The sequence below is a fragment of the Ptychodera flava genome, chromosome 15 (genome assembly GCF_041260155.1).
Source record: "Ptychodera flava strain L36383 chromosome 15, AS_Pfla_20210202, whole genome shotgun sequence".
Classification (NCBI taxonomy): domain Eukaryota; kingdom Metazoa; phylum Hemichordata; class Enteropneusta; family Ptychoderidae; genus Ptychodera; species Ptychodera flava.
Window position 1 is genome coordinate 24602004 of NC_091942.1, and position 121896 is coordinate 24723899.

Genomic DNA, 121896 nt, shown 5'->3' on the forward strand with positions numbered 1-121896 from the left:
GTAACACTCTGATAGTGTAATGCTAGACTCCCTCACAGTCCCTCGCTGGCTACACTGTAGCTGATGTAACGTAGCCTATAGCTAACTGAGCAGGCTGTGTGAATGACACTTGTATTTATTAAATTTTGTTTTGATTTTTTCCATTTTCTGTTGGGTCTCACAAACTTCCAGGCTGACTTGGAGGGAAGATAATTCTAATGAAGTAGTGAGTGGCAGTGAAATTTCCTGTAATTATAACCGGTGATGTGTTAGATCGGGTATAAACAATTAGGGCAATTAATTAAGTAAATCACTAATTGATCTCATGAAGAATAAACAATGGCATGTAACTCTACATTTATAAATGCACCCCATTAAAGCATGAAATGAACTCTAGGTCCCCAAATCAGGTTATTTGTTCAATTAAGTCCCCATGTAAGGGCAATTTAACAAACTTAACAATTGAATAACCCAAACACAATTTTCAGAGGAGAAGAACCAGGTCCTCTTTATCTAAAATAAGTAGGACGTGATAAACCAATGGCTTTCAAAGTGAAACAGTTGAGGACGGAGAATCAGTAAGATAAAAAAATCTGAGAAAAAAATACTGAAAATGCAAAGAGTGTAACAGTCCCTCACTGGCTTCCATAACTCGCTCAGCCCGAGGCCACACTAGTGTGTCCAGTCAGGGGATGTGAGAGAGTCTAAATCACATGCAGACAACACCTACTTCCTGTAGGGATGGACTGTCAAATCGGGGAGGGGGTATTGGTGGGTGTTTGAAATTGAGTGAAGATTGTTTAAAAGAAATTAAAAAACAGCTGTTTTTGTCAGAATACATGAGTAATGTCTTTTTGGGAAATAGAATGCGTGCTCTGTGTTCCAAGAGAACAAATGTGCATTTCATAATGAAAGATGAAAACTTTTCATTACAGCCACCTTGAAGCTCTAATGGTCCAGTTACTTGTATCAGATTGGCTTGTTTTTTTGTGGTTCCAATTTTGTTCTCATTTTCGCAATTCTGTGTTTCCAAATGTTCTTGATTTCTTAATTCTTAATTTGGTAAAAAAGTGCTTCACGATGACATGTACAACACAATGATACAGACATTTGATGGTTCCATCAAAACACATCTGCAACAATTACCGTATGATAGAACCATGGTAATTCAAAAATCTGAAGTAGACCTGGAAAATTTTAACCTTTCTCCACAAATACCCCCCCCCCTTCAGCTGTGTCAAAACACATGTTCAGCTCTGTGAAAATTTCCAGAGTACACTAAAAATATGGAAAGTTGAATTTAGAAATGTGGACTCAATTTTTTAGTTTGACAAATGATTGCGACAGACATTCAAATTCAGTCATACAGCTTGATTTAACCACAGACAAGGAGAAAAAATGCTTGTCTGTGGTTTAACGATATTTTTGATAGGTCAGATAGTCACCGGGGAGGTCATCATGAAAGGAATCAGTCAAGTTGTGGTGGAGTTGCTCAGTAGCAACCTGAAAACTGAAATTTAAAGTATAAAGTAAATGACTAAACAATTATTGTGTTTACCGGGTAACTCCCAGAATTTTTTTAGAATGATATGTCAATAGATTTAGGAATTCCCGAACCGCACCCTTGATAACGCAATTTGACCGAACCTTAGTTCCTGTCATTCATTCATTCATTCATTCATTCATTCATGGAAAGGTAGATTTTAAAAATTTCCATCAAGTTTCCGATTACTGAACTTTCAGTTCACTTTTTAATTAAATTTCAAAACACTCCCAAGCAAGTGCTATATTTCACAAGTTAATTAATACTTTTTAACACTTTACTGTAACACTTTATGCATTTACGAATGGCTGAGCAAAGCATTGGGCCCTCATTTGTTGTTTCTCATGATAAACCCACAATTGTGCATGGAAGCTGTACTATCTACGTTGTTTTAATGTGTGACTAGCAATTACGATCATTCCTGGCGATGCAATTTTTTTAAATTTCAAAATATCATAATCGTCATTTCTCTGTAATTCTATATATCTTATTTTCCATAAGTGGCAATTTTATTGTTTGTATCATTACGACTTTAATGATGCCATTTCCTGAATGACAAGCCCATGATTTGAAAGGTTAGAAAGCAGTCTGTATGAAGCTCAAAGGGGACAAAAAAAGGTTTACTATAGAAATAAAGGATGACGCCCCGACAATTGACATTTATTTATAGCATGCGAGAGGAAAGCAAAATATTAACAGGCGAGGCTTGCCGAGCCCGTAAATTTTGGCTTTCCTCTCACCCGCACCCATAAATAAACATTAATGGTCAGGGCAGAGTCTGTTATTTCCATTCATATTATCAGTGAACCCAAGAAAACAGCCAAAATTTCAAAAATTTCCCATGCGAAAGACAACGGGTCATGCGCACTCTAAAACTTTTGCAAACCCAGAGATTTTTTGGAAAAAAGTTTCTAAACTTTGATTCATAGAAATGGAGAATATTCAATGTAGACTGAATTACATCCAACTTAAATGTTGACCTCAAAGTAATGAGCCGCCAGAGGACTGTGTATCCCATTAATTATTATGGTACCTATTACATTATTTATGGTATGGAGCCTGGGATTGGTGTTGATATGACTGTGTTTGTTTTGGAGGGTGGGGAATGCAGGGCTCACTTTTATTAATGCAGCGGACAACACAAAATCTGAAAGGTCTCCAAGTTTCGACAAATACGTTTTCAGGGACTGGTTAATTTCTTCGGAGGGGGCAGAGCAGCTCAGTCAGCTCTCATCCCATTTTGCAACTCAAGGTAGAATGTGCCTCACGGACAGATACTTGGACTCTCAAACTTTTCCACGTCTCTTTTCGGTCTTCCACTTGTGGGAGGTTCATTTTGAAGCTCATTGAGTAACTGAAGCTTTCATCAGTTTATTTTTTGACAATCAAAAAGTTAAGCTAATTTTCCCCATGGTGGCCATTTTAAACTTCATGTGTTGGTAAATATTGGGTAATTTGTTTCTCTAGTACCACATTTTGTAAAGTGATCCCTGATTTTTATTCTGGGTTTCTAAAGGGAATGATTAAAAGTTTCCTTAAGGAAAGTTTGGGCAATTTCGAGGTGCAAACTACACCTTAATGTATAGATTTAGAGTTTCATCGGCCGTGCACTGGATCATGTTGCACCTTAAGCCTTTGAGTGCTGTAATTTTCCCGCCAAAATTTTAGTGCAATATTTTACCAATTTTTATGAATTTTGAAGTAAATTTTTTACAATTTTGAACCAAATGGACATCACATTTCATTGGCTACAGTTTATTTGCAAAATTTGGCAACATCTGAAAAAAAATTGAACTGGGTATACATGTATTCCAGAAAGGTGTCAAAAACTGTACTTTGGCACTCAACAAGTTAAAAAAAGTTACCATTCTGTAATGGCTGAGTGACAACAATTTCAGTGATTTGCACAAACATAAACAAGTGTGCTAATTAATATTGTCATTTGCTTGAAAGTTTCACAAACATAATGATCTTAAAAACAAGGTGCCATTCAGATAGATTTGCTCTGAGTCAATTCTTTCTTTTACAAAAAGAACTTTCAAAAATGCTGATTCAACACTTTTCATGATCATGTATCTTCCTTGTTCAGGAAATCTGTGCAGCCCACTTTTCATATCCTTGAGAGTCATAATTTGCAGAGAAAACAGTCTTGAGTTGAGGTTGTACACAGTTGACCAGTATTTCAGCATGTCTCAAGAAGTCAAACATGACACTAACTACTTTTCATATCAAAACAAAAGTCATAAAAAGCTAAAAAAAAGAGCGACTTTGTCCCTTTCATTTCATATTAAAGATACAGTAGAGGACTACAGGATTGAAAACTATTAGCAACAGAAAATAAAAGTTCCTGTTTACTTGCAGAAAATGTGAAAATTTTATGAGCTGCATGACGTTGTGAACTTAAAAAGAAGCACGTCAAAATATGATATACAGTCCGTTATGTTTTATGTATCATGGCGTATATTCTGCATGGATTTATGTATAATTAACTCAGTTAATATGTCCTTTGAAGAACCCTGAACTACTTTTTGTATGACCACAAGAAGCAGTTATTTTACATTTTAAAAATTTATTCATCTTTAAAGTTTTGATGTGTTTGTCTTTGAAAGAATTGCATGTGTAACATTGTGTCACTGTTGTTGAAGACTAACGTTAATTTCTCAAATATTTGAGAAAATGCTTGAATAAACAATATTTGATTTAAGAAGTACTTTATCTAAACAAGGCAGAAATAAATCTGCTGAGAAGTGGAAATGAGGAAAGGTTAATACGCTCAAATACATTTTTCTCTTTCTGGAAATATCTCTGATGATTTCCAACTCCAGGAAATGTAAAGTCAGATGGCCTCACAGCAGTCCACTTGGAGCAAAGTATTCATCTGAAAAAGAGTTTTATTGCAAAGCTTTCAGAACAGATCGATTTGCAATATCGCAACATTTGGGTCACTCAGCTTGATTTATGAAAATACAGATGATGTGATGGATTCTGTGATGCTATTCTTAGAGCTGAGTCATTGGCAAAATTTCAGGGTGATTAAAATTGTGACACAATGGCATTTGCTCGTGGATCGAAAGGTAAGGATTCGAAACTATGATGAATGTCAGAATCCAAAATTAACAACACTGTTAATCAAGCTGTCAATTCAGCGGCAAATAACGGTCAAGGTACTGTATGTATGCATAATTCACCACAGTTAACTATCAGGTGAAGTTTTGCATACTAGTTACATACTAACATGACTGTTGGCTGTCATAGTTACAAAAAACACCAAAAAAAACGTTAAAAACCTATCATTTACAAGCCTGGACAATTCAGTCTGAACTACTGAACCATCAGAGGTTTTATCAAAAGGAAGAATATGATAGGTGGTCAGTACAATATTAATGCACTGTACTTCTTTTTGAATTTTGCCTTTTTTGTTGTTATTAGTATTAAAGTTGAAACTTTCTGTTGTGTCGGTATTTTTGAAATTACTCAATTCACTGCAAAAGTTTGACATAAATTTGTCCTTTTTTTTTTGAAAAAGTACCTTGTTCTTCTAATCTAAACTGTGTATGCAAGCAAACTGTAAACAAGTCCAAATATGGGCACAAGTGTAAACAACTTGGGTCCAAATATGGGCATATGAAACACGCTGTGGTTACCATCATGAGACACTGAGGTGATGGGAGTCTCTCCATTCAGAACAAAGGTCAGATCTTTTGGATCAAACTCTGATATATACAGGAAAACAAAGTTGGTTGAATACTTCAAGCTCAAATGAGATACCGGTGAACTTTTAAGGGTTATTAATTGCACATCCAATAATATTTTCGATTCCCGTTTTGTTTTATAAAAATGGAAATATTTTGTCATCCGTGACAATATACGGACATTGTCAGTCTGGAAGATAACTGCAAGACGTTTGGTTATGATAAGAGGTAGATATGATGCATAAAGATGGCATTTACGGTCAAGTTGCTGGCAAACTTTGGAAACTTCGCTTCATAAATGCATGAAAATTCAAATCTTTGTTCTACCTTAAAAAGAAAACTTATTAACATTTTTCCAAAAAACGGCAAGATGCATCTTCTGTGTTTCTGCCGTAACTCAATTATTCTTGTCACTGAAGAGTGGTAGCAAACATTGTGTCTGCAGTAATCCATCAAAAATTGGCCAAACACAGAGATAATAATTTTTGCTGAGCTGTCTGCAGATATCCCTTATCTGGAATGAACAAAACCAGACCCCCACAAAAAAGTTAATCATGAGAACAACTAACTCTTTTGCAATGTACAGCTTTGCAAGCAAACCTCATGTCAAAGTAATGAACCATAGCCCTCTCTGTGGCAGGGGGGTTACAGTGGATGTTGTCAGTCACAATGGAAAAATGCAAAGTTTGAATTGTTTTTAGAAATTGGCAAAGTCTGAGAAACCCTTTAATCCAAACATCAAACATTTTGTCTAGTTTTCAGACTTGCAAACAGTTTTTTTGTGAAAATAGAAAAATTTAGGCTGAAAGTGAATTTGATCCTCCCCCACCCCTGGCATTCCAAAAATGTAATGGTCTACCCCCTGAGTTTTGACCTAAAAAAAACAATAGTTGTGTCTCCAGGTCTCACCAGGTTTCGGTCCGAGTCACAGTCCAAGGCACTTGACTTGATCTGAATTTTACTGAAAGGACATTCTTCTTTGATGTTTGATAGCCGACTGTTCTCTCCTTACAAAAGACTTAAGGTACAAATGTAGAATGCGCCTTGGGGACAGATATTTGGACTCTGAAACTTTCACAATTCTTTTCTGATCTACCACTTGTTGAGGTTCATTTTAAAGCTCTTTGTATAAGAAAACTTTTCACTAACTTAGTTTTTCATAATTCGAAAATTGTATTTTTCTCCATAGAGTTAACACAGGGATGGCAGCCATTTTGAATTTAAATATTGGTAACTTTTGAGTTATTTGTTCCCTAGTATCAAAATTTGCATGGTGACCCCCGATTTTTCTTCTTGATTTTGAAAGTCAATGGTCGAAAGATTCCTTACAGAAAGTTTTTCACTTCAAGGCGCATATACCTTAATAAAAGAAGACAATAGGTTTAACTTTTGATGTAGACTAGTGGCTAAAGTGTTTTGTGAGTTTTGCGTATGTTTCAATGGGGTAAATGGGATGATTTGTGTTTTTTCTGTTTTTACGTGAAACATGTGAGGGAGGTGAATGCCATGAGTAGGGTGAACGCGATACAGGGGAGTTTCACCCAGAATCACAGGAACAAACTCACTATACTGCGCAGACTCAAAGGTAATGTGTTTGATCACTAGGAAAATATGACCTGGGCTGCCAAATTTGAAAAAAGTTTTTTTCCATGAAAACCGTGTCAAAGAGACACAAGAGAAACTGTTGGAAATCATTTTATTTTTTTGAAAATTCACCGACTTGAACTAAGTCTATACTTTTAATAGTACTATTCATTATATCTTTTCTATAATAAAAAATATATATTTTATTATTCTTGCCATAAAAATCTTAACCTCGCAAAGAAATTGTAAAATGACCTTGAACATGATGGCTGCAGTTCTATAGGGTTGGTACCTATACACTTGATCAAGGTGAAATTTAAGACGCCCATTGTACTAGAGCTCAAGTCCAGACATGTCCATGTATTTAGCACTTCTGAGGCATTGTCCTTTGAACAAACAGCTTTTATGGTCTTTTGCAATTCTTTGGGTGAATCACTAAATGTGGCTGGGTTCAATTCAACCATTTTGGACCACTGTTTGACAATCAATGTAGCTGCCTAGTGACTGTAGAGGCTTGTTTGAACATATAATTCAGAACTCAAGTTTAACAATTGGATGTTATATAACACTTTAAGGTGACTATTCGCAACGAAATCAATCACGGCAATTCAAATTGAAAACTAAAATGTCATTAAAGGTTGCACTTTATCATGAGATTAATCTAATAGAGAACAAAAGACTGACAAAAATCTTCACATATTATGCAAGAACCAGGGACTGAGAAGGGTGCCCTTAATTCAAATCATTTTATATTACCAGTAAATCAATGCAGATACAAATTTTACCAAATGGGTTTGGCCATTTAAAATGAATAACAAAGACATTTAGAAATGGTAGGATATGCTGTGAACTGCATGAGAACCTGAATGATCAACTTCAATTCTTGGGTAATGATGCAAATTGTAATTCAATTAACTTTCCTCCAGTATTTTTCACAGTGCACTGAGAGGTGCCTTAAAGTTCTTCAAACGTGTGGGCTGTACCTTTGGCGTACTGTGACATCCAACATGATGGGTCATTTAATTAAATTCCATAAGATGTCATCATAAACTTTTTTTACACCATTTTAGAACACTGCTATATATCTGTTATTTTCTTTTCCACAAAATTATCATCATTATTAAGCGACGCCAGATGTTGTTCAGAGCACGTCAGAATCAGATGTGATCCTTTCAACTGCGGGACAAACAGTCAAATTTTTAAACTAATTAATGCAAAACTAATGGTAGTTTTTTCAAAAAGGAGGAACAATTTGTCCATCTTCAGATTTTAAAAAAAATTGCTTCGAAGCCAAAAGTGCCGAGAAAAGTGCCAAACGGTAAAAGTCAGTACTATTGCATATTGAATCAGTACGTGGTGGCGATTGAAATAGACATGCCTATCTGCAGGGCACTGCATTAAGAAACCTACATGTATGGTGACATTAACAACCAATATCTTCAGGGCACGTACCTATACAAACAAAAGATTGACATACATGTATGTAAGATTAAAACTTGATATAAATTTGGGTGGGGATTTACCAAAATAAAATTCCCAACACTGACAAAAATTTCCTACTTTGCATCTTGCCTTCATACTGGATGGGGGGTCATGGGGGGGGGGGGGGGGGGGGGTAATGGGGCAAAAACTGATGATGAGGAATGCAGTTTCTATAAAACATTTTACCCTATGCTTTGGTATAGCTTATCAATTAAATTACAACTAGTCATAATATTTCACCAAGTAGCAGAAACAGCAGTGCAATGGTGAGACCACCTTAACCCGGCCTACATTGTGATCTGGACTTTTACGGATAATGTGAATGTGATGATTATACAGGGAAATGCTGTACAGCACTGTAGTTACCCGGCATGCATATTAATAATTCGGAAGAAGTGAACTTCCGTCAGTAAAGACAAATTACCTTCTGTGTCCAGCAAATTCTTTCCGTTTCAGTATTTGACTTTTGGTTTGGTTTTGTTCTCTGTTTGCAATTATGCTTAGATCACAACTTAAAATAGCGCTGACGTGACAAAGGTATAGTCGTTCAGATGACCCTTGACCCTGCCAGGGTATTTGTCTGACTATTTATAGAGATAACAAGTTTTATAAGTGCCTAACTATTGATCACCCCCAGTAGATGCATGGTAAATGCGTTGAGGGGGTGTCAATTGGCATGATTATTGCTCATAATATTGCACAAAAATTTTCACATTCTTATTAACTTTTCAAGCTTAGCCTGTTTACACTTTCATAATCTACTCTGAATTTTTTGCATCAAACTGAACCTAAAGTTCTCCTTCACTCTTAACTCAGTAATTTTCCTCACATTTCCACAGAAATTTCCAAAATAATATATCCTACGTTTTTCAAAAAATTAATTCCTCAAACTGTAAATGATATATGATGAAACTTTCCGTCAATAATTGTCATTTCCTTTCACTGCGCACATGAAATTTACAAGGAAGTGGTCACTTGGCTAAAGATAACTGTATGGGGTCATAATGAAACTGACCAATCAAAAATTATAAGGGAGTGATGTCAAATGAGGCTGGCCAATCAAAATTGTTCTGTCAGAAATGACGACACTCCGTGTTATTGCTTCTACATTCCCTGCAGGCTTCATATCATACCATTTCAAAAATGTTCCTATTCTTAGTCAGTTCGTAATCTATTTCTTGGAAAAAGTTGAATAGCAGGATAATCCCTTCCCTATGAAGTATGAAGTTATGAACAAATTATGCAGAATGCGCTTCAGGCACAGATATTCAGACTCAAATTTTTACAATTCTTTTCTGATCTACCACTTATGGGGCTCATTTTAAAGCACTTGGATTAAGAAAAATGTTCAACTTCTTAGTTTTATGAAAATCCAAATTTATTTTATTCCCATGGTTTAACACAGGGATGGCAGCCATTTTGAATTTCAAATATCGGTAAATAATACGTAATTTGTTGCTCTAGTACCCATTAGCTTTGAGTGGCGATCCATGATTTGTTGATTCATTGAGGAAAATTTGAGCAAAAGTTTTTTTAAGTGTTTTTCTGTCTCGCAGCATGTACTACCTTATAATGTGTTCTGTTTCTGCATGAATGCGAATCATGTGCCTCAATGTAAGTTTTACTTTCACAGTTTTAAATAACTGAATTTCCCTCGAAAAACATCCAAATTTTTGTTCTCAGCTTCCCTGTTGTATGTACATGTATCTAATAGGTAAATCGGTTTTGGGGAATGTTCAATGGGTAAATATTATCTCAACTATTGGCGTACGTGAGCAATGTGTGTTTCCCAGAGGAGAAAAATGTTGAAAAATTTACCATTTCCCCAGATCCTATTTACACATGCTCTCATTTAAAATCACACATCTCCATAAAGACCTATTGAATTTATGAAAAACTCTTCCAAAAGAAATCATGAGAATTTCTCCATACAGTATACAGGGCAATACAGTCTAGTTGTCAAAGTACATAATGAGCAGAATAATTTTAATTTATCAAACGAGGCTATCTAGATTTTTTCCCAATCAAATCCAGTAAACTTTACCCAGTAAGCACTTTGTTTATGACTTGGTTTTAGCCTTTAGTGCTTTATATACAGAAATTGACTGATTTATTTATGGCTTATTTTCGGTGAACTATGATTTTCATGACGACTTCGATCTCGAAGTCTACTATTTTAACCCTTTCACCACCATGGTTTGTCCCTAATCCATTGTTTTCTATGGTAAAGTTGAGGGTGAAAGGGTTAAATTTTTGGGAAGACTGAAGCACACTGGGTGTGCACCCAATGATTTTACAAGTCAATGTACGGGTAATGCTAGAGGTCCATTAGCTTCACAGCTACTGAAAGAACGAAAAAATAAATTGTTTTCGTGGGACCTGTTTTTGAAGGTGCGACAAATGTACACCCCAACAAATTTTCAGCAAAAAGTTGTTTTCTTCCATTGAAAAGTTCTGATTTCACCTCAAGTTGACCTAGCAAGGAAGTATAATTCTGTACAATTTTCTCATATCTGCAAAAACACATTTTTCCTGAAATGTTTATTCAGAATCATCGAATCAAAGACACACATTCTTCCTTGTTTCAGGTACTGCGGATGCCTCTTGGAAAACAAAGTAATGAAAATGAAATAAAACAATTGCTATGCTTTCTTTTTCAAGCAACAGGAAACATTATTCTAGCTTTCAGTCCTGGCAAAATTGTTCAATAATATTCTTTAGGTCCTGGCAAACCTGTTGAGACAACAATATTCAACAAATTCATTCCTGTGAATTATCACCAGGGCTTTTCCTGGTAGTGTGTGTCAATCCCAATGGCCATTGGTTTTTAAAAACATGGTACTTCAGTCCAAAAAGTGCCACATTCTTGGTTACACTTATGTTTGTTGTCATGGAAACAACCTATGGAGCAAAGAGTGCACAATTTGTTCATAAGAAACTTTTTTGTGAACAATCTTATACCAGCCCCTTGAGTTGACTGACATTCCCTTTTGGTGGAGATTTTTTGATTTAACAATTTGCGGAATTCTATGGGAGCAAACCTCTTGTGTGAAGTTAGGGGCAAGCTATAAGTTTCACTTATTTTTTTTTCACCATTTTTCTGTCTTTGTATGGCAACTACAGTTTCTTGTTCTACTCCCAAAGCATGTTGGGATACACATAATATTCAGCTTGTCAACTTGGCTTGTACATTAACTACATTATATTTTTGAGGATGGAATTTCGGTGTGGACTACAAATAAAATGTAATAACACTGCATTTTACAAATGTATGGACTTTGTTAACAAGCTAAATAGTGGATTTTTAAACACGCTTTAGGAATTACAACAAGAACTTGTTATTTGATGTAAAAACTATACAAAAATCATCAAAAGTTACAGTTAACTGAAGGGAATGTTTAACTGCCATGTTCATGTATCCTTAAATTTGGCAGAATACTCAGTGCAAAGTTACAAATGAAACAATTGAGGCATATCAGATCTGAATGTGGTGGTTAAATAAAACAAAAACTAGGTCTGGGTCATGTAATGGGTCATCCTGATTGATTGTGCAAGGTAAACTGACCATAGGCCCTAGACTGCATCTACGGGGGTACAGTATGTTACATTCATGCAGGTTCTTGCTTCATGAAGTCCGCTAAGGTTGTAATTACAGAATGCCATCCTGAAGAGAAAAAAACTGCCCCATTTTATTTAAGTGACAAAGCATTATAGGCGAAAGGGAAACTGATAGTTTGATGAAAGTCCTCAAGCATTGTTCAGACGCTATTTTGAGGCACAACTTCACAATTGAGCACCACCCACTGAGCACGGAACAATTGTTCAAGCATGCAATTTATAAGCGTGGTGGAAATAGGTCACTTTATTCCTCAACCAGGGAGAAAAAAAATAATAATAAATTGCATTTGATGTCTGTTTGTTTATTGCTTTGAGATTTAGGTTACATACTGGTTGGACCTACATTTGACAAAAAATGTTTACCAAGGTGCCAAATAGTCACAAATTTAAAGTTACTGGTTTGGGGAACTGCATGATCAGGTGACCAGGTAGCTGTCACTGACTTTTGTTATTGTTTCTGATTGATGCATGACGTTTAGGGAAACAGATTGTCGAAAACAGACAGGATATCCTCACAGAATGTGACGCAGGTTATGGGTGAGAGGAAAGTCAAAAACAGTCTGTCAAGATATGGCTCATTATAGGTGCACGGAGCGGCCATATATGGCTTGAGCCCAGCCACATGGCCACTCCGTGTGGCTGACTGGAGCATGTTCATTTCACTATTAAGAAATTTTACATTCCTGGTGCACATTGCTAGTAACTTAAATTTGTATTCAACATGCTTTTGGTAGAGGAATTAATGACAAAATGTATTTTTAGCATAGAACAAAAATGATTAGAATTTATCAAACGTTAAAATTACTTGTCCTTATTGCAATGATTATAAATTAAAGGACAAGCAACTACACACATGTATGTATCAATGTATGAAATATATAATAAACCATCCAATTTGCTGGTAAGACCATATTAACCTGACAAACTTGTACACTTGATTCATAATTATGGGTATTTAAGCTATTAAATATTCCATAGAGTTTGGTCAACCCTCCATGTGTCACAGTAGGATGCTTTTTATCTTGCTTGCCACGGTAGGAATTAGATCCAGGACAATTGATGCAAAATAAGTTAGCTTGTCTTAAAGTTGGTTTGCAAGACAAGTGAATTTTGCATGGCAAGAGTTGAATTACCGGTCAATATTACACTGTAATATTAACTTCATGTGTTAAAGTAGACCCCCATGTACAATCATTACATTCAAAATATCTCCTGGAAATAAAACATTTTTTTATGTTTTTCATGTTTTCTTTTGATTTTAAATATCATAAGTAACATACATTTTTCTTATTTTTCTACTTAAGGTGCATTGAAATAGAGATATCAGCCATTCTTTCAACAAATCAAGAATAAAAATCATGGGTCACCGTGCAAAGTTTAGTACAAGAGAAATAAATTACCTACAACATTTACTGATATTTGAAATTTAAAATGGCCGTCATCCCTGTGTTAACAACTCTATGGGGAAAATGAAATTTTCTACTTGAAAAAATGTTTCCAGCAAAAGCTTTAAAATGAGCCTCGACAAGAGGTTGATTAGAAAAGAATTGTAAAAATTTTATGGAGTCCGAATATCTGTCCCTGAGGCGCTATATCTACCTACATGTATATAGTGTGCTGATTACAGATTATTAGTCTTGTAAACACAACACATTTCGCACAACAATGCAGTGTTTGTTGACGGTGCGTAACTGCTTATCAAGACTTAGTGTAAAATCCAGCTGTCAGCAACAACATTGAACACATTGTGTTTTTATATAAAATATAAGTTAACTTGGTATTCTTTACACAAGATTTGGGGAGTTACTTGAAAGAAAGTGAATTTTCACACTAAGGCAGGACGTGACTTCTGGAAATTACATCAAAGGTTACATTTAGAGTGGAGCATCAAACACTAAACTGTCAGCATCTGATTTTCGCAATTGTTATCAATTCCAACAGCTGCGACAGCTGGTGGAATTTACGCATGACTTCACAAATTAAGCGACCATTGAGGGCTCCAGGTGATTAAAAACCTGAAAGAAGTCGATGTTGTCTCAAAATGAACAACTGCTGATTTGATTTTATTTAAAATATAATTTCAAAAAAAAGAAAGAGAAAATATTGATTTCACACCACGGTGAATTCACGTTTTCTTGTGCCTTGTTTCAAAGTTCAAGCAACTCATTAAAATTGACATCACATGTACTGTACTGCAACTATTAGTAAAGATATGCTAACTGGCATGTGTGGGGCTAAGCTCCTTTATGAGGTACCAGTAATTGTATAGGCATGGTTTTGTGTCCTCCTTTGTTATGACCCATTAGCCTTGAGCATCAGTGCTTCAAGTGAAAGTGTGCGTTGTTGGTAAAACATGGATACAGGGCTGCCTGCCTGAGTGCCTTGATGACAGTTCTTTTCAGGTTTGTATTAAAGCCCTTTCAACCAGGTATGCATGCAAGCAACTTTGTGGAATTCCAGCAACTCTCCCTGTGCACTGCAGATACTACCCATGTAAATTTAAACGGGGAAATTAAAACCCAAAAAATTGCACTTTTTAAACTGGCTGTGACATGATTGATTCTCATGAGGTTTTTAAATTAGAATCAATGAGAGAAAGTGTTATGACTGATGGAGTCATTACTCAATACAAAACTGGTAACTTTAATTTTTGATCACTTGTCATTTGTGTGAAAATGTAATTTTTCTATTAACTTTTATTGCTACAAAGTGCAATGTAAACTTTTTATTTACAGGCAAGCAATAAATATTAATTTTGTTGTTGTTTTTTTTGTTATTAATATTCTTGTTGTCATATAAAATGTGCTCCTTGCCTGAATTTGTACAAAAGCCTCTATCTTCAATTCTTGACTAAGAACAACTGAAAAAAAAACATTAGAATCAGACGCACTGCATTGAAATTATATTCTGGACTATTTGTTTCAGAGACATTGAGGTTTTGACAAAACATCCCCAAACAAAAAAAAAAACAGTGTAATATAAAACTGTGATACAATTCAAACTAATTTGCATATGAATGAAGGAAATCTGATTAGGCTCATGCTTTTGACATGCAAAAAATATCACAGCAATCAAACAGGTGGTTTTTTTATAGGCAATGAGGCTTTGCAATTACAATTTAGCAAAGCAGTATTTGAATATAAAATATGATTTGAGGCTGTCATGGAGAGGCCTTCTCTGAAACATAACATCTCAACTACCAAAGAAGAGAAGGGTAGTTCCTAAAATATTACTTCTAAAAAGGAACAAAACATCTAAAAATAATAGCCAATCAGAAATCAGTAAATCTAACTAGGTCATCCCTAGAGTCACCTGCACTGAAATATTGCAGCTGCAGTGTTGACTGGTTCAACCCTTTCCTCCCCGTCACCTTGTATATCAAAATCCACCCGTGATTGGGATATTGTACCAATTAAGTTGTGTTGGTGAAGGGATGAAAATGCAAAATTTGTCAGACGATGGCTCAGAACATTAGCAGACTGCAGTTACTTGTTTGGTGTTAATTACCGTAAGTTCCAATCAAGTTCCAATGAATATGGAAGCAAATATTTTGTCTCCATGTTTATGAGACTGCTTATGGCCCTGTACCACCTTGATGATTTAGCCAGTGTATGTCAATTGAATGAAAATTTTGCAAAAACGCTAGTGTTTGTCGAATAATTGTTATGGATAAGCATGCTGGTATACGTCCTAGTACGGCAAGGTCATCAAAAGCTTTTGTGCATGCATGCACAAAACTTTTCAAAGTATGCCAACGTAAGGCTCATACGTCCGCACATTGCGGGTCATAAGTTGTAGGTAGGTTATATGCTCGTTGACACCCGTTCATGATGTTACATGTAATTTACTCATTAAAGTCGAAAGAGATAATTGTCTAGCGTACCCAAAACATATTTTTAACCTATATGAGTATACTATACATTATGATTAAGCTATCCTTATATGCCCAAAACTGAAAAATACATTGTTAGTTTGATGCATTAGCCAGTATTTTCGAGAAATTTTGATAAGTCGGCATACGCTGGCTAAATCGTCAAAGTCTGACAGCAAGGGCCCTTATATTGGCAAATCTGTGATAAAGTTCAATCAGCCGGCCCAGACAATAAATTACTTTTCACATCATTTTGAAATGACTTCGGTTAATCTGTTGATCAATGGAAGTATTGTACCCTCTTCATGTCACATTGATAAATACACACTCAGGTTACTCATGAATTTTGAGGTGCCTGGTTTATGGATGGACATTGCAACTAATGTAAATGCTCATCATTGATTAATCATTGTATTGACAGCAAACATTGATTTATGAATAAATCATTCTTTTTATTTACTGTGGCTTCTTGTTTATTTGTTGAACTCTGACGTTTAGATTTAATTGTCTATCAATCCAAAAATCACCTGTTCTTGATATTTCAATGGCCTAGTGCAAGAGGGGCGGGCATTTCCTATGCTCCAACACAGGGGATACTCCCACAAAGCAAAAGAAGCTTCCTCACATGATTGTCATTTGAAAGAAATCTCAAAAACGCCAAATGTTTGCAATAAATTCTTTTCAAAATTGGAGATTTGCTGAAACCACATCTGTATTAATATCTTGGTAGATGTAAAAATCTTGCAAATCGGCCAAGAACAATTGCCAAATGTACATACTTATACAATCATGTATGTTAGATGTGTCGGCTCCTAAATCAGAGTCTGGTTATAATATTCTGACAAGCATGTTTTTCCATGTTTGAAATTTTTACTTCTGATTTTTTTTTGTTTTTATGCATAACTATGTCGATTAAAAATCATGGATTTTTGTCTTTTTTTCCAACCTCACTTCTTTGGTTTAAGATTATCGTTTTAAACTAAATAACAAATAAATGAGTCATAAATGAAAATATAAATATTAATAAATCAGGGAAATAATAATACTGTATAATTAATTGGCCACTGAATGTATGCTTCAATCAAAACCTGAGATGTTATCAGTATACCTATGATCTATGAAGTCGAGAAACAAACTATTCCAGACCTCTATACAAGACAAAAGTTGGTAATTTCAATCTGTTTTTAGTGATTCTTTATTTGACGTGTCCTGAAAGGTTACACAAAATGTTATCGCAATCCGACAGCAAGATAATTAATTCACACTGAACAGCCTATAGCTATCATACTCATTGGCCTTGTGACTTCTCTCAAGGGTTAATTCCGGCTTCTGGAGTGTTTACTCACCAGGTACAAATGTGGCATATTAGGAAACGGCTAAATTGCGTCGGTCAACAAAGCGATAGCAAACGTTTAAGTTAGATAATTAAAAAATCAATTTTGCGATCGACACATTATGTCGACTGATATAGTTATCCAATCTGATAAGTTGCATACAGCATGTATATGTGTCTTTTCAGTCCCTAGCGGTAAACACCATGTTTCCTAATGATCTCTTTTTCTGAACAATTTACTGGCAAGCTGCTTCTATACGCCTGCAGGGGTCAACATGTCAAACGACAGGCATTTTGGGCATCCTGCTTGCTACTTAATATATGTTACTTAATGCAAAACGTGTAGTCTCAGAATCTGTCAGCCAGGACGACAGAGATATACTAAGCGCGTTAATCAAAGATGGGGGTGTAACTTTTTGACAGGACAATAATTAGCGGTACTACTGAGGTAGTCTTTAATAATGTTTCATTACAATCGTTTTTCTAAAATAAACCCTAATTACAATCTCTTCTTCCGCCATGTGAACATGCTGTTGAAATACAAAGTATTTTGGCCTAGCAAACACAATGCTCAGTCAAATTCAGTTGCCTAAAGTGAGCTTTTTACAGTACATTACATACAGATAGTTTTGACAAAGAGTTGAGCTGTAAGGCAATTGTCAACATGACAGTGTACGTGGGAGTAGAACAATAAACTGTATTTCAAAAACTGATCAAAATAATGGAAAATGTGTCAAAAGTCCAAGCTAATGGCACTTTAAAATGAAATTTGCATCTATAATTCAGAAATAAATTTTACTATACAGGGAGAGGATTATAAGGGAGTGGTCAGTTTCTCCTGAAAGGGGAGGGGACACTTCTGAAAGGGGAGGGGAGATCGATCAATTTGCTTTGTTTCACAACAACAAGTAGCTCGGCCCTCTCCACTGGAAAAAGGCCAAACACTGGTTGATTCTTTCTGACCAATTTCAAAACTCTTGTAAGGACTATCCCTTAGTATTATCCCTACATTAATTAGAAACTCATAAACAAAAACCCCTTTCAGGCCTAAACCCTTGTTTAATAGGTTTTATAGCCTTAAAAGTTACTGGAAAGACACAGTGAAAAGGTAGATTGTATAGTTATGCAAATTACCACTTAGCTATAAGAAAATTCCTGGAGAGAACACTAGTGCCTTCATGGGATTACTTATTTTTACCTTTGAACCTGTTGAGTGCTGTTTTCCCACAAAAAGTTTAGCGCAACATTTTACCAATTTTTATGAATTTTTCTGTAATTGTTTTCATAATTTGGAGCAATCAGACATCACATGCAATTAGCTTCAGTTTTATATCAAAATTTTGGCAAAAATCTGACAAAATGTGACTGGGTAATGTAAAGGCGACAAAAAATTGACTTTGCCGCTCATTAGCAGTGCTAATGTTGTTATAAAGGACTACACCTATCTTATTGTAGTATCAGGTATATGAACAAAAATGGGAATAAAAAAAATACATAAGTGTTCACTTTTATTGTTGTAATCGACAGAGCATATATGATATTGAGAAACAAAATGCTGCTTGTTTAAGCTTATGAACAGCAAACAATGAGAACAGAATGAATGACAATGCTGGGGATACAAAGCCCCAGACTGTCTCTGTGTGCCCTATGCAGAGGAGGAGCTGATTGGCTGAAAGAAATCAGGAGGGATTATATTACAGCTGATAGTGTCCTGGAGTAAGACAGAAAGCACTGTGTCAACAGTTCATAAAGCAAAACTGTGCCAAATATAGATCAGTGGTATTTTAAATACTGGCTGGCATTCTAAGGGGCTGGTCAGAACACTGTGGGCTTACATGCCCCTCCAGAAGTTGGAATTTTTGAACTTTCAAAAAGCATTGAATTGTATGATTGTTGAAATATTAAAGGTAGTATGCGCCTTGAAAGTGAAAGATCAACTTTTGCTAAAACTTTCCTCAATGAAACTTTCAACCATTCTCTTACCAAGTCAACAACAAAAAATCTGCGGTCACCGTGCATATTTTGCCATCTGAGAAACAAATTACCCAAGATTTACCGATATTTGAAATCCAAAATGGCCGCCATCCCTGTGTTAACTCTATTGAGAAAAATAAAATTTTTGAATTTCGAAAAACTAAGCCAGTGAAAAGTTTTCTTACACCAAGAGCTTTAAAATTAACCCCCACAAGTTGTAGATCAGAAAAGAATTGTGCAAGTTTTAGAGTCCGAATATCTGTCCCCGAGGCGTATCCTACCTTAAGTCGATGCTCAGAGGAATATCAGTGTTAATTGTCATGATATAAATATAACAACAATGTTATGTTTATCCAGTGTATTGATAATGGAAGTTACAGTCTGGAATGGTTTAATTAAAGATAGCACTAATTTTATGATTGAAAATGCCTGAATTTAATGAATATGCATTCACTTCAAAAAACAAAAATCTTCAAGAAAGACATATTAACATTATTTTTAAATGTTTTAGGTAAAGAATAGGATGACAAGACAAGCACTCTTTGACATTAAAATTGATAGGATAGTGGAGAATGTTGATATTGTCATGTTAAATCTGGCATGCAGCACGTGGGAAAAAGTGTACCCAAGACCATATGCCAAATCTGAAATATACACTTAAAAGTAATACCTGTCTGAAGGGGATGTCTGAAACTTTAAACAAATAAACACATGATAAAATGAATGGATGGTTTAAGTGGTATGATGCAATAGTGGGCATACGTGACATGAAATGTGTACTCTAACACCATAACAAAAACTGACACCTCATTTTATATACACTGTGACCCCCACTGAACTTTTCTAAAGCAGGGTGACCCAACAGCAATCCATTTACCTATGGACCCCCCCCCCCCCTTTAAGCATAAAGCATGACATCAAAAGTCAGAAGAAAAGCAGTATAGTCCCTTAAGTTTTGCCAAAAACCCTTAGGGGTGGACCATTTGATATCAGGGAGGGGGTGCTAGAAGATTGATGAGGTAGCATTATTTTTTAACCTGGTCCATTGTACATTATTTTTTCCCCACTTTCCCACCCTTTTTTGTCAAGCCTTCTCTGGACGATTTGTTTTCATTGACATTTGCTGGGAATCTTTTCTTTAAAAAATCTTCCAGACCCCCTCCCCGGAATATCAAATGGTTCACCCCTTACCCATATTAGAAGTCAACTGACTATGATCAGGGCCTCCTTGACTCCACTATACAGTTAGTTATCCAAAATTCGAAAATTTCTATTTCACTCCATAGAGTTAACACAAGGATGGCGGCCATTTTGAATTTTAAGTATCGGTAATTGGCTTATTTGTTTCTCTACTACCAAATTTTGCACGGCGACCCCTGATTTTTATTCTTGATTTTGAAAGAGAATGGTTGAAAGATTCCTTAAAGAAAGTTTTAGCAAAAGTTTAGGTGTTTCACTTTCGAGGCGCATTGACGTGATCCTGATACTAGATCCAGAATCTCAGCGCGGCCTACTTTGACTTGCAGACCTAAGAAAGTGTATTTCGAACATGCCTGAAGTATGTACACTTTTGTTGCCCTTTTATTCAGGATTAAAAACGTTTTCTTCTTCCGATGGGGGAGTCTTATGACAAATAAATAGTTCCGACCACGAACATCACTGACAACTCAGCACTGGAGTGATACATATAAAAATAACAAAGTTACAGTGTCATTTGTTGCTCGCCACATCAAACATTGAGATGGATCTGCAGAATGATACAGACCAGATTTGATTGAAAATATCTTTAAAACATTGACGCTACTTAAAGTTGATTGTTTGAGTGAGAGGGTAGAGGAATGCTCAAAGGTCAAAACTAACAATGGTATACCCAGTGTAGCCTGGTTCCATGATAATCCCACAAAAAGCCTCGAACCCGCACCATTTTATAATTGACAATAAAACAAGTATTATCGCACATGACAAAAGTTGAGTTAGAATTACTCAAAATATACTTGTTTATGCATATAAAATTTCATGCTATTAAAGGCTGGTGAAAAAAAAGGATTGTTGGCAAAGCTACAGGCACTGTGAGCAAAATTTTTCCGTTAATTTTTATAACAAACCAACTAAATCTCCCATTAGTTACATCATCACTGATGACTTGGTGCCTATAGATTTTACAAACTGTTCAGACTAATAGCGGTATAACAAATACAGGCAGTGTTGACAGAACAAATTGTGAGCATTTCCTGATGCTCCATAATGGAAAAAAAATTGTAAAAATATGCAGAACAGCAATGTTCTAAAAGTATACTGATTACTGTATGGTCTTCAAGTCCTCAAGGTGGTATATATCTATTAGCATTTGCACTTTCCCATCTTACCAACATCACTAAAATAATTGCAAGTAGAAGTATAAATTTGATGCAATTCCAAAAAATTCCCAAATGGGCTAAAGTTTACGAAGCGGTGATTCTGAGGAACAATTTAAGCAATTCTTCCTGGCCTAATTTGAATACTACAGTGAAAAAAGGGTTGCAACCGAAACTAATGTGTACCAAATGAAATTACTCTCGATATTAAAAGAAAGTTTTGCAATACACATAAAAAGCATCAATAGACAAACTTATTCTAAATTGTGGAAGCAAAATTTAATCAGCAAAATTTGACTGGGTTTTAGGGATAGCTATCCAGACAAATTCCAAACACACAAAGGGCCATTGAATTGCAAGACAAATGATATACTTCATTAAGCACGAAAGGGGTTGCACTGCACTGTATTAAATTATTTGTTCTCATCACACATAAATGTTCATTCTATTGACATGTGCCATAGTTATGACATGGAAACTGTGGATTTATGACAAGTCATTTATCATCATTCGCATAAATTTTCACCATTGAAAATCATACGTCAGCTTAGCCACTGAAAACTTCATGCAACCAATTTCAGCGATTCATCATACCTGGGAAAGGTGCAAACCACTTTTATCATTTTGCACTCTTTAAGCTTTTTTCATTTAACCCTTTGAGTGTTGTAATTTTTCCCACCTGAATTTTAGTGTGATATTTTACAAATTTTTATGAACTTTTAATTTCTGTAAGTTTTTTCATAATTTTGGACTAAATGGATATCACATTTCATCAGCTACAGTTTTTTATCAAAATTGTGGCAAAAATTAGAAAAAAATGACTGGGGAATATTTTATATAGTCGACAAAAATTGGCTTTGGCGCTCAAAGGGTTAAGGTGGTTAAGGTCCTTTTTTTTTCAAAGGAATGTTTCTGATCAAAGATGACAAGAAAACTCCCTCATACTATATATTTTAAAAACTACCGCAATCATACGGTGTCGCTCACATTTTATCAGAATTGGTACATACCAGTATGGGTACCAAAGATCAACCAGAAAAACAAGAATGACAAAAGCAAGTAAGGTCTGCAACTTACATGTAGGTACTGGAGGTAAACATTAGAAACATGCATATCAACTTCTATAGCAATGAGACAAGCAGATCCTACGTACATAAGCAAATGTCAACAAAAAATTAGCAAGAGAAGCTTGACAAAAAGAAAAGGTTGGAGAGGGAGGAAAAAAGAGTGGGAAAAAATATAAAAGGGATCTATTAAAAAGGAATGCTACCTCATCAATCTTCTATCCCCTACCCCCTCCTGAATATCAAATGTTCCACCCCTTGGTTGACCATGTTTACATAAGACCAGCTGGCAGTATATTTACAACTTTGGGGATGTTTTAATTAATGCTATGAGTGCTATCATTCAAATGTACACAGCACTTAAATCAGTTACAGTGAAATTCCTTCCACTGTGGGGGGGGGGGGGGGGGGGGGATTATGACATCTGGAATTATCCTGGATCCAAATCAGTTCTTGTGTGTCTTACATGCAAAAGTTGCAAAAATTGGTTTGCAATGAAAACATTTACCTCAGCTTTGTTTTCAGGATCAAATTTTACTACAAATTGATATTAAACATGACAAAATTATGTTCACAGCCTTCGAAACTGTCTCACAACAAATTCTTGGTTGGTGTCGGTCATTTAAGGTCGCAAATGAAAATTATCTAAAATATAACTATTTGGGGGTTTCCCAACACTTTGAGCAGAAAATTTATCTAATAACATCCCTCCGGACTTTTGTACCAAATTACAAAGCTATCAGACAAGTAATTTTGAGAACAAGTTTTCTTGACCAAATATGACAAAATTGTCTTAAAAATACAAATTTGTATATTTCAGGACAATTTCCACATATCTGACTATTGTCATCCCTGGACATCGGTACACCAAATATAAAAGCCGTCTGTCCAGGGGTTTTAAAATGAAAATATTTTTTACGATTTTTGGACCAAAAATGACAAAAATTGTCCCAAAACAGTAATATTTCCAATTTTTGTCATAATTTCAACAATTAGAAGGCCTGCAAACGTCCAATCCAAATTTGAGAGCGATTGGGCTAGCGGTTTCAGAGAAGAAGAAATTTTACTTAAAATGAGAAAAATAACCAAAAAATTCAGCAAAAATATAAAATTCAAGATATCTTTACGATATTCATCAAACTGATTTTGATCAACCTTAGTAACCTGTATACCAAATATCAAAGCTATCAGATTAGTTATTCTTGAATAAAAAAAATTTTGACCAAAAATTCGGAAAATTGCCCCAAAATTACAAATATGAAAATTTCAATTCAATTTGTATACACTTGACTGAGGTCATCCTGAGGAACATGTATACCAACTTTCAAAGCAATCAGATGAGTAGTTTCAGAGAAAAACATTTTTTGACAAAAAACTGAAAAAATAGCGTCAATGACACTGTAGCTCCCATCCTGGACTATTTAGTGTTTGTTCTCTGGTCAGATATTTGAACATGTGTGAAAGGGATAAAGTGCATGAAGTGAAAATACTTAAAGAAATGTACTGGAGACAGTGAAATATGTTTAATGTAATTATTCAGAATATAAAATGGAAAAAATACAGAATTAGATATATCGAATACTGTGATACAACCATTAAATCAACAAGTCATTTACAATGACATAGTCCCCACTTGTAATAGGAGTATTAGTCTTGATGGGGCAGGAAAATGTGGTCATTAAGAAGTATCACTGGAGTGTATATGTTGAGATCTATGGGCACATAGGTCTATGTCGTTGTTCCCAATTTGAAACACATGAGGCATGTCTAAGTTATGGTTCTAAATCGGGAAAAAAGATCAGACCTCTAGCAGTATTGGCCAGCCAAGAAATACATATGCGCATTATAAATGAGGTACAAGATGTGACATCTTAAGGTCTAATATCCTATCAAAATTGGAGGGTATAGAACTTGTGGTTACTGAGATATGCATATATATGTATAATCAAGGTCAAAGGTCATCGAGGTCACATGACATTTTGAAAAAAAAATTATATTGCTAATTAATCCTATATGCCAAAAATCAGATCTCTAGCTCTATTCACTTGCCCAGAATTAGATGTGTACATAATTAATGAGGTAAAGCGTGGGTTGTCATAAGGTCTCCCATCCTACTAAATACAAAGGACATAGCACTTGTGGTTACTTATTTATTGACATAACATATATTTTAGGTAAAAGGTCATCGAGGTCACATGACATTTAGTCAAAAAATTTCTCTCCTATAGTTATCCCTATATACCAAAAATCAGACATCCAGCTCTATTGGCTCGCTCAGAATGAGATATGCGCATAATTATTGAGGTACAGTATGTGGCGTCATAAGGTGTCCAATCATACCAAACATGAAGGCTGTAGCACTTGTGGTTACCGAGTTATGTTCAAATATGTATATTTGAGGTCAAAGGTCACCGAGGTCATGTGACATTTTGTCAAAAAATTGTATTGCTAAGTTATCCCTATATACCAAAAATCAGACCTCTAGCTCTATTGGCTCGCTCAAAATTAGATATGTGCATAATTAAATAGGTACAGTATGTGGCGTCATAAGGTGTCCCATCATACCATACATGAAGGCTGTAGCACTTGTGGTTACTGAGTTATGGACAAATATGTATATTTGAGGTCAAAGGTCACCGAGGTCACGTGACATTTTGTCAAAAAATTGTATTGCTAAGTTATCCCTATATACCAAAAATCAGAGCTCTAGCTCTATTGGCTCGCTCAAAATTAGATATGCACATAATTAATGAGGTACAATATGTGGCGTCATAAGGTGTCCCATCATACCATACATGAAGGCTGTAGCACTTGTGGTTACTGAGTTATGGACAAATATGTATATTTGAGGTCAAAGGTCACCGAGGTCACGTGACATTTTGTCAAAAAATTATTTTGCTAAGTTATCCCTATATACCAAAAATCAGACCTCTAGCTCTATTGGCTCGCTCAAAATTAGATATGTGCATAATTAATGAGGTAAAATATGTGGCGTCATAAGCTGTCCCATCATACCATATATGAAGGGTGGTAGCCCTTGTGGTTACTGAGTTATGGACAAATATGTATATTTGAGATCAAAGGTCATCAAGGTCACATGACATTTTGTCAAAATATCCGAGATATCTGCGTGAACGGATGGACTCACGGATGGACGAACAGACGGACATGACCCAATCTATAAGCTCACTGGACTTCATCCGTGGGGACTAAAAATTGTGTCACTGCATCCTTTTTGCAATATGAATACGATGAGAAACTAAATTTTTATTTTTTGCGGCCTTATACATGGGAGTCTATGGAGATCTGCCTTATACATGGGAGTCTATGGACGTGTAAACTAAAATATGCAAATTTCACCACGATTTGCCCAAATTTGGGAAAGGTCACTCCTATGCACTTCCATACCAAGTTTCAAATCAATCGGACTGGTGGTTTCAGAGCAGGAGATTTTTTGACCAAAAATGGAGAAAATTACAAAAAAATTCATGAAAAATAGCAAGTCCAAGATACTGACCCAAGATGCGCACAATCATTTCATGTCAGCCCAAAGTACTTACATGCTAATTTTTCATGTAATCTGCTCAGTGGTTATTGAGTTTTTTCAATTTGACTGTTTTTACATTTTTTCACTTAATTGCATATTTTTGGCAATGACAACTTCATTTGAACAAAATCTCATCTACAACCCATCATCCATGTACACACCAAATATCAAGATGAAATGTACAGCGGTTTTGGAGTTTTTGATGTTGACGGACAGACATACAGACATACAGACATACAGACATACAGACATACAGACACACAGACATACAGACATACAGACATACAGACATACATACATACAGACATTTTCCTAGCCTATAAGAATAGCTTCCATTGCCATATATACATATGGCTATGGGAGCTAAAAATTACCTGAAAAAAGAAACATGCAAATTTCATCCCAAATTTTAAACACCTACTTTAGAATACCTAAAGGAACCTGCACAAGAAGTTTCAACCCTATCTGACCAACGGTTACAGAGTTTTAGTAATTTGCAGGTTTTTTCCTTTTTCCCCCTCATTTGCATATTTTTGACACTGACAAGTTCGTTTGAACAAATTCACATCTCCACCCCTAGGTGCACCTGTACACCAAATACTAAGACAGTAGGTTCTGCTGTTTAGCTGTTTTTGACATGGACAAACATACATACATACATACATACATACATACATAAGAACATGCAAATGGATGCAAATGAACTGATTCAGCTTATAACTACGATTACCCCACATTGGTATACCAAATGTGAGCTAAAAAGCAGAGAATCTAAAGTCTAGTATGGCAATAGATACTCGAATCATGAAGGGGTGTATATTTTGGGTAAATAAGTCATTGTTGATGACACAGTCCCCACTTGTTAATGGGTACTTTAATTACAAGTCCTCGGAGAGAATAGAGTCCTGTTCATTAATTAGGTATATGATTAAAAATGCTGTGATACAGATTGGGCTTAATGGCCGAGAATGATCAAGTTCTATGGTGGTGAAAACATAAAACCAAATGTAGGCCGCCATCCTAATTACATGAGTCAATTAGTAATTAATCGACAGGATGTTGCCAAACATTTTTGCATCCTATCATAATTAACACTGACAGATTATCACTGGTACCATATTTCATAAAATTTGATGCAGTGCTTCTAGACATTCACCCTAAAAACAAAAATTCATCGTTGATGACCCAGTCCCCGCTTGCTAATGGGTACTTTGATTACAGGTTCTGTGATAAAAATACTTTGATACAGATGGCACTCAATGGCCAAGAATGAGTTCCATGGTGATGAAAAACATAAAACCAATGTAGGCCACTATCCTAAAGGTCATTAAATGAGTCAACTGGGAATTAGTTGACAGGATGTTGCAAAACATTTTTTCATTCTATCCTAACACTAATAGATAACCGGTACCATATTTCATAAAGTTTAATGTAGTATTTACAACACTATGAGATCAACATCTGTATCAAGTTTCATCAAATTTGACGTTGTATTTGTGGATATATCACTCTAATTAGGAAAGTTCATTACATATGCAATTACAAATTAATTAAAATGACACTGTTAAAGCAATGTGAGCTTAACATCTGTACAAAGTTTCATGAAATTTCTGACATATCAACCTAATTATGAAACTTCAATAATTGACATGATACTGCTACATGATGTGAAACAACTGACGAGCATGTATGAAATAGGTCAATGTCCTTGTACCAACTTTGAATGATACTGGTGGAAATACCGGTATGTCTGAGTTATGGCTCAGTACATGAGAAAATCATAACAAATTTGCCGCCACGCAGCGATATTTGATCTTACTGTTTAAAAAATCAACACGTATATGTATTACATAAGTCAATGTCCAGGTACAAACTAATAAAATCAGTTGAGACTTGCTAGAGTTATGGCTCTCGACATGAAAAAAACCATAACAAAATTGCTACCATGTGGCCATATCAGACCATATCGAGAAACAAATCAATGTACTTATGTATACTATAAGTCAATGTCCTTGTACCAACTTTGAATAAATTTGCTTGATACATGTCTGAGTTATTGTTCAGGACATGGAAAGTCGTAAAAAAAATGGCCACAAGGCGGCCATATTGGATTGTATCACAAAACAATTCAATGTGCATAAGTATACCATAGGTCAATGTCCTTGTACCAACTTTGAATAAAATCAGTTGAGATATGCCTGAATTATGGCCTTGTACACGAAAAAATCATAACAAAATGGCCGCCTGGCGGCCATATTGGATCATATCACAAAACAAATCCACACGCATATATATGACATTGGTCAATGTCCTTGTACCAACTTTGAATAAAATCTGTTGAAACATGTCTGAGTTATGGCACTGTACATGAAAAACTCGTAATAAAATGGCCGCCTGGTGGCCATATTGGATTGTACCACAAAACAAATCGACATGCATATATATGACATAGGTCAATGTCCTTGTGCCAAGTTTGAATAAAATCGGTTGAGATATGCCTGAGTTATGGCACTGTACATGAAAAAATCGAAACAAAATGGCTGCCTGGCGGCCATATTGGATCGTATCACAAAACAAATCAATGTGCATATGTATGACATTGGTCATTGTCCTTGTACCAACTTTGAATAAAATCGGTTGAAACATGCCTGAGTTATGGCTCTGTACATGAAAAAATCGTAATAAAATGGCCGCCTGGCGGCCATATTGGATCATATAACAAAAGAAATTGACATGCATATCTATGACATTGGTCAATGTCCTTGTACCAACTTTGAATAAAATCGGTTGAAACATGTCTGAGTTATGGCTCCGTACATGAAAAAATTGTAATAAAATGGCCGCCTGGCGGCCATATTGGATCGTATTGCAAAATAAATCGATGTGCATCTGTAGGTCATAGTGCTATGCCTTTGTGCCAAGTTTGAACAAAATTGGTTTAGCAGTGTCTGAGAAACTGTTGATGACGGACGGACGGACGGACGGACGGACGGACACACGGACGGGACCCAATCTATAAGTCCCCGCCGGACTTCGTCCGCGGGGACTAAAAATTCATCCTGTAAATGCAAATTAGCAATTAATTTAAATGATACTGCTAAGTGTCATTGAGATCAACATCTAAGCCAAGTTTCATCAAATTTGATGCAGTACTTTTTGACATTTTACTCTAATTAGGAAAGTTCATTATACATATGCAATTACAAATTGATTACCAGGACACTGATAAATGTCTTTATTCATTATTTAAGCAATGTGACCTTAACATCTGTACCAAGTTTCATGAAATTTGATGCAGTATTTCTTGACATATTAGCCTAATTACGAAAATTCAATGATTGACATCATACTACATGTCGTGAAACAAACTGATGTGCATATGTATGAGATAGGTCAATGTCCAAGCTTGTACTAACTTTAAATGATATTGGTGGAAATAATGTCTGAGTTATGGCTCTGTACATGAAAAAAATTGTAACAAAATGGCCGCCATGAAGCCATATTGAATCATATCATGAAACAAATTGACATACATTAATGTATGACAATAGTCAATGTCTTTGTACCAACTTTGAATAAAATCGGCTGATGCATGTCCGAGTTATGGTTTCGGGACATGAAAAGATCATAACAAAATGGCTGCCACACAATCTTATCGTAAAACTAATCGACATGAATATGTATGACACAGGTCAATGTCCTTGTACCATCTTTGAATAAAATCAGTTGAGACATGCCTATCATGGCTCAGGACATAAAAAAATAATAACAAAATGGCCGCCATGTTGCCATATTGGATCATATCGTGAAACAAATCGACGTATATATGTATGATATAAGTCAATGTCCTTGTACCAACTTTGAATAAAATTGGTTGATATACATGTCTGAGTTATGGTTTGACCGGACATGAAAAAATCGTAAAAAAATAGCGCCAATGGCACTTGATCACAACTGGCACATTGTAAAACTACTCTATCTCTGGGTGCACCTGTACATTAAATACTAAATGGGTAGGTGCTGCGGGCTGTGGAGTTTTTGCAGCACACACACCCGCACAATCATATCATATACATACAGACAAACTCAAAGACAGGCAATCTCAAACCTATAAGAAGAGTTTTCACAGGCGCATATACTCTTGGCCATATGGGAGTTTGAATGGGTTAGCTCTACATACTGACATAGAGGAGAGGTTGTTGATTGTGCTTGCACTACAAATGTTAAAGAATAGCCACTGGTATTTGTAGCTGACAGCTGGGAAAAGTGACACGGGACAAGTATGGATTTTAACTGTAAACAAATTTTATTCAATATATAAACACTGAACAAACAAGCAGGCAATATATTGTAAATGGATGTTGATGGTAGAAATGTAATGAGTAAATAAAATTTACTGTAATGGTAGTAAGTGTAAAGTAAATATCGAAGCTAAATAAAATACTAACAAAAATGCAAATGTACTCTGATTGTAATGGAAAATGATTATAAAAATTGTAGAGTAATCCAAGGGTTAAGTAATCTAAGCGGCTAAAGTCATCACGCTAAGCAAACTTGCGGCAAATGTAAGGATATGCAAATGATGATAAAGTTACAAACTGTAGATACATTGAAAGGGAAGTTCACCAGGATGATTTTACATATGTTCAGGAAGTTTCATTTTAGGACTTCATCAAGTCCATGTAATTTGAAGCATGGAAAAAAGCTTCAAGCTTGGGAGCTTGCAACATATGATATGGAAAGGACCATCTTCTGGTGTGTATGGCATTGTCCAGTCACCCAGGCTCAAACCAGGCTGTGCGTATTTACATAACTATTGTTGATACCGAGTAACGATGAATCACGTATAAAATGTCCACTGTCAAATTTCTCACTTGTTAGTAGTAAACAGCAGCACAGAATCTGACAGTGGACAGTTCATCATAAGTGATTCATTGTTTGCAAAGGATACTCAGTCTCAACAATAGTTATGTAAATATCCACAGCCTGGTTGATCATAGGTGAGTGGACAATGCCATACCAATCGGAAGATGGCTCTTCCATATTATGTGATGGAAGCTCCAAGCCTGGAGCTTTTTGCCATGATTCAAATTACATGGAGTTGATGAAGCCCTAAACCGAAGTTACTGTATTATTTATTGGTTTTGTAAAAACTTGTGTGAGTTATAAATGGCAAAAATAGCTTTTGCGAGGTGACTGATCACAAAGGTATATATTTGACCCCTTTTGATGCCATAATGCCATGGATTTATGAAGACAGTGTGTGGTAGGTCATCGAACATGAGCAGGTCATTAACAAATTTATCATTCAGTTTTAAATCTGTAATGATGGAAATATATAGTTCATCTCCCGGGTGCAGAATTTTATCTAAATCTACTCTTGTCATAAGGTGCCTCTGTAATGACATACAAAGGGAAATTAATGCATTGCATGTGCACTGTTTGCCTCTGGATCCAATACTAAATTGTGTACTTCCTTGATGTGTACTACCACGTACCAGAATTTAATATAGTTTTAAAATGTTTGTTGCTGCTATCAACTACACTTTGCTGTTATTATTATTTAATACTGCTAACATATGTACTTCTATTGTCTCCATTTTTATCTGGACACAAATTACTTTGTTGGTTAACATGGTACAAGTTACTTTGTTCACCCTTGTTGGTTACATCAGTTACATGTTTGTTGGTACTATTACTTTGTTGGTTGTTACAGGTGTCACTTTCAAGTGTACTTTCTTTGGTTACATTTAAATTATGACATAGGTTACTTTGATTTACATGATACAGGTTACTATGTTTGCTTTTCTTGACTGTACTTTATTTGTCATATCATGAGTATATGTTGAGCCACAATGTTACTTGTATTTTCATTGGTTTCATTGCACAAGGTCCATTCATGGTCTTTTGATGTAGCAAACTTTGTAGCTTGAGCACTATCCTGTAGAGAGACAAGAAAAAAATTATTCAGTTTATAATAATCAATAAGCATTCAACGATGAAAGTTTACAATTATACTTGTAATCATTAAATAGACATTACATCTATAAATGTACAAAACAGTGAAAAATTATGGAAAAAACATCTAAAGAAATATATATCAGCAAAACATGACCATTAAAGTGCTTGACATTTACACTTATCAAATGAAAAGTTAAACCACAATGATGAATATTCCTTTCAAATTCAAAAATTTTTCAAACACTTTATGATCTCAAGTGTAGCAACAGCTTTCTCGGCATTCAGGAGTTCCTAATTTTACGGATCACAATGTTTTGTATGTTGTTCATGATAGTTTTTACATAGTTTTTAGAAATATTTGTTTAGTTTTTATTACATTAATTATCTGTGTTGTTATGACATTAAAGGGATAGAAATATTTTCATTTCTGGTGGTAAACTTTTGCCACAAGAAATAATTAGGTGGCAATTCTAAAAATCTGGTAGCAATATGAATTATTACTGGTAGCAATATGAATATATTACCACAGATACAGAATACTTCTGCAGCATTCAGTCAGTGTTCACAGTATGACAACTTATCATACATATACACTACAAGCTCCTCAAATTATGTGCCACATTTATGCAGTCTTTAAGTCATGAAGTCAAATTTTGTTAGCCACACAAATACAAATTTTCCTTGCAGAAGAAAGCATTCGGTAGCATAGTGGCAGTGTACCGGTAGATACAAGTATTGTGGTGTTGTGTCATAGTTGTGATCAAGCAGGCTCAATAACATCTTCAGCATAAGTATTTTTCTTGAGACAAAAAGGGTTAGGCCAAAATCCTTTAAAACAAGAAACAATGATATTGTTCAATTCAAATGTTTTTAAGAGTAATAATAGTTTTAATGATAATGATAACATTGTAGCCCAGGAACATTTTCATTTGATATTTTGATATGATCAAGAAATGTCTGGTGATGTTCACTATTACATCATTAAAATGGAGGAATCTGCTGAAATATTAAATCATTCAGAATCACATCATTTCTTGCAAAAGTTAAGCAGTTTGAAATAGTCCAAATGGATAATTTTAATTGTTTTACTTTTGAATTGTTGCTTTGATGTTAAGTAACCATGCAAAAATTGCAGCTCTAAAAAAAGATTTGAAATGGTTATGCTTACTGCAACTACTGTTGACAATTTCCCTTTGCCATAACTGTTAATAAAATTTAATTTAAAACTGTCAGTCAAGCTAAATGCCATTTAGTTGGAAAGCACCAAGAAATTATACATATTACCATAAGATTGTACCTATTGGACCTCCCTAGGTGGTTTCTTTTGAACCATAATTGTGTACTTAAGGGGTCACATAAGATGACCCAGATTTGACCTTTCAGAAAAGCTCAAGTTTTTCTCCTTTTTCCTTGTATTATGACTCTGTTTGTGAAAGTTTCCTTTGAAATAATGGTTTTTACTATCAAACTGACTAATTGCAGGCCAAATTTTGATAAAAGCAAGGTAGGTAAAACTTGGACTAAAAGGACGACCGGTACGCGGGACTAGAGGCAAAGCCAAGCCCAGCCTCAGTCAGTGTATTCCATGGTCGTTACTAGTACGTCCATGATGTATTGTAGCACAGTATCGAACAGCAACAATGTTTGCTTCACGTACCAGGGAATTTGTAACTTTGTAGAAAGGAGAGTAAAGTGTTTCAATACATTGCAACTTTGTAGGAAGGAGGGTAAATTGTTTCAACACCTTACAACATTTTATTATAGCTATAGTTTTCTGTTGGGGAGGCATCGTGACATGATTTCATGAGAAGAAAAAACATATAGTATGCAAAGACGTCAATATTTTGCCATTTGTAATTAAAGTGTATACGTTGTCTACACGTCACCCACGGTCCCTATCAAGCCGCAACTCAAAGTGATAAGTTTCTCTTGCATAGTATCAATATCATTTTGATGAGGCGGCCTGCAGAAGGAGACTTCAGCATGCAGCATTTCACTGAAAACAGCCCTTTGAGAGAATGGTTACACTCAACGCAACATTTACGCACGGTCCCTCTGTGATTTATGCAAATAACTTAAAACTATTCACGACCACAACCTCACCTATCGCTCTCATCCTATCGTGACGTCATATATATAACAACAATCATGCCCCACACTCTTCTCTATCGCACAATACACGAACAAAATGTCACCAAGCTTCTTTCCAATATAAATAATGATAATTTATACCATACCTTTGTCTTGACCTACGGTAGTGTCTTCTGTTCTTGATTTCGATATCAAAGCCAAGAGTCCTTTGTTCTCTCACTGAACGGGTTGATCACACCATACACGTTTTTGATCCACATGCACACACAAAAGAAGTTCCGTAATAGCCCATTCCGGCCATTTTCAAACCACACTGTTGTCAGTGGGGTAAACAATATTCGCAACAATCACATTTCCAGGCTAATAGACTATGTTTTACGAAATCACACGTTCTTATCACAAAATAAAACTATCTTTGTCTTTAAATCAATGCGCCAGTAAACAGGTCCAGCAGCTAGTTATGTCATCAAGTCGGGTAATAAATGTTAAGGGTCTTAACAAAAGTGAGAAATCTAAAACATTAAATATGTTGTTTTTTATCAATTTTATCACCAAAAGTTCATGAAAATCTCTGATACTCTGAATCAGCCATCCTGCATATTTCTAACATTCATCAAACCCTCATTTCTGTTCCACAACTCATAAAACAGTCCACAATGCAGGATTGGTGTACATTCCAAAACTACATATATGAAAGACCCCTAAAATCAATTAGTTAAAAAGGGGGGTTAGAAATTTCGCAAAACTATCTAACCGCCACTCCGTTTGGCTCCATTTTTCCGAATTGGAACCTTGAAATCAGTCTGAATATCTGTACCAAATATCAACGCAGTCTGTTCAGCGGATTTTGACTTTTTGTCGTTTACGGAAATGGACGACATCTTTCACCGGTTGAAACTACCACTATATCACAACTTCCAGTTGTGATAAAAATGGCCGCCATGCGGCCATATTGAATCGTATTGTGAAACAAATTGACATGCATATGTATGACAAAGGTTGATCTCCTTGTACCAATTTACAATACAATTGGTTGAGATGTGCCTGAGTTATGGCTCCGTACATGAAAAATCGCAACAAAATAACATAGTGTGAAAATTCCAGAAAAATTTCATCAAGCCAGAATGCAGTAAACTTCTTTGGAAATCTTAAAATTGAAGGATAATAGAAGCAAGGAAATGGGTGATTTTGCATAAATTTGCATAAATTTACACTTCACGCTTACCAAACTTTGATGACTGCTTGACAAGCTTAAAGATGAACCTAATCAATATTTTAATCTTGAGTCAACAAATTACTTAAAATTGAATGAATCATTTGCAAAAATAAGTCATTTTGAGCAATATATGCTTTATTACATGTAATAATTGCCACCTTCAGGGAAGGGGTTTAAGGTCAATGGAGGGGTTTAAGGTTAAATGCAAATTAAATCTTAGGATGGATGGACATGTGGAGAATAGACCAACAAAGACTGATGGAAAATGACATTGACAGTTTACTTTTATTAAAAACATTCATATGACTTTGACACTAAATAAAGTGCGTTATTCTGATTTAGAATGGGTGAATTGAACAGGTCTGCTTTAGCTCTAAAAAATGCATGGAGTCTCCTTCAGACAATGCCATTCCTCCCTCGCAGGATATAATGGTCCGCCCCTGAAGGCATGCACTTTGAGAGGTCTGCCTGGGGGTTGAGTCTATTAACCTTTTGAGGGCCAAAGTCATATTTTGTCGTCTTTATCATATTTACACCAGTCAATATTTTCTTAATTCTTGCTAACATTTTGATAAAAATCTGTAACCTATGAAATGTGATGTTCAGTTGGTCCAAAGTTATAAAAAATTGACATAAAAATTCATGAAATTGGGAAAATGTTCACCAGAAGTTCAACCAATGTATGGACAACTGTATAAAGTGGTGTATGGTACTGGTAGTGATGATGTTCAGAACCTGAAGGGGAGAAGTTTCAAGGTTCTCCTCCAAAAAGCAAACAAAGTTTAATTCTGATGTCAGTGATTGTCCTGCATAGGGGTGGCCCATTTGAGTTTGGGAGGGGGATGGAGGATTTTTGAGAAAAAAAAATTGTTGCCGACCAAATGCTTGAAAAAAATCTGTCTCTGCAGAAGGAAAGGAAAAGAAAATTTGCTTCTCGGAAGGCTGCAAAAAAATCTTCTGTAATGCACCCTTTGGTGGTAGCATTCAGTGGTCTCTGGAGCCGCTGCCTACAGGGGCATTTTTTAACAAGAATCTTTGAAATCAGGATCACATTGTCTTTGGATATGCTGCTTACAGTGGCATTTTTGAATGGTATCTATAGAAGCAGAAATCTCTTCTCAGTAGCATGAATCATGGTCACTCTGTGCGGAGTGACCATGCATACAGAGTAACTGTACATGAGTGTGTACTTGTATTCTGCTGTACGTTGCACTCCCCACTGCACTGTCATAAATGCATTGCTCCCAGTGTTAGAATAAACATGAATGTTTGTCAAGTCTACTTAAGAGATTGAAATTAATAAACAAATAAATCCCATTACAAAGAAATGTTAAAAATATATTTGTTTTGACTCTACTAGTCAAAAAAAATATTTGCTTTGAAGCAACCTCTGGATAAAAAAGCTGCCAGGGTAGGCAAACAAAACTTTTTGCCATATCCATTTCCTCCAGCCCCCCGAAATCAAATGGGCCACCCCTAATTGTACTGAACAGCTGGATTAGATAAACCTGCAGAATGCATCCTCTCTGAGTTTAATTACATGCAGACGTCAAATTCCCACCCACAGTGTGCAGGACAGGCAAAGATCAGATATGTCTGTAAATCATGGGTGGGTGGGGAACATTATCTGTGGTTGTAAAACATGATTCCTATTTAAGGTCACTGTACTTTCAAATGATTACCAAACACCCATTGCAAGTTGTCTGATCTAATTTATAAGTTGGTTATAATCACCAAAACAGGCTGGAATTTCACTGTTAAACTTTCAACACATACTTGCTTTTACAATATCACATTTCTGTCCAGCACGTCACTCATTTGACCAGTAATAAACTTGGGATGTTCTTTGTTTTTCTATTTGACAGGGAAATAAGGAAGCTGTAATCATTATTTATGGTACGTTGGTGGATGGGGGTATAAATTGCAGTTAAAATCTATGCACATTTTCCTGACCCAGTGTACCCATCTGCCTCGGCAGAGATATTTCAATAACCCTCGATCTGTCTTCCGAAGACAAATTCAGTGACCATCCCCATGAAAAATAAAATCATACATAGTGAGATAACATTCTGTATTACACCTACAAAAGTTGTAGACATACAACAATGTTAAGGGGCTGAGCATCTGTAATTCTTGATACATTTTCATTACAAAGTAGATTTCTGTTCACACCCCTCCCTATCAGTACAGTATACTGAAACATCATGTATATGAATAATACATTTTATACAGACACAATCAATTTAAATTACCTTACTTGATATTCAAATGAACAGAAAATTTTATGAGGATTTTCACAACAATGATAATATTGGAAAAATTAATAAAGCCCTGTGGGAAAAATCACTGCATACCTGGAGATTTCAAATACTGAACATCCATTCAGCAAAATCAATATCAATGCAAATATATTCATAAGGTCAGATATGTCAGAAATTTGACGTATCCTTTGTTGGCAGTTAAAGACATGAATCTATACTGAGTGTTCCACTCACTCAATAAAAATATATTGAAAAATAACCATAAGATACAGATTATGTCCTTTTAATTGATATTGATGAGTGATATGTTGTGTGGCGAAATACGTGCATCATTCAATCATTACATGCTTGTCAATGAATGTGGCTCATACTAGTTTGAGATTACACACCACAACTGCATCATGATAGACTGAAAGTGCTTTATGAAATTACAAGCAACCAAGAGAATGGCAAGTAATGAGAACTGAATGAATTAGAGGTGACAGTTAGCCCTTTGAGCGCAAAAGTCAATTTTTGTCTCCTTCAAAAAATATACTCCAGTCAACTTTTTTCAGATTTTTGTCAAAATTTTGATAACAAACTGTCGTCGATGAAATGTGATGTCCATTTGGTCCAAAATTATCAAAAAATTACAGAAAAATTCATTCAAGTTGCTAAAAATGTTGCACTAAAATTTTGGTGGGAACAATTACAGCACACAAAGGGTTAAGCCTGACTGAGGTTGTGTGCAAAGTCGCTGGAAAGTCTTGCTGGGAGAAATTTGGAGGGATCATATTAAAGGTAATAGTGTCCTGACAAGTATCATAAGGATCAGACATGTGGACAGTTCACAAAATGTGTCTGTGCCAAACATAGATTACGATTAAAAATCAAGTTTAAGCCCTTAAATATCCACTGGTTACACATTCCAACAATTTTCGAATGAGAAATCGATAAATGGATGTGTTATGTTTTCTTACAATTATGGCATGCCATCATAATAGATCAATGACAATGCACGCTGACAATTAAAGTTTAATGATCTGAGGTTTTGAAAAGTAGACGTGACATTTTTAGCTCAGGAACTAATTAATGCATTATAATATGCTTCACCCAATACAAGATAGAAGAGGAATGCCTAAATGATGAAATTTTCATAAAATCTAGTGATTGTGCTCTCAGGGAATGTAAGGAAGACTATGAAAGAATTACAAATTTAAAATAATTTAACCTTCAATCAAGATGCAGTTTAATTTGTAATAAATGTATTTAGAAATTTAATGGAAATTTTCCCCTGTCATTCAAAGTTAATGATGGAAAAAAAGAAAGGAATTTAAAAATGAATAAGTACATCACCAAAGTAGAAATTATTGCGTAAAACAACTTTTACAAAAGCATGCTTAGATGTTTCTGAGGATTTAACCCTTTGAGTCAGTGCTGTAATATTTCAACCCAAAATGTTAGTGCAACATTTTACCAATTTTCATAAATTTCTCGGTCATTTTTGATAATTTTGGACCTAACGGTTATAACATTATATTGGCTACAGTTTTTTATCTAAATTTTTCTCAAAAATCTGAAAAAAATTGACTGAGTTATAATTAATATAGGTGACAAAACGTGACTTTGGCGCTCAAAGGGTTAAAACTATAGTACATTTATCTTCAGTGAAATACAATAGATACCAAAGACCCTTCAATTCCAACTGTACGGTAACAGCCATGGATCTTATGTCGTTACCAGATGACGGTTATGGAGAGTTTTTGGAGCAAAACTGTTTAACGCAGTTTGAGGGTTTGGTATGGCCGCATTTATTGTGTGATCAACCAGTTGCACACATAGGAGTTTGCATGAGTAAAAATTTGATATTATACAATAAGAAAATGTATTCTAAGTATACTCATGAAATTTTGTTTTAATTACAACAACCACAGCAGACAGCAAATATAGTGAAACAACACGTACCAATGCCAGTTGTTGACTGAAAGGGATTTCAAACCAACCAAGGCTGAGCACATCCTTTGGATTCCCAGGGAGTGGCAATTAAGGAGATTCTCTGAGCTCTGATTTACAATTGGATCGTTGAAATGACAAGCACACACTCAGCAAATTTTCTCATTTGATGAAGTGTTGAAAGTGTACTTTTGTGGTCAAGAACTGTTGATGTGTATATTTCTCACAAAATTATCAATTGCGAAATAGGTGCATGTGTGTGGTTAAAAGTTTTGCTATAGTCAAAAACTGGTCATAATTCTGATCTACGCCAGGCAGAACAGCGAGGGCAAAACACATGAGTATACATTTTGTGTTCAAGTTGGAGTTATTGAAGCAAGTAGTTTTGTTTTAAAAGTGATAGTTATGGGTAAATTTGTTGATTTAAAATAGTTGAAATGTTTTCACATCTAAAAATGCTGTATGAGAGTGCACATACAAAATTGGGCTCTCTTCCAATTTTGTTGTTCTCATGGCAACAACATTCTTACTTGAAAATGCAATTTTGCATGGGTAATGACAAGTAAATAATCCTATGTGAAGATGGTGAAAAAGTTATCCCATAATCCGTGAATGTGATTCAAGACTGGCCTTTTTGTTTAAAAATTGTCAATGTTTTCTTTCACAGACTTTTAAATTTTCATTATAGATCACTTTTTACCCTCTCATTTATTTAATAATTGATATAATCTGATACATATTGCAACAGAAAATGACCACATTTAAGTCAAATTGTAGTTTGCAATTGTAAATGTCACATTCTATGATCAGTCTTTTCGAGACAGTGTTTCAATGTTTTGGTCTGTCTGAAGGGAAACTTGATCTTTTTTCAACCAATAGCATTGCTTCACTATTAGCATACTTATTCATATTTAAATGAGTTCTTTGAATACCTGGCTTCTTTCTCTGTAAAATGTCATCAGAGGTCACGCGATCATTGGAAGGGATGACTCACTTTACATTCAACACAACAACAGTGGCAGGCAGAATTGTATCAGATTTTAAAATACAAAACTGCATTTTTTGGTATGATTTGTATCACTTTAAAAAAGTCTCATTTACAGGGCATCCATGAGTGATTGTTCATCAACTGTAAATAAGTATAATAAATTTCTGAATTACAACCGGTGTGGTTTTGTATTTAAGTGCTTAAACTCTGTCACCTTTACATGCTAACAAGGAGTGATAACCAAGTTGGGGAAAAAATTCCTCTGTAGAAAAAAACAAACTGGAACTGGAAAGCTCCTTCAGGAAAAAAACAGACATTAATTAAGTCCTAAAAATTATTTAAAAACATTTGTCATTTTGAGGTAAAAAAAAAAAGAAGCTGATTGAAGTAAGATTTAGTACGCACATTAACTGATTCTTAGTTTCTGCAGGCAATGGTGTTTGATATGTATATTTTTAGAAAACAATTCCCTCGATGCACTGAGTGACAGCATTTTGAAATTCACAAAGGCAAACAATGACAAGTGCTCACTTAAGAGGAGGATCTGTCCATTCTAAGTGAAGTATACGGCATAATTGTTGAGTGATATGTACAAGTATAATATTGCAAATTAAGTAATCTTTAATTGATCAAAACAATAATTCTTCACTCACAGTTTTCCGGTGGAGTCTACTTTGTGCCCCTGGGCAGCTTTGCAGAGGTGTCTGACTAAATTGTATTCAAAATCATAATAACTTATTTTTCAATCACTGTGCTTGTATGGACTGATTTTGAAAACTGTGGAAAAAATCAGATTTCCACCATATTTTTCTCAAAAGTGGAAAATTCAGGGGTTTTTTTCCGGCGGACTTCAGGCAATAAAAATTAGCTAACTAATTAAAACCAATGCACAGTCACCAGATTTTAATATGCTTTTAACTGCAAGAGGGTTGTGACACTGTGTGGTTACATATTTCCTCTGTGTGGTTCCATAGTTCCTCGTTCACAGTACAACCCTACAAGTTTTCAACTTTCCTTTTCGAAAGAACGCTTGTTATTCACACTGTCAAAACAATAGTGTCCATGCATTCATGATTCTCAGAAGTCGCTAGATTATCACAGTTTCCATCGTTTTGTGGAAGTTCTGTCAGAATCCTGTCACTTCGTGCCAAACAGTTTGTTTTTAAGAAGACAAATACAACTGACGTGATCTTTCTTGGCAATTTTCCATATCTAAGAATATGTCAAGGAAAAGCCAAACCAGCAAACATTCTGAAGTGTTTACATAATTGCCTTTTTTTGTTTAATTGAATTCTCACTGGATGTCCTTATGCTATAAATAAACTCTAGACGTTAATCCAGTGCTGTAAATTACAAAGCTTGAATCTGCCTTGAAAACAGCGTTGCTATAATAGTTTTGTTGATTCCACAAAGGCGCCAAAAATATAAGTCTCTTTCAACGTGCACACAGTCCTTTTGCAGCAAAACACTGACAGTATATGTAATACGCTCCATAAAAAATTTTTATCCATCAAAATGTCAGCTGTGATTTCATTATTATCCAGTTTGTTTTTAAGAAGACAAATACAACTGACGTGATCTTTCTTGGCAATTTTCCATATCGAATATTTCAGCGAAAAGCCAAACTTTAACCAGCAAACATACATTCTAAGTGTTTAATCAAGCTTATAGTGTGAAATGCATGCCTTATTTTACCTTGACTGCATATTACTGAATAAGGCAAACCAAATCATTTTCATTGCATTTTGTAAATATTAAAACCAGTCTGCCTTAGAGGTAATTATTTCAAAAATCATAATTTTTAGCAAAATTATCATCTAGTAAAGATATGGATAGCTGGCAAAAAATCCAAACGAATATCACAGAGATTTTACATTTTTTAGCAGACAAAACATAAATCCTATATCATTATGTACAGATTTTCCTTTACTGCCTCTTTTCCTCAAACTTCAGAACTTCTAAATTCTCTGGATATAATTGTAAACATTACCGACACGTGTCAGAATTACATCTCTATTTTTGTGTATGTGTTTGTTTTTTGTTTAACAGGATTCATGGATTCCGTTGTGGCTAGGTCTCATCATGATCCTGTTTTTGCTGTAAGTAGTAGCTTGAGTAAAAAATGATAATTTGATGAAAATGTTGACCGGTTGAGAAAAATGCGCACAAACTTTGCAGTCTTAGTACTAGTATTAAAGTAAGAATTTTCCATGAAATATGGTTATATTGTAGCTAAGTTTAAACTAATTGGGACATTTTTTCACCATCTCCTACAGAATCTACATAATTGCAAGGCACATGACAGGCTGTAGCACACTAAACGCATATTGTTTGTTTGCTTTAGAATTAAATCAGACACTTTCATATTCATCGAAACCGAAATTGCAGTCCAGTGCAAAGAATAGTTTTCTGGGAATTTCAGACTCAAAGGTACGCAAATGATATCTTTTAATATCATTGGAGAAAATAAATTCTAGAAAATTGCTGTTAGGCCATGAAAAATAAAAAGTTTATTTCTCATCCTAGACATATTGCAAAATGATGCGGTGACACGGGTTTTTTTCTCTCAATTTTTTTTTATTCTTCAACCAACAAAAATGCGCAAAAAACATCTAAACAACATAGGAATGCACGCAGAAATAAACGCACAGCAGTGTTGCTGTAGTATTTTTGTATAGCAACAGTTCTGCGGTTTGACATTTAGTGCAGCAATGCAGAGTTTTGAAAGCTTAATATAAGAGTGACATACGTGTACAGTTCTGAATGAAATGTTAGTGCCAGTTATTTTGTTTACAGTTGTGTTTTATACAGCACTGTGTTATGCACTATTGTCACGTATTTTTGTGCTTAGTTTTATTTTCATTTTATTTTCTCATGAACAGAAAAGAAAAAAAGGTTGATGCGGCGGGTCTGAATTGACGCGCGTGAGGATGAGAAACAAACTTTTTATTTTTCTTGGCCTTATCAGCCGGTCAGAATTTGAGCAGTCTTTCACGAGAAAATAAACCGAAACGTGGACTTTTACTATCATGACAGTAGTGAAGCCTGCATGCTGATGGCCATTTCCCAGAATTCAAAATCTTGCAGATATTAATTTCTATTTGTAGTTGCACAACTACATCTAAAATTCGTCATTTTTCTTTCAGAGAAATGACGGCAGTTTATGTGCATGAGAAATATAAATCTAATACAGACGTCAATGATTGAAAAATATCTATATATGCACATCAAATTCTAGGTTCATCATAGGATACAATGTGGGTGGTGCGTGGAAACCTGATGATGGCTTTTTTCAGCATTCAATCGTGAAATATGTGATCTTATTAAATAAACAAGGCTTTTCCAGTGAAAAGGGAAAAAAGGTAACTATATTCCAGGAATCTCCCCCTCAGCCGGCCGTGACAGGATAAGAAAGTGCAAGGCTACTGCCCTTATTATATGCTATTTGCTTGCCTCAGGTACCAGGATTTCTGGGAAATAGTCTCAGCGAAATCACATGAATACGTGTGCTGTTCAAGTGAACGCTCTGATACATCAGTATGATCATGAAGACACAATCTGTATACGTAAATAGAGTAAGATGGCAGACGTGCTAAATGCATGATAGTGTACTAGCTAGGTGCTCACATACGGCAGCTTTTGATTTTTGATAAATGGATTCATTCATGTATGACATTAAGGAGGTTTATCATTGCATGCAGTAGAAGTGAAATTTCCATATTTTATGTTAATGTCATTGCATGCCGCTGAAAGGAATGTACTGCAGAGGTTGGAGGCAGTCATGGTGCATGCACATAGATTCCTGTTGTTAATTTTTTTGGTGATGTTTTCAATATTGGTTGAGAAAAAAATTAAGTGTCTCGAAGTTCCGAATTCAAACCAATTATCTTATAAAAGATTCAGAAATCATGAACTTGGAAAATACCCAGGTTAAATTTGCTTATGTACGTGTGCTGACTGCAGCATGAAAATCATGAAGCACTTTCAGAGTCTGAGACTGATTTTAATAATATATGTACAGGATAATCATGTTACTCATTTTATGTCCTTGTCGACCTAAAATGATCATTGCATTTAATAGAGGGAGCAAATAGGAAGCTAATGAACAAAAGCCTTACATCTGAATCATGTTACTTTGTTAGAACTCAATTATATTGACCTGTTGATGCCAACTGTGTGTTGCAAATAATACTGTAAGCTGAGGTTGGCTTAGATAACCATTATTGATTATAACCATAAATTTTGGTGTCACAGTTAGCTCCTGTGTTAAAACAGGCGCAGATGTTTTCCTAACCTACAAACTTGGAAGCTAGGATAAACAAACAAACAAGCAACAAAATAAACAAACATATACACAAATAAATAAAAATATACATATATCTAATTGTTGTTGGTTTGTTTATTTGTTTTGGTCATCTTTTGGCTTATGTACTTATTTGTATTTGTTTATCTTTTTGTATGTATGTAACTATGTATGTATGTATGTATGTATGTATGTATGTATGTATGTATGTATATTTGTTTATTTATTGAATTTGTCTTTTATATTTGTCTGTTTTACTTGCTTATGTTTGTTTTTGTTGGTGTGTATGTTCCTCTTCATCATTGCAGTATGGCTACTGCAGTTGTTTTTATATAGATACACCAGTGATATCGGTGGACTGAAATAACCTTTTGAGCGTTGAAGTCAATATTTATCACCTTTATAAAATATTACCTAATCAATTTTGCTAAAGTTTTGATAAACAAGTCATTGACAATGACATAGTCCCCACTCGTAATAGGAGTATTAGTCTTGATGGGGCAGGGAAATGTGGTCATTAAGAAGTTTCACTCAAGTGTATGTGTTCAGATCTATGGGCACTTATTAGGTTTATGTCATTTTTCCCAATGTATAACAAGAGGCATGTCTACGTTATGGTTCTAAATTGGGAAAAAAGATCAGACCTCTAGCTGTATTGGCCAGCCAAGAAATACATATGTGCAAAATAAATGTCAGGTACAAGATGTGACATCTTAAGGTCTAATATCCTATCAAAATTGAAGCGTATCGAACTTGTGGTTACTTAGTTATGCATATATATGTATAATCAAGGTCAAAGGTCATAAAGGTCACGTGACATTTGGAAAAAAAATTGTATTGCTAATTAATCCCTATATGCCAAAAATCAGACCTCCAGCTCTATTCGCTTGCCTAGAATTAGATATGTGCATAATTAATGAGGTGAAGCGTGCGTTGTCATAAGGACTCCCATCCTATACAAAGGACATAATCAAGCACTTGTGGTTACTTATTTATTGACATAAACGTATATTTAATGTAAAAGGTTATCGAGGTCACATGACATTTTGTCAAAAAATTTCTATCCTATAGTTATCCCTATATACCAAAAGGTCACCAAGGTCACGTGACATTTTTTCAAAAAATTGTATTGCTAAGTTATCCCTATATACCAAAAATCAGATCTCTAGCTTGCTCAAAATTAGATATGTGCATAATTAATGAGGTACAATATGTGGCGTCATAAGGTGTCCCATCATACCAAATATGAAGGGTGTAGAACTTGTGGTTACCGAGTTATGGACAAATATGTATATTTGAGGTCAAAGGTCACCAAGGTCACATGACATTTTGTCAAAGTGTCTGAGATATCTGCATGAACGGATGGACTCACGGATGGACTCTCGGACTGACATGTCCCAATCTATAAGCCCCCTGGACTTTATTTGTAGGGACTAAAAGCTGTGTCACTGCATCCTATTTGCAATATGAATACGATGAGAAACTAAATTTTTCTTTTTCTTGGCCTTATACATTGGAGTCTATGGAGAGCTGCCTTATACATGGGAGTCTATGGAGATGTAAACTAAAAAGTCCTCTAACACAGCCAAATTTGATCGCATTGTGAAACAAATCGACGTGCATCTGTATGAGGTAGCTATTCTTTTGCAAAGTTTGAAAGAAATTGACTTGGGCATCTCTGAGATATCTGAGTGAACGGACGGACGGACGCACGGACGGACGCACGGACATGACAAAACCTATAAGTCCCCCCCGAACGGTGTCCGTGGGGACTAAAAACTGTAGCCAATGATATGTGATGTCCATTTGGTCCAAAATTATCAAAATTTTTCATAGAAATTGGTAAATGCGGCAGTAAACTTTTGGTGGGAAAAATTACAGCTGCACATAAGGGTTAAAGGGTCAGTAAATTTCATTTTTTGATCATTTTTGCACCATTTTTGTCTTTTAATTAATAAAGTTCATACAGTTTCTTTAAATTCAAATCCCAAAAGCATATTGAGATACACAGTTGTCAACTCAGCTTGCATGTGTGCAGACTGCACTGTTGTTGTTTACAAGTGAATTCTGGTCCAGATTAGAATTCAAATGTAAACAATAAGAGTGCATTTTGCATAACACAGACACTGTCGCTGACACACTACGGTTTCAACTTGCTTTTGGCATTAGAACAAGAACTTATAATTTGCAAACAAAGAAGTGAAAAAAGTCATCAAAAGTTGTGGATTTCCTAAGTCTTTTTAACAGCAGACATTTCCATACTTTCACAATCTCTGTATAATTGTCAAGCAAGTACTCGGCTAAGTTGCTATCTCACTATTTATTACCGTACAGCACTAAGTCTTGCTGTTTTGCTAATACATTTTGAAATATGGCTGCCTGTTCAATTCTTAATTACCCACCTCCAAAAATCCTCAAGAATTTGACTTTTCTATCCACAAGACTTATCACACTTTCAAGGAAACAAATGTTAACAGCATTATCCATCAAATTCACTTTACCATAGTTTTCATTTCTTCAAAACACTGAGATTAAACGCAATAAAGACAGCATATTTCAATTAACTTGCAGCCAGGGTGATCCAAATTCCCAGGCATCATAGATATTGGCTGGGAAATTTTCTGATCAATCGTTACTATACACTCAGGTTCGACTCGACTGTATTAAGTTTTTTCTCTTAATAAGTGACTTGGTTTCAACATTATTCTTGCCATCGCAACATTATACCATTATACACACACAAATCTTTTGATAGATTGGAAAATGATATGTCTGCTTGAACTATTCCCTTTAATTCAAGGAAAAAAAATGTAATTGTTTCTTGGAATATCTGCTTCTATTAAACCAATTTGGATCGTTTTTCAATGGATCAAAGTACAGTTTTGTGAGACCATTGTGTAAAATTTGTTTGGACTGAGTAAAGACTCTATGGGGTCAAAGTAAAATGAAAAAGTACAAATCTAAAACCCCCACCTTGTAAATGTTTAAAAGACAATACTGCAACAGGGCGTTTATGTTGCTTCTATAGCTTTGCAAAAAAATCCAAGGAACTTTTTATTTGTCTATAGAAATTCTGAAGCGTTTCATCCTATTTATACCAATGTGTCTGTTTGTTGGCACACAACCAGTTTTTGGAAGTTTAGATACAGTTGTTCCCCCTGCAATGATTGCTCACTCCAAATTTGAAAAAAAAATCATTAAATTTGTAATGTACACTTCCACATCTCAAAAAATTTTCAGGAACACATTTAACTTTTCTCCCTCAACTTTTGTGATCTTTGTGACAATGTACTGTCAAGCGTTTTTCATGGAAATGAAGTTTTGTTAGTTTCAGTTCTTATGTGACTGTTCCAAGCTCGCGTGAAATGCGTCTGACATTTTTGTAAAATGACATCATGTTACCAATATCAATAGGGTTATAGGTCAACTCTGTGGCTGATTATTTATATATGCGGGTAAACAAGTTGTCAATCAATCAATCAATTGTAACGGTATATTCCAAGTGGTCTACATTTCATTGGCTTGGCTGCTGGCTAATTCACCTCTTCCGTAATATGCTTGCAGCAAGTTGTGTCTTTGACAATATATTGATCTGAGAATTTTTTATTTCTTGATATAAAAGCATTATATTTTCAGTCAGAGATCTTTTCTGGACCCTTAATTTAATCCTAAAATCAGCTGTTTTCTTTTTTAAACCTTTATTTGGTAAGGTTCTCCGTTGTTTTCCTATCAATCCCCTGAACTACACTAGCAGTATTTATGTAGGGATTGCAAGTATGTGTGTGCAAGTGCTTTTAATATGAACTCTGAAACAAGTTGAGGATTTGCAGTCAAAAAAATTGCAATAACTTTACATGGAGTGGTTTTGACTGCATGTGCACTTTTTTAAAGAAACTGCGTTCATTCATGGTTGATAGACAAATTTTATCTCTTTTTTATAAATCTTACATTGAAAGTGTTATTTCATTTTCATTCATTTGTTGGTATCAAAATCTGTCTGTTAAAAACAAAACTTCACTTGATAGAATTGTTTCACTTAGCTCAAAACTAATTGGTATACCCCAGAGAAGTCTTTCTACGTTTCATAATCAGCAAGTACTCAGGAAAGCCTGCTCAATTCTTTTGTCTAGTGATCATATTTTATCAGCAGAATTCGACACACTTCCCTCTGGTCGGCGTTTTAGATACCCGGCTTGCAGGTCAAACCGGTGCAAGTTGTCATTCATTCCAACCGCTGTGCGGCTTTTAAATGATTCCTAAACTGTTTTTTTTATATAGTCCTGCATCTCCTACCATTTTGTAAATTATTTTACTATATATTTTTGATGTTGTATTTGAGCCATGCTTTTAATTGCCCGTGTTTGGGATAAATAAAGTTCTATTGAATTGAATTGAATTACACGTCTTTGACAGGTGAAAAAGTGCTGAGGACTATATTGTGAGTTCTGACCGATCACAAACAATCGATTAACTATGAGAAACAAGATCTCAGACTATACCCAGGGAAAGCAACGCCTACTGTGTTAATGGACAACAGCCTTACATGTACAATGTTGAAGGGACTTTGGCGTTGAAGATGTCCGAGAGGGCATGTGTGTATTGTCGCTGAGGTGTTGCGTATAAGATCAAAATGAATACACATCGATTTTAGTTTCACTATGTGATGTTTGTGCATCAGTCTAATGGTAAGGGAAGCATGGTATTTTATTGATGTGTATTCACTGGAAAGCCGCGGGTTCTGGATATTTTTTAATGTTGAAGTTAAAAGGTTGGCCTTTCAATCTATTTCTATAAGTTTGGTTACCAGTGGGGAGGGAGGTTGGGGGTGGGGCGGGGGAGGGGGTGGATTAATTGAAAAACATGAGTCTGCGCACAGTTTTGGTTTCAGGTTTCACTTTGAAATTTTCAAAACCTGAATAGAAGAGTTACAGTGCAAATTGTTTGTGTTACATCCTGGTGTCACTTTGCAATAATCTCTCACACCATTTAAGATACCACACAGATGAACCAGGAGTCTATAGAGAAATATGATATTATTCTCGCAATTCACAAAAATATCTTCATGATATAATCATTATAACCAACGGTTAGTATTATTGGCCAGTGGTTTATACAGGTTCAGTGACTTTATCGAGTGTTGCTAAACAGAAAGGAAGCTTGCCAACATAAATTTATTGCCACTGCTATCAATATTTGATAATTATATCATTTTTTAATAATTATGAAAATAATATTTTTCTTCTACTCCTCACGCCTATATATTTCCTTGTGATGCCAATGTGCAGTCCAACAATAATCCACTGTTAAAAAGATCGAGGACAGGAAATTTCAGATACTTAGCTTGCAAAGTCTCGACCCCTGATGGTGTGATTATTTGTTTGTACAAATAAGCTATTCTGGCTACTACCACTGACCTACTTTGTTGTGGTTTCCATTCTGTGGTATCCAACAACACTTAATGGCCTCAAGATCATTAAACTGAAACTCGGAGCAGTGGGCAGTACATGTCAAAGTTCAGTTAAATTTACATTTTACATAGTTTCAATGCCTTGTATGCCATCTAGTGCCCAGTACACTGGCAACAACTTATGATCCATGATATTCAATATTTATGAGTATGCTAATGAAGGTTGCAACATGTGCACTTTTCTGATTGGTCAAAAAGTTTGAATATTAATGAGCACTCAACGATGCACACAGATTATGGTAAGCCTGATTCTGGAATTCCCAGGTCCCGAGTCTTTAGCTCCCCCAATATGCATGTGGCTCCATTTTCCTGATCACAATCCGAGTACTGTCCCAAACATAACCAACATGGCTACCAGGGCCATCATTGTAAACACACCGACCAGGCTTATAAAAAATTTTCCATCGCTTAAAAGATTATATTATACTGCGGTCTCTGAAACAATTATGCAAGACTTTTCTATTTATCTGATTTTGTTATGTATACTTGTGTCAGTATTGGCCAAAAGTTGAAACTTTATTAAGTATATATGTTAAAAAAAGTAATTTGGGTTTTTTTGAAACAGCATTGTATTCATATTGCTTTCAAATTACATCCACTTAGAACTGGCAGGTGTTAGATCTGTTTTCAACTGTCCATATTTTTCATGGATTGTGCATTGATGTAGGTCATAATCGGTTTTTGAACATCAACGGGTTTTCCATTTTGATTATACTAAAAGACATTGCAGTTAAAGACTAAATGGATGTTTCTCATCCATCTCAACAGTACACACAGGACAAAATAAAAAGTGCCTCAGTTGCCACCTATAAAATGTATAAACATTATTCAGATCTATCAAAATAATATTTCCTTATAGAAAAGCTGTACTTTGACACGTACACAACATACCAGAGAGAGCTTGCATAGTAATGTTCATCCTTGATTAGTGTGAATTATGCCTGTCAGGTTGATCGCATTCCTAGGATATGATTCAATATGATATGATTTAACAAAAATACCAAACCACTTAACACTCAACAGAGCTCACATTGTGATATCTAAACAGTACAAGCGATTCAAACTGTAATCAGCATACAACAGATTGCAACCAGGTCAGGTATGCATGATCCGGTTTGTTAAGTGCTTTCTGAGTATTAGTAAACATCTGGCAAGCTCACCCACCGCATGTGTAACTTAAACTAATGTGTGCAAGCTTCCACGTCATCTGGAAGCAGAATACAGTAATTTTTTCCCAAGAAAGATGACACCTTTTATAAGTTTGCCAGGGGATAACAGCAGAGTTACTATTAAAATTAAAAGTGTTTTTTTTAGGTCAATCAAAGGAAGAAATGAAAGAGTCAATCATTTTGAAAAAATTTAGACTTTTTTCCAAAAGTATATTTTCATGTTGCGGTAAATTTCCGGTCAAACTGTGCATATAAACTTTTAGTCGTATCTCATGTGCTTGTGATGGTTCACATGGTATTTACATTGACCAAATTGTGTTTCTTTCTTTATTTTGTTCAGTGTTTTCGTTTTCAGGGAAAAAATACATTGAAACAAACTGGTGCATACCAGGGATAAATACTGAGAAGTGTATACCGGTACTACTTGAAAAGAAGACTTTTTAATTTGACTGCATAACTTTCTAGAGGTATGTTATCCTTCAGTCTTAACACTGTAATATAAAGGAGTGGACAATTTAATATCCTTCGGGGGGTGGGGGGGTTGGGGGTTGGGGTTTGGATGATTTTCAAAAAAAGGATTCAATAAAAAAACTCAGCCAGAGAAGGCTTGACAAAAAAAGCGGGAGAGTAAAAAAAAATGTACAATGGATCAGGTAAAGAAAAAATAATGCGGCTTCGTTTCATTAATCTTCCAGACCCCCCTCCCCCAAGGATATCAAATGGTCCACCCGTAACTGAATTGTTTTCGGCAACAAATTCTGACCTCTTACTGAAAGTGCAAGGGAGTACACGGGAAGCGCCTGGAGTGCCATATATGGTAGCAATTTCTTGTTTCATCAATATTTATCGCGCAGTCGACTCTGAGATTCTATGGGTAGAAACAAACATAACCAACCCACTGAAAGCAGTTTGGTCACAATAACAGGAAGAGTAATTTTTACGCTGTTTGATCTCTAAAACCGCGCCACTTTTTTTCTTCATGAATAGGAGAATGAGAAAACTTTTGCCTTTTATATCTTTATTTTGTTCAATAGAAATCTTGTCAAAATATTCTTTTAAAAAAGTATATTGAAGAAACAAAAAGAAAAGAAAACCAACTTTTTGAAAACAAGATCTGTACCTGATGTGGGAGAAGACAGATGTAGTTTTAAAGTGCTGATGCACACATGTACCGTGACTATTTCATGACGCCGTTGAATTTAGCAATTCTACAGAAAATCAGTCATTTTGAATTGGCAAAAACCACATGTTGAAATACAAAATGTTAGCATTAAATGCTAACAGACTGAATTATGTACAATATTGTAAGCAATATTGGTATTGACGGCAAGCGAATTCTCATCCACTGACTGAAATTTGGCTATCAACAAGTTGAGCACCTGGTGAGGCAGTTTGAAACAATTTGACAGTAGAACAAGAAACTCAACTTGTTCTATAAAAAAATACTGTTTTTTCACCTTCCGTTTTATATTTTATTAGTTTTATAACTATTTCTGACATCATTAATGTTGTTACTGGTTTTTTACCATACTCTATTCACATATAATATAATAGTGTAATAAAGCTTTTATTATTATTATTACTATATTATTATTGCATCGAAAGGTACAACGTATAGAACTTGAGGTACATTCAAGTATCATTGTTGTTCTTTTCACATGGAATTGACGCTAAACTGTTCACCTAATATGAAGATGAGCTGACGTTGTATTCTTATGATGAACTTAAATAATATCCAAAGATATTATGCCACATTTTCATGACCATGAAAAACGTTTTCCCTGGTATTTCAAAGTGATAATCATTAAGTGTACAAGGTCTGTATATCTGTCTGCAGTGTATTTGTTATCATTATCATTATTTTTATTGTTCCATAAAGTTTTGCTATGCTGCACTTGAAGAGGGTAAAATTCTTGTGGAACCTGGAACAAACCATTGATTCAGTCATGGAAATGCCAGTTAAGCTGTCCATCTTGAATGTAAGTGGTTTCACTTTTTTTGTTCATTTGCTTATTGTGCAGATTTCCGCATTTGTACTGTTAGTTTTGTTTTTGCTTCCTGATCATATTCAAAAGCAAAGATGTATTAGCCAGTGACAAAATCAGTGCAGTGGATTCCAATCATCAGAGCCTATTGTGACACTCCATGATGCCATACAAATTTAAAGTCAAGTCCTTCAACTTTGTGCAGTTGGTGTGATTTCAAACCATTTGATTTTATAATCATAATGCGAAAAATAGCATGCATTGAATTGTGATATATGACTTGGCATAAATTAAGCATCACCTATTAAAACCAGATGTCGTTATACTAAACTCTCCTCATGTACTGAGAGAATTGCCTAAAATATATATATTTTCGTGTCTTTTTAGAGATCTTGACTTTCCAAATAATGTCATGCTCGCATATGATAACTAAAGAGCCCGTGTGTCCATGTAATGCCTTTCCTACTGCCCTGTCATTTTTTCAGACAATAATATTACCCTCTTAAATTGTAGCTAAGACTGTATATTTCAAATATGCCACATTAAATCTTTTCTGCCAGACAGTAATAACTGTATCACTTTCCCCATCAGCCAAGTCAGTAAAAAGCGGTATTGAGCCAAAACATGACGTATTTTCACCCACTTGGCTTGGTATGTTATAGCATCTTTTGTCCAAAAAAAATCAACTTTACAATATTATGTTTTCAACAGCCTTCAAATGTACAGTATTATGTTAAAATACATCATATGGAATATGTTGTGTTTCATTAATTTTAACCATCTTGACCTGATGGTGAAATATGGACTTGGCAGGAAAAGGGTTAAATCTTGGAAAAGAGCCTAGTGGTCAGAAATCCAAATCCAAATTTTTGTGTTGATAATTTCTTTTTTAGAATCTACTCAACATGCATAATTGTTTTCCTTGAGTTCCCCCAAATTTTTTTGTTTGACAGCCGATGAATATTAGTTAGCAAAAAAAACAGCAAGACAGCAAAAATTATTACAGCAATTTCTCTCTTCAGATTTTCAGTTTTCACACAGCATTCCATATATTTTTTTACCAGAAAGGTAAAAATGCAGTGCTGACAAACATTTTTTAATAATCAATTGTTGCTCCCCATATTTTCATATGTTTGACTATAATTGTTAAAAAAAAAATTGTCAATCCCTTAAACTGAATCCTTGTTGATAATTTTGCAGATATTTTTCCAACAAACGTCAACAAAAAATCACACAATTGAAGTTCAATAAACTTTCAGTCTTAAATCACAGTGACAACAAGGAGAAATTATATTTCAGACACCAGTTTGATATCTGAGGTGAACTTTCCAGTATGTCGTCATAAAGGCAACTCAAGGCTTTGTACTTTAACTAGGTCAAGATTCGGGGGTTGTGAATTCCTAATGTCCCTTAGCGATATTGCCCCTGGTGCAGATTCAGAATTACACCTAGAGAAATATACATTCATGAATTATACATCCTTCACCTTGAACTAATAGCTATGTGACATTTCGGTAGCTTCATGATCTGGCAAAGTGTTTGAATAAGCTGGCAATAATGTATGTAGAGAGAGGGGAAGTACATGGTACAGATTTATAAAGGACATGCACACACATCTCTATGGTTACTAGAGTTAAAATTGGTATTGACAAATTCAAGAAATGGAGAAGCAATATTTAAGCATAATGCACCCCCTCCCGGCCCATAATGGACGAAAGCAAACTTTGCACGACATAATGTACGAGGCGAAGCCGAGTACATTATGGAGTGCAAAGTTTGCTTGAGTCCATTATGGGCCGGGAGGGGGTGCATTATTGCTATTATTTTATAGTTTTGGCAATGCCAGTGAATTTGTAGTTGTAGAAAACGAATAAAAAAGGAAATTTAACTGAGTTTGAAGCCAGTGATCGTCGTCCAGCATGATCGGCTGCATAGTGCACTGCACTGAACACGCACGTTCAGCACAAAAAAAATAACCAGCACTTTCACGGTTCATTTTGAATTGAAAAACGATGTATTTTGGAAGGAAATGAAAAGTAACCGCATCCCTACCGTCTATATCAAACTTGAAACATCACCTTTAAATATCATGCCATTCAAAAAGTCGACACGGTGAAATGCCAGAGATGAAGAAAACGGAATGTTCATGCATCGACATCAGTATGATCAGCGAGCTGCATGCCATGGTATCAGCTGATCAATACGATCATTATTATGTCGCTAGTAGTACAACATTCATTGCAAACGATATCAACAGAGTCAAACATTGTTATTCAAATGTTTATATTTCAATAATAATTGTGTCTATAAATTTAATTTTCGATGGCTTCTTGAGAAGAGCTATTTTATTTCGGCGATCGACAGAACTTGACGTAAACGGGTGCTTGAAAGGTACAGTTTACAAACATACTATTACTGGAGGGTTTCGGTACCGTCGTGATATCGAGAACAAGGCAAGGTAAAATCACAGACATGGAGAAAAAAACGATGAATGAAAGTTGTCTCCGATTACAGTCAGTGCATCAGAATTAGGTGGCCGAGATGATTGTTGGTAGTAGCTGACCTTGGACCGAGACTTTGAATGGCTCCGTAGTATATCCGTAGACACTTCCGGTCAAGGTTGATGACAGCAAGCTGCCGTCGCGTTGTTGGCCCGTTTACGGCTGGTTCGAGTAGCCTTTCACGCTTGCATCGTTTACATGGCCACTGACATACATAATATGCCATGTGTCAAACCCAGTATCGTCTAGGAGTTTGCAAACGTACTGAGTTCTGTTTCACCTATACGGCAACGAAGCGAACCATGTTATAAACAAACGTAGTAGTACAACCAGAGCGTATCGGACGGGGACTGCATATGCTGAGCGCCAGCCAGACAGACGACAAGTGCGTGCGTGAGGACTCAAAAAAATGTGATAAATCGTACAGTAAGATATTATTATCAATATTGTGCACCATTATCAAGATTTATAGTATTGTGTATTACATGATTTATCCGATATTTTCCCTCCTTTTAAATGCGCAGTCCTTTTTTCGTTTTAAAAAAAAAAACTTGCTCGCTGTGGGGCCGCAATGCTGAATAATGGAATACATTATCAGTAATAATGTATGGATATGACGTCACAAAATTCACTGGTATTGACAAAGCTATAATATATTGGTTAATATTGGTCAAGAACAATTCTGATAATCGTGGGCAAAATATAACTTTATATTTGACTCAACTCTGAGAGACGTGCACTAAAGTATAACATTACAGCCCAATAAATCCTTGTCCTCTGCAAATGGTTGCCTGTTGCACATCAAAGTTATGCTCCACTTATTTATTTTTCAGACTCCGTCTTAAGCTCAGCAAACCTTTTCTAAATTATGGTAAATGAAATTTGATACACAGTGTACTGGCCCTGCAGTACAATTTATAGTCAGTCACTTTAGTTTGTATGAGCGTGCAGGGATAGTGCAATTAATATTTTTTTTAAGTTCCTGTTTGAAGCCAGGCCAAAATTCATAGCAGCATTAGCAGCTTTTAAAAACGATTCCAATACAATTCAGTAAGGGATGAGCAATTAAATATTTGGTGGGGTGGTCAGAATAGCATTCCATTTCTTTTTGTGAACCAAAATTTGGTATAAACAAAGGTGGAAAAAAGATTTTCCACAACATATTTTGCCATGCAGGGATTGTATTCATCTTTGACCATATGAGTCCAGAGAACATTTAATGACCCATCTTTGACTCACAGTTACACTTATATACAAAGGGGTTCAATCATATTATAAAGTGCCATGAAAACTTCATAAGAATATTGGGGAGTCTGAGAGCAGGATGTGTCGGTAGCAATGTTTGCTTGAAATATCCATGATTAGATAATCATTATAATGGCTCGAGCCTATGTGTATGTCGAGCTGCAGCATTATAATGCAGTAGCTTGCCTTACATTTTATTACACACGACACACATTATCTCTGAGTTTGAAAATCTTATTATTCTTGAATATAAAGGTGGGTTTACATGGGTGTCAAGTTGATGTAAATTATATATATATATATATTTCGCTTCGATAAAGTGTGTATGTGCGATGTATGATAGTGAGCATGCGTGCGTGAGTGCTTCACGAACTCTACAACGTGTTGAAAGGTCTCAGTCAGAAAAATGTAACAACTTAGCCGGCTATTGAACCACTCTTTTTTGGGAGTGGAGATTTAGCCGACTGGTTCTGTCTCAGGCCTCTCAGCTAGGCGACTGATGCTGTATGTTGTGGGTTCGAATCCGATTGAAAACTATCCGTATATATATATATATATATATATATATATATATATATATATATATATATATATATATATATATATATATTTTACTTTTGTTTCATGCATCATGCAATCTTCAGTTGGTCAGTCATCTTCAATGTATTTTCAATGTACTTGAAGCAATTTTGTGTTATTATTAATTACACTATTTATAACGCTCTGCTCTAGCAGCAAGTACTGTAATTTCCCACGAGGACAACTGTGTATGTGTAAATATACATGTATATATGTATGTATATATATACAAATATAAATATACAAATATATATATATATATATATATATATATATATATATATATATATATATATATATATATATATATATATATATATATATATATATATATATATATATATATATATATATATGTATGTGTGCCAAATAAGTCAAATACATGTAAAACAGAGTTGCTTTCACTTTCATCATTTTCAGTATTAATACTGCTTGATGTCATAATCTTATGCTGGTAACCCTGACAACCACTGGTCCACAGATCTAAATTAACAGTTAAAAGCTAATCCCCCCCCCCCCCCCCCCCCCCCCCCCCCCCCCCCCCCGTCAAGGTTAACATCTTCAATGTCTTGAATTAGATATGCCAGACAAGCTGTCAGAATATATAATGTACATTTGATATGAGGTTAAAAAACAGTTCTCTCCAAATTGAAATTGCTCACGCGCGCATATTAACAAGCTAATAATGACAAAGTGTTGGCAAGACAACCTAACTTGAACGTACTCTAACATAAAGAAATTGTATCTGTTACATAATGCTTCTATTTTGGTCTCAGATGCCTCCAAAGCTCGCTTTACATTTAACACATTGATAGCCACACATGCACATATTATAGATTATATTACCCCAATTACATTCAACCTCTCATTTGTAATATTCTTATTGAATTACAGAACTCTGCTCTTCCTCCCATAAATCACTGGCAAATCATTTATTGAAAAAAAATTACAATCACAATTAGTTTACCCACTTGTAACTATGTAAACAAATCAAATGCTGACAACACTTAAGGGCTGGCATGATCACACAGGGAATATTTGCAATTATGATAGTATAATGTCATATGTACAGGGGGTCCTGTCTGTATTTTTACATGTTAATTAACCCTTTTCCTGCCAGACAGTAATAACTGTATCACTTCCCAATCAGCTGAGTCAGTAAAAAGCAGTATTGAGCCAAAACATGACGTATTTTCACCCACTTGGCTTGGTATGTTATAGCATCTTTTGTCCAAAAAAAATCAAGTTTACAGTATTATGTTTTCAACAGCCTTCAAATGTACAGTATTATGTTAAAATACATCATATGGAATACGTTGTGTTTCATTAATTTTAACCATCTTGACCTGATGGTGAAATATGGACTTGGCAGGAAAAGGGTTACATGTTAATTAACTCTTTGTGATTTTATTTAACTAGCTTCTGTGAAGCAGAGCTCATAGATGTGTTTTGGTGAATTCAAGGAAATGATCTGTCATAATAATGCTCACAGGGATTTAAGTGAGACGTCGCCATGCGAGGGCTCCCTATCACTTATCTTACAGGCTCTTATCGATTTGGATTTGTTGAGTGTGTATGCCTGAGCTTGATAAAGGATGAGATAATCATTTTAACTTACCCTGAAAATGAAAATTTGTAATCCCATGACAGAACTGGTTTTAATATGTCCCATGCAGATCAAGTACTTTATTATGCATGCACGTTTGCAGAGGTTGAAGGGAAATTCCAGGAATAATGCCTCACATTGGCAAAATTCCTAGAAAAGCACATTTTCACGTGGGCGTCTTGTCAAGCAAACTGGATAAATGTTCTTTCATTTTGCTGTGACTGTGTCGTCAAATACTGACAGCTTCATGAACATGGGTATGTAATAATTAAATTGCAGTATAGGCATGCAATAATCCTTTTCCCAGACAGAACTTTTTGTCAATTTCGATTGGTTGGAAAAGGTCACTTGGTTAAGGAAGCCAACTAAAATGGCCCAACCTTCGATTTGTCACAAAATTACAGAATTATGACATCATCTGCTATTTTTAGAACTGCTCTGTAATGTCCGCCATTGATGGCAGCAAAATTATTGAAAATTCCTAGGGGTTTATTTCCAGAAAATAATTGCGTCATCGATAACGATTGATGACTCTGATAGGCCTTCTAAGAAAAGAAGTATATGGAAGTGAAAATGTCGTGCTTTTGTAAATCAAATACTTGTTTTCATGTGGGAACTTTGAGATTATATATGAGGAAAACATTTTCCCGATTATAGTCACACCCATACTGAATTGGGTGATTGTTTCACTGAAATTTCCATATGGCTTTGTGAATGGATTTGTCCATAATTCCTTGGAGATTATCAATTCGGGAGACCCCTGATTCCTGAGTTTAATACTTTAATTTACCTAATTGTGAACATTGTTTTCAACTTTTTGTGATGTCAGCTGGAATTCCTTCATACAAGACGTGGTTGACATTGATTCCAAATTGTCATGATAATGTATAACTGAGTGAAAAACTAGTGTATTTGATACAATTTCATTCAAACTTAATGGCGGTATATAAACACCACCCACTCCAAGAGTCCAAGGCATAAAATTCAAAATCTCACATTGATAGGGATTAAACATATAGAAAGTTTTCAACACTTAGTTGTCAACAAAGTTACATAAAATTTGAATGATCTTAACATTAAAAAGTCATTTTTGATTTTTCAATTTTTTCTTCAAATGTTGGCTATCTGCAAATAGTACAAGCTTAAGGACACATTTTTCTGCACCACCATTGTCCTGTGGAGATGACATTTAGAACCAATGCTACCAACAGATCCTAGGGTGGTCACGGATGGGGTGTGCAGAGCACATAATCCTGATCTTATATTACAACACATGTCTGTTTTACCATGGAAAAAAATGACAATTTTTCATGACATGCCCGTTATTTAAATTTGCATATTGATATTGTCGGTCATCATAGCCATCATAATTAGTGTCAATTAAGGCAATCATATGAAATGAACTTTTGCAATATATTACTTTATTGCTCAACAATACACTCAGGGAGTGCTGTACAGCAAAAACTACAAAACTCAAAGATCCAAACTTCAACAAACACTTGATGAAGCTGCTGCTGGGGAGGAACTAAAGTACAGGAAAGAAATTTCACAACTTAATATAAAGTGCTGTTGGCGACACTTGGCAATTAGAGTTAATTGACTTGGCCACAGTGTTACTAAATAAGAAAATACAACTATATACATGTAGAATAATTGATACCCATATCTGCTGAAATTTGCAGTCACAATCTTAAGGCAGACATATATAACATTAAAGTGTAATATATATTTATAATATTTTATTAACCCTGTCACACATACATTTTTCTATGGTATAATTCTCTCATTTTCAAATTTTACAATATGACTTCCTTACATTCTCAAGACTACTATAATGTAATAATAATGATTATGTTCTCCTCAATAAATTTATATCAAGCATTGTTACTCAATGCTTCTTGAAATCTACAGAATTTTCTCTTACTTGATGAGACATGAAGTGGCACAATCATAAATTTATGCATTGGGTTATAAAATCAGATATATCACTTTTTTCATTTTTTTTTTTTTCAAGTCTCTACGGCAACTTGCTGTTTGCAGATCTGTTGAATGATACTCATACAGTAATCACATTCAAGAAATAAGAGCAGAAGCAAATTTTGAGAAATTTTCAGGCTTTTTTCATTGTCCAGTTGCAGTTAACATACTGCCAATGTACACTTCAATTTCAAACTTGTCAATATATTTAATAAGGTTCTGAAATTTATTAACTCTTGAGATAATTGCAATGGAAAGTTGTGTTCCCAATGCCTATATTTGATGGCTTTTACTACCTTTAAGCATTTCATTAATTTTAAGGTTATACACATTGTCCTTTTGTAATCTTTTAAACACAATGCAATGGTCGATATTTTACCATCCAATTTTGCTTGGATCTTAATTAGTGAATGATCAAAACACTGATCGTCTGTATGGAGAACCATTTCACAAGGTAAAAACATTTTAGCAAAGAAAGAGTCCCAATTTTCCAAAAAAGTAGCCGGCGAAATCGTGGGAGTAAGCGGTCAATTTCGCCAGCTGCCAGATCTTAATGAAACCCCTGTTTTTCGAAAATGTTTTCCAGTAAATCATGGCTTTGCCCAGCAATATGACAGATTTGTGGTGGGCTTAACACTTGTGCCTGAAAATGCTCACATGTTTTAGTATATTTTGCAGTTTTCTGTGAATTTAAGCTTATAATTGCCACATGTTTGCAACTTCATTGAAAGTGTTATGATCAACATGGTGAACATATATGTGTGCACTTGTGCCTGCAGGAAAATGCTTTGCAAATTTATGGCATGTCTATATATAGGTCTAAAATCGGGTTCTAAAATGAAAAAGATTTTATAGGATTGGGATATAGGTTGTTTTATCTGCTCTGCACACCCCTTCCCACCATCCTAGGACCTGTTGGTAGCATATTGGTTCCTGTGATCTCCACAGAAAATAGTTTCATTTAGCATAACAACACACCTTGGGAATGCAGACTCTTCAAACTCACAAATGCATATGGCTAGAAATGTTAGATTCTGAGGGCTGCACTATGACCCAGCTGATATAATCATTTTTTTTCATAATTTTACCCAATCAGCCCATAATTTCATAGTCAAATATTGACTGTGGCTTAAATGATGTAGAACAAAGGGTACAACAGAGACATTATGCCACTTCAATTTAAAAAAAAGCTTATGTTTCTGCTGAAAATGAACTTCAAGAATGGAAGTCAAATATCATGATATTGCAAGGTTTTAGGGCTGATTCTTGATGTTGTCAGACCTTCTCATTAATATGTAAAATAAATATTTGCTTTGAAAGTTCTACTATGGGATCGTTAAAATGTTAGTTTGATACCGCCAATATTCCTCAATGAAACTATAAAAATGATATGCCAAGGGTGAGACAACCAGCAGCTGTCGTGAAACAAGTATACAAAGACAAAATGTCTGTCGGCAGCAGCTGCAAATGTTAGATGGGTGTTGCTACAGTAACAAACTAACAATTGCGATTGGCGCAACTAAAAATGAAAGTCAATTGCCATTTTCATTGATGATATTTGACACAAACAGATATATAATTAATCACAAAGTTATGATTATTTCTGTTTCTTTCAGAAATATCACAGATGTTTGGTTATATTATAGCAAATTACAAAATTCATGTGCTGTAATGAGTGACGAATCAGCCTTCAATTTAAAGTGGCACCAATGCTGCCTTCAATGCAACAATATCAATGGAATGCTGCATGAAGGTAAGGGATTATCCTTTTATTCTTTTCATCTTTAGAATCTACGATCTTTGACAATTAATGTCGTTTTTGACATAATTGAAACCAATGGTGATTATGGTTGTGTGAATTTACTTCGTGATTCAGCATTGCTAATTGGTGAAGCATAATCTATTTTGTGTGAGACTGCAGGTCCCTGGAGAGTGTAATTCCATGAAACATACAGATTGTTGTATTAAAATTCACTTGACAGGGCCATTGTTAAACCACTTGTTGTTGTCTGAGGAGCAATAGCAGCTGTTGTTTGAGGTTGGCTCTGGCTTGACATGGAGTAGCATATTGTAACACTTTTCCAACCACAAATATTTCTGTTCAAATGTCAAGTAATTTTAATATAGAATGGTTGGAATCACCTAAACTTGTGCTGGTACATGGAAACATATACATGTATCCAGTAAAATCATCCCTATACCTAGGAATTGATAGTCCAGTGATGCTTTCATTAGAGGGATAGACCATTGCAATTCTGGCTAGGGTGATTGAAAGTGGGGGGAAAGCTGCAAAGCACGAATTGCTAATTTTTTTGTACATTCATGTTAATTTTAAAAAAATATTTAAATGAAGTAGGAATTTTGCAACACTCAAAAGCTAATTGGTCAGTGGCATCACGTTTTGGTAAAGGTATAATTTTTGTCAGCATCGAGGCAATTGTTTAATCTTTTGAAACTCTGGGAAACTTTATTTGTTTTCAGAAGCTTCAAAATATTAGGCATGCAGCAATTGTCTAATCAGTAATAACAATAAACCCAGTTGTAATTAGTAATCTGACATTTGCCAATTACATGCATATAAGGGGTAAGAGATTATTACCAACTTTAAAAGCATTTGTCACTTAAAAGTATATTTCAAATCCCAATATGCAACAAAACAATAAAACTGTCGGGTTCTCACATGAAATGAAAATGTCCCCTAATTTCTCAAGGAGAAGATTTCACATGAAGTAAAAATAATGTAACTATACATATTTTCTGACAGGAAATAGGATTTTATCAAGCATGTATGATGAACTTTTGCACATTATGGTGCTTATTTGCTTATTGAATATTTTAGTTTCATTTGCCTTTTAAGGGGCACTGCACCCAACACAGCGTATTTCGCTCAAAATCACTTTTTTGCAAATATTAATTCAATTTTAATTAATGTGTTAACCCAAGATTAAAATATTGATTGGGTTCACCCTTTAGCTTGTCAAGCAGTCATAAGTTGCGTGGTAAAGAAGTGTTAATTTATGCAAATGTATGCAAATCACCAGATTTCCTGGCTCTTTTTCCTCCTAATTTCGAAATTTCCAAAGAAATAACTCCGCTCTGGCTGGGTCAGATTTTCTGAAAATTTCACATTATCTTCTTCAAATTCTATATAACTAAACAGCTATTTTGTTTGGCAATAAAGTTCTTTCATTTTGAATAAGACGCTTTTTAATTTTGCTAATCATGATTTTAATCACTTTTTTGAGTGTTAATTGGTCTTTCAACCTTTGCCATTTTAGAATGAGGATAGATAATGCAAAATAAAATAATCATTTTTTCTACATATACTGTTCTTTCAAGTGAAATATTAGATTTCAGAAAATAGCGTCAAGTTTTTAGCTTAAATTAATTTTATCATTAATACCGAAATTGAGGTTTTTTACCCCAAATATACACCCACTTCATTGCTTTTTGAAAATATATAGTATGAGGGGATTTCCTTGTCATCTTTGATGAGATAATATTGCTTTGAAAAAAACCGTGTTGGCAACATGCGGCTCCATCTTAAAATGCAAATTTAAAAAACTTCAGCAGTACAAGATATGAAAACACATGGTTTTACCGTACCGTTAGATAATTTATTCACAAACACATCAACATCCATTTTGCCTGATAATATCTAAATCAGAAGCTTTGTTCATCTATTATTTGAAATTTGCATCAATATATTTCATAATATATATATTTTATATATTTTTGTCCAAAGAGTGGAAAAAATTCAGATGTCTAAATGGCGCAAGCACGATTATCAGTGCACTGACTCTAGTTTGAAATTGAACCTCGAGGGGCTTCTCTGATCATTGACAAAGGATAATGACATTTAAAAGGATGAGATCTGTTGCTTGAGGGAATACTCCTTAAACCTACTGCCATTGTCTTCCAAATTCAAGATTCCAGGAAAACGCAAGGAGATTTATCTGGCTAAGCCATCCATGTTGTACTTGAAATCTGTTTAGATCTGTTGCTCAAGGGAATACTGCTTAAACCTGCTGTCATTGACTCACAAAGTCAAGATTCCAGGAAAACACGAGGAGATTTATCTGGTCATTAGCCCTCCATGTTGTACTTTTTGTTTAACAGACTTTTTCACTTGTAAAGAATATAATAATATAATATGTTTTTGTAAAAAAAGAAAATAATGCTAAATATGCGACAAGGTGTTGACATGTTGAGTATTGTTAGGTCAATTAAACAAGCCTAGTATAAAAATATAATATGTGAGTAAAGCATGTTTGTGTACTCCTCAATCCCCATATGGTAGAGTACGATCGTGATAAAATTTGCGAACATTTGGTATGCCCAAGAGGCCGTTCTAAAAATTTGCTTTCCTTGGTTCTTCACTTCTATCCTTAGACTTTCCATGCTGTATTTTATACCCTATCCAACAAATTTGTCAGTTCTACATACATGACTTGACTTCATCACTCAGTTCTTTGTTGTCAATGATTTTTTTTTTCTCTCCCTCATCATGGATACATGCAGGGATACATTTTTTAGTGTGTGTGTATGGCAGTGGCCTGACATTTGAGATGCAGCACTTTCATCAAATACAAGAATATAATTCTGAATAAACTGTCTTTATGGGGCCTTATTCCTTTATAATCACATTTAATGCAAGTCCATTTAAAAGCAAGCAGCAGCTGGTCAAAGTATGTTGCACGAGGATTATGGTATTAAATTCATTAGCATATTTAATCATATTACCAGATATCGATGACATTTACCAGTGACTTAAATGATCTTGATATCCTTTGAGGCATTCTATAGGCGATGGCATTTTCTTAACTTAATTGGTTTGTAAGATATAAGATATGTAATTATCATCAGGTCTATGATATGAACTTAACTGCTTGATTTACACTGAGAGCAAGCTTGGACAACAGGAGTAATTTCCATCTTATGATATGCTTTCTACATAATTGCAGTTTTCTAAATCTTGCTTCTCAAACAAATCCAAGTTTACTTCAATCATTGAATGTTCACACTAATTGTGAACACTCCAATAATCCACTTTTTTGCTCTGTCTGAGGCGTTGCCATTGACTTAAATTTGTCTATAAGTTGATGGTGATCTGTAATTGCCATCATACTTTCCTGAGAAACAATTGCTTTTATTTGGATATTTTTTTTGTTCAAATTGTGATGACAGTGTTAATAATGATGGGACTTACTGCTATTTTTGCTCCTTTCAAGGCTCCTTGTCTTGAGGTAAATTATCATTAGTTTCTTTGGTCAATAGCTTTTAGATGATTTCTCAAAGATTGATTACTAATAACAAATATTTCTATATCTTGCAAATTTGTAAGATTTTTCTCAATTTTGTCAAAAATCTCAGAACTCAACTTATTCAGATATCAAGATTATGACAAAAAAAGATGTGCTATGTTAATGAGCTTTGAAAAATTGAAATGGTGAAAAATTAAAAAATTTGAGCATTACTGGTCCTAACTTTTTGTCAGCCCGGACAGCTTTGAAATTTGTTTTTCAGATTCTTAGGAATAACCTCATATGCATGTAATTAGTTAGATGATGAAAAAAAATTGCGTAGTATGTTAATTCTTTGGACAAATTTTCTCTCTTTTGGTCAAAACATAATTTCTCTAAAAGCATGCACTCATCCAATAGCTTTCAAAGTTGGTTTGAAGGCTCTTAAGATTGTACAAATGATGATGATGAAAATAGCAAAATGTGGGTGGGGGGAAGGACAATATCCCAATTTTTTGTTAAAACATTTCTTTTGTCTGAAAGTATGTATCGCATACCTTCCAATAGGTTTATGGCATTGCCCATATGATGATGAATTTTGCATCTGTGCAATTTTCTCAACATCTTTCCCTCCAAAACCATTTCACTTAGATATGTCAAATTACATATTTATAAACTGACAAACCACTATAACCGTACTCGTTCGATTATAAGACCCTGCTCGAGTATCTAGCTTGGAGCTACCAAAAGACACCCCACCCTACTAGTTTTAGAAGATTTTCAAAAATGCGATACACATCCGTGAATAAGACCCCTTCCTTGATTCCTTCAAAGAGCCAAATAATCAAACAACTCAAAAATTGACAATAGTTTGACTTCAACAATCACATACAGTGCACACATGCGAATTTGTTGCTGACTGACCAACTAAAGTTTTAGAAGAGCCTTACCTTGCACATTATTGGAACTACGAAGTACGAATATTAGTCTCTCCAGGTCGTGTGGTGTGCTCTGTGTTTCAGCCTATATGAAGAGCTGTAATGGAGATACTTAGTGTGTAGGGTAAGTAAGCATTCATGAGCGTGGTGTTGTAAATTATTTAGTGGTCGTGGAAAAATCAATCACTATGTTAAATAATTTGACATTGACTTTCCTGTAATGGAACAACGCGCAAAACCAATCTTTTTTCCTATGTTGTACTTTTCTTTCTGTAACCTTCCGTTGGCAACTTTGTGGCCCCTGCTCTAAATAATGGAATAGTCCAATGGCCGCCCTACCTGCTTGCTGCATGCCATTTTATGCACGCACAAGATTATGGCTAGCAGCTATTTTCACCGTGGATGAAATTACCACGCCGTTGACTACCAAGAATTTCATTGCCATGTCATTTTTTTACTCGACGCAGACCTTAGATTCGCAGAAAGGTTGGTTGTTTTTACTTGCAGCAAATGCATGTGTACATCGTTACCAGTAAGTAACTGATGCTGAACTGCGAATCCAAAATTGACTTTCTGACTTTTTTGAGTTAATGAGAATCTTGATCTTGCCTAAAGCTTCTGGAGTTGTGCTGAAATTAGCATAAATTAGCAACGTTGGCAGAAAACATGGGGTGGCTCGATTATTAGACGCCTAATAGACCCCCGTAATGTACTACCCCCTAATAGACCCCCTACGCCTAATGTACTACATCAGGGGGTCTAATAATCGAAATTTCTCCGCCAAAATTTTTGTGAAAAATCTTACCAATTTTTTTTTTTAATTTTTTGTAATTTTTTTGGCAATTTTGGACCAAATGGGCATTGCATTTCATTGGTTACAGTTTTTGATCAAAATTTTGGAAAAAATCTGAAAAAAATTTCAGGGTTACATTTTATAAAGACTGTAAAAATTGACTGGCACTCAAAGGGTTAATGTTGCTAACCTCGAGTCTTATAATTGGACGAATGCAGTAATCCAGTTGTCCTCACATTTGGTTTTCCAGGAGTGTACCAGTTTAAGTTGCTCATTACCTGATAGCAGCCCATGATTTTTCTGAATAATTTTGTGAAATTTTCGAGTAGAGATGCATTTGCTGCCAACAAATCTTGTTAAGAGTTAAATGATGTCATAGCACATGTCACTTCATATTTAGCCCACATTTGGTACATGTAAATATGTTAAAGATGTTACGTGCAGAGAAAACGAACAAAAGGGTGAACTCAGCAGTTAACGTTTAAACAAAATTTATTACGAAAATAAAACTAATTGCTAAGTTAGGGATAGAATACAAGCTTTAAAGTGTACAGACTACTTATCTCAGCTGGGACGGCAAAGCTCCAGTCTCAGAGTTGTAACAGTCAGTCGGATGAATGAACAGTCCTTTGGTTGCAGGCTTGAAGCTACACAAAGTCCACAGTATAAATCCAGCGTTGACAGTGAAGGTCTTGAAAAGTCTTGAGAATGACTACTGCTGGAGTTTATAGTAACACACAAGAGACACGATCCCAAAAGTCTGACTGGAAGCTGTGCACGTCCCTTTTATAAAGGCATATAAGAACAATCTAGAACTTTTATTGACATGCTAATTACTGTTCTAAAATATCTCCCTTACACAACTAATCAACTTTCCAGAACATTCCAAACATGACTAATTGAATTCAAGGTTGTGAGGTCATCAAGGGCAGTGACCTTGAGAATGTTCTAGACTAATTGAACTCAGGTCATGATGAGTGTGGGGGAAATGACCTACATAACACACCCCCTCTTCAAAAAAAAGAAATTTTTCAAAGAAAATCTTTCTTTTGCAAATGTAATCTTGAAAAGGATTTAAGTACTCAAAATTTGTTTTACTCTAAAGTAAAATTTCTTGAAAGTGAACAACAATAAACTCTAAATACGAGAGAGACAGTCTGCAATTAAATTGTCTCTGCCTTTGATATGTCTAATGTCAAGATTAAACTCCTGTAACATTAAACTCCATCTTAGCAATCTCTGATTTTTGCCTTTAAATTTCTGCAGAAAAACAAGAGGGTTGTGATCAATATAAACCACTATTGGCTGATTTGAAGAAGTAACATAAACTTCAAAATGCTGTAAAGCTAATATCAAAGATAAACACTCTTTTTCAATTGTAGAGTAGTTTCTCTGGGATTTGTTAAATTTGCGTGAAAAATAGCAAACAGGATGATCTACACCATGACTATCCTCTTGCAATAAAACAGCACCAGCAGCCGTATCACTAGCATCTACAGCTAATTTGAATGGCAAAGTGAAATCTGGTGCAGACAACACTGGGGCACTTTGCAGTATGGCTTTAAGTGTATCAAATGCCTGTTGGCATTGCTCTGACCAAACAAACTTTACTTTCTTTTTAAGTAAGTTAGTCAAAGGCTCAGTAATTGTGGAGAAATTTGGACAGAATTTTCTGTAGTAACCAGCCATACCGAGAAAGCGCATCAGTTGTCGTTTGCAGTTTGGTATGGGAAAACTTGAAATGGCACTGATTTTGGCATCAACAGGTTTTACCTCACCCTGTCCTACAGTATGTCCGAGGTAAGTTACCCTTGCCCAACCAAACTCAGATTTGGCAACGTTGACAGTCAACATTGCTTTGCTCAGTCTCTCAAAGAACTTCCGCATGAGCTTGATGTGTTCCTCCCAGGTGTCACTATACAGGACGACGTCGTCAACGTAGGCTGCACACCCGTCTAGCCCGGATATGACGTCGTTGATCATCCGTTGGAACGTTGCCGGAGAGTTCTTCATTCCGAATGGCATCACCTTGTACTGGAACAATCCGTCTGGTGTAACAAAGGCGGATATTTCACGAGCACGATCCGTCAGAGGGACTTGCCAAAATCCCTTCAGTAGGTCAAATTTTGTCACATACTTGGCTTTTCCCACTCGGTCGATGCAGTCATCAATCCTCGGGATTGGGAAAGTGTCTGTCTTTGTTAAAGTGTTGACCTTCCTAAAGTCCGTGCACATACGATAACTGTGGTCTGATTTGGGAACAAGTATGCACGGCGAACTCCAGTTACTTTTACTGGGTTCAATAAAGTCATTGTCCAGCAGGTATTGACTTCTTCCTGGAGATATTTCGCTTTTGTTGGATTCAGTCTGTATGGATGTTGTTTTACAGGCTTACTGTCCCCAACATCAACGTCGTGATAGATGACGTTTGTCCTCGTTGGAACATCTTGAAACAGGTGTTTATATTCGTGGAGCAGTTCTTTCACCTGTTGTTGTTGTTCTGGCTGGAGGTGTGCCAACTTTGTAGACTCCAGCTTCTCCAGGATTTCTGAGTTCTGAAGCTTGACCGAGCCCAGCTTTGAGTTTAGAGTATTTTCACTCAAGTCAGTTTCAGTATCACTATCTTCATATGGTTTGAACTGACTGCACTGACAGGCTGAGTTATAGTAGGATTATCCCTATCCAAATATGGCTTAAGCATATTTATGTGACATAGCTGTTTTTGTTTTCGCCTGTCAGGTGTTATTATGATGTAATTTAAATCACTCAATTTCTTATCAATTAGGTATGGCCCAAAGTAACGAGCATGGAGTGGTTTGCCAGGAATTGGAAGTAGAACAAGAACTTTTTGACCTGGTTTAAACTTCCGTTTTGAGGTGCTTTTATCATATTTGGTTTTCATTGACTGCTGAGATGACTCAAGATTTTCTCTGGCTAATTCACATGCTTTAGAGAGTTTTGTACGAAAATCTGACACATATTGCAAAATATTCAGACAATCATCATCGTCTGATAGGAATTTCTCTTTAACGAGCTTAAGTGGGCCACGGACTGTATGTCCAAATACAAGCTCAAACGGGCTAAAACCAAGAGACTCTTGAATTGACTCTCTAACAGCAAAGAGCAGAAAATGAATTCCTTCATCCCACTGCTTCTCTGTGTCAAAACAGTAGGTCCTAATCATATTTTTCAAAGTTTGATGAAATCGCTCAAGAGCACCCTGACTTTCTGGATGATAGGCGGATGACCTATACTGTTTAATGCCTAGCTGATCCATTACTTGTTGAAAAATACCAGACATAAAGTTGGAGTCTTGATCGGACTGGACACATTTAGGGAGGCCAAATAAAGTGAAAAATTTGACTAAAGCTCTCACTATAGTCTTTGTCTTTATATTTCTCAGTGGTATGGCTTCTGGGAACCGAGTTGATGTACACTTATTGTCAGCATGTACTCATTTCCTGATCTTGTTTTTGGTAGGGCCCAACACAGTCTATTAGTATCCTACTAAATGGTTCTTGAAATGCAGGAATTGGCTGTAAAGGGGCCTTTGGAATGGTCTGATTTGGCTTTCCTACCATTTGACATGTGTGACAAGTTTTACAGAAATGTGCTACATCCTGCCTGAGATTAGGCCAATAAAAGTGACTGAGAATTTTATGATAAGTTTTCCTGACTCCTAAGTGACCAGCCCAGGGCGTTTCATGGGCCAGGCGCAATATTTCAGCATGGTAGGGCTTTGGAACCACAATTTGATGTTTTATAGTCCAATCGTCATCAACCAAGACATCTGGAGGTCTCCATTTACGCATGAGAATACCAGATTTTGTATAATAGGAAACAGAGCTATCTGAAGTTTTACCTTCATCATCTACCCTGTCAAACAAAGACAAAATATCTGGTCTTTGTGTTGTTCTGCAATGAGATTTGATCTAGAAAATGTCTGACTTTGGTCAGCAGAAGTTTTACTGGAAGTTTCAAATCCACGAGGGATAACGGAATGATCCGTGTCAAACACCTGACTGAGAAAGGTGTCATTTAAGTCAACATCTGTGACATTATTTTTGAGAGTATTTTGATTCTCGGAAGTTTTCTTTGACATGGCTCGAGTAATAGCACATGAAGGGAAAAGGCCGGGAATGTCTTCCTCTATTGGCTCTGGATTTTGATCTAAACTAGGATTATCAGTCACAAGTGGATTAGTAATGACCTTGTCCCCAGCAAGGTCGTTTCCAAGAAGAAGGTGAATCCTTCAAAAGGCAAAAAAGGCCTAATACCTAAAGTCACAGGTCCAGAAACAAAGTCCGAAGACAAATAGACATTATGGAGAGGAACAGAATGTAGTCATTACAATCTACCCCCTTAATGAGAACTTTAGAACCTGAAATGACTTTTCAGAAAACGGCAGGGTATCTGCCCACAAAAGAGACTGGGACGCCCCGGTATCTCTTAAAATTTTGACAGGGGTAGCGGAAGAGAAATCACTAGAAAGTGATATAAAACCATCATGAATGAATGGTTCGAAAATACCCATAATGCTATCTTGAGAAGAATTGACCTTGACCTCATTAATTGGGGATGAGAGGGGTTTAACCTCAGAAAATGTGTTGCACACATTATTAGACTCTAATTGAGTTGATGAAGAAATAAAGCCGGTGGGCTTAGATCCACTTTGACCACTTTGACCTTCACGTTTTCTTTCAATTTGAAACACTCTGACATTAAATGGCCGTCTTTCTTACAATAATTACAAGAAAGTGTACCGAACTGTTTGTCAGAAGGAGATTGAGACTTGGGATCTGATGATGTGGGAGTGTTACTTGAATTTTGTGAACTGTTGTCATTTGATTTTCTACTGTCCTTTGAGAAATTCTTGGATGAAAAGGAGGAGTTAAATTTACCTGCATTGTTTCTGTAGGAAAAGGACTGGGATGGTTTGCTGAGAAATGAAGATTTGTGGGTCAATGAATAATCATCGGCCAAACGTGCAGCAACCTCTAATGTATCTGCCTTTTGTTCATTGATAAACGTCTTGATGTCACTCCGGATGCACCTTTTAATTCCTCAATCAAACAAGTTGTCGTAATTTGTCATAATTCTGACTGACCTTTTCCGAAGAACACCAACGATCAAACAGTTGTTCTTTTGTTCGAGCAAATTCAACGTAAGTTTGATCTTTCACCTTCTCACAATCCCTAAATTTCTGACGGTAAGCTTCAGGCACCAACTCATAACCCTTGAGAATTAATTCCTTCACAGAATCATAATCTGAAGCCTGCTCTACTGACAACTGAATGTAAATTTCTCTGGCTTTACCCACCAAAGCACTCTGCAAAAGCATAGACCAGGACTCCTTAGGCCAATTCAGACTCTGAGCAATTTTCTCAAAATGAAGGAAATATTTATCAACATCCTTTTCTTGGAAAGGGGAACTAACCTGAAATGCTTAGTGATGTCAAAATTGTCTGAAGGGAAGAATTTTCCTGACTTTCCAAGCTCTAAACGTCTCATTTCTAACTGCAGTCGGTGTTCTGCTAATTCTCTTTCCTTTTCTTTTTCCTCTCTTTCTTTCTCCCTTTGTCTTTCTTCCATTTGCAATTCTTTTTCTTTCATTTCCAATTCCCTCTCTTTCTGTCTTTCTTCCATTTCTAATCTTTCCTGCCTTTCTTTTTCTTTCTGTCTTTCTTCCATTTGCAATTCTTTTTCTTTCATTTGTAATTGCATTTGTATTTTTTCTTTTTCTAATGCCAATTTTTTAAGCTCCAAATCTGCCTGAATTTCTAATTCTAATTTTTTGAGTTCGAAGGAAGACTCAGGCTCATAATCTTTTAAGGCAGACTCTTCAAAATGGCCAGAATTAACTAAATGTTTTGCAATCTTGAATTGAATTTCTCGCTTGCGCATAGATCTTTTGACATCTACTTTAAGGAAATTTGCCAGTGCTATGAGGTTGTCTTTTCTGAGGGAATTAAATGTGTCCTGATCAAGGTCATCCATAAATTCGTCTGGCTTAAATTCCGCCATGATTGATTTCGCTGAGTTCACAGTATACAGTAGTTTTGAAAGGGCAGGCAAAATGTTGTCAAACGGCTCAAAATATTCGTCTCCCGGACGAGCCCCCAATTTTGTTACGTGCAGAGAAAACGAACAAAAGGGTGAACTCAGCAGTTAACGTTTAAACAAAATTTATTACGAAAATAAAACTAATTGCTAAGTTAGGGATAGAATACAAGCTTTAAAAGTGTACAGACTACTTATCTCAGCTGGGACGGCAAAGCTCCAGTCTCAGAGTTGTAACAGTCAGTCGGATGAATGAACAGTCCTTTGGTTTGCAGGCTTGAAGCTACACAAAGTCCACAGTATAAATCCAGCGTTGACAGTGAAGGTCTTGAAAAGTCTTGAGAATGACTACTGCTGGAGTTTAGTAACACACAAGAGACACGATCCCAAAAGTCTGACTGGAAGCTGTGCACGTCCTTTTATAAAGGCATATAAGAACAATCTAGAACTTTTATTGACATGCTAATTACTGTTCTAAAATTATCTCCCTTACACAACTAATCAACTTTCCAGAACATTCCAAACATGACTAATTGAATTCAAGGTTGTGAGGTCATCAAGGGCAGTGACCTTGAGAATGTTCTAGACTAATTGAACTCAGGTCATGATGAGTGTGGGGGAAATGACCTACATAACAAGAGAACTTACATGGTCAGTGTACAGGTATATAACCCAATGGAGATGTGAATTTGTTCAAACATGTAACTGTTGAAAGTATGCAAATAAGGTAAAACAAGGCAAAAGACTGCAACATTGCTGAGACAGTAAACTGCATACCAGATTTGGTTGAAACCTAGGGTGAAGATTACTTTGGTAACCTTACTAAGGTTCGTCAAACCAAAGTGCTCCCTATATCATTGTTAAAGCACTGGTCCAGAATCACTGAATTTTGGATTAGTTGTCTACAGGACCCCCTAATTAAATGTGGGTCAGTTTCAGTGTTACATTTGCCCATTGCTGCATGTCTTCATAAATTAATTAGGGGCCCAAGCCTACCGGCTGGGCCCCTATTGGTTTTATAGGAGTTCAATATTTAGGGGCCCAAGCCAACCGGCTGGGCCCCTATTGGTTTTATAGGAGTTCAACTTTCTTCTACTTCTTCTTCTTCTTCTCCTTCCGCTCTTTTTTTGTCGACCTAGAACTCAAACACCGCTTACCGCAAACTTCTGAAACTTGCAGGGCTAATAGGTACCTATGAGATCTCGTGCACCTGGGTATACAAATTTCGATTGGTCACGTGACCTGGCGGCCATATTGGATTTTCCAAAAAACTAAAAATGGCTTCTCCAGATAACCTAGGGGTCTAGTCGATTTGAAATTTTTTGTATAGCAAGCATGGCCTAAGGTCTTTAAAATTTGCCAATAAAATCGCATGCGGTCACGTGACCTTGGCCGCCATATTGGATTTTTGAAAAATACCAATTTAATCTTTAAAAATCTTCTTCTCCAGAACCAAAACACCGATTCGACTAAAATTTCACATGTAACATCTTAAGTGTGATCTCTTTCAAGTTTGCGAAAGGCGTTTTGATCGGTCACGTGGTTTGGCCGCCATATTGGATTTTGCGAAAATCGTGATTTAATCTTTAAAAATCATCTTCTCCAGAACCAACACACTGATTCTACTGAAATTTGATAAATTGCATCTTAAGTGTGATCTCTTTCAAGTTTGCGGAAGGCGTTTTGATCGGTCACGTGGTCTGGCCGCCATATTGGATTTTGCGAAAATCGTGATTTAATCTTCAAAAATCTTCTTCTCCAGAACCAACACACCAATTCGACTAAAATTTCACATGTAACATCTTAAGTGTGATCTCTTTCAAGTTTGCGAAAGGCGTTTTGATCGGTCATGTGGTTTGGCCGCCATATTGGATTTGCGAAAATCGTGATTTAATCTTAAAAATCTTCTTCTCCAGAACCAACACACCGATTCTACTGAAATTTGATATGTAACATCTTAAGTGTGATGTCTTTCCAGTTTGCGAAAGGCGTTTTGATCGGTCATGTGGTTTGGCCGCCATATTGGATTTTTGCGAAAATCATGATTTAATCTTTAAAAATCTTCTTCTCCAGAACCAACCCACCGATTTGACTTAAATTTGACATGTAACATCTTAAGTGTTGTCTCTTTCAAGTTTGCGAAAGGCGTTTTGATCGGTCACGTGGTTTGGCCGCCATATTGGATTTTGTGAAAATCATGATTAAATCCTTAAAAATCTTCTTCTCCAGAATCAACAAACCGATTCGACTGAAATTTGACATGTAACATAAAAAGTGTGATCTCTTTCAAGTTTGCGAAAGGCGTTTTGATCGGTCACGTGGTTTTGCCGCCATATTGGATTTTCCGTAAAATATTAAATTCCAAGTGCAAAGTACAGTAACTATTAGATGATGTTCAAAATCCTACTTTTGCAAGCTCGAATTTTGCACATAATATCATTAGTGCAAGATTTTTCAACCATGTTAACCGCTTGGGCCCCGCCAACGCTGCTTGCAGCTTTAATCTTCTTCTTTTCGTTCTTCCGCTCTTTTTTTGGCGACCTAGAACTCAAACACCGCTTACCGCAAACTTCTGAAACTTGCAGGGCTAATAGGTACCTATAAGATCTCGTGCACCTGGGTATACAAATTTCGATTGGTCACGTGACCTGGCGGCCATATTTGATTTTCCAAAAACCTAAAAATGGCTTCTCCAGAAGACCCAGGGGTCTAGTCGATTTGAAATTTTTTGTATAGCAAGCATGGCCTAAGGTCTTCAGAATTTGCCAATAAAATCGCATGCGGTCACGTGACCTTGGCCGCCATATTGGATTTTTGAAAAATACCCATTTAATCTTTAAAAATCTTCTTCTCCAGAACCAAAACACCGATTCGACTGAAATTTCACATGTAACATCTTAAGTGTTATCTCTTTCAAGTTTGCGAAAGGCGTTTTGATCGGTCACGTAGTTTGGCCGCCATATTGGATTTTGAGAAAATCGTGATTTAATCTTCAAAAATCTTCTTCTCCAGAACACAAACACCGATTCGACTGAAATTTGACATGTAACATCTTAAGTGTGATCTCTTTCAAGTTTGCGAAGGGCGTTTTGATCGGTCACGTGGTCTGGCCGCCATATTGGATTTTTGCGAAAATCGTTATTTAATCTTTAAAAATCTTCTTCTCCAGAACCAACACACCGATACGACTGAAATTTCACATGTTACATCTTAAGTGTGATCTCTTTCAAGTTTGCGAAAGGCGTTTTGATCGGTCACGTGGTCTGGCCGCCATATTGGATTTTTGCGAAAATCGTAATATAATCTTTAAAAATCTTCTTCTCCAGAACCAACACACCGATTCGACTGAAATTTGACATGTAACATCTTAAGTGTGATCTCTTTCAAGTTTGCGAAAGGCGTTTTGATCGGTCATGTGGTCTGGCCGCCATATTGGATTTTTGCAAAAATCGTGATTTAATCTTTAAAAATCTTCTTCTCCAGAACCAACACACCGATTCAACTGAAATTTGACATGTATCATCTTAAGTGTGATCGCTTTCAAATTTGCGAAAGGCGTTTTGATCGGTCATGTGGTTTGGCCGCCATATTGGATTTTAGGAAAATCATGAATTAATATTTAAAAATTTTCTTCTCCACAACCAACACACCGATTGAGCTGAAATATTCTGTGTAACATCTTAAGTGTGATCTCTTTCAAGTTTGCAAAAGGCGTTTGGATCGGTCACGTGGTTTGGCTGCCATATTGGATTTTTCGAAAATCGTGATTTAATCTTTAAAAATCTTCTTCTCCCAAACAAACACTGATTTGACAGAAATTTTCATATACCATCTTAAGTGTGATGTGATTTTAAGTTTGCGAAATGCGTTTTGATCGGTCACGTGGTTTGGCCGCCATATTGGATTTTCCGTAAAATATTAAATTTCAAGTGAAACGTAAAGTAACTATTAGATGATGTTCAAAATCCTACTATTTGAAGCTCAAATGTTGCATATAATATCATTAGTGCAGGATATTTCAACCATGTTAACCGCTTGGGCCCCGCCAACGCTGCTTGCAGCTTTAATCTTCTTCTTTTCGTTCTTCCGCTCTTTTTTTGGCGACCTAGAACTCAAACACCGCTTACCGCAAACTTCTGAAACTTGCAGGGCTAATAGGTACCTATAAGATCTCGTGCACCTGGGTATACAATTTTCGATTGGTCACGTGACCTGGCGGCCATATTGGATTTTCCAAAAACCTAAAAATGGCTTCTCCAGAAGACCCAGGGGTCTAGTCGATTTGAAATTTTTTGTATAGCAAGCATGGCCTAAGGTCTTCAGAATTTGCCAATAAAATCGCATGCGGTCACGTGACCTTGGCCGCCATATTGGATTTTTGAAAAATACCCATTTAATCTTTAAAAATCTTCTTCTCCAGAACCAAAACACCGATTCGACTGAAATTTCACATGTAACATCTTAAGTGTTATCTCTTTCAAGTTTGCGAAAGGCGTTTTGATCAGTCACGTGGTTTGGCCGCCATATTGGATTTTGAGAAAATCGTGATTTAATCTTCAAAAATCTTCTTCTCCAGAACCAACACACTGATTCGACTGAAATTTGACATGTAACATCTTAAGTGTGATCTCTTTCAAGTTTGCGAAAGGCGTTTTGATTGGTCACGTGGTCTGGCCGCTATATTGGATTTTTGCGAAAATCGTGATTTAATCTTTAAAAATCTCTTCTCCAGAACTAACACACCGATACGACTGAAATTTCACATGTTACATCTTAAGTGTGATCTCTTTCAAGTTTGCGAAAGGCGTTTTGATCGGTCACGTGGTCTGGCCGCCATATTGGATTTTTGCGAAAATCGTAATATAATCTTTAAAAATCTTCTTCTCCAGAACCAACACACCGATTCGACTGAAATTTGACATGTAACATCTTAAGTGTGATCTCTTTCAAGTTTGCGAAAGGCGTTTTGATCGGTCATGTGGTCTGGCCGCCATATTGGATTTTTGCGAAAATCGTGATTTAATCTTTAAAAATCTTCTTCTCCAGAACCAACACACCGATTCAACTGAAATTTGACATGTAACATCTTAAGTGCGATCGCTTTCAAATTTGCGAAAGGCGTTTTGATCAGTCATGTGGTTTGGCCGCCATATTGGATTTTACGAAAATCATGAATTAATATTTAAAAATTTTCTTCTCCACAACCAACACACCGATTCAACTGAAATTTGACATGTAACATCTTAAGTGTGATCTCTTTCAAGTTTGCAAAAGGCGTTTGGATCGGTCACGTGGTTTGGCTGCCATATTGGATTTTTCGAAAATCGTGATTTAATCTTTAAAAATCTTCTTCTCCCAAACAAACACTGATTTGACAGAAATTTTCATATACCATCTTAAGTGTGATGTGATTTTAAGTTGCGAAATGCGTTTTGATCGGTCACGTGGTTTGGCCGCCATATTGGATTTCCGTAAAATATTAAATTTCAAGTGAAACGTAAAGTAACTATTAGATGATGTTCAAAATCCTACTATTTGAAGCTCAAATGTTGCATATAATATCATTAGTGCAGGATATTTCAACCATGTTAACCGCTTGGGCCCCGCCAACGCTGCTTGCAGCTTTAATTCCCAATGTTTTGCACCTTTGGTGCATGTGAAAGATATCATTGGATACTCATGCATACTAGAGTTTTCTGATAATAGGACCACCCACATAAATGCCCATGAGTGATTATTTTAGGGGTTGGCGCTTATTTTTAGGGGCCCAAGCCGACCGGCTGGGACCCTATTGTTATTGCTCAAGTTCTACTGACTTCCTCTTCTTCTTCTTCTGCCATTTCTTTGCTCACCTAGATCTCTCGAACGGCTGAACGAAAACTTCTCAAACTTGCAGGGGTAACAGGTGATGGGTAGTACTCGTGCACCTGACCCTTGAATTTTTAATTAGTCATGTGACCTGGCTACAATTTTGAAATGAAAATGTTTTTTACTGTCCCATTTCCATAAAATTTGACCGATCCAAAATCTTTTCGCAAACTTTATAGGCAATACTACCTAGATGCTATATATGAAATTTCAAGGAAATTGACCTGGCGGTTTTTGAGAAGAAGATTTTTAAAGTATTATTTTTCTGATTTTTCAATGACCTTTGACCTCCCCTATACTTCTGCAGCTAAGCTATATCAATGGCTTATTCTGGCCTATGTAAGAGTCATATCTAATTCTGGGCAATCCAATAGAGCCAGAGGTCTGATTTTTGGTATATAGGGATAACCACGGAAAACAATTTTTTTAATAAAATGTCACATGACTTCCATGACCTTTGACCTCAAACATACATATATGTCCATAACTAAGTAACCACAAGTGCTACAGCCTTCATATTTGGTATGATGGCAGACCTTATGACACTACATCTTGTACCTCATTAATTATGCGCATATCTAATTCTGAGCCAGCTAATAGAGCTAGAGGTCTGATTTTTGGTATATAGGGATAACTTAGCAATACAATTTTTTTGACAAAATGTCATGTGACCTTCATGACCTTTGACCTTGAATATACGTATATGTCCATAACACAGTAACCACAAGTGCTACACCCTTCATATTTGGTATGATGGGAGACCTTATGACACCACATCCTGTACCTCATTAATTATGCGCATATCTAATTCTGAGCCAGCCAATAGAGCTAGAGGTCTGATTTTTGGTATATAGGCATAACTTAGTAATACAATTTTTTTGACAAAATATCACGTGACCTCGATGACCTTTGACCTTGAATATACGTATATGTCCATAACTCAGTAACCACAAGTGCTACACCCTTCATATTTGGTATGATGGGAGACCTTATGACACCACATCCTGTACCACATTAATTATGCGCATATCTAATTCTGAGCCAGCCAATAGAGCTAGAGGTCTGATTTTTGGTATATAGGGATAACTTAGCAATACAATTTTTTTGACAAAATGTCATGTGACCTCGATGACCTTTGACCTTAAATATGAGTATATGTCCATAACTCAGTAACCACAAGTGCTACACCCTTCATATTTAGTATGATGGGAGACCTTATGACACCACATCCTGTACCTCATTAATTATGCGCATATCTAATTCTCAGCCAGTCAATAGAGCTAAAGGTCTGATTTTGGTATATAGGGATAACTTAGCAATACAATTTTTTTGACAAAATGTCACGTGACCTTCATGACCTTTGACCTTGAATATACGTATATGTCCATAACTCAGTAACCACAAGTGCTACACCCTTCATATTTGGTATGATGGGAGACCTTATGACACCACATCCTGTACCTCATTAATTATGTGCATATCTAATTCTGAGCCAGCCAATAGAGCTAGAGGTCTGATTTTTGGTATATAGGGATAACTTAGCATTACAATTTTTTTGACAAAATATCACGTGACCTCGATGACCTTTGCCCTTAAATATGAGTATATGTCAATATTCACAAACCACAAGTGCTACACCCTTCATATTTGGCCGCCATATTGGATTTTACGTAAAACATGCAATTCCCACTGACACGTACAGTAACTATGAGATGATGTTCAAATCATACTTTTCCAAGATCGAATTTTGCACATAATATCATTAGTACAAGATCTTTCAACCATGTTATCCGCTTGGGCCCCGCCAACGCTGCTTGCAGCTTTAATTTACTTTAGTTTTGCTTGATCTTTACCAATGACATTTCAATTTGCCTTTGCCCTTACACTAAAAATTATACCAATTCGCTGTAATAAAATGACTGTTGTGTGGTAAACAAAGTTAAAATATTTAAGCTTCCTTTAACTGCTAAAAATATTTTTCTAATACAAGAAATTTTTTCTTAATATGAGATCATTTTTCTCAAGTAAGAATATTAAAACTGGTCCAATAATCATTTTTATTCCAGGTATGCAGGTCCATGGGACATTTGAGATTTAAAATTTAAGTAGGACCATCCTGAACCACTGATAGTTAGTGGTGGTACCAGTTGTCCGGAATGGGTAAGCGTACCCTGCTAGCATGCTACACCCGTCAGGATTGGTCCAAAAATTGTCTTAATATTGTATAAAGTGATACAGTATATGTGAATCACTGTAATAAGTCAAAGCTGGAAATGCTGTCGCTAATCATTTGAGTGACCGAGGTGTCATATTTGGCCACAATATCATCATATCGACCGTAGAACTTTTTGAAAGTCCTCATGAGTCTTTTGGATGTATATCCCTGTCTCACCAGTATAAAATTGCAACAACGTTTTCTTGCAAGATCTTATTTGGTATTGAGCTGAACAAGTAATAAGAAAATTTTTCTTGATTTGGGAAAAATATTCTCAATATAAATTTTATTGAGAAATTGTTAGTTGTTTAATTTTGCTAACAAGATAAAATTTCTTATATTAAGGAAATTGTTATCTAGATTTATGATCATGCTAACCATTCTAGCAAGATAGCTTCCTGACTGCAGCCATTTACTGTATATAGACAACCCTACTGTACTAAAAAGTAAAAGTAATGTATAAAAAGATTAACAATTAATTAACAAATATAAAAGATTAACAATTTGGTGTGGCGTAAAGCAATACACCCAATATTATATTTTTCTACAAATACTTTCTGTTACACTCCATTGTTAATGCAGTCATAGCAATTGGATGTAAAAGCTACTACTGTTGTCGACTGCTTAGTTTAAGCTGGTCATTTCGAAAGGCGCCCAGCATGCAAAAAGTGGTTGTGGAGAGTGTCACATTTCAAAACTAAGCACTAGAGCATCAATGTATTTATGATAGTGACAACATTGGTCAAACTAAGGTTTCTTGAGCTCTGCCCATGTTGCTTATCGGTCTGAAGCATCCATCTTGCGTATTAAGGCAGTTTGGTGCATACCATTGTCATGTAGGGTGTGGCAGCACTATAGTTAGCTCTGCCAGATTGATCATCATAGTTTAAATAAACTACCAAGTATGGTTACGCATGCATGAACATCCAAAGACATAGCTGGCATTTCATTCATTTTGTACCACACCTGATCAAATGTGAGCACAGTGTCCTTGGTGCTATTTTCCCATCAACCTTTTTCTCTGAAGTAGTTGCTCATGTAGTTCTCCGTTTTACTTGGTTTGCATAGCCTACAAATACTTACTAACATATAATCTCATTCAGATTTATTCAAACTCATTTCACAGTGATATGACTAATTAAAAAACTTCATTAAACATGTATTTGAGCTATTTATTAATTTGACACTGCCCAATGCTGCTCAGTACATTTATAGATATCTATTAGGTCAATATCTATAACATGTATCATCAAATTTGGTGTAGGAGTTTCAGAGTTGTATCACTAATTACAAAAGTTCATTAAATATGCAAATGAGCAGATAAATGAGATGACACTCACAGTATCATCAAAATGTTGAGATTGTCATCTGTGAAAAGTTTCATAAAATTTTGTGCAGTATTTCTTGATATATAAAGTCAACAGTGTTATTACTGTCTCCATAGGAAACCATTATATGAAAAAAATGATAGTTCATAAATTCATTAATTACAAGCCACACTAACCAAAATCTAATCAGTTCTTGCAATTAGCATACAGTACCTGTCTACCAAATCTGACTTGAATCCGTTCAGGTGCTTGTGAGTTATTATGTAGACAGACAGACAGACAGACAACCAAATTTAGACAGACACCGCTACAACATTGGCTCATGTGTGTGAACACACAAGCTAAAAATGGAAGGACTGTATCATTGATATTTGGTTGTTAAATGTGCTTCTAAAAGCAAATTCATTAGTTCCAAGATCCAAGAACAGATGACAAAACTGATAGCGAAGCATAATTTATAATGACAAAGACAGCAATGTAATCTAGTGATAAAGAATCTTTCACATCTTTGACACAAAGTGATAAAAACCGCATATAGAGATAGAGATAGACAGAAGGATAAAAACTAACATCTGATGCAAGCAATATATCAGACACATGTACACCTTATTGATAGAACACCTGACATGCAGCTGATAGCACTGTGATGATAAAGAGCTATTTATACTCTGTCAGTATAGGCTTCTTAATTCATCTGAGTTTGAACAGTACGAAACATAAGCTTGATGTATGACAAACCATATGTGGCAGAACGTTATCATTATTATCTGTGGAAAAAATAAATCATGGATTTTATGTATTCGTCATATTACTACAAACCAAATTGATAATGTTTGCATAAGCATTCTTTCAAAACAACCCAGTGCAGCGAGAGAATATGTTATTGTCATCTCACTTCTTTACATTTTTACTCATCTATCACACTATTAATACTTAAAACCAATTTCGTCTGCAGCAAAAATCTGACCTGAAGGTATATAAGGTGTGTTTCAGACAGCTGGAAATTTTAAAGGTTTAGCTGAATGAATGCAAGTTCAGCTAAAATTTGAGCTGATTGAGCCACAACTGGCAGCCCTCCATAAAAATAACTAAGAGTCTGTAACAGCAGCTGGGCTCACATAACATTGCATACCGTACTCTCACACTAACAGATTGATTTTTGGCAGCAGATCCAAGCGCTGTGCCAGTCATCATGTACGAAAACACGTACGGTTGACATATGGTGTAATGCGACTGCTATAGCTCATTCGGGGTGTTGTCATGGCACTTTGAGTACCAGCTGCCATTCTCAGCCCAGATAAAAGTGCACTCAGATAACTGCAATTTCAAGTCAACTTCTTAAAAGGTCCCTGAGCCATATTTTAAAGGTGATTTATAGAACTTCCTGAAGCAGGATGAACAACAAAAGTAAAAGGGGTGAAAAAGATTAACGTCTAGAAGGCTTATCATTTACTGAAGTTTCCAAAGCATGCAGGGCACCGTCAATGCAAGAAACTGTTGCCACTCAAAGACATTTTTCCAGTGACCGGATACGGCTGGAACAACAAATGGAGAAAGACTATAATTCCATTCCCAGGTCTCTAAGAGTGAGTTGCTCAGACAATTTTTTATGAGAACCCTGGGAATCACAGGGTTTGTTGTGATTGCTCACCTAGTTGATCTAATCTCCAACATAATGAGTTTGTTTTTGATTTGATAATACTGATATCTGGGGCGGTATTGAAAAACAATTCCTGGAAACCAGTATTCTGACTGAATAGACCCATTGAAAGCAAGAGAATCATGTGGCAACATGACTTAAAATATAACTAGGGCAGTCAAAGTACTACAGGGAAGGTATTGGTGTGACTGTATGGGCATGAGTTTACCTAAAAACTCAAAATGTACCAATTTTTATTGAGGCTATATGTTAAATCATACTTTAAGTCTCATTTGTCCTACTTGGTAATGAATGCAATAATTTAAAAGTTTCCCCAATGGAAAGAATAATGGAAATCAAAACCAATTCTCCTGCAGTTAATTATGTCCGGAACTGTCAAAAACACATTAAGTCTTATTTTCTGACTTCATCAGAGAACCCTTAAATTTCTTCTCTGACATTGGGCACAGCCAATCCCCATAGTGTACCGGTCCACTCCAATCAGTTTACATTGAATGCATAGTAACAATGAACATAATTAATGCAGGTTTCACAATTTTTCATGTTTTTATACTTTGCAAAATAATGTAACATACGGTATTGTCAATATGGTGAAAGTCTTTAATCTATGAATGTAATATTCAATTCATTTAGTCTATTCTTAGTCTATTCCATAAGAAGACTTAAGCATATTTAGGATATTTACAATGAAAATTTTTTCAAGTCATCTTCAGCAAAATTATAAATTTTGAGGATTTGCACTGCTCATGTTCCTTGTTTGGTCAATGTTTTTACCCATTTATTTTTTATTATTTTCTTTCAATGCAAACTCCTTTATTAAATTCAGCGAGAGAAAAATACAAGATTTTATAATCATGAGTATAACTGTATTATTATTATTATTAATTGTAACGTATTTTGGAATGATCTAGTTTCCCTTATTGCTATCCAAAGTCAGATATTACAAGATTGTCTGAAACACATTCAGTGCTATCAGAGTGTTCAGTTTTTTGCTACTGTGGATTCTTTCAGTTGGTTATTTTGCATCATGAATCTTTAAGCAGGCAGAACAGATCCACAGTATTGGTAGTATTGATCATGATAGTCTTTTGAACCCTTCCACTGATGTTTGAAACATCCAGGTTTGGCCCAAACCAGCCGTTATCAATGCCATGATTGTGGATCTGTGAACAAGGTCTTCAAATTAAACCAATTAACCGATTTTCAAAGTTTCCTAGACACCCACAGAAATATTAACAGACCAATTCTATCAGTCACTGAATTAAAAATTACCTTCTGTTCAAATTCTAAGTATTAACTCTAAGATACAAACCGTTGACTGCATTGAATGTATCTGTACCATGTTTCAAATTGCAAAATTTTCCTGTGGCAAAAGATTGGAAAGCTTTCTACTATGAAGCCTTTCATTTCAACATCGTATATGCACAACTACACCAACTTGTTATTCACAATCTATTTCCTGGCAAAGTGTATGGATTTTCTGTCTGGTGTTGCCTTGCAGAGCCTGAAATTAAATGAAAGGTGGAATATTAGTGGGTATTAAACTGTGAATTAGGTATGATTAAACCTTCATTATGATACATACAAAGAAGATGAGTACAGAAGAAGCAGAGCTAGCTCATTGTTTGAAAAGAATAATTGTCAGAAATTATGTACAATAACTATGTTTGATGAATTTAACTAGTATATGTATCAAAAGAGATTTTTTCTGTAATAACAAAGAGTTGAAGGCAAATAGTTTTCTTTTTTTATTGAAATACTCAGATATTGGTCATATAAGATTTGTCAATGAAATCCCCCCGCAGATGTTTGAATATCTGATAATCTATTCCAGCACAGACAAATAGATCACCAGGTCCTTGCCTATAATAATCATAAACCCAACAAAGGTAAACTAAAAAAACGCAGAAACTTTGCCTGTAATATAAAACAACAGTCTGGCTGACAACTTTAGGGCACATGTTTTACTACTGATTCCATGGAAATTGGTCGCAATATGGTAATTGTTTAACAATCCTCTTTCTACCAGGCTCCATAGACAAACCATAGAAATAAATACCACTTGGGAGAAAAAGGATTAATTGTTAATTCCGCAGTATGAATCATTATTTTAACTGAATATCACAATGTTGGATGGCCATAGTGAATTGAACTGAAGCTTTGTTTTTGGAAGAGTTTTGCATTTTAATGAGTGTTAGGACTTGAGAATTTCAATATTGAAAATACCTGACAATAATATCTTTCTGGTCAAGAGAAAATTTTTAATGTACCAGTTGATATTATTTGCATATCAGTTGTACATATGTAAAGCCAGGAGCTAACCATATGGGCTTATATAGGCTAATAAATTTTTGAGATATATATGTGCTGCCTCATCGTCAACAATTGGTCAATATTTTGTTTCTTTTTAGGTTGTCAAATTGATGACGCTGTTACCCAGGTGTCACACCAAACATTTTAAATTGTTCAAAATGAAATTCTAAAGTTAGGCAACCTAGCACTGGATTAAAGCAACTATATAGGCTAAGTGTTAAACAGAACTGAGGCCAAAAATTAATTTCATTCTGCTAACAGTTATGAATCAGATACTTTCTTCAAACACCATATGCAAATTAGCCCCAAAATGTACCAGCTATGGCCATGCACATAATATATTTAATTTACTAAAAAAAATCCTGTCATTTCAAAAATACCTACACTGTGTCAGGTCAATGTTTTTGGCTAATTAATTTTGGTTTGACCTTGCTCCAGTTATGTGGAAGTGAAGTGGTACAAAGGTGACAGCTATAACCGTACATCATTTTGGACATGATTGTGACTCATGTTCAAAACCCTATTCTTCCTGCAGTCACAAGTTTATTCAAACTGTGTATTTTCACCGAGTGGGAGGCTGCTTGGCACTCTTTTCCCTGTGAATAAATCATATGCTTCAGATGTTTTAGCTGTTGGACAGTATAACAGCTTAGCCTATCACCAGCTTAGCCAGATTATGTTTTTATCATAATCAATCAATGAGACATATAGCCATGACAGCTTGTATTTTGACACAACTCATGTAATTTGTCTCTGCTAACACAATTATAGACATTGACATATGACTGTCATCCACTCTGAACTTGATGCTGCATGGAAATTTGAAAACTTTGAGATTAAGTGGTGTTTCTTGTGGTCTAGCTAGTCTTGTTTGCTTCTTTTTTCTTACAATACGGTTTTCTGAGTTGTGGTACACAAATATGATACTTAGTTATTCCATTATGAGATATCATTATCATCATGTTAGCTAGGGGTTTAAATGTCTATATCAACCTGTTAAAGTCTCAGGAATATTACTTTAGGGTGGGGCCCAACTTTAACCTGCAGTGGGTCAATATAGAATATTGTACCCACAAGTTCCACATTTTAACAAGTGGCATGTCAACAGATAGTGTCTTCTATACCAGAAGTGATTCAGCTACTCGGCTTCTTATGCAATATAACAGAACAAAAGAGGCATAATTTATGATTTTACAAAAAAAACCTGGTATTTTAAGGCACCTCAATACTCCATGGGGGATTTCTTTGCTAGTTGAGTATGCACTGTGGGTTGCAAGTTATGGGTGCATAAATGAAGCCTCAGTGTACCGGTACATTTGTTCAACATTAAAAATGCAATAGCTGATAGAGAAGTATAAAAGTCACTGCAAAGGTATTGACTGGGGATTGAAACTTCATAATGTTTCAGTCAGTTTAAACCTGTTCAAACTTTGAAATGATTAATGTTTATCAAGGCATTTAGTGAAACTATTGTACACAATGCCACTAATATGCACATTTCTCTCATATTTATGTAAAAGGGATGTAACTTTGTAGAATTTTCAGAAGTTTTAATTATCCTCGGGAGGAAGTTTGGATGGCATAGCATAAAACTGTGCCAGAAACCACTCAAGGAAAGGATCCATATGATTTATGTTTCAATGCTTTGCTTGCCTCAAGATAAAAAAAGATACTGAATGGAAAAAACGGATCACAAACAGCAGAAATATTATTTGTGAACTTAGGTCTTCTCTTTGAAAATGATCAATTCTTTTTGACAGCAGTACATGTGCAATTTTGTAGTGCAACAATGTATTCATTGACTCAGTGATGGTTGAAACTACTGATGACATCATGCTTCAGATTAAATTTTCCGATGTTCTCATGCAATCTTTAATAGTCTTGTTCTCACTGTTAGTTTCTTGGGCGTTGCAGGGTCTGTGTTGACACTTTGCAAATATGGGTGATTTAGTCCGAGGAAACTGAGTGCGTCCATGCGGTCAAGTTAGGTTTTTCTTTTGAAACTGACACACAGACCTAAATGCCCTCGACGATTATGTTGAGCATCAAGGCAACAAATAAAATGGCTTATGTATTTATTGCCCAGGATTTCACAAAGTTCATCAAAGAATGGTACGGCCTTCCTTCTCCGACTGCTTCTGATATTGTGGTTGATTATATCTTTGAATTTTCACTCATCATGGTTTATATTTTTCGGTGATACTGCTTGGGGCTTCTCTTTAGTCCATTGATTGCCCTGGGGTTGTACTCATTATATATTATCATATTGATGTGTGCCGCCCAATTTGCAAAAATCTATCGTGAATATTCCAAAAATACGACTCCTTGTTGGAGATTTTGCTCGACAATTTTCATCTATATTCTGTTGCATGGAAGGTTTTCATAAAGAATAGGACCTTTGCTTTGTTATCAACCCATGTTTGGGGTTTTATTAGGATGAAAAATCGATCCATATTTAGGGATTTTTTTTGTGAAAAAGTGATCCATTCGGGGTCACATGCCCATACATCTTTTATTCGGAGTATTGGTACCCCTATAGGGGCTTGGCTGCTACTTTGCCTGTTACTTAGACTTGCTCGAAGTCTGTGGGCATATATGCAAATTTGTATCAAAACGTAATAAACTGAATTTTAAGGACTAAACATCAGCACACCGTCACGCTAGGCTGTTGTGTAGATCGTTGCCCGGATATGTGAATGCCTTGGCCCACAGAGTTGCAATGGCCAACCAGTAACTCAGCTGTTGAGCAAATTTAAGCCAGGCGAAGTCTTTCTGCTGCTGTTTGATAAACTGCAATGTATCTGGCAGTGCCATCCATCAATTTCCTAATGATCTCTTTTCGCCATATGGCAAGCTACCTCTTCAGACCAATTATTACCAGGTCCGACTGCACCTGAACAAAGGCCATGGGTTACCTTGAAAATATGCCAAAAAGTCACGGCATGGGAGAGTTTATGTTGCTTATTTTCGATGCGTTCACATTCACTGTGAACGCAGAAGTTAAGTCCTTAGCTTGGACTCTGGTCCACGCCTGGACTCAGTCCTAAATTATCACCAGCCCAGGGGCGTTGGGAACTGTTCTCATGTATTTTTTTTAAGTCGGACTTGGATCAGGGGCGGTTCTGGGCCAATGAAAACATTGCAGTGAGAACACCACTTATTAATGTTCTAAAAGTTTGATATTTATCAGGTTTTGCTTATCTTCATCAGTTGTTCTACTTAATGTCCACGCAATGATGATGCATGAGCCAATAATGCATTCAGTTTATCTGCAACATTCAATAAAACTATTTTATAACAAGCCATCAAAGAGGTAATTTCGTAGTTGTTGTGTCCAGCTGCCAAATTTGGTCAATTTTAATACCAGTAGTTATCTTCAAAGATATACAAAATATGTAAACATGCACTTCGGAAGACATATATCTACCGATAATCTTGTTTTCTTCTAGACATTTTTATCTGGACATAAATTTCAACACAATAAAAAACTACAAATCACAAGTGCAATCCAAATTTTAGTTACAAAAGTTACCACCACTGTCTGACAGATTAACACCAACATGATGTACATTGTAAGTACAGTACACCCATTAACCGTGTTCATATAGATATAAATTTGTCCAGGGCCAAATAGATCTGATGTAGCACGGGACCAAGATTTAATTTTAGTTTCCATTTATACATGATTGCAACAAAAAAATACGTAAATTTTATTTCCATGTGACTTTCAAAGTTCAAATTGGCGGGCTTGGATAACATTACTCACAAGAAGGGCTAATGTGCCCATGTCTCCCCGCCGAAACCGGTTGGTGCCGAGATGGGGAGCGCCGCCCGCTTGGCGGGACAAGTGCCACCGTGGAAGGGGCGCCAAATCACTTGCAGACGACTTGGGTGTGGATCAGGGTGTCGTACTTAGCAGAGCAGTCTCTTCGCTGCGATCTATTGAAAGTTAGCAGACGGGCAAGTCAGGGCCAGGCCTGGACCGCCCCTCACCGGGGAGAGGCCTTGCTCAGAACTTGTCTTTTTTTTGTCATCTCCTCGCAAGTGCGACATGCGCCTAGGGTGGCGCTGGAAGAGCGGGGCGCAGAGCTCTGCCCTGCAGATGCGTCAACACTGACTATTTTAACCATTAGAGACAATATGTCAGCATACTGTATTTGGACTGTACAGGCATGCAGTTACACTGGCAGTGTAGCAATGATTAGTATAAAAGGCAATTTTAACAACGTTATTAACATGGGCATCTCTCAGCTGTCACACACTCTTTGAAGCACTATGAATTGGGCAACGGATAATTTGTGGAGTGAAAGTTGGTGGAAAAATGCTCTTCTGACTACCTAGGATATGACACTAGGACTGGGTTGAAAGCTTTTGGTAAATTTAAACTTGGCATGCAATCAGACGTTGCGGTGATCTGGGACTGACGGCTGATGCTATGTGTCCACTCAACAGAAATCTTGTGTCAGCCCTAGGCCCCCTCCTGATCGGGACAAAATTGGTCCACCGCAAGGGCTGATGTCAAATGTTCAGATTACACCAGTGTAAGTGTTTTTCTCTGTAGCAGCAATGCAATTTGTCAGTCTGAACAGGTTTATAATAGGCACAGAACTTTTACAGCATAAAGTCATGCAGTCCAACACAGTTTAACATACATAGATGCAAAAGTCATCAAGATAAGACAACCAATAAAAAGATCTAGCTCGTTCAGGTATTTTGATAAAACCATACAGTCCGGTGCCGTGCTGTTGACAAAAACTGAAGCAACTGAAAAAAACACTGTGGACTATGCCTACTTATAGTGAGGGTGTGCCACGTCAAAACTGAAACATTTAAACTTTTAGTACATTTCTTTTTTAAAGTCAAGAATAAAAATCTATGACTGTAGCTACGCGAATGTCAGTACTCAAAGTCACATAAAACTTACCTATATATAAAATTTACATGTATTTCAAATTCAAAATGGCTATCCCAAGATGATTTTAAATGTATGGGGGAATGTTTTGATAAACACACACACACAATTTTATTTTACTTCCCTAAGCTATAGTAGGCTACAGTGACATATATATGATGGGAAAATGCAGTGAAAGTAATGGTTTGTAGTTACTAAACTCCCAAAACACTACAAGGAGTGAACGCAGATGTCTATGGTTGTAAGTCTTCTCTGATATACTCAAATCAATGCTAAAAGAAAGATAAAATTTGCCATATATCCATCAGATGACTGACATGTTCATATGGAGGATGAGCTCACTGTTTTCAAAATACCTGACATCACTTTTTTCATTAGGCCGTAACATGGTAACAAAGTTGATCTTCAAAATAGTACTATATGGTTTGATAGTTCCCATGCCTTTGGAATTACTGAAAGTGTCTAATCAACATTGGATATTAAGGTTTCCTATCCTATTCATTCATTGTTTGCTAAAGAGGATTCATGGTTATATGGGTCTAAGTAAATGTATGTACATGCTGTGGCCAAATTGACATGTAACAAAGCATTGTGTGACCCTTTTGTGCCGGCTTGTTATGTATAGACGTCATTATGTTTAACCCTTTCACCCCAAATTCCCAGTAAACAGTTCCACAGTCACTCATGAAAAGAATAGGTTTGGCGCCACACCATTGGTGGTGAAAGGGGTAAATGTGTTCACAACTTGAAACAAAGGAGCTAAAGTTGAATGTGACCAGGGCCAGGTCTGGGCATACAATATTATCATTATTCAGTCCAAATTGTACAAACAAAACAGACATTATCTGATGAAAGTCTAAAAATAGTGCCTGTAGTACTAGTGCCTGACATGCTGGAGAAAAATATTGTGAAAGACAGACAAGAAGATTTGGTACTCTTGTTTGATTTGTGATGCATTCACCAAGCTTACACACAAATAATGATCTAGTGTTCATCAGAATCCCAGCCAACCAGATATATATGTTCGAACTCAGCAACTATTCTGTGCATAAACTAGAATTCTTATATAAGTAAACTACAAAGTGATCATGATAAATATCTCTTCTGATTAATCTAATTACAATGCACATATATTGTTGCTAAGGATCATCAGTGTGCATGCATCATGTGAACTGAGCATTTGTGATACCTGTATCAATAAATTATGCAATGTCTCTCTGCAATTTCTAAGAACTCTGGCATTCAGAACATAATGTATGGGGTTACATGGTTGGTCATGCAAATCGCTTGACAAATACTGACTCTTATCGTCTGAAACTGAAACCTGTAATTGGATGATATACATTCAACAAACAGAGGATTAATTTTTTCCAGCTGCCTTATTTTCACTTTAAATTCAAATTCTATAAACTTAGGTGGTATGCTATTAACTGTGACCAAAAAAAATTATTAATAGAATATGTCAAGTACAATTTATTTACTTGATGTATGCATTTACACCAAGACATCCAGAACAAATTTATCAGCTAGTTACAATCCTGCAGACATCACAACTCAAGGAAAATTGATCTATTGGCCTGAACAACCTTTCGCTTACGTGTGGTAGAAAGACAAAATTTGTATATGAAAGCTGAAAATTATATGTGAAGATGGTTAAAAATCTTATAAGTGAGCTGATGCTTTTCAACACTTTGAGTGTAAATAACAGCAACTCAATGGCATGATCATGCGGCATAGTACTTAGGCGTGACAGTGTGAAAAGCAGAACTTCAGGAAATTTGTAGCAATTTGTGGCACTAACTGACAGGTACATACTCCTTCAGTATACAGCAAAGAATTATTTTTGAACATGATAAGTTTATTAACTGACATATGCCGCTCAATACTTGTTGTTAATCAACTTCGCAGTGCTAAAAATAAGATGTCACCCATGCATCTCAGTTAGGGAACAACGGATAAGGAGTTGACTGTTACAATAATCAACAGGTGTCATTGAAATTGATGCATGTTCAATGTGATCTCAGATGCTCATACTGGTTTTGGTGTTGATCAACCGGCAGACTTTTTACACAACAACATTATGCAAAAATCATTAGGTTTGTATAGTTCATCATGTGATCATTAACCAATCCATAATCCAAATGACATCATTTACTTCTCTGTCTTCTACATACGAACAGTGTGAACAATTTTCATTGAAACTGTAAAATGATGAAGCTGTAAATTGGCAGAACCCCATGAGTCTATGACTCAACTTGAAGAATCTGCCTATCCCCAATTTTAATAGACCACTCATGCTGAAAAACAAGGGCCGGCCAGTATGTTTACACAGCCATTTATGGTAAGTGCCAATGAGCATGCTCAAAGCTTTTGCATAATAGTTAAAGAGTCCCCAAGTATGAGTTCACCAATATAAGGCATGCTATATGTACAACCATGTGTTGCCAACTGAACACAATATGATAAAGAGCGCCCTCATGGAACCAGTATCGGAGTGACCACATGCTTCGCGTCGAATGCCTGGAGGAATTCCTGTCCTAAGTGTCTAATTTAAAGAAATGGAAAACAGTTCTTAGTAATTCTTCCTCTTTTCCATGAAGTCAAATAACATGATATGAGTTGGCTATTATAGTCGTTTATGTATGCATAATTTACTGTGAGTGTTTCTTGGAAAAGAAACGTCGTCATACCGAACGCAACTTCTCAGTCAAAAAATGATGTAATCTCACTGAAACTGCTCAGACATGTACTGCATATTAATGTTTTCAACTGATGTCAGCCTCACACCCCCTGTGTTATTAATCAACTGACTCTCATGTACCTTAGTGCCGATTTAGCATAGAACAAAAGCTCAAAAAGCGCCCTCACGCATACTCTAAGCAATGATACTATTGGCCAATGTATTTATGTAAACAAGACCTTTTCCTGTCCTGAATGCCTTAATATGTTCAACTTTTCTCAGAATTTTGTGTAACAGAAAGTTGGTCACAATAAACTTTCAAAATTCAGTGTTGTTGATGATGTATACCTATACACTTGCGGTCACGGATGGGGCATTTCGTGGAAAATACTGACTGCCATGAAAGTTGATGTGACTTAATTGCTGTTATAAAGTGATGTAATTCCGTAGCTCTTTGAAACTTAAACTGTATAGTATTTCCACCTGACGGCATCACCCACTCATCATGTTTAACAGCAATTAATCGATTCAATATCGCTTTGGAGAACAATACGTCAAATAGCGCCCGCACACATTTCTCTACATATGATACAAACATACAGTTACTGTATGTTGTACTGTACTTCATAACGGTATTTAGTACGTATCGTAAAGGACATCTTATATTGTTGGCACACAAGTGTAAAATTATATCATGCATGTGGGTATCACATATGACAACTAGCTGCAATTAGTTATCTGTGACCTTAAAGCCTGATGAGCCTGTACGCATGGCCTGCTTGTTGGTTGCAATTGCACCACTTATGGTGGTGGACTATCTTTCTTTTGGCTATATCCTCGCGAGCCATATCTATATCATAGGATGCAGTATCCAGATACATTGTAAATTACAATGTATCTGGATATACACTGCATCCTACATTCACATTCACATTTTCCTAATATTTGGTTGGCATAAATTACCATATCTTTCCATGTTTGCTCTGACCCAGTAGTTTTGTCACTGCCGGCTGCGGGATCCGATAGAATTAAGTCACTGTCCTTTAATGTCATTCGGTCATTTTACATGCATGGAAAGCATGTCGTGTCGACATGTCTATATGCATGTGTGAACACAATCAATAACTTCTTCTATGAGTAAACTTTAAACAGGTAGATATAAAAATTATATGGTATGTACATATCACCGAGTCACTGTGCCCGAGTGCATACATCTGATTGGAATACAGCTGCTCTGCCACAAGTCTGAACTTCCATACCTGTGAGTCTTTCAACACCTGAATTCTTGTGACAAACGTGTTTTCAGCATCATGGTTCCGCAGAACTCTGATAGACTGCAGTGATTAATTCCTATACGTCTGTTTTTTGCTAAAAGCTTTGTCAACACAGCAGTGAAGTATTTCTCAGAATTAAGACTCAGTATATGATGTAATCTTTTCGTGGAAATTCACTGAGACATGCTACAACATATTAATGTTTCCAGTGTATTGTGTAAAGTCTGTGTAATTCAGACTGTATAATGCAGCCCTATGACATGCATCACGCACCTCAAATACTTGGTTTATGCCACTAAAGTTGGTGCACATGGAACCTAAGATTCTCTATAATCGTAAATGCCCAAATTTCATGTTTTGCCAGCTTTAATATCAATAACTCAGGATGCTTTCCTTTCCAGGAAATTTTAATAGCAACATATAATCATCCACTGGTGGTATTTTGAACTGTTAATGTTAATTGTGAAGTATTTCTTTAAAAAAAGCTGCTCTCAAAGTTTGACGTAAATTGCCAGCATTACAGTCAGCGATATCTCGCTGAAACTGGAACTAAGCGTATAAATATTTCGACTGATAGCCCTCAGCCTATGTAGTATTATTCATCTCTACCAGGAATCCTTGCAGATTTAGTCAGAAAGCGCACAAAATGTATCAAAAGCAACAATCCTCTCATTCGTCTCATGATTGGCCTATGATTAAAATGGGTGTTGCTCATAAACTAGCCAGAGAATTTGTGCCATTATAATAATGAATATTAATGAGCGACACCCATTTAATCATAGGCCAATCATGAGAGCAACATTTTGACTGATTGACTTTAAAATAGACACCAGTGACATCATCGTCTCTCCTGGAGACCATTCATTTTCAAATGAGCTGTTTTTTATTCTATGGTACTAAAGGTGGATCTCAAAGCCAGACAGAGTGTGGACGAAGGCTGATAGCGGAGATTATTGGGTCCAGGCTACATATCTCAATGAAACTCAAACTTTCGATTTACTTCCAACTAAAGTCATCATCTGAATATTTATAAGTACCATCATTTGAGCCTTTAATGATCAGGTCTAAACTAGCTGATCCAGTAAACAACACTGGTAAAGTGCTTGTATAATATATATTCCTCTCAACCATGTGTAACCAGCAGATCCATGGGGGATTTGGAAGATTTTTGAAAAAAAAAAGATTCCCATCAAATGTCAATGACAATAAAATTCCACCTGAGAAGGCTTGACAATAAGAAAGGTGGGAGAGTGGAAAAAATAATGTACAATTGATAAGATAAAAAAATTAATGCTGCTTCATCAATCTTCCAAACACCCCCCTCCCAATATCAAATGGTCCAGCCCTTATTCCTGGCAAGTAATTGTTACTAATGTTTATGAAGATATCTTCTACCACATGACAACTATTAGCTGACACACAGTTTTACTCTGGACAGGACCACAGCTGAAATTACTGGTAATGGGTTTGCTTATGCGGCTAGCCTTTTGTTTTAACCACACAGTAAGTGAAGTGCCCGTCCACAAACTGACTGACAGTAAAGGCTCATTGCAGATGGGGACCCAAGTCCCAAATTACATGGGTACAAGTATACCCTGGACAGTTCAAACTTAGCACACTCTACAATTTTCTAGTAAAGGGGCCTGGAGGTGTTGAGAGTCTTAGTAGAGTAACACTTTTGGCCAAAACTATACAAATTTTAGGTTGAACATGGTTATTTGGGGTCAAAAATTGTGCTAGAGTCAGAAACAGGGATAAAATGTCTACATTTCATCAAAATTTCCTTGGTCAAATGTCTTCATGTGGATAAAACCTTCCTATGGTGGCAGCTCTTAGTTCATTGGGGGCCAGGGGTTGTCAAAACTGAGAAAAATATGCAGAGCAAACACAGCCATAGAATTTTGCAACAAAGCTGCTCTCAGAAAAAAAAATATCCAGGCCAGGTAAAATTGGCCAAAGAAATGTACAGAAATTTTGGGGAAATATTTTGTGTACCATATGGACAAGACAAAAAACCTGAAATTGTTGAATGCAGTTGAATGCAAAAAGTTTTCATTTCGTATCCTGACCACCCTTCCCAAGAATTATTGGTTGGTCCCTAGACTGTGCTTTATCTACTCCTCATTTGTTTTGGTCAGCAGTGGTTTGAAAAAACAACTTGATTGGCAGAAGTAGCAAAATGTAATCCCCTATTTGTTTTTAATGCGTGGTGCGCCGATTTGCTAGTTTCTTTCTTTTATGGACAGGATAATTTTTTATACATCCTCTGTGTCATTATAAATAACAGTCATAAAAAGTTTCAAAGTTAACTCTTAGAGCCTGTGGAATGTTGGTGTATTATAAGTGTCTTATTTAACAGCTGCAGGTTATGTCACAGGAATAAAAATACAAGGCCCCCTAGAATACCCGACATATACCTAACAGGTTTGTTCAGCGATTATATAGTCAAACAAAGCCATTACAATGCTATTGACAAGTCATTGATATGTTGTATCATACCAGGGCTAATATGGTGGCCCCTCATTTATGAAATTACACTTAATTTTCTCAATAACTAAATTATTCAACAGGTGTCTCTTATGGCATTAGCAATAACTATATTGCATAACAACGCATTTTGGGGAAGTGCTTCAGTGCAAGTACAATAAATCAAACAGTACACATGTAGTGATTATCCTTCAAGATAGGCCTGTTTATGAGGGCACAGTTAATTTTAAATAATTGGATGAGGGTGTATTTCCAGTGAATAACATCATCAGAGTCTTGGATTGTACAGTGGTGTGATACAATTTCTATCATGATAGTCAACCCATTAAAGGCTAATAAACTGTAGGGTTAACCCCTTCCAGCCACTCGGTGTGGGTTATAGGCACAGGTTGTTTACCAGTTTTATCTCAAATTGATTGACTTTATAAGTGATTGATTTCAATGATTTTATGCATAATTTTATGTACTAGTTAATTTTGCACTTGACTTTACAGCAATGTGAATATGATTCAAATGTCATGATGATGTGAGATTGAAGTTTTGATTTCTTTTAATGCTGCAAACGTTTGCTTCATTGATGATATATAATGTGTGAACTGCAGCCACCTTTGAATGGAACTGAAGTTTTATGCAATTTAAGTTTCTTTGAAAAGGGTTAAAGATTTTTTTCGTGTCGTTAGAAGTTCTAAGAATTGGAAGCGCCTGAAGAATAAAATCCAAACTGATCTAATCATCAAAAGAGTGAGCAAGATGATGAATTTCCAGTTGAATAAACTGCAAAAAAAAGCTGCATTTTTAGAAAAATTCCTCTAAGTTAGTGAAATTGTTACTTAATCGGTATTGAGGCATAAATACATACATGTATGACCCATAATCAGAATAACACAAAGTGCGCCCTCAAGGAAAATCAGCGCTTCTAATGTACGTAAAGCCGCTTGACCACAAGTATTGACGATCTCTTCCTCTCCAACATTGACTGATATTTATAACGAAATTCATAAGAAGTGTGCGTATGTTTCAGAGAAATCATTAAACTTTTTATATACCACTGGATATTTTCAAGTAACCTTGAAGGTTTTCTCGGAAAACACGTACTTCATTACATCTCATGCATTAAATGATGTAATGTTTCACTTAATTGCGTTATCACAGTTTGGAACTAATTGTATCACCAGAACCTCTTTAGTAATAATTATTTATTAATGAAATTGCCTTAATATGCCTCCCTTTGATGTTCACTCAGTCCAATAACCTCAAAAATTGCCCGGCGTGCCACATATCCTGTCACCTGGGATACACAGTTAAGGGTCCTCTTCCTGTCCTAATCCCTGATGACGATGAATAGTCAATCTTTTCTCCTTTTCAAGTGAGTGTTTCGCATGCACTTATTCTGGGGAACACATCGGGCATGCCTACGTGTCTTTTCTGAATGTTTTATGCTTAGAGTAACGTCACGTTTCTCAGAAAATGATAGCTTGCATAAGCCTTTGTATTAATTATCAAACAAACATGTACCGGTAGGTGCATGATATGTAATCTGAGTGATACTGAAACTTCATGATCCAAAGTATCAAGCTGATGGTGATCGATTAACCTGACCCAAACTTGTAGTATAGCTGCAATGTTCGGTGCAATTGCTATGTTCACAGTGATAAAGGATATGTTGTACATACCCACTGCCCGCATCCTAAGCTGTCGAGATCTGTCTGTTACCGACGTACCGGTATTTGTAACAACTAACAAGCAATTGCACATGCATGGCTTCTAGCTGACAATACCCAAACGCTAGCTAGCTATGCGTAAGTAACAAACGCTAGCTATGCTATTGCCAGATGATTGACAAATAAAAGTGTGAAATTGGTATTAATTCTAAAAGTTTGACTGTACATTTTTCGCCTTTCCTGAGATAATACCTGAATTGTATATGTTTATGAGTAAAGTATTTCTCCACTTCTGTAACATATTCAGAATGAATATGAAATTTCTACTAGATGTGTGATAGGAATTCCCCCGAAATCATCTAAGAAACAAGATGTTTTTAGTTATTAGAGATTGAAAGGCCGCTAATAAGTTCATCTGCACCTGCTGTCAAAATAATAATTGTTTGGACATGTGATTGGCTCTGTCAATTGGTTAATTAATTGTAAGATTATGTTAATCACTTTAATATTATTGTTTCCAAAGCATTATGGGAGACAGTTAAGGAACAGAAGGACAACTCATGCACTCATGTGACCAAATGACGTTACCATTAGAGTACACACGCCCAGTGCACAATACCGGTACACCAATAGAAGACAGCTTCGCTAAATTTTAGTAAATTATCGCACATTTCTGAGTATCATTACCGGTATGCAAGGAAGTGTTATACTTCATGGAAACCTGAATGAAGCAGACAATTATTTGTCAATGTATTCCAGCTGTGAGTATAATTCTTAGAAAATTCAACCATGGAAGTAAAACAGAACAGCTGGGAGATCTAAAAATGTTTCTACTTGTTTTATTGAAGAACACCAAGCATGACGTGATGAAGTGCACGTTTCTCAGAAAATACCGCTATCATAGCCTTAGGCATAAAATGATGTAATCCCTTTATCGCTGAGACTTATACTGCATAAATTATGTTTCTGATGCCATTCATTAGCTTGATCCATACTCATAATACTCAACTTTCAAGTTGGTTGCACATTTCGTTGGAAGGAACAATACCTTTTAAAGCGCCCTCACACATCCTGTCGTCACCATCACGATATATTGACTTGTGTTTTTCTATCATGTGTCAGAATAATTGGGATTCGGGCGAGTTAGTAATACAGATATTCATGTGTGTATATAAGGTAAACCATCAGGTACGTGTACTACAGCAATGAGTCCATTTTTGGAAATGGTCTGCTGCAACCCTTACGATATGGGATACTTTTTGTACTTTAAAAAAGTTACGATACCGAAACCACCTTCTCTTTGGAGGTTAATGTACACAGTCTGACCCCTTTTATGCTCAATGCTTAATGTAAATTGAGAAACGTCTCTCTCTAATCAGCTTTCTGAGAATTCCAGACAATACTACACTAATTTAGGGTAGCATTATCGGTACAAGGTATTCAAGCTCATTGCATGTAATTGCATGGGTAGGTCTACAAGGCTAGCCAATGGACGCTTAGGCATTTAATTGAAAGCCCAGAATGTGATACTGGTTAAGTTGCATAATTGACACCACACAAAATGTTACTCCAGCGTAAGCTTTAAAAATAAAGAAAAAGCAGTGCTTTACTGGGGCCAAAACTTTCAGTTTCATTTCGCGCAGCCAAATGATAGCGGTTTTTGTATCGCTGATAAAATTTGGTAGTTATTAATAAATTAAGAAATATAATGATAAATTACCATAATTATGAGGAAAGTTGTGTGTGCTTCCTGCCTTGTATTTATTTTTTGGAATTTTCAGAACAGTACATGTGTCTCCATATTACCAACGCGACTGACCTGAGGGGCGTTGAATTACGGTACAATACCAGATTTAGCGCCCCCTACCGCTCATAACAGACATGTGACGCTCAGCACCGGATGTGAATTTATAAGCAATGTGTATATTGTATTAACCGATACCTCAATACTGTGTACGAATGCATCTGACCTTTGACCCAAATCATAATGCCACCAAGTGCGCCCTCATGGACACCAGATCACGCAGTTCCCAAAATGTGCGCGACCATCAACTCTTGCGCAAGTATGCTGTTCCAACAGCCTACATCCCTTTCAGCCTTAAATATTAATCAAATATTAAACCTTTCTCTAAGTATCGACCAACGAATTAGTTAATTGTTTATGATGTGAAGTGTTTCTTGGAAAACACTGCCAGCCATCAATATTAATGAAACTTATCTAAAAATGATGTAATTTTTTACCTTGAATTACTGAAACCGAAACAACTTGATAAGAATTTTCCCGAAAACACTGCCCAGAGGTATCGAAATCAATGAAATTATCTAAAAGAGAAGTAATCCTATCTTGAATTATTGAAACCGAAACATCGTGATAAGAATTTTCCTGAAAAACTACCTGCTGTCAAAATCAATGAAATTTATCTAAAAGTGACGTAATCTTTTATCGTAAGTTACTGAAACTGAAACTGCGTAAAGTATTTCAAATTAATGGCCTTGCAGCCCAACTTCTTTGTGCCAATTCAGTTTAGCAGAAAATCCCATATTCCTGTCACCAACAATACAACCAGCATTATAATGCCAAAGCAGCATTTTGGGGTCATTGACGCCAGCATTGTGTATAATCCTAAAAGAATTTCATGCACGCAAGCATAATTAGAAGTACTTTTTAATAGGCCTCACTTGTACATTATTCACTAATTACCAACTATAGCTGACCTGGCCCAGAAGGTCAACATGTACTTGCCTCAACCAATTCAATAATCCTCAAATCTACATGGTACAGCAACTCCAAAATCCACCCTTGAAAGATGTAACATAAAAGAATATTCCAATAAACATTAGAATTCAATGAATCATTAGAATTTACTGCCAAGTAGATTATAGTAATTAAGTGCTAATCTCAGCTGATTTTTTTTCTGTAGAGATTTTCATTGAGGGCGAGATTATGCTTGCGAATGTTAATTCTATCATCACATTAGATTGATAAAGGATTTGGACATACCGATTAAAGCTGCGGACTGGGTCATGCACTCAGTAAACTTTCACAAAGGTTAATGTATACACACCAACATTCACTGAGATAGCAGACTTGGCGGGTCACGCTCTTCGTTTGTTGTGCAAAACTGTGTCTACAATGACGTGAGCGAAACGAAACTGAAACTAAAAGATATCAAATAGTTATTAACAGACTCTCTCCAAGTCTCTGTTCACACAAATGCTAAAAATCCTGTTTTTGTTTGAGAAGTAATTTCACAAAGAATTTACAATTACATACCAACAGACGAGCTGAAAAAAAGACGAGTTTGGAGTGCATGCCTGCAGGCAAGCAAACAGTCCCTGAGCATGTAGCATTCTATAAAGAGATTTACACATGATGCTGCTAGACTATTTTTCCATAGTACTGGTCTCTGATTAGGCCACTTGCATAATAGAGTGCAGCGTCAGGATTTCATTTGGCAATTGCAGAGAGTCAATAACTTTAAAGTGTTACACCAAATATCATCGGATTCAACCCTTTTCAGTCAATGAATTGATGTAAATTTCTGTAAATTCTTTGGAAATTCATCGTAGCCTTATATAGTGTTTTTGATTTTAAACTATGATATAATTGTTACTTCTGGACAGAATTACATGAAAATTATGTTATATATTATGTGATCCTGCAGAACTAAATGTGAAATGCGATTATATTGTCTGATACTGACAGATGCAGGTTATGGCGTAGTCTTTACGGGGCACACAAATACAACAAGACCCCTTAGGCTACCTTTACTTAATATGCTTATTCAGCAATAATGTTCTTGCATAGTAATTAAACATTTAACATACAGGTCTGTCTTTTGACTTGATAATAGCTCTTCAAAGCTAATAAAATGACATGAAATTTTATAACAACATCATGGTGATATTCAACAGGATCTGCATCATGATGATCAGCACCTAGCTAAACTTTTCTTTCAACAGTTATAAAAGTAATTAATTCTTTTATCTGCAGGTCAGAACATAAATCATTGTACGTAACCAGCTGGATTGCAGCCAATTTAAAAAATGTGAATTTAATTGGCAAATGCCATAACATGAGATCATTGGAATTTTAATGATTGGAAATGTGCAGCAGTGGTGTGATACACGTAATTGTCCACATAAGGGGGACAACTTATGAACCTTTTCTGTGAGGTCACCAGCTAAGCTTTTTTATAAGGTCATATTTGGTTTTCAATACTGATCATGGAGTGCCAAGGGGACTTGTAAACAGCAAAATACCAGCTGGCCTAAAGCTGCGGGGTAACATTTTGAACAACATAATCCAAAGAAGTGAAGAAATAATGGAAACAAGATGTCAGTGTAAGACTTGGTTGTGAACTCAATTACACGGTTATGCAGATCTTAAATTTTATCAGAGTGCTCGTACTTAAGGCAGTTTTCAAAGTTAAACCAGAAATCCAAGCGGTAAAATGCAATGTCACATTACCTTTCCAGATAATCATGTTTGCAGTTGTGGCTGGACCTATACCTCACACATTTGATGGCAGCAAAACAAAATTTGGAAAATCTGCCCATTAGGCATGTAACCATAAAACTTCCCCGGGAAAACTTCACTGCAGACCTGACAAAAATTAACATACTACCCGGGTACTATTAGTCTATGACTTGTACATTAGGTTAGCAGATCTCAGTTAAGTTAATTTGTCCAAACCTGGGCATAAATGAATGATGAAACATACATATCATGTACTGTCCACCACAACACCAAAGACTTTAATTTAATTATGTACTTCTAATTTGATTGGCGAGATCATGCTGCTGATCTAAGATAGTAGGTTTAGGGACTTTACAAAAAATTTGATTGGGGGGTTGGAGGGCCCAAATGTGTTTCGGAATATGCATATGTGAAAAATTAATAGGCAGACTGAGTTATCTTGAAGTATATGTTTAATGTCTTTATTGAATGTGGTATTTGAAGAATAATTTGGTTTTGCAGTAGGTCACAGTGATACATATGCATTGCTACAAACATTGTAATGTAATAAAAGGCTTTTTATGGCACTCTTCGGTCACAGTTAACAAAAGAGAAGAAGTCAAAAATGACATGTTTGAATACGTATGTCTTTGCTGCAACAGATTCTCAATATTCTCAATATGAACTTGTGTTTCTCATTTTCTCCCACCATATAAGAAGCGAATCGTTGGAGCTAATGTGACATTCAAATAAATACATATTTAAAGATTTTAATATGATGCTTTAAAAAAAATGCTTGCTTGTGAAATTATACAATCTCTCCCCCCTCCCCCATAATTAATGGCCAGTTCCTATTACATATCATGAACTGTTCCAGTTTATGAGTTCATTTTGCCAACCCAAGCTAGTTCAGGTATAGTTTCATTGCCTCAAGCGTAACATGTTCAATTGATGTGTCAAAGAGGTTTTTTATTCCAATTGATATAAAAATTTCAAAGTATATAAACAGCCAAGCCTTAGAAATATTATCTCTGTACATAATGTAAAGTCATTGCAGTCTGGCCTCTTAAATTTTTTCCATATTCTTCATACTGTGAGGAGATTTCTGTCATAGCTGAATGACGAACAGATCTTCAACCTACATTATAATGAGTAATCTACCGGTATCTGCAATACTTTGATTTATATGACATCCATTTATATTAGGGAGTATTCAGTTGTTAGGGCTTGTAAAATCGGCTTGCAGAGTGATGTGAAATTATAAAACTGCAATTGGATATTGGTCACATAAGTTTTTTCACTCACCTCAATAGTGGGGGAAGGTATTTATACTCTTATAAAATGGTTGAACCAAACATGTCCAATTACCATGGTGGAAAACCTGATTGACCAATTGACCATGATTGATAAATAGTGCCATGGTCCAATCGTGGTCACATTGTTGATGTTAAAATCAGTAGATGTTTGATCGGATTTGAACTCACAATGTACAGCACCCATTCACCTAGTGAAGACATCACAGTCAAATTAAACCCCTGAGCCAAATCCCCTCAGTCATGTTAACCTGACTGGTCCATGGTTAAACATGGTCAAATAAGAATTGTGTCCACTAATGATAGGACCATGCCAATATTACAGAAATGGTTGACCAGACCGAACAAAAAATTGGTCAAAGGACAGCAGCTATAGTTGACACAGAGTGTGACCAATCGGTTCATCTATGATGATGACGATTATGGTATAAATAATCCATAGTAGGTTAGTCAACTATGTTTAACTATTGCAAGATACCATGGTTATTTTGTTAATAGCAATTAATAACAATAGTTCACTGACTTTGTCCTGGTTGAGTCTGAATACATGCCTGTCAATTTTAAAAATTCAACTTGAAAATGATTTAGTCATGCATAATGTACTGTTGATAGTCAATATTGAGGCCCAAACTTTTGATTTGTCAACAATATGAATTGGACATTGCATCTACAGATATATTACAATGACAATGACCAATATACTTACCGGTAATTGTCATTTGAAAATGTTGTAGGAAGTGAGACCAAGAAGCTGGCAGTTGATCAATACATGGAATTAAAATAATTGAAAATTGTCAAAGTATATTCTGTTACAGAGCAGAATTAGCTTAAACACCAGATAAAGTATCCAAAATTTTAATATGAAAATTTCCACTGGTTTTATCATTAGGGGACGACTGCATTAACTCGTATGGTACCTGAAACCCGAGTCCTTGCCTGAGCAACTCGGGTGACAAACAGAAGACTTTTAATCCCCAAGGTGTGAATGTTCCATTGTTATGTTTATCTTATCAAGCTGGTGCTATTGTAGTGCCATTGTAGGAAAGACAGGTCTGTGAAATTGATCCTCTAGGGAAGTAGGGTATTCCTAAGTTAATGGAGCCTTCCCGTAATGTGAAGAGGGGTCATGAAATTTTGAACATCTTATACACTGGGCCCCAGGGGGTCACCATATTTTGTTTTCGTTGGTTGGGGTAAATAAATTTGGTGGCGTCCCAATAAGAATTTGCCAGCATGCATGCCCACCTGTGCATGGCTGTAAAACTATATTGTATGAAACTCCCTAAAGACGTATGGTCTAAGTTGATCTCCAATATCAGTGAAATGGCGATGGTCAGGCAAAATATGTTGCAAATGTGTAAAGTCCCTGGCATTCGAGGCTTGATTTCAGGCTTATAAAGGCTTAGTGAGGCATAGACGTCCAATATTCAAGAAACTGCAACTGTTCATAATCGATTTACAAATATCTGGGTGACAGCTGACACCCTGCAGGTACAATTGCAAACAGTTATGTATGGTGTGGTTTTGACTATGCGTGCAACGTACGTACGCTCCTTCCTGACAACTTTTACAGAGTTTATTTCTTTGTTACTGACTGATAATATTACAACCTATATGATGACTATATATTATATGCCTATAACAGTGTCAGCAATAATATTTTAGACTGAATAAGTCCAGTTCCGGTATTGCCAGCACCACCAGTTCAATGCAATATATTATAACCACTGCAATGAAAATGATGAATGCAACTCAAATTGTAGAGGAGGCTGGAAGTCACAGACAACCAATGAACACTGTGAAACTTTTTGAACTGGTTTGACAGTTTCAATGATGTCACTGTTGCCCTGACAAAGTACGAGAGTCTGCGTAAGGAACAGCTAACCGATGACATAATATGGTAAAAATTTGTTGACTGAATTAAATTATGTGGTCCTGCTACATGCACTGAGGAATTTTGGTATGCACTGCAAAAATGCATTCAGCTGTGTACACACCCTATAACAAGTACGATACATGTATGAACTCTTATACAGAGTCCATGCAACTTTAATGTACTTGAACTGACATAGGCTGAGTCAATTCTGTTGAGAGTCTTAACATAATCCGTTTGTTTAGACCATGTACATTTTGTAGCTAAAATGCCTATTAGCCAGCTCTTATACATTGAATGGTACCAGAGAAACAATAATAATTGTCTCACAGAATAAAACACACACACGTTGGAGTGGATCTTTACTAAAGTTCATGCGCGTCTCCAAGTAATTCTGTGAAAAGTTGATGTAGGATCAGTGAACTAATATGTCCACATAAAGATCTGCATGATGCCATATGTTTTGAGGGGCTGTTTAACACTCAAACAGTCACTGGCATAAATTAATACCAAAATTAACACTCAGATATCACAATTTCATAAAATTTCTTTACCAAACATACTGTGAACATGATAAGGATCTTGCCAGAATTTTGACATGATCGATGTATAATAATGTCAAGGGTTGAAACCACACCTTATTGACCTGTCTTAGTACCAAACTTACATATTTGCTTCATTTTTTTTGAAAAATCTTGCCCAATCAGAATCTAAAGTGGTTGAAATTTTTAACCCGATTCTAACAATTATCAATTGGAGTTAAGCTATCTTGAGTGTTCGGGAATTATCGACCAGACTTGTACACAGTTGGAGCTGCCTCGTCAACAATTAATTGACTGATGAATGTACGTTGGTGCAATGTACAACAAGGTTGATCTAATCGGTACGGCATTATTGATGTATGCTCACCAATTTCAAAAAAATTTCCAAATATGCAAATCAGTAACAATTTATAGTTGTGACTAATCTGATTGTTTTCAGTGCAGTATTCCTGTTGACTTTATTAATCTACCTAAAGTTTCATCAAGTTGATCTTATACACATGCCCACTTCCCTAATCTGAAAAACATAATATTAAACAAGTGATAAAGGTGGACTAAAAAATATGCTCTGCTAGGTTGTAGCTGAATGTGTATAAAACTAGAATCACTATCAGAATCACTGATTTTCTCATCTTCAGATATACATTCCCTTACGTAACATCATGATAGTACAATCTTGTCATAAGTCTGAATAATATACCAGGTACAGAAATTTGCACTGAGAAACTGTACAAATTTCAAATTTTTAATGCAAAATTATGAAATTATGAAAATTAATGAGGGTATCCATAACAGGCTTCATAAGGGTGTGACAAAAGTGGTCCCAGGGGAAACAATTGCTTTGACAGAAAACAATAAAACTAGCCTAAAAAATTGCAAAGTGTAAATTTAACCATCATTTGAACCAGACTGAATGAGCAGAGGCCATTGCTTAGTAGCTACAAACCAACTTTAATCACTATGTGATGCTGTGTTTCAAGGAAAAAAAATCATTGAAGAATATTGAGCCAAAAAATGAAAAAAAATTAAGAAAAAAATTGACCGATACAAATTTCATGCTTGTTTGATTAATCTTAATATGGGCATCCCTGACAACCTATAAGTTGTTAGACCAGAGGTATTAGAGGAATTTTGTTGACCACAAAAGAGAAAATCACACCCAAAATTTGCATATGCATATATCATTATTGTTTATGAAAATCTGATTGAGGGAATATACAAACTAAATTTGACTGCTACTAGACAAACCAATCATTCAAAGAAAATTTGAGCAAACAAAAAAAAAATGATATGCAAATTTCATGCTAACTTTAAATGTGACTTGACAGACATCTTAGAAAGCTACATAGCACAGTTGAAAACATTATCTGACCAGTGGGATCTGAAAAAAATGTTGGAACACAAAAAAACAAAGAAAATTAACCCCAAAATATTACATATGCATGTATTCTCATTGTATCGACAAATTAACTTACAGTCATTCTGAAAGATTTTAAAATAAAATACAAAAGATTTCTAAGCAGGCGTTTTCCGAAAGAGCAAAACAGGATGGAGGATGAGGAACAATGGACAACAGACACTGCGATGATCAACCTTGCTCAGCGTTTCTGACAGTGGAGCTAAAAAGTTCATAAAAAGTTTAAAAGCCTCTTTGCAATTATTTTTTGCACTTGACTATTCATAATAAATGTTCCTTTGTCAAATTGTCAAATTAATTAATTTCATTGAAATTCCACATCTACTTATCACAAACATTACTATGCAATTTTGCAAGTTTGCAAGTAACTGAAAATTGAGACACTTCTAAAATGCATAAATTGTTTACAATATTATATCTATGACAGTGTTCGCGCTGACTTTTTTCTCCTCGCGTACGGCACACGCATTAGTCTGCTAAAACTACGTAATGGCTGGATTTGAGTGCGTAATTTCACTTCCGCACTCGATTGATGAAAAAACTGACTGCAAAATACATTGTGCCGTTGAATAAACGCACACTACATATTCCGATTGTATGATGTAACATTATTTTAATGAAAACAGTTTAATGAACAACTTGAACAATGTTGAAACGTAACAGCGAAGGGTATACATGCGACCGTCAACACACATGGGGCAACCCAAAAGTTAGAGTTATGGCAGTTTATCGAGACACTTCTGCAGTACGTGTTCAAAATTTATCAGGATTCCGACGAGCTCTACCGATGAATCATTTTTTTCACGGACTTGTAGAGCAAAGTTGAAAGAAAACAGATTTGTCTGCTTCAACGCCATGCTGCATGTGTGCTTGATCAAAATTTTGGTACAGCGAGACGCGATGATCGTGCAGGGTTGGCATTTATATAATTTGTGGCAACATTTCTGTCAATCCCTTACTTAAGTTTCAGAAACTATTGCTCGCCTGAAAATTAGCAACGTAATTCATAGGCACAGCTGACATAGTAATGTGCCTGTGAACTACAATGCCGATTTTTCAGACAACGCCCAGAGAATCCGAAAACTTTCCACACAAAAGTAGTGATTGACAGAAATGTGTTGCAACAAATTTCGTCTGGTTGTCGCCTAAGCTCAGTCGCACGGAGTGCTTTCGGAAACATTTTACTGTTATCCTTTGGGTATAGAATACGCATAATAATGAAAAAAATGCGTAGAGAGTCAATTTCAATGCGTAAATACGCACGATTTTTGTGTAAACGCGAACTCTGTATGAGTTCAATAAATGTAGTAAAGCCAATGTCTGAGTGATAAATCCAAAGGTTCTGAAATTTTTACAGTTGATGGACATACATACATACATGGATACATACGTGGATACATACATATACATACATACATACCGGTACATACCGTACATGTACATATAGACACATGCACACATACATACATACCGTTACATATAAATATACAAACATACATACATACTCTGACAGACAGACATGCAGACTGAAATACAGCAAATGAAGCAAAAAAAAGTTCATATATAATTTTTACTGCATAATAATTTAATTTCTGACCATTTTGTTGCCAGTATTACCCCAATATTCAAATTGTACATTTTGAATATGATGGTATTGCAATACAATTATTGCTTAATACGTCAATGTGTAATTATGCATACTCCATTTAAACACAAAAGTAAGGCCAAATTACTCATAAAGGAAAAATTTATGAGTTACAGGAATGATCACATAAATGAATGGTAGCACATGTACATAATTGTGTTGTCATGCGGGTCGTCTCTAATCGTTATGCAATAATGAGCGCATGCGTATCATTGACAGCTATTAATTATTACCCATGAGGCTAAAAGAAGTTTAATATATAGGGGCAAGCAATTTCTCATGCAGACACCATCAGTCAAAAGGCTGTCACACACATAGCCCCTCATCAATTTGGCAAATTTAATCAATTACCAACTGTTGCACACAAAACATGCAGCTTGTGAATATGCGCTGACAGTTAATAAGTCAAGCCACCTTAAAGCTATACTTGTGCAAGTATGAAAACTGTCAAAAATGGATCATTGGTTCATAGCACTTCATAACTGCCAAGTTTATTGTTTCGCCGGGCCTGATTTTAGCAAAAAGTTTGTTTTTATATGGATTATCACATGATTGAATGCATGCATATATTATTTGTTGTCATCTTGACTTGTTCAAATACTGAATGAATGCATATCTGGCATTTGTTAATTATACCCATGAGGCTTTTAGTTTAAATGCCAGTTACACTCAGCTCATGATTGGATGTACCTGTTGAGCAGTGTCCAATATTAATTACTCTTGAATTAGCGCTCATTGAGTATTCAATGCTTTGCCAGCAATATATATATTTGAATGTATATATGCATGCATGTGCTGCAGCCCAGTACCCCGGGGCCAAGTTAATGTATGCTGGTGACATTGAATCATATGCAGTCGCGTGTGAGCCAATACACAACGGCCGCTGTGTGGTATATAATTACATTAGAAAAGTATTTAGGAAGTTGGGAAATGGAATGACCACCATGTGTATGTATCACCGAGTTCAGAGACTGATTTTCGTTCTCAGATTTTAACTTTTTTAATGCATACCACACTGAACTACCTTCCTGTATCGGCTCACAAGTGCACTGGCTTGAATGACATCATTTGTGTCAGACAGAATTTTGTTCATCATGAAAGTTGCATTATGTGATATAAATGTTTGTGATGCATGCCCTTAGGCTGTTCCAATTGAAGTTGTTTATATTACATTAAAGTCCCGGTAATGCTAACTTTTGATGATAATTTCACCATTTTTATTCTGTGAACCATAATTCCTTGTTCTTCTCTCCAAAGAATATTGATATACACTATGTTCAGCTTTTCAACTCAGCCCATATGTGTGTGGAACTGCATTGTTATTGTTGAAAAGTGACTTCTGGTCCCAACTAGAATTCAGATCAAACAATAAAAATGCATTTTATACATTTGAATGATTAAGGTGACAAACTAAGCTAAAGAGTGGGTATTTCAACATTCTTTGGGGAATAGAAAAAGAAGTTGCAACTGAAATATAAAATAATGAAAAAAATCATCGAAAGTTAGCATTATACTGGGGCTTTAATTAACAATGCAGTTGTTTTGTAACTAAAAAGAGTGAGAATATGAAATGTCATTATCAATGAGAAACATTTGAAGAAATATATAATGTCATTGCTTTATGGGAAAAAAATCAACTTATGCAAACAAATTTAAATGTGTTTATCCATATGAATTAGGTCTGTAGTGTTGGCCTCTTAGCTTCTTAGCTCTGCGGGTGAATTGAATTCATTCATGCACTCTGCCTGATAAAATTTTGAAGTCATATTCTTTCAGTTTATATATCTATATCAACAATCATTGGTTTTACCCTTTTTGCCGCCATAGCAATGGGCCTTTAAAAGCAGTCATTATCAATGCTGGACCATACTTGGATTTGGGAGTAAATTTGTTAAGACTATAGATAACTTTGGCTATGGACAGAAGAAATCAAAAACCTAAATCTTCATTTGATGATATGACTCTTCTCAGGCCAAGTGTGAAGGGTTTACAGTATCTTCTCAGTATGTGAAGATTACGGTAGAGAAAATGACATAATAATTCCCAAAAAACGGAATGTATGGTTTTTAATTGAAGAAAGATTATCGTCTCTCGTACACCTTGTGTGATGCTCAATGGTAGCAGGGTAAAATTTGTTACTCAGCACACTCACTTGGGGCATGTGATGTTGATGTTGAACGACAAAGACGTATATAATTTCTGTGTTAGAGCCAATATGCTATTGGAGACACTGTAAACGCTGTTCTCTTGATGTTAAGAAAGTGTTGTTTTCTGCTTACTGTATAAATATTTATTGCTGCCATTTGTGGTTTAACTACAAATCAAAGGTTTTGAACAAACTAAAAGTTATGTATAACAATGTTTGGAGGAGGCTCCAAGGTGTATCTCCTGGTAGCAGTGCTTCAAATATGTTTGTGTCTAACAATATTATGTCTCTCGGGGGAAGTTATCCGACAAAGTATTTACAACTGTAAATGCAGAATTGATAGATCTTCACTACGCAATTCTGTTATATGTCATTCAGACTGGAATTGCCACAGTAAGATTTTCCATCTCTGGAGGAAGTAGTTGTACACAATTTAAGTCTTTCTTTCGCAAGTGTTTATCATTCTCTCTGTTTCTTCTGCGTTTTTTTTTCTTTGTTTTTGATTATTTCAGTTTAATGTTCCTTTTGTTTGTGTAATGCTGATTTGGACACATTGTCTGAAATAAATTATAATAATAGTAATAATAATAATAATTTATTTCATTACATTATATACTTAAATAAATTATTCATGTATGTAGTATTTATTTATTATTTATTTATTTATTTATCTTTCTGGCAGGAACGGCAGGCTTTATCCATGTAGGGCAGCTCTAAAAAAGTAAGGACAAATTAACTAAATAAAAATGTCGATGAAATATGGCTAAAAGTTTGCAATTAAAAATTGCTGAAATTCTTTAAGTACATGCATGTACTAGTCTCAGCTAAAGTGCACTCTGATAAATTGTTGACTTTTGAATAAGTGGAGGACATAAGGACTGTTATAAATTAGGCTGTAGTGTGTTTATAATAGTTTCTATAAACATTTCCTAATTCGCTAATAAGTCATGTCTAAATCTGGTATTTGGGATGAAAGTTGACTGATTTTGAAACAATGTCAGCCTGTCTTTTATAGAGTTTCTCATAGAGTATATCAAAATGCTGAAACTATTTTCCTGGTTGTAAAATGCTGTATATACAACAAAGTCTAACTTGCTAAGAGTATCAACTGGCATTTCACTGGCATTTCTAGGTCTTCTTTTTACCCTAACGGTAGCAAACTAAGGGGTATGGTATTGACTGGTAACTTGGTCATACACTGTAGATCTGGAATAACTGCCTTTATGTGTCCAGCCTATTAAAAGCTGCTCCACTGCCCTAATGAAAGTTGTATGAACACACAAAACTCCTGATCCAAAGACTTTGGCAAACCTGCAGAAGATCATTGACGTACACGCAAAAAAAATAAAGAGGAACAAACATGTGAGAAAATATACCCTGAAGGTGAACTTTGTGATTTGTTTATCTCTATGACCAATGTAAAATCATGCCCATATATGGTGATGGCCTGTTAACAGTAGCTGTGTGTAAATTTGCATATTCAAATCAAAAGGAAACAATTGTTGACCTGTGCATAATTTTTGCTTCCCCGCATGCAGGTACTCAATTTACATTGACCAGGGCAGAATTACGCATTATCTTAACCTTGCAACTGTTTTTAAGTATGAGATCACCCCAGGGTCCGGAAAAGTCGTCGGAAATTGGGTATTCTGTTTCATTTCCAGGGTATACGCCACAATGCTATGATGAATTTGGCCGGATCAGGAGATTTAAAAAAATTGGTATGGTGTACTTTGATCACCATTAACTCATTAAAAAGATAGTCCTTGCTATTGCTACAAAAGATAATTGATATCTGTCTGTGTATTCATCAATTTTCAGCTCACCATACATTACTATTAAAATGGAATTATATACAATTGATACAGTATTCATGAGCTTAAAGTGCATATCTTCATTTAACTTTAATAAAGAGGGACCATTATTCAATAATCAGACTGCATGCATACAATCAACTGTTTTTCCCTCCAAATGCTGTCGATTCAGAGACGGTACATGTCAAAAGGTCGAGTGAAGTAAAAGTGAAAGGACAGTTGTTTAATACGGAAATTTCCTTTCACAGTGTGCTGGCTGATACATCATATGACGTACATTGAGCAAAAGTGAAAGTTGTTAATATGCATGTACCATGTGGTATTTTCATTTTTACTTTTAAAGAAACTTAATCTTGACAGGTTTACCTGTAGGTATTTAAATCCTTCGTAAGTTCAACTATTTTGAACACAGTTTTGGTCCATAGGCTATCACAGGACACACTGTGCCAAAGCAGTCTATTGTTGTCACCTTTGACCCCAACAGTTGCAACAGCTGATTTACATATGAATGGTAAACAAAACAAAGACTGTGTTCTCATTTTCAGTTCATATGTGCAGGTATTCAAAGTCACTCAAAATTTCAAGATTTTCAAAAAATTTTTCAGCAATTTTCAAGAACTTTTTAAGGCCCAAAATACCATTTTCCAGATATCATTTTACAACATAGCATTTTTATATATCATTTTACATATCATTTTTATGATATCACAATAAATCATATTGTCATCATTGAAAATTGTGCTAGATTAATCCATTTTCAATGACTTTTCACGACTCAATTTCATTTTCAAAAACTTTTCTAGGACTTTTCAAGAAGCTTTTAAAGTTCAAGGACTTTCCTGGAGCTTTGAACAGACCCTGCATTTACAAATAATGCATTATGGTTATGTTTCCACGTGTTTCAGCCCTAAGTGCAATTCTCTTTCCATTAAATTCATACCTCTACTACATTCTGAATGAAATATTAAATAGAGTATTGACAGCTATACCGTAGATACTGATAATATGATAATATTGACAAGAAAACAACATCATTTTATGACAAGCGTGAAAAGTAAAAGCAAAGAACTCTTATTTTCATGTATTCATCACTAAAAACATTTTTCATAAACACTTAGTGAAAGTTACTGGCCTGGTCATGAATCACATGTATATGAGTCCCAGGTGCCTTAATTCTGATTGACGGATCCAGAACAGCGCCCTCATTAGTAAATATGATTCCACTTTTTATCTGCCCACACAAAAGTATATCTTTACCATAACTAATATGTTACAGTGATATCAATGTGATTTTAATTGAGTTGGTCTGAATCAAGTCATATGTTTATGTTATTTAGCTGAAAATACTTTTGCAAAACAATAAGTTTGCAAACAATCAAATTTTGCAAACGAACATTCCATAACGTTGAACTCACTAGCTTGCACAAGGTGACATCTAATTTTCTTTTTTGGATAAAAAATGAAGTATTTTTCAGCAAAGTCTGCATGTCCCCTCGCATTTTTCACTGGTAAATCCATATTATACAGTACCACTAAACATGGCTCCTCAATAGCGTATGGGACATGGTGCACTAAAACAATGGTAGTAGTATGTGATTGAGCATCAGCTGCATGATGCCAGCCTAGTTTGTCACTGTTTCTTCAAAGGAAACATTACATCACTCAATGCTTGGATGATATTTTATAGAAATGTCGACAGTTACTCTCAGTTTTAATGATTTTAATGCACAAGTGACTCTTGTACAAAAAAATAAACCAATTAATTTTCACTATCACAAGTTATTCCGATCACGAATCCACATAAATAAAGTTTGTTTGTCCTACAGTCATGCAAAATTATTCTGCCAGCTAGGCCATTTTATCAGGGCATATTTCAGAAATGGGCCACAATTTCTGCTATCAAAGTTATCATCTTTGCAAAAAGAAGTTCACATTTCCTGTTTTTTGATGACAAATTTGATGGTAAGGCCAAAAGAGCGGCTGTTTGTGCCCACAGGCAGGAAATGTAAGATATTTATAGTTTGAATCTCTGGTCATAGAATCCATGAGGACTGAAAGCAGTTTAACCCTAAGACCATCATTGATTGAATACAATGAAGGGGCATTTCAAGGACATTTTTGATGGACGTTTAATGTAAACATCACCAACTCAAATAAACATGAATATGATTGGCATTCTTCCAGAAAATGTTGAAGTGAATGATCATCCTGGTACGGAGTATGTAATAATATGTAATGTATATAATCCCTGTTGTTTACTGGTAGCTATTGATTGATAAATTTCAGAGACAACTTTAGAAGCAGTTTGACCATGCATTTTAAGGTGACCTCAAAAGTTTGAAAAGATGACACCAGGTAATTTGTAAGCTCTGCCATCAGCATCACAAATCAGTCATGTGACGTACTTCCATCATCTGTTGCTGTCAGTTGATTTTGTATTTCTTTGATACCACTGGTCAGAAAATTTTCATGTTTGGTTTATTAGTCTCAAGGGATGATCTGACTCTGATCTATTCAAAAGATGAATTTGCATATGCAAATTTTAAGAACCAATTTGTTATTATTTTTGGTCAAAATATCTTATTCTCTTGTACCATTCATAGGACAGCTTTTAAATTTGATTTGCATGTACCTATAAAAGGGATTCTCTTGTTTAGATCTGTTCAAATTTGCATGAAATTAGTATAAAGTTTATCTTATTCTTTTTCGAAATTCTCCAGAACCACTTGTCATGTTGCTTTGAAAAACAAAAGTTCTCAGAGATGATTAAATTCATTCAAGTTACATATAATCATTCTGTTGTCCATTGTAGGAAGCCATTAAATGCCATATTTTATGAACACTGCAGCTCATGAGGCCGATTTACTTTACATGAGACAAAATTTTACAGATCTCGGCTCACCATAGCTGATATTCTGAGAGGCTATTTATTAGCCATCAATTATTGAAAATTGCTTAGCTGTGAAATTTCAACATAATGGTGCATTGTAGAGTTGCTGATGTTTATCTATAAGTTACAAATTACACATTTGGTTGTGTGTGTGTGTGTGTGTGTGTGTGTGTGTGTGTGTGTGTATATATATATATATATATATATATATATATATAATGTTCTATGCCATAGACAGTTAACAAATCTTTAATGTTCTTTTCCAAGAATCATAATGATAAACACTAATCTTTTTATTAATCTATCTCTTAGTAACATAAATATTTGATATCATTCTAATATTGTTTTACAGATCCAGGGGAAAAATCTGAACACCAAAAGACAGTGGAATGAAACAGTTAATAACCTGAGTTGACAACAATGGTGTATGTGTTTGAGCCATTTAACATCGCAACAGTATATTGACCCTAAAATTTCATCGATATCTGGATAAAATAGTTCCATCCAGTCCGGATACATTTCCTCCACTGTAAAGACATTGACAACTGTGACAAAAACGAAACTCAGTGTCATTTCCAATTTGTCTGTTCCACAGGCATATGTGGACTGGGTTCATAGTTTTTGTCGTGAATGGAAATTATCTATTAACATTTAAGAAAACGAAAGTAATTATTGTGTTCAACAAAAGTTACCATCTTGTAAAAAGAGTTACACTCACTTACAATGGAGTGACTCTTGACTTAGTGAAAGAGTACGCATGAGTGTTACCTTGGTTTAATTTGTCATTACCCCAAATGGTAAATTCAAAGGTAATTTTCGCAATCTTAAATTTAAGGCAATGAAAGCTCTTTTCAGCCTTCGTAAGGGCCTTCAAAATGGTACACTTTCTCAAGTAATTATCACTGTTTGATAGTTTAATTGTTCCTATTATGACATATGGCTGTGAAATATGGGGACATGAAATTAATGACAAATGTAACTTTCTCAATGATGTTAGTATATCTTATTATAGATTTATCCTAGGAGTCTCTAAATGCACCATCTGATGGTGTTGTTGGAGAGCTGGGTATTAACTTAAACTCCAATTCACTTTATGGTGATAAAGTACATGCTCAAATACTGGCATAGATTGGTTTTATCAGATGACATCTTACTGAGATCTGCTTTTACATCCAGGTTGAATTCAGATTGGTCTAATTATATACAAAGCATATTGAGCTCTTACAGTGGGAGTGATATTATATGGTCTTGTGTTTGCAATATCAATTCCACAGTTAATAATGTATATGATAGTTTATGTGAAATGTATGAACAAACATTGCTGAGAAACATTCACAAGGAAGTGTGGAATGCAGAGGAATATAAGCTTCAAACTTACTGACTATTTAAGACAAAATTTGAATTTGAAAGTTACTTGCTAGATATAAGATCTTTTACCTTAAGGAGCTGGCTGACAATACTAAGAATTTTGGATCACAATTACCTTCAAATAGAACTGGGTAGAAGGTCAATTCCAAAAGTTCCTGCAAACGAAAGATTCTACAAATATTGTAAGTCTTTAGTTGAGGATGAATTTCACTTTGTAATAGAATGTCCAAAATAAAGAATGTATTGAGGTAGTCTATTTTCATCCACAAGTTTGTATAATCCTGGCTTTCTTGATTTGAATGACAGAGAAAAGTTCATGTATATGTTTACTCACATAGATAAACTACCTCTTAATTGCCAAATTTATTTCTTGTACGTTAGTTCCTCCCCCAGCAGCAGCTTCATCCAGTGTTTGCTGAGTTTTGTAATTTTTACCTTACCACACTCCTTGAGTGTGTTGTTGAGCAGTAAAGTTACATGTAATAGCAAAACTCATTATCATGGAATGTGACGCCGTCCGCATCACTGATTGGTCCATTATGATAATGAGTAGCTTTTTTAATTATTATGATTGTCGGTACTAGAAATGCCAATTTTGTCAAAATGGGGCAGCTAGAAGTTTTTCAAAAGTTTTCATTTAATTGTGACATGAGTGTGTTGTACAATTGCTCCTGCTTAAATTTGAAAACGTACAACGTGGCAAAATTGGCCTATCAAATGTGTTGCTTTTAATGTGAATGTGATGTCTTAAGGTCAAAGTTAGAATATGTAATAATCTGCGCAACCTGTGACCTCCTGGATGCTGTCATGACTTTCGAGATGACCAAGTGTCACGAGAAAAGGGAGCGAAATCATGACTTTTTGCTAGAAAAGGGAGAGTATGTTACTTTTTTGCCAACTTTTATACAATGTAAATCAATCATTTGAAGACATTTTATTTAGTGTACGTCCGTGATCTTTTGACATGTACAATAATGCAAATAACATTCGTGATTATCTTTCTCTGGCATTTGCATACTAATGTATGTAGGACTCAATCATGTATCCCATGCAGGTTTTGAGTGCTTTCTGGCAGCCACATGACAGGTATAGTTAATGGTATGGCTAGTAAACAAAACAAAAAAGTCTTATAACTCAAATTTGTGTCTCATTTTCAAAACCTCATGATTGTTCAAAGTACGTCTGGGGAAGTATTTTTGACAAAATGGCAGCTGTTAGTTTTGGTTGACTTTGATATAATTATTCTGGGAAATGTTGTGTGGAAGGATTACTTTGTGTATCCCTGATTTTAAACATCTTTTTTTCACAAGAAAATATTTTCTCTGTCAAACATTGCTTCTTTGAGGTATTTCTGTTTCTTATGTCTTACAAGTAAGACGGTGTGTAGTATACAGTTCATGTACAGGACCTATATTTTATGGTGTAGATATGTTTTCATACTTTATAGGGAGAATTCAGTTGTGTTAAATTCTGCCAGAACAGCTAGCTAGATTCTATACAGGCCGGCTTCGCACACAAGTCACCAACTTAGGAATCGGTTAATGAGGAGCAGTCATATGAATGATGCAAAGCCAAACAAGGGTAAATTTGAAATGACTCACCATACTAAAGTTTTTTATGAAATATAGTGGTGAATGAAAAGTGATGGGCCATGCGGGACTCAAACTCACAACCC

The 121896-nt window shown here is 35.7% G+C and overlaps 1 long non-coding RNA gene across 1 annotated transcript; it reads left to right on the top strand.

Moving 5' to 3' along the window:
• The first annotated feature begins 59493 nt into the window (after positions 1–59493).
• Positions 59494–121551, top strand: LOC139151634 (uncharacterized). Its single transcript, XR_011556467.1, has 4 exons — positions 59494–59602; positions 62939–63075; positions 114832–114870; positions 119206–121551. It is a non-coding gene; the product is annotated as an uncharacterized lncRNA (long non-coding RNA).
• Positions 121552–121896: the final 345 nt, after the last annotated feature.